Source organism: Pseudochaenichthys georgianus, chromosome 14, assembly GCF_902827115.2.
Source record: "Pseudochaenichthys georgianus chromosome 14, fPseGeo1.2, whole genome shotgun sequence".
Lineage (NCBI taxonomy): Eukaryota > Metazoa > Chordata > Actinopteri > Perciformes > Channichthyidae > Pseudochaenichthys > Pseudochaenichthys georgianus.
The window spans coordinates 17,756,978-17,893,113 of NC_047516.1; the positions used below are offsets into that span (position 1 = coordinate 17,756,978).

General features: G+C 42.0%; 1 protein-coding gene across 1 annotated transcript; it reads right to left on the minus strand.

Annotated features, from left to right (window-relative positions):
* Positions 1-27,510: 27,510 nt before the first annotated feature.
* Positions 27,511-118,882, minus strand: dchs1b (dachsous cadherin-related 1b). Its single transcript, XM_034098815.2, has 28 exons — positions 118,379-118,882; positions 103,641-104,480; positions 103,326-103,523; positions 102,415-103,188; positions 49,952-50,140; positions 48,128-48,359; positions 47,768-48,004; positions 45,373-46,431; positions 44,923-45,110; positions 44,691-44,787; positions 44,426-44,583; positions 41,516-41,956; positions 40,881-41,176; positions 40,627-40,742; positions 38,678-38,917; positions 38,229-38,354; positions 37,877-38,086; positions 37,090-37,346; positions 36,544-36,750; positions 36,040-36,436; positions 35,799-35,912; positions 35,285-35,648; positions 34,797-34,927; positions 33,085-33,371; positions 32,401-32,542; positions 32,093-32,264; positions 31,599-32,008; positions 27,511-31,492 (listed from the first exon to the last, which is right to left on the minus strand). The coding sequence occupies exons 2-28, from the start codon at positions 104,460-104,462 to the stop codon at positions 29,445-29,447; spliced, it is 9,912 nt and encodes a 3,303-aa protein (XP_033954706.1). The 5' UTR covers positions 104,463-104,480; positions 118,379-118,882; the 3' UTR covers positions 27,511-29,444.
* Positions 118,883-136,136: the final 17,254 nt, after the last annotated feature.

Genomic DNA, 136,136 nt, shown 5'->3' on the forward strand with positions numbered 1-136,136 from the left:
CGTAATCTCACATAATTCAGAGTTGATTGGCTGTAAATACGTGTGTAAAAGTGTGGTGTGTGAAGAGGAGGAGAGAGAGCTGAGGCGTTCCTAAACCAGGAAGTAAGCTGCGCATGGCTTCCCTCCACAAAAAAGCACGAGATTTCTCCATAGGAATTTTAGAAATAGCTCAAATAGAGTCTGTGGGAAACGTAGCTGTTAGATAATGTACGTTTTGTTCAGCCGAATAATATCCACATGTCTACCCTACTTTATCATTTTCGAATCAAACAATATTGATTAGATTAGATTTATGGATAGACTTTTGAAACTACAAGAAGATAAGGAGGACTTTTACAAAAAAGTAATAGAGATTTTTGTCCAGAAGGATAGGCAAATGGACTTAATCTTCAAGTCAAGGTAAGACTGCAATTTTATTGAAAATGGGATCTTACTAAGAGAGAACAATTCAATTTAAATGATAAAATTACATTTTTTTGGGTATCCTTCTGTTGAACTGTTTGTTTAAAAGTAATTGAAGCATCAGACAAAAAAAGCTTTTGAAAATAATATTATATTTTGATTTAATATATTTGTAAACCTGAAGAGTCAGTGCCAGTGCCTCACCAGCCATGAACCTCTCTGCAGAAACTTATATATAGACATCTGAGTTTTTTGTGCCCCACCACTTTTGTACATAATAACGCCACTGGATATGAATGATAAGTGCGACACGTCGGCGTCTTCTCTGCATACAGCAGTTTAAACTGTATTTCCTTTATCCTGTAATTAGAGATGTCCCGATCCGATCACGTGATCGGGGATCGGAGCCGATCACGTGATTTTCAAAAAATCGGGGATCGGGAGAAAAAAATCGGGGATCGGGATTTTTCTTTTTTTTTTATAAAATATTTTTTTTTTATTTAATGTTACAAAACAAAAATGACCATGTTCACGTCTTAAAGTCATCCTGAGGACTTAGTTTTGGTTTAAAATTACACAACATCATGTATGTGTTGCTTTCTTTGGGCTTGTTTTCATAGACCTGGTTGCTTATTTCTCTCAAATCTGGCAACAGAGTCGGCGCAGTATCTAATAGTAGCAGTAAGCTAACGAGAGGCTACGTTCAGCTGGTGACTCGGGAGTCGGGACAGAGAAAATGTCAGGAGTTTGGAAGTATTATAAAATTGAAAGCGAAGGCAGTGTAACAGCCAGATGCAATGTTTGGAAGGCAGAGGTTCCGCGTGGTGGAAAGAACAGAGCTACGTTCAACACGACCAATCTAATACGCTACCTGAGAAACAAACACCAACAACAACACGGCGAGTACACAGCGGCCACTCAGGTAACGGCACTGAAACAACCGACACTTTCAGAGACTTTTAAAAGGAAAGAGAAACTGCCCCAGAACAGTAAAAAGGCCAACACAATAACAGCCAAGATAGCTGAATTCATCGCGTTGGATGACCAGCCATTATCTGTTACCTTTTTTTTCTCTTAATGCATTGCATAAAGATCGGATCGGGAAAAATCGGTATTGGCAGATTGTCAAAATCAAATGATCGGAATCGGATCGGGAGCAAAAAAAGGTGATCGGGACATCCCTACCTGTAATATGACTTGATAGATTTAAACTCCGCACACTGAGCTCTGATTTTTCAGCAGGCGGTGCTTTCACTGAGTTGATCTCTTTTCTATAGACGCCGGAGGTGGGCAGCGTCAGGTAAAAAAAAGTGATTTAGCCTTCCCAAACCTGAGCCTCACGCGCCGCCTATGCTTATGAGGACACAACATACTGTATGTGTGGAATACATTTAATTGTTATAACATACCTCTATACTGCTTCATTCTCACAGATAAAGTACAATATGGGTACAAGAATACTCATTGTCTGGGGAAAAACATAAAAACGCCCAATCCCACCACAAACACTCATTAACATAGTAGCTTGATACAACGTGACAGCCAGTGTAGTGGAGGTGTGATTAAAGAAAGGCCCCACACAGCATGTTTTACATATATTATAGGCCTGTATAGACAACTTACTGCTACAATACTGCCCTCTGTGGGTAAGCGTTAGTATGTGATCTCCTGAGGAGGAAAAAACAGCTGAATCTCTAATGTCTTGTGGCTTTTCCTTCACTGAACAGATCATTTTAATAGACATTCTGTGTCATTTTTAACTACATTTTGTTGCCCAACACACACATAATCTGACAAATTGCAAATATGTATTTTTTTATTTAACCTCCATGCCAATTCACAAAATACTTCTATAACTAAATATTTTTGATTTGAATGTCAGGAAGGCAACATAATGTACACATACTTCTGACAATGTCACAATATGGATCCATGCAACACAATGAATACATGAGCATACCACGTGCAGTTAGAGCAAACACTTCTTACTCCTCAAGTCTGTACACTATGAATGAAGCACTGTGAACAATGTTAACGGTCCTGGATGAGTTCCTACAAACACTAAAGGGCTGAGGGGATTCAAACTGCTTCTGCAGTCAATCAGAGTGCAAGGAAGGAGGTGGATAGTGAAAGCAAGTTTTATTAATGAATGGGTTGGACGCTGAAAGAAGTGTGGAGCCAAAATAAACTCTTATGGTAATTTTTTGGAAGTGGCGTGAAATGCCATATGGGAATGTTTTTACTAATGGAAGTGTGCCTGAATTTAGAGTGCATTTTTTCAAGCTGTCGGTGTGTTTTTTGATGCCAGTCTGGGTCACTACCTGATCCACGGAACAAACTGTATTGTTTTTAAGCAATTTCTTTTTCTTTTCTATCTTGAAAAACTTAAACACAACAAAAATGTTTGACAGCTTGTGAACAATATAATCACATGACACGTAATTATCCGCAGCTGCTGCTACTGCAGAGTGTGTGTGCAGTGCTGTCCACCCATATTACAGCCTACAGCTGTCACACTTCCACTCCAGTTTGGCCAGTTACCATTTATTCTAATTATGATAATGAATCGTTTTTATTGTGCAGTGAATCTTGCTTTATTGGATAGAGAGGATGTATTGACTCTCCTCCTTGACATACTACAATTTCATTAGTTCCATGTGTTTTACACACGCAAGGAAAAATGAAAATACTTTAGAGGCTAATGAATAGGACAAATGCATAATACTAATAATAATAATAATTCATTACTAAAAATAATATTAATACTATTTATTTTGCCCTTTGTTTTAAGGTAAATGGAATTAAAATAAATCAAAATAATTGTAGATTATCCAAAAAATGCACAATTGCATAAACCTGTTCAATTTATTTAGCTTGTAATTCGTCCAACAATTGGTAGACGGGAACAAAGAGACATGCTATAAATAAAGCAGACATTTTCATCTGGCTATTACATCATGTGCTAGTATTGAGTCGGTTCCACAAAGACTGAAGTATGAATGTATTATTTTTAACTCTGCCAACTGAACTTTAAATCAGGGACCACAATTCATGATTTGTTTGCCTCTTTGTGCCTATTCTTTAATTAACATGTGGCTTTTATTGCAAATTCATTAAAAATAAGCACATCAACTAAAACCTAAAAAGGGAAAACATAAGGGATAGCCAATTGGTAACACACACATCCAGTTGTGTAATTTCATCGCTGTAATGGAAAATGCAGAGTTCGCAGTCTGAAGCATGGAAGAATGTACTTGTTTTTCTGTTAAATGTCATGGTTATAGAAAGTGGTGGAGAACGTTTTTAAACTCTCTGAGTTCGTCAGCGACCACAAGAGGCATGGCGTTGGCCGTGGAAAGACTAGTTACTGGAATCAGGGGATGTAATTCCTTACTCACTCATTAATGTGCATACTCACCTGTCGAATCATAAAGACTCACGCAACCTTAGGAAAAGTCTCATGCAGACACTTTCTCCACAAACTCTGATACAACAAAACAAATTGAAAGACATCATATTTCACTATGAGAACTTTTTCTAAGCTGCAGCACACACTCATTCCACTGCTCGCTAAAACAATCACTAAATACTGGATACAAAGCACTTTGGATTCCTTCTATACCGGACGTGCCCCCATGATGGCACCAAATCCCAAACTTAAAGACAGCCAAATATAATCGTGTATATAAATACACAAAAAGCAGCTTTCATATAAGCCCCTGCAGACAACAATCGCCAACAAAGAGACAACTCAGTTGAAGAGCTTGAATATCCTCTCTGTGAGGGAAAACGGCGTGGCCACATGATGATGACTACAGCAGCTTTACGATAATTTTCACGATCTACTGGATGACTAACAGCCTTTCAGAGTCATCTGCTGACTTGGTATGTGGGCTCCTCAGCTTATTGTAAACAGGACACATGACATGCCAAACACTACCAGGCCCTGAGCAAAATGACATTGATATATAGTCTTCAAGAGACCACGGCGGCCTTTGATTGCTTTTGTTCATCAACTAATCAGAAACGCTGCTAATAGACTGATGTTCCATTTGAAGTGTTTACATTGTGGAGTAGACACCGCACCCTCTTTTCAAACAAGAGTTTGACCTCCCAGGGGTTGTTTAACACTGAAGCTGCGTGAACTCCACTTAACAATCTTAATCATGTAGACAACATCCTGTAAAGCAGCCGTTCCAACACACTTTTGTATCTTTTGTATTTTAAAAGGCATATCACTGTTTACATTTTTGACTGACCACAAGGCTACTGAACACACGGTGTTCCAATCTTCAATAGCAACTAAAAAATGTCTAAAAGTCTCATCGGTTCTGCATCAAGAGCAACACAAACACCCGGCCTGTGCCCTGAGGTGTGCCGGCCCTCTATAGCTGTGAGGGAGCCATGCACGAGTCACCCTGGGTAAATATGACAGGTCAGTGCCTTTCAAGGTTTTTCTTTTCCCTTGCAGGATGTCGTGCTGCTGCTTTTGTAAAGCGTGTGTGTTGTGGAGCTATAATATTAGCACAGGAGCTTTCAGAGCCCAAGTGTAAATCCTTTCCTTCCGCTTCCAGTGATAAGGGACTGTACAGTTATTTAGACAGTAACATATTTCCAGCGGAATAACATTCCATATTTTGCAGATTGTCATATTTCTGCCTCTTGGTAATACATTTTTAAATATTATAAACACATAATTATATGTTTGAACGGCCTATCTTTAGTCAAGGTCCACCTAGCTTTCTCTGGAGCTTTCAACCTCATCTCTGCATTTCTTAACAGTGTCTTCTATTGTGGTGGAGATGCATATGCTCCATTTTTATCATATGATCTAATAATGACAACTGAGCTATCTCTATGACAACACTAGAAAACTACACCAAACCAAGTAAACAATAATAAATGTAAAAAGTGGACCTGGAGTCTTCTGGTATAAACTAATGCGATAGATATTTATAAGGTTACAGTTTGGATAACACTTTAGAATAAATAGCATTCATTAGCCTTAACACACTTTAGTGATTAAACAGTAATACATACTTCAAATGCTGTATTAATGCTAAACTTCAACTTGTTGACAGGTAACTTCTTTGTCCAACTCTAATAATATAATAACACAGTTTACAACATCAGCATGAACTTCTGGGCCTTAACACAAAGTTGTGATTTACTTTTAGAACTCTACTGACAGTCTGATAATAAACTCTGACCAACATTAATAAATGAAACATATAAATGGATATTAATATAACTGCATGTTGAACATTATACTGCTGTTTTTATCTCCCACTGAAGAAATTGTAGTTCATATCGAGGCTTTTGCAATGTTGGAAACATTCAATGTCCCTACTTGAGCCAGAGATGTTATTAATGCTTCCGCAGTTTATTTTGTTTTTGAAATAAGCTACCTGTACTTGGCAGAACACATCATAGCTTGTTAAAAATCGCGTGAACCACACACACACACACACACACACACACACACACACACACACACACACACACACACACACACACACACACACACACACACACACACACACACACACACACACACACACACACACACACACACACACACACACACACACACACACACACACACACACACACACACACACACACACACACACACACACACACACACATACCATGTATACATCACTTCAGGGGACATTACATTGACTTATATGCATTTCCTGGAGACTTATCCTAACCTTAACCATAACCAACACATGCCTAACCCTAACCCTAAACCTAACCAAGTCTTCACCCTAAAATTAATGATTCCCCTTATGGGGACCTCCAATTTGTCCCCATAAGGGAAGCCAGTCCCCACACGTGACTATGTAATCAGATTGAGGTCCCCACAAGTATAGTAATGCTAGACCACACACACACACACACACACACACACACACACACACACACACACACACACACACACACACACACACACACACACACACACACACACACACACACACACACACACACACACACACCACACACACACACACACACACACACACACACACACACACACACACACACACACACACACACACACACACACACACACACACACACACACACACACACACACCCAGATGTGGCCAAATGAGCAAGCTGTGATCAGATGTGTTTGTCTGAGTTGCCAACATTGGTGTTTTACAGCTGTCTTTGTTCCTGAATCTGCTGGTTTATGGTCCATTGGAGGTCACGCACAACTTCTAAACACTGCCAGAGTAAAAAGGGGGTCTTGCACGTACCCCTTCACCTCAACCCTGCCACACACACAGGAATTAGAGGCCTGCCCACACATACTAAGCAGGGAAAAACCCACATCAAAGTAACTGCACTAATCCCACCAGGAAACAGGGGATCCATAGGCCTAATCATGAATGTGTATTAAATAAAAATAAATAAGACTGATCTCCTAAACATTTACTTTAGCTGTGGTTAATCAGTAGTCTATGCGAGCGAATATAATTCCTTGCATTTGTTTTTGTGACATCTTAAGAGACTCTTAAGGTGATTTGTCTTCAAAAAGATGTATTAGTGAGGTCAAACTTTAATAATCTCCATTGGAGTAAAAACAGAAGCAGAATAATATAAACTAAAAGTTTAAGATTTAAAGAAAGTATTGCTACATCTCATGATAAGCAGTGGCAATGGTCTAGCAAACACAAATGAATCATCTAATTTTTTTAATATTAAGTTGTGTAACATGAGCAGCGCACAAACACACAATGTAACTTTTGAAAGACAAGTAGATTTATTATGAAGAATGCAAAGCAGAAGAAAGTGGACCATGATCATTGAAAAAAGCTTGGATCTCCTTCCAAACCAATATTTCAATGGCGCTCGAAGGCATCTCTTTGATCTGATGGTGTTCTTTTAAAAAACAGTTCTGACAAATATACTTGTTTGCAGTGAGCCCAAAAGCCCCTAAACTAACCTCAGCACCTTCAGGAGGTACCAGCACTGTGGGATCTCAGTGGGGCATGGTTCTCAGAGGAGAGCTGCTCAGCCACCTGGTGGGGCTGTGGGAGAGGGGAAATAAACTGTTATCAATGGAGCCGCCGCAAGAAACCCAAGCGTCACTGGGTTTACGAGGCAGTCACATGCAGTCGACCACAAACAATGAAAAGGAAACACCTAAGCTTCTCAGACATTCCATGTTGGTCTTTGTCTTAGAAATGTGCTTTACTCGTGGTGCCCTGGGCGTTCATGAAATGTTAGCATCTCTTTAGAAAATGATAAATATTCCATTAGAAATCCCAGGGAATTAATACATTGAGAAAAATGTATGCCTGTGTATGTAAGGGTGGGATGAGTTAACCCTGTTACATGGCTCATACCTCAGCCTTTCTAGCCTACGTCTTTTATCACAATACCCAATGATGTTAGACACTGGCCCTTTTGGTATTGGCCGGGGTCTCTGTCTGAGCTCCATTGGTGCCATATACATTATTCAGCCTTATGAGACCCATTAAGCCCTCTGCAGTCCAGTCTGGTTTGGCGCGGAGCTTTCCATTATACTGGTCAGCTGCAACCGTAGGGAGAAGCTTGTGGGAAAAAGAAAAACTGAAAAAATGAAGATGACAGAAGTAGGACAGATGAAAAACTCGAAGACCTTAAAGTTCCGTGTGTTCAGTCTTGGAGGCATCCCAAAACTTAAAACATGCTAAATAAATGACCTCAACAACAGTAGGAGTAGCTCCGGAGCTTTATCACTAAGATTGAGAATTAACACTGTAGACAATTATTTGGCAAGAACATAGAGAGGCAACTAAATCTAAAAGTTCACATCCACTCCTGTGCATGCAGTGAAACGGACACACTCCTTGTTTGTGCTGGAGACACGTTGAATCTAAACTTGCAGTAAGTAATGTGCCCAATATGCCAAGAATGTGTCTGTTTACCAGGCAACGGCACATTATGAGCCTCACTGGAAAATGTGTCTTAAAGGATAATGTCCAATATTATGTCAAACAGACCACGGACAAACCCAGTGTGATTACAAGCACTGCAGCTATTAAGAAGCAGGGATACAACTGCATAGATATACATACACATAAATAACGTCAATGAACTCTACTTCACTTGCAGACAAAAAAATGAACCCTTTATTGTACATCTTCACATATGTCTTTAGAAATGCAAAAACAACAAGTAATCACTGAACAGCTGCATGCCTCTGTAATATGTACGACCTCATCTCTTGCCCCAGAATGCACCTCTATTACCCTCCCCTCACCTTTATCACCCCCCTGTGCCATACAGCCATAACAGCAGTGCAGCAGGCCAGGTGTGTAGGACATGGAGGTGCAGAAAGATCCTACCCAGCCCCACCTAGAGACCCCCGGCCCCGGGTCCATTTAGTCCTCATGTTTCAGGCTTGGCTGTCAGCTCCAGTGCCAGGCTCCACATGACGGAGGCCTGGCAGACATGCTGCTGTCACTGGTCACGCTCACTGGCGGTCAGCGTGAATGATTTACAGGGTGATTTGTGTGTGCAAGTGTATGGATGCAGCCCCTGACATCTATACTTTTATTATCTGTTTCTATATGCAGCATTTTCTTTGCCTGTTAACATTTATTCGGAGTATATCCTGCTCTAGAGACATAGTACTCCTACAGCAATGAAATAACTTCAAATGCATACAGTTTATATCATGCACATACACACGTCGTCACAAGAGATGGAAGTAAAGTAGCTGTATCCAACTATGCAAAAACAATACACCCACAGTCTGCTTACATGTTCAACAGAGCGATGAGAAGAAAATAATGCAACAAGTAAAAATATGTCCTTACACTAGTTTTGAAGGGTGATATAACGCAGCATCCCTTACTCCTGAACTTCCAATAAGTGCATTAAAATCTGAACTGGTTTATTGGGATTTTAGTAATATGGAGTATATCCATACTTTATGTCAGCATAATGGAAATTCCATTGTGATATTTACTCTAATAATGGGATTTTCCATGTGTACCGGGGCAAATCTGTTGGAGTTTGTGCAATCAGTCACAGGGAAGAATTGGTTCATACCTCTTGGGCTTTCCCCCCTGAAATGCGCGGAGAGAAAGATAGATGCTTCCAGTCCCTTTAAGCCATTAAGATGGTGAGCAAACATCCCCTCGAAACCCTTTAAAATGACAAGACCATCTTCCCCCTCTGCAAAAAAAGCAAATAATCTTTCCTGCTGTTCCTTATTTTCCTCATCTTTCTTCCTCTGCTGCTTCCCCTTCTCCTTAATTCATTTGCAATATATTCGAGATGAGAAGCCACTTATTTACCTTTGCATTTTAACTGCTTTTGAGGTGAAGAGAGAGCTCACATAGACAGAAACAGGATACTGTCTTGAAATCATTTGAAAATGAAAACACATCATAATCAATAAAACTATTAATAAACTAGAATTTGGCAGCACTGGTGCAAGAGAAAATACAATAGGTTAACTGTTAGGGCCATCAATACCTCAAATACATTTTAAAGGTCCCAAAACACAAAAGCTAATCTGAAGCAAATTCCTCAAGAGGATTAATTTGTTGAAAGCTTATAAGGATTTGGGTATGCCGGGGGCCACAGCCACCCAAACGGCCACTTCCTAAGCCTCTCTCCTGTGGATAAGACAGCTCATCAAAATGAACTTACCTGTCAAATCTATTAAATTAGGAGGCCAACAATGGGGTAAACTCATTCCAGAGATCCCCTACCTCCGAAATATTGGCCTCTGTATGTATGTCACTGTGTCTGCCTTTGTCTCTCCTGGAAGAATTTTAGGGTAAGCACATTTGTGAACCTCCCCGCTCTCAGCATGAAGCGGGAGTGAGTCAGATTTGGCACAGTGAGCTGCCGTTATCCTGCAGCGAGTTTTACAGGTCAGACGCGAGCACTCAGCCCACCTGCTCCCCCTCCTACTAGCAGATTTCACACTTTCACTCTTCTCATTCTTGTGTTCCCTCCAAAACCCATTCCATATTCTATCCCCGGACTCCTTTAAGAAACACGGTGCGAATGAGGATCCAGAAAAGCTTCCAGGGGATGAGAAATGGGTGCGATGTTTGAACTTTACAGCTTGATTCTGACAAGTTTGGATGGAGAGCACCACATGTGACATTGTAATATGGAGAAATGATATTACACTGAGAGTTTACTAGATTTTTTGTGGGCGCCCATTTGCTTTATTTGGGACAGTGACAAGATACTGCAAATAAGTAAAGGGAACATTGAAACAAGGTAGATATTTTACTGGGCATGGTAAGATGCAGTATTGTGCTTTGATAGAGCTATGCACGACAACCAGACAAACTGTCTCTCTGTGTCTCTGTCTCTCTTTCTTTGTCACTCCCCCACTGTCATACATCTGCAAAGTGCCAAAATGTGAAAAACCAGAATGTTCACTTCATGTTGACGTAAGAAAAACAGCAAATGCATCATAACACGCTCTTTCACAAACACTTGTAAAGACACTCACTGACAAAGTACATTCCCCAGCTGTGAGCCCAAACCTGGACCATTACAAAAACAATCACAATGTTTAACCCCTAACCTAACATGAACCTGGAACTGAAAACATGTCAAAAATGTCTTCCCTTTCCCAAAATATCCTCATTCTAAAGCTCAAATGAGTGGTGGTTACACGCGCACTTGCGCACACGCACATGCACACACACACACACACACACACACACACACACACACACACACACACACACACACACACACACACACACACACACACACACACACACACACACACACACACACACACACACACACACACACACACACACACACACACACACACACAAACACAGCTGCATTCAAGATTGCCGATCAGGAGACATAATGTCCTTATATGGTCTCTCAGTTCTGCCTCCTGGACTAAATCTCAGGGCGTTCAAGGAGTTTTTCAAACCTGTGAACTGGAAATGGCTGAGAGTAAAAGACAACAGAACAGCTTAGTGCAATTTGTATATCCAATGTGATGATGTATACATGTTAATCCCAGGATCCTTGATGCACAGTGAAAGTATACAATATCAAACTTTTGCTGAATTCTTAGTAAATTCATGGTTAGAGTTGTATTATAATTTGTATTAACACATAATTAGCATTAGCATTTTTAATCCATCCAATGTCTTAATCCATCCAACAATCCACTTCCACCTGCCACAATGTTTTCACTATACCCCGAATTGTGGTCCTACACAGTGGTGGTACACTTTTCTGTGGATGTCTTTTAATAAATGAGTTCATTGTTTTTTTCATCATCTTCCTTCCTGTTTTCTGCAAATTCCTCCCTCTTCTGAAACCCCTCAAAGACGTACCGTTCACTGGATCAGCTGTACAGATTAAACCAATCAAAACTAGCCATAAAACCAGAGTGATCCCCACATTCTCTCCCAAATCCTTATGCTACTGAAGGAAAGAGAAAGTTTAAGAAAACAGCCTCAACTTCATTCTGGCCGAGTGCAGCTTAGAACGCTGCGCATCTCGGCGTCTCCAAACCTTTCATCGTGGCTTACTGTAAAAGTAAGCCACTGATAATACTGAGACAACTGTCGCTCACAGTGATATATTCAGCTCAGTGTTGATTGTTCCCCAAGTCACATCCACTTCATCTAAAGTTATAGCTATCTAGGGTAGAGAACAAACGGGTCTTACCATACTGTATAGCCATCTGTGGAAGCTCAAGAGCCATTTTAATACCTCTGACTGCTTTAAGCTCAGCTAGGTTTATACGGCCAGTGTTGAGATACAGAAAAGAGGCTCTTTAAATCCTGAATTATAACCAGGAAGTGAAAAGTAAACTTTAATGTCCTCTTTTCAAACCCCCTCTATGAACTCCTTCTCTCTAATTTACTATCACTTATGTTTACAGAAATGGGTCAAATGGCAAATAGGACATATCTTTAACTGACTGTAAATAGGAACAATCTGCATGAGTTGTATCAGTTGACAAGCTTGTTGAATTTGCCATGTTTCTTGGTAGATCAAACGATGCATCATCCATTTATATTTGTGAGTTGGAAGCTTTGAAATCATACAGTTTCCTTTTTTTCGATATCCTGTTTTGGAGTTTGATACACACATCATGAGAGCCCAGGCGCAGAATGACGTATTTGTTAGTGATAGACAGCATTTGTGATGAACAAATAACAGCCAGTGCAAATGTTCCTTTCTCAGCTGCCTAAATGTCATAAATATGAAAAACAGACTGTGTTTTGAGTCACACTTGGCAAAACATGCACCCAAAATAGATGCACCAGATTCAAACTCCACATTTTACTATAACCCTGATTTATTACCTCCTGTCTGTGTGGTTGTATATTTCATTTCTGTCTCTCCCTACAAAGCCTCTTGCTTGCTCTAAAATTATTTTTCTGAAATTGTGTTTTGCTGCTTGTTGGTGTACACATAGTTTGTCACTTGTCAGTACAAACATAAAGGAAGGCGGTATAATGGGATCAAAGTAAAAATGCAGGATAAATAAATACAATACTTTTTTCCCCTCGATATTGTGGATCAGGCTTTGACAATGTAACAGCTAATACTATAATATGTCACAAGAAGGACAATTGCTGTTTTCTTGCATGTGGGTTCTATGTTTGACAAAATGGCTTTAAAGATTTCACAGACATGTAAAAGCCAACATTTGAATAACAAACTCTTCGTTGTTCAACCTTTTGCTAGTTGGATAACAAATAAACGGTATAATCCTGCTTTATTTGTGATGGGAAAAGTCAGGTGTGTGAGGCCATTTCTGGTTTGTGCCGTGAAAAACACTGAGGCAGTATTTCTTCTTTTCAATCATGCGGCATTCTGACCTTCTGCACATGTTATGCATACATTAGTTCCAATTAGCATCAGGTTACTATTAGTTTGTTTAGTTTTCCCTCATAGTCAAAATCATAATCATCCTTGAAGCCTTTCTCACCCCTCTTAACCCCTTTGTATTTTGACCTTTGACCTCTCTACACATCATGCAGATCTTGTTCCCAGAGGGTTGGTCACAATCTGTATTGAAAAACAACTTTGATGTGATTTGATATTCTTAGCTTGCTCTATTGATGCACATTCATCATTTTTCACTTTGATCGTACTGGGTTGGCCAAATCCAGCCTCACTGTAGCCCACCGACATAGAGCCCACAGTGAAAGGCTCTTCCTCACATGGGATTTACATGTAAACAAGTAAATCAATAGATGAATAAATTGTACTCTTCACCACAAGAGGACCCAAAGGACACATTGAGTAGATGGAAGAAGGGCCAGTTAGCATTTTGTACAAAAAAACTTCCGCCTCTAAAGATGTCAAAGGTTAGTTTTTCTTTATTATAAATAGATAATGGATATCTTTCTGAATTTAAATAAGCCAGAAGCAGAGAGAAAGAAAGGGATAGCAATGAGAAAGAGGAGCGTCACCTCAGATGAAAAGACGTCTGTACTTCATGATTAATTCATACTCCCAGTGTGGCTGGTGAGAGTCCCAAGGGAAGAATTAGATGGGTCTTGTCAATGTCTCCAACACCAGGAGGTCACATGTGACCCAGCCAGTATACGCAGAAGCACTCTGAGCCAAGACTGCCCTCCATGACCTGTAATACCAAGCCTGTTCGACTGCACATCAGCAAACAGAATTACCTCACCATAAATATACAGTAATATACAGTCTCTTTGGGATATGCGGTCAGCCACACATCTCTTTGTTCAGCAGATGTCTCTCCAGATCTGTGTGGATTTACATACCATTTCATTCATTTATGAATTATTTGTCTGGATGAAGAAGTCTTTGTTCAATGTCCAACATCTCCAGTCCCTCCTTTCGTTGTCTGTTATTTGAAACTCAAACATGCCCAACATAAAGAATGGACTGAGTTTTTTTCGACAAACAAAAACATGGCCTCTGTTGGCTAGGGGTTAGCCGGGAGTTAGCCGAGTGATTGCATTGGCTGCAGTGTGACAATCCAAAACATACCATGCAGGGGGAAGCTAGGCAGCATGCTGGAATGACATTAGCAGATTCCTGTAATTCACTGTGTAGGAGCTCCCTTGGTTGACGTTGAACACACAGACACTTAAACATGTATTTAGACAGACCTAGTCTACCTCCAGCAGCATCAAGGCTGTAGTACTTTAAAGCCCAGTGAGAGATTAATGGGACTTTAAATTGTGGTGTAGACTCAATCGCATTGTCTTGGTTTAGCGTGGTAACTATTCATTATGGTAGGGCCCTGTGAGGGCAGACTGCACTCAGCAATTCTGTTTGTTGAATTGATTGGAATATTTAATGCTGTGGTTGTTTGCACTGCTGGGAAGAGCATTGACTTAAAACATGTCGTTGATAAATGTCTTCTTGGCCTCAGACACAAGCATTTATGTAATGTAACCTCTGTAAAAGTGAAGAGAATCGTAGTTTACTATATCAAATGATGGTCTTCCAGCCACTTAAAAAAAGGGATGATAAATCATGCCTTTGTCCCACAAAACATGTTCTCTTTTTTCCATGGGTCTCAAACATCATACACAAAAAAACTTTAGTCACGTCACTTTATTGTCCCCGTTCTTTTCCCATATCACAGTGTTGAAAGAAAGAGCAAGTGGCCATGACCACTGATGTAAAACACACATGCACAAATGCTTACTGTGTAAACACATGAAAATATGCAATAAATAAAAATGTGAGACACTAATCTTTTAATAAGCAGCAAGCCTCTTCTTTTGGACACAAATGGCAGCAAGATGAAAGGGTAAACATATAAATGTGCTGAAAAGCGAATAACACAGGACATCTTTTATAGTTCTTTCTTTGACCTGCCAAGATCCAGTTTCCTCTCAAGTTGTTTTATTTGAACTATTTGTACCTCGTAATTTTTTTCCTCGAAAGTGGAACATTCGATTCCAATTGGAGTTGCAACAATCGAGTTATACATTTTTAGGAACAGACACCGGTTATCAGATATGTACCATTACCAACAAGAAGACCTTTTTACATGCGAAGAAGGTCAACGTTATTTCTGTACACATCGGAACAAAATAAACACAATTGTTGAAGAGAAGGATGAGGTCCGGGCTTTATTTGGGACATTTTGACTTATACTGTAACTCCATGGGACAGTTTTTATTTGCTACCAGAGGGAGAGATAGGGGAATACATACTGTATAGTCTGCTCACATTCAACACTCCGAATTGGACGAGAGAGAAAGATGGACAGAAAGAAAGAAAAAGGCAATAAAAGTGTTCAGGAGGGATCTTTATTTAGTTTAGGACTCAGACTCTAAAGTAAAAGCAGATGGGTCTATAGTCTGGAATAGTTTCCACTTGAAGTCTTGGACCCGTTTTTTCTGCTCCCTGATCTTGAGCCCATTCCAGTTTTCTTCAACCTGTGTTTCTGGGCCTTCAACAAGAGACTTTGAGTCACAGCTAGGAACACAAACCCTGCCTGCACAAGAATAAAGAATTGCACACTCATTTGAGCAATCCCTGCCATGTGTACAAAGATGTGCAGGGAGTATAATTCTTCATAACAAAGCCAGAGTTCGTTGTGTGAGGTCAGCCGGTTTTTGGAAAGACCCTCCACAGGGTGAGCATGAGAGAAACCCCAAAAGCCAAAACAACAAGATGCCTGGCTCAATGCTGCGGCTAAACAATGCCGAGCTGGGTTCAAGGGAGGTCAGTTGACAGTGTTGCTGAACTGGCACACAATCACTTACAGTAACAGCTTACCATACTGAGACAGTTTATTTTATTCCCCCTGCAGATGACAAGAATGATGTACATGCAACATGCATGTCTGTAATGTGAGCCTGAGAAGCAAAGTCAGGCAAATAACCAACCATTGTATTTATTTGTGCGGAAATGCACAAGACACTTCAAGTACATCAAGCGCTACAAAGCATGTGTGATCTCAGCTCAGAGTATCTAGGATGTGTATCCTCCATTTGACCGACAAGCCGCGCTCCCATCCATTAACCAGCCTGAGAGTGAACAGTCTGCGTGTCTCTTTCCTTCACTTTTGAATTAAATGTAAAAATAACTGTATATTGGATTTATAGCCATCTATAAATACGTACAATCTGCGCCATCTTGGGTTTTCCTAACACACACAGGTCTGGCCATGAGTGATTGTTTTGCTTAGCAATTTAAAACACATTTACTGTGTGCACATTGTATAGCAGCATGTACACACTGGCAGACACACACATACATTGTAGGGAATGATTAAGCTGGTTTCTACATCTCTGGCTGTACTCTCAAGAGAGACACAATTTCGGTCACCTTCTGCATCACTGTGAGTGTAAGTTTTATTTTTAGCTAATGATTAATGGCACAAGCTATTCTTTTGTGACCAGTCTACCATATGACCATTTTTCATTGGAAAACAACAGCACGGGAATCAAGTAATTCTGCTGCTGTGGGTCTGAATTCAACTCTGTTCACACACTATACCATTCACGAGGTAGACGACTTGGATCTAGTTCAATCATCAATCTCATTATATGCATTTTTCACAAATCGCAGGGTCTGCTGCCCCGAGGATTACATTGTTTTTCCCTCAATCTTGAAAGCTCACAAAGAATTTGTGTAATGCCAACCTAAGTCCTACCCAAAAGTAATTAAGAAGAACATAGGGATTGTTAGCAAAGGAAATACATACAAAATACTTATATATTATAACTTGTAACCAGGTAGTTCAATAGTCCTACATTATAAGTATAAGTCTAGCCCTTATGTATTGAATAAACAAATATTATGGTGCATTTATTCCAAAAAAACTACTACTACTACTACTACTACTACTACTACTACTACTACGACTTTATACTTTTATCTTAATTTTCCTGAATACAGTACATCTCAGTGGCAGTAGTTTTAAACTCTGGAATTGCCTGGTATTGTAACATAGCCACTCATTTTGACATTCAACATCCTGCAGATGTGGAAAAGAATTCAAAGTAAGCAAAAAATACTTGATGTCCAAACAGTAGAAACACTTTTTTGTCCGTCTCCTATAATGAAATGGAATTCTCACCTCATCCATCTTATACCAAGACACAATCTCATGGGCTTTTCCCCCTCTCTCTCTTTCTCCCTCCTTCATTCATAGCTTGTTGGCCTTGACATCTTTCTGTTCCTCGGAGTGATGCCACGCTGCCAGGAATTCAGTTCATCTGAACTATGTACAACCACAACCTGTATCCTTTACAACCTGAACGGCTCACACAGCAGGAGCAAAGAGAAAAAGGCAGACTGAGGTTCGGAGAGTGGAAGAGCCGTGGCAAAACTCACCTCCAGTCAGAAACCCCCCCTGTAGTTCTTGTGAAATGTGAGGGACAGTGTTTTGTGTATACTAGTATGTCTACAAATAGCAACCGCAGTGCTGAGTGCTGGTTTTCTGACTGCTGCTCAACAGAGAGCTGGATGAAATGCCACAAGGCTGGATGTTCCTCTGTGGTATGAAGAGGCAGGTCAACATTGAGGGTCTGTGAATTACATGCTGTAATTCACATTCAAATCAATGAACAAATCAGAACATGAACCAGGTTTCACCTACGGTAGTTAACAACCCATTTCTGACATTTTTCAAAGGTTATTGTTGTATTTACAACTCTTTTTAATGTCCATCTGTATTTTAACATACCAAGTCCTACTTAAATCTGTCAACACAAGACTGCAGGACTGTAACTATAAATCAATACCGTAAATAAGCCTTTAAACAACTGGAAGGTCTCTTAAAGAATGCAGACAGAAGTCATGTTCCCTATATTTTGGAATATTTATGAGAGTGAAAAATAATTTGTGTATCTTTCCCGTGACACCCACTCCAAATGTTATCCGCCTATTGGATGTGTTATTATCAGTGGTTATCAGCCACATACATATGGGTTTGGGTTAGAAGGAGCCTGTTCCTTCTTCTAAAATACTTGTTTTAAGATGCATTACACACTTACTTAATAACACAATATATTATCTGTTTTCCAATGTTGTCCCATCTGAGCTTTGGAATTGTATTGATAAAAACTAATACAATTATTTGTATTGGATTTGAAACAGATGCCTGGGATTAGGATCCACTTTTAAATGTATTTGGTCTTTTCTTGGCCCATCATGCTACACCATTCGACATCTTATAAAAATTGGGCCAACACTTTTTGTGTAATGCATCAAATTCAAACGCCAAAATAACCCTATTCGAGCTAGGATGGAAGTATGGAGATCAGTACAAAGTAGGAAAATAATTGTTGACAGGAGTGATGTTTCTTGTATGAGAATTCTGTTTGTCAACCTGACCTAGAGTTCCGTTTAATCACTGTTCCCTGTGTTTCCACTCCCCTGGGACTGAAGCCATTTTTATACTTTACTATTAAAGATTAAGCCAACCAAACATCGTCCAAATATTTCCTGTATTTGCAGGGGTAAGAGTTGCAGAGCAGCCATCCTTCACACTGCTGGAATACAAACTTTGATGGACTGACCATGTTTTACTGTGTTTAGACTTAACAATATGTCTGAAAAGAAACAAGCCAGAATCAAAAGACTGCGGTGAATCAGAAGCACATAAAAGCAGATCCAAATGTCAGCAGCAATGTAACACCAACAGTGACTGGCATAAACATCTACATTTTTCTTTGCAATATTGTTTCCCTGTCCTTTCCTTACACAGCCTGATGCTGTTCCTCCTCAGTCAGCAAAGGTTTAAGGTTACATTTTTCCACATTAGATATAATTCAAAATGACAGTGCATTGTGTAAGTATGAAATAAAAGGTGCAATAACCTGATGCATCCATCTATATTTCTAAAAGAGTTTAGGGAAAGGGGAGGTAAAGGGAGTGCGCAGCGGAGGACCCGGTAGGCGGAGGTGGCGCTGATGAGAATGAACTCGCATGCTGAGGTTATGGAGGGAGTCTTTTTCCTGGACATGACAGGAAACGTGGGAGCCATGGGGGACTTATCGAAGATATCCACTGCGCCCCTATAAATCTTCATCATTCACAGCTCACCATGCCTGATATCTCTATTTGTGGTCTGTGGCTGTCATCAGTTAGGAAGCCATACCAATTATTCCATATGAGAGCAAACAATGTTGTTTAAATGCGACTCATTTAATCTGCAGCTACACCACCCACTTCGACTGGGACAATTCCGTTTCCGATCTTTGACCTTTCAAGCACATAAGTGGCTGCGGAATAAGTATCACGCGAAGCTTAACTCTGTATTTAATCAGTGAAAGTAATCCAGGTTTCTATCAGCCAGAAAGCAACATTTTTGGAAGCAGAAAACCCAAAGCCGTCAATTTTTATGATTTTAAGTCCCTGCAGTGCCGCCATCTCTGTCTCTCTTGCTACTTTCCGTGCAAGAGGAAAGAAATGTGGTTTCATTACTCATGCTTACTTATTACTCATACTCAAAACACGTTGTTCTTTTTCACTTATTTTCTTCACAAAAAACAGCCTTTGAGAGACACCCTGGGAGACTTGAGAAGCCTTGAGACTCTGGGCAATAATCAAACACAGCAGCCTTTTCTGAATCAGCTACTACTACTACTGGCAGCTGCAGTGACTCAGACCTTTCAAAGGAACACTTAGCTTCCATTTACAGTAATGATTTATTATGTAATGAGCAACTTGGACCACTGACTTTTCCTGCTGATTTTTTTAAAGGTGGTGTCAGCTTTCTGTGGGTCATCAGTCTTACCTGCATCAATAAAACAGTCACTTAAAAACACCACGTTCACAGATCTTTCTGCTTTAATAAAAGTCAGCAGATCAAGCCTGGGTTCAATACACATCGTGAGCACACACTGCATGTGGATCAGACATTCAGATATCAACAATCATGTTGCCAATGCAGTATATAAGAAGGCCACAAATGGAAGCACCCTTAACATTATGTGATTTTACTAACTTATGAGTGTTTAGCCAGATTGAACATGTTTAAGGATGCTTAAGGATGTGTTTCAATGTTAAGGAGGACTTTGCTAAGTGTCACTCACTGTCATTATGACCTATGGACTTTTCAATAGTGCAATATCGCTCACTAAAGTATAATTTTGCTCATAAATAGATGTTTATTTATTGTAGTGCTATAGTCTTAATTTCCTTAGATGTCATCTCAGTCATTCTGCAACAAGCATGATGCTGCTGCTTGTATAGTCAGTGTTTCCCACCTCGGAGTAAATGTATTTAAGTGCAAATATTATGGACATAAGCCATTCTGCTTAGCAACACTTTTCACCAAAACTTAATCTAAACAAGTGTTGAGCAAATTTCTCAGTGCCTAGAGTACTTCGACAGTCCAAGGCTTTAAGCTGAAGCGACAAGAAGTTGGCTTGTCTCAGTGATAAGCCTGATCCACGTCTCTTCTCGGCCAAAAAGCTCCATACAACGGATCTCCCTCTTACTGTAATACTCCCCAATTCCCCGTTTCACATCTCCACTTTGGGCAGGCTCATCAGAAGCCAAGACTTGGAGAACAGCGTGAGAAGGTGAGAAAGTTAGGAAACACATTCTGTAAAGTGTGTCAAAGCAGCAAATATTCATTCTGTTAAATACAATATGTGCTAAGTTTCTACACATTGCACACAGGTTTCAGTTGTTGTTATGATGTTAAATGGGACACTTGGGAGCAGTATATAACCTGTTATTGAAGGACAGTATATGTCTTTGTATTGTAAACCAATTTCAAATGACCCAGGTTTTATTTTGTATAACCACAAAGAAATCAGAATGTGTGAATTTGACCTGAACCTTGGTTAAAGTATATTTGGCTTATTGTAAGGCTAATTAAACCTCCCTGATTTCTTTACTGTGGTACTTTACTCCTCCAAATCATAAAATGTCATCCGAGCTTACTAACCTTCTCACTCTTGCTTTACATATATCACACTATATTCTGCACTAACAATAAACGCTGCCATTAAATGTAAATTAGTGCTGGAGAAAGGTTTTTATTGGACACAGTTTGGAGGAAGACAGAAATCCTGAATAAAGTGCCAGAAACATCAGCTGGAGCAAAGACCTGACCAAATTAGCTGTACTTTTAGAGAAAATCATCAACATGCAAACACCCACTGCCCGAGCTTCAATCACCGTCTTCTTCCTGTTTGGGTTGGATAACGGCTAACACACTTTCTTTGTGCCAAAAATACGAGTTATCAGTTTCACAGGAGATCATACCCGATGGCAAACAGATAACAAGCTGGATGGTGCCATTATTCTAGACTAGAGCCATCACATTTATGCAATCAACATTTACTTCACAATGGTAGTAATAAACAAAAATCAGGTCTGTTTCCACTTTAATTAACTGTGCCTTTGGAAAGCAGCTACTTCCTGCTGGTGTTTTTTTATTGTGTATTGCCAAGTGAATGCTCTGAGATCAGACGTTACCACTGATTTGTTCTGCTCTTATTGAATCCATTAGAAAGGTTTATATGCATGGGTTGCTTGGGAATGAGCAGCAGAAGAATAGTCAAGAAGGAATCCTGCGTGTAACCCCACAGGTACAGCTTGCCATCATTGTTTTTATCTGAAAAACCTGCAGAGGATATAATGCCTGAAGTTTCCTTGACAGTGAGGGGCCAGTGACCTTTTGGAGCTTTGGGATATGCTCCACACATGGTGGAAAAACATCAGGTGTGCAGAGCCATTGGGAAACGGTGGTGTTTTTAAATGCTTAAAAAGCATTTGCGGCATTATTGATAACATGTTTCCATCTGAGAAAAACCTTCACTTGCAGTTTAGCCATCTTTCATCCATGAATCACCATAATGGCTTCTAATGTGAAACATGTCTCGCCTCCTCCACAATCACTGTGTCCTTCGAAAGGCACGATGTAGCACCATTTTCTGTTTGCAGTACAAAAAAGAGGGTGTTTTGTTGTCCTGTTGCTTTTCCTCACAGCCTTTGGGGTTGGTTTAGCCTCCTTTAGGGTCAAAAGTGTTTTCTTAAATGTATTATCTCAATCAGACTTGAATACAAACAAAGACGGCAACGAAGAACTCAGACTGGGAGTGGAAGGTGGTGTGGCAGTGAATAGAGGGGAACTAGATGTACAAATAATACGGTTCCATAACACACAGAGACATAGAAGGACACATTAAATAAATAAAAATGGCAAGTCAGGACTCAGACTAAGCTGCTGCTGCCATTTTGACAATTCTCACATTGTCACAGTCTGACGGGCAGTCGGGCCACGAACAGCTCTCCTGCCGCAGTGGCCTACTTTAGAAACACCGAGCGAGGGAGAGAGAAAAGCAGAAGAGAGTTAACAGAGAGAGGAATGGAGGACTTCTGCAGAGCACAGGGAAGATTAAATAATACTGACAAACGTTCCCTTAGCTTCCCACCCTTTCCTGTGTACTTTCCAACTGGGTGCCATCCACATGACCTCTGAACACCGTCTTAGTTACCGTGGTCCATAATTTATAAAAATAAAGAAATACTAACAAGAAAGGGACCCCACCCTTAAATGTGTTGGCCAGCAGCTCGCAATGTGCAGGGTTGAATGCCCCATTCAGGCTCTGAGAATTAGATCATGGATACATGGGTGACTGCTCTTCATTCTTCACAATCAGTAAAAGTGATGGACGGCTTCAACACAGGATTGTGTCGTCAGAAGGCTGATCTATTTGGAGTTCAGCTGTCTGAATTTTTGTTTTCCAGTGGCTAGTCAATATTTATCACACACAAAGTGAAAAACCTTTGCCAGTAAAAGTAACCAACAACCTTGTCAGATTGTCAGCCAAACATGGATGCTGGAAGCGACTGTGACAGATAGAAATATATGTACGTAATATATTTCAAGATCACCATGATACAGTAAATCTTGTCATCTTGTGTGGTAGGGCCATTGGAATCATAATGTATTTTATCAAAGTGTGTTACCTACAAGAGTTTATTGAGCATTAGATGGCTCGGTTGTGTACAATTTCCAAACATGGGGATACAAATGTCCAAAATGTTAGGAGATTTGTCATTGTTGATACGTTTATTAGATACTCTCGATATTAAAACGCCAACATTATTATGCTGTTCTGAAAGCTAACGTCAATGCTATAGAGTTTTAGCATTTGTACAATTTTCAAGAGTTCCTGGAAAAATGTATGTGCAGTTTATATTTCATGCCTAGCTGGAGGTACTTCCAGCCTTCTTAACGCCAACAGATTGATTGACTGACCATACACTGAAACGTTTTGGCTCCCACAAAAGTATTTGACACCTGCACACATTTGGGAGCTCTGGGGAAATGAGATTTTCTTTTTTAAAGCACATTATATTTCCATGCATTTATATATTGCTTTTCTGACTGATTGCGCTGCACTTTTAGCATTGAAATATTTGATTAATTATGCGATTGTTTAAATAACATACAAACAATGTGGAGTCAAAATTGCAATTAGACAGGGTTAAACCGCCCAAAACTCTCATTGGAATGTTTTGCTCCAATTCTTGTAATTACTCACTAATAAACATCGAGCAGAGGTCAAACACTAGCATGTTGTTTGGGCTCGGTAACACACTTTGATTACATCCCAACAAGTACTGTGGTAATTAGAGTTTTGTTTTTCCTTTTCACATCTCCTCTCCCCTCCAGCTCACCCTGCTCCTCCTGCAGAGTGAAGTGTGAGTGACACTAGTGAGGGATTCCTGTAAAGCAAGGTCAGCACAAATGAGAACCAGGCTCACACTGAGTCAGCTGGCTCCTTTCTCCTGTCACTTTTTTCTAAGCTTGACGCCACAGAAAAAAAAGTGAAAACTCACTAAAAATAGCAAACCAGAGGCCAGGAGCCAAAGAGCCTCGGCAACTGTGTTTCCCCTATGAATCATGTTGGTCACGCAAGTGGAAGAGAACAAAAGGTAGGCAGAAATTAAGCTCGCTTTTTGTGAATTCACAGTTTACCTTCGCACTGTGGTTTTAGAGAGTTCTGCAACTTTAACACATTGTAAGTTTTGAAGTCATAATTCAAGGCTTATTTGTGGAGGTTTACTACATGCCAGTATGAACATAAAAACACCGAACACATGAAACCATCCTAACACGCATGCGTACTGGACAAGCATGCACACACTCCCCAGGGACTCAGCAAGGGGAAAGAGCAAGAAGATTTTCCTTTGCCAGCAGAGATAACAACTGACAAACAGCGAGAAACTGGATCTTGGCACCAGAGGGACGGCTGAGAGCCTTTGAGTGTCAGTGTGTAGGGATGTATGTGTTCATGGTAATTTCCTTGGGGGGGATACCAGATTCCAGATTCACTGCAGGGGCCAGCTTGACCTTGGAGCATAAGTTACCTCAGCCAACTTCCACAGGTCCTGTTTGTAGCCCTGGGAATTTGTTCAAAGGGATTTCTGGGTAGAGAGCACATAATGAATACCTTATCTTACCTCACATGGAATTTTGACATTTGATTCAAATGAAGATAAATGCAACATTGCATTAACAATCACCTGACTAACAATTGAAACTTGTGATTTCATGAACGTATTAGTACATTTTATGTGGGAAAGACTGACTATTTCATACTGCACTTCAATAAATGTGTAAAAATGAATACAGATATAATGTGTCCGTTTTTTTCCTATTATGGGAGTCCCGTACCTTCAGTTTTAATATGGTCTCAGTGCACGGAAAATACATTAAACAACTATTTTCACAGACACACTACTCCTTGTGACAAGTAAACTGAAACATTGGTAGCATGCCCTGCTAAATATTTAGTCAACAAATAAGTTGTGTGAACGCAATGAGGAGATAAGAAAAGATTATGTTAGTGCAACCATGTCTTCAAGCATGCCAGATTTAGTCCGTTTCTACTGAGGTATGTGAAAAACAAAGTTTGAAGGTAAGATAAAGAAAGCACTTGGCTGTGCATGAAAAGATGGGATCAGTTTGACTTACTAACATAAATCATTTATATACATTTTCCATTCACTTAGACTTTATGAATTGACATGGCTAAGGTCACGAAAGGCTACAACAGAATATTGAACAAACACTCATCTTGGGGCTTATCAACTTATCTTAAGCTTTTCTTAAAATAAACGCCTACTGTATAAACCAACTACAACAAATGTCTTCTTTCATCAGTATTTAATAAGAATTACTTAAATTGAACTACAACAACTAATGCAGTGCATCAACATTTGTCTCTAACATAAACCAATGTTACTTTGTACTTAACAGCTGCATGCTTGGTGTTTAAGAAGCTGCATATTAATGTGAGTGTAGTCATTATTATTAAAGTAGAACTGATCAAAGTCAGAATGAAAGAGCAGCTGGATACTAACTACAGCGAAGGCCACGTCTAACATGATGTGTACAGGCTTGGTTCCCAGAGAGCGCAGCTGCAGGTTACACGGAAAGAAAACAAGGTCTTTAGCAGATGGAAAGTTAAAAAAGGGACATTTGTTGAAAAAATGTATTAATTAAATTACATAATTTAGTTTCTTAATAGCCTTCCTTCCCCTTCTCTAAAACACGACTTTTGTGGCTTTTGCCATTTTAGCATATTCTAAAACAGTCAAACCGATGCCTCTAACTAATTGAAGGTTACATTGTTTTTGTAATACAATCCAATCTGTTGTACAGTATGTCTTCAGGAGAAAATAGTAAATAGCTAAATGAGATTTATGACACTCAATTGGGTATTGCAGTTGATTACCATTGTCTCACAGATTAACATGAAACTACTTCATGATAACACACAAATACTATAGCGTACCTACAATTTTCATATTTGTCTTCAACATCTCCAGGGGATAGACGTCTGCTCCAGGGAGATTTCTCACAGATTTACCTAAATAACCTATGGTGCCTGTAGCAGCTGGAAATGGGCCAATATCAGCTGAGGAAATTGTTATGGGCCATGTGTGTCACTAGTCGCCTCTAGTTGTGTGTGCGTGCGTGTGTGTGTGTGTGTGTGTGTGTGTCATCATTAAAAAATGTGAGGAGTTAGTGAAGGAGTACGGTGCAAAAGTAGTCTTGAGACAGCAGGCTGTAAACACAGCTGTGTGTTGAGGCGGATGCGCACGTGAGGGAAGCAAGCCCGTTCTTCTTCTCTCTTTTTTCGAGCAGAATCAACATTCAAATGTGTAATTCTTCACCACCTTTCATTTCACATGACGTCCTGTGCCTTTCTCACTGGTTCCGCAGCAGCTTCTGGATCTGGCTCCTTCTCCACCATCTTGTCAAAATCCATGTCCAGCTCCTTCTGTACATAACAATAACACAGAAACACTGCACGGTTGTCTGTGATGACCAAATGAGGCAGAAATCCCCAGCAGCTATGCAAACATGTCTGTGCTCCATATGAAATAAACAATTTGCAATTATTCAGCTACGTCAACATCATATGCCTTTATATGAGCTGGAGAACTGAATCCACTGCTGACTGGATCTTGGCTGGACCTCAGTTTTCTCCAATACCTCTAAAGGCTAACTTTGAATGTATCTTATGATAGAAAATTAATAGATGCCTTTTTGTAAGGAACAAATGTAAGAAATTGTTTGTGGTTTGCAATTTTCAGGATGTACACATTTTGTCAATTTAGGGTTTAAATGTGCAGATCATCTCAGTCAATTTGATGTAATTTAATGTGCATCATGATTGATCAAAAACATACTTTTAAGATACACTTAAATGTTATGTTGTAACAAGTAACATGTAATGTTTTTTGTCAGTATTGGTTGTTAATATCTTGGAACAATGTAGGAAATCAGTCCTTTAAATGTAATTCCTTGGATTGAATTTAAACAAATAAAACCAAATTCAATATCATAATGATAATAAACTGGATTAGTTTACTGAACATGTAGTAATGTTCCAGAAGCCAGATGGGGACCATGGATGTATGTCTCTGTCTGTTGCTGCGGTCATCATTTGGGCTGTGATTCTGCCCAAAGCCAAGTCTTCCCTTCATTTTAGTAAAAGCTCTCTACAGTTAAATACAACGCTTCAAAGTTACCATTCCCAGCTAAGATAACTGTAAGACTTTTAAACTTTTAAAAATTAATTTTCAGTTCTTCCCTGAAAGCCTTGATATGAGTTCTGAAAAAGATGAGGCTGACTCTAGTTTGTCAAAAGAGATCAGTAGGAATTTATTATTTGCTTTAAATACATGTACAGCTTTCTTTTTTCTGCCATTGCTTCACTGATCAGTCCCCGACAGTCTTCTCAAACTGAAGTCCAAATGGAGGTCCTCCAATACAGAACATGTCCTTACAGCATGATTATGAGTTGGATAGATGATGTGCTAGAGTTAGGCTTTTTGGATGTGAAGTTTTTGATTAATACCAATGCCAAATTTGAATGCAGCGTTTTGTTGAACACAGAACAGAGGTAGAAGCCGTCTTTTGAAAACAAAAGTCTTCCAATCTCTGCAAATACCTGCAAATATTAAATAGGATAAATACGCATGAGATAATGAAAAGACACATTTGAAGCCTGTTGCCTCGTGCTCGGCAATCAGATCTGTACAACTCGATCTGAACAATGAGAGCAGAAGAAAGGGTGCAGATGATGAGTTAAACACATGGAACCAGAAAACACCTCATCATGTTGGTAACAATACAGAAGAGTGAATCATAGCAATACAAATGCACAGAACTGAGAGTTAACATGGAAAATAAATACTGCACTGGTTGCTTAATCTTTGTACATTCATCAGGGCTAATGAGTTCAGGGATTTGCTTCCCACTTGTCTGTATCACGTGCTACTCCGTAATCACGTATTTCTCCAAGTTATTCCACTTTCCTATGAAAAGCCCAGCCCATGCATTGCATGTTATTTATGTTGTGCTGAGATGAACAACTTCACAGTAAAATGCATTTAGGTTAATGACTGGTGTACATTTCAGGAAGCACTTTTCTGTCAAAGACACAGAGGTGAACAGCAAGTTGAGTTTTCCTTGAATAACAAAGGGAATGTGCTGCCGTACAAAAGAGTGCTGAGCTACTGGAGAAGCATGCATCAAGATCAATCACGGGTTTCCATACAGTTTCTGTTTAGGATATTCGATGATCTACAATTTTGACAAAAAAAGAAAAATTATTAAGGTAACAACACAGCATAGTGTGAGCTGTGCTTGGTTTCCTACTGTCAAAATGTGGCAGCAAGTCCTGTTTTTATATAAATAATGCTAAAAACACAACATCCCCCTCTCACTCACATCAGAACCATCACAAGAGTCTCTAAAACCTAGGAGACACATACAGTACATAGCGTAGCCTGCATACATACAAATATACACATATGCAAATACACAATAACAATAACCTCTCATGTGGAATAATGGCATTTCTGGATCTGAAATAATAATTTTATATAAAAATATATAAAAATAAAAGTAAAATCAAAACAACAGTCATCTGAATTGGTGTGAAAGACCACAATCACCAGTGCTGCTCCACTGTGTAATGCATTGTCAGTTCAATGAATCAGTGCTTTTGTGAACACACATTGTTTGAATGTCCATGGGATCCACACACACATGTCCAGAGGCCATTTTAAACGCAGCCACTAGATGAGATTAATACTGGAGTGTAAAAATGTCCACAGACACAAAGAGAGGAGCAATGTCCTTTGCTCCCTGGCCAGCCAGCGAGGGACATGAAAACTACACATGTATCTATCTACACACTAAGGGATCTCTGACTGCAGGGCATACTGTAGTAAGAGCACATTCCCATGAAGAGGTCAGTTTAGCCCTTAACCCCGATCAGTTCATGGAGACCTGCGTCACTGTTGTGAGGGTGGGCCGTCCTGTCAACCCAGGCACATGTTCCCATTTTGTATATTCCTGTGACACTGCGGATCAATGGAAATACTTCAAAGTATGCACATATTCTACCATGAGAAGTTTAAGTATGTTTTTGTGGATGTGTTTATTGTCCAAAATTCATTTTGGTCAGACACTTGAAACACACCTCAAAATCTGCCCCCTCCATTGGCTTTTTTTCATTCCATCAAAAGAACAGCCAAAAGGATTCAGTTTGTCTGACTTAAATATTTGTTTAGTTTCTAGATCATATTCTCATCTCACGATCTGGACTCTGGTCCAGCGAGGGCTCCCTGGTGCTGATCATGGATGCTGACGGCCCCTGGTTGACTCCAAAGGGAGAAACAGCAGGAGATCGAGCTGCCAGAGGGGACAGCGAAGGGGAGAAGCTTGGGGACATCGCTGCTGAGGAAATGGATCCCTCATGACTGATAGGGGACCTGCGGAGTGAGGCCAAGTGGGGGAATGTCCGTCCAATCACAGGGACCTTGGGGGGAACGGACATGGCCCCTGGATGAGCCACTGATGTGATGAGTGGCGGAGGATCAATTCTAGGTTTGGGATCCATTTTGTGCTTTGGCTGGAAAGGTTGACGAGGATTCTGGGTCTGCTGTGCAGTTTCATCTTTCAGCCTGGCGATCTCTGTGAAGACATTAGCCAGAGGCTGGAACTGAGGGCACCAGTTGAGTAGGTAATCCCAGTTATAGCTACCGCGTAGCTCCTCATCACTGGCAACAATAGCCGTGAGGGAACCATCCACTCTAGGTTTACCATCCTCTGGGAAGGCGTAATCCTTGGGGAGTGTAATATTGAGGCCTCGTCCTGCTCCTAGGTACCCACCTCCCTCATCCCTATAGACTGGTAGTTGACCAGAGAGCAGGGTCCCACTGATACTGCCTCCCAGTTTCTTTCCTTTGAACCAAGTGCTGCCCTCCAAAGCTGCCGGCTCACAGGAGATATCGGAGAGTTGATCGGCGTCCTGCTGAATTCCAGAGTCTGGTCCTCTGGCAGAGATGTGCTCCTGCATGGACGAGGTGATGGAGGCCACACGGGGATACTCGTTTATCATCCTGATCTCATCGTCCTCCGCTGCCTCTGCTGATCCTCTTCCACTGGAGTGAGAGGGATCCAGGGAGCCCCCTCTAGTGTAGGGTCCACCTCCAGCCCCACCCTGATCTCCAGCATAGCCCGGCAAGGCTTGGTGGTAAATCCTCTCCCCTCCTGACCTTGAGTTGCAATCATCTAGTTTCTGCAGAGCTGTTCCTGATGCAACAGTCCTGTTTCCTGCATCTTGGGCTTTTTTCTTTCTGCGTGACTTGACAAGAAAGATCACCACAGCCATGATCACAAGCAATACGATAAAACCGAGGGACACAGCAATGATGCAAATCAGCAGGATGTTGACATCTTGGGCCAGGCCGAAGTTGGTGTTTGAGACGTCGATGGAGACGTGGGCTGTAGTGGTGCGAGATGCATCTAGAGGACTGTGAGCTTTCACATCTACGGTCATCAGCCTGGTTTCCCGTTTGCCCCGACCTGAGCCGCTGCTACCACTGCTGCCTGAACCGTCCAACTTTAAGAAAAGGACCCCAGTGGTTTTGTTTACATCAAAGTACTGAGAGCTGGTGGGAAGAGAATATAGAACAATACCATCCACCCCTTCATCCTCATCATTTGCCTGGATCTGTCCAATGCTTTGGCCTTTCTGAGCTCCTTCTGGGACTTCAAAGGAGAATTCAGAGGATGTGAAGAGTGGGTCATACTCATCTTCACCTGTGACAAACACTTGTACAGTAACAGTGGCCGAGTGGTTTCCTGAATCTACTGCCACTGCTACAAAGTTAAAGGAGTTGACCTTCTCAAAGTCAAAGGGAATTTTGCTTTTGATTTCTCCGGTGTTCTGGTCCACAGTGAAGCTGTCTCTTCCCGCCGCAGACCGCTCCACAATGTGGTACTTCAGTTGACCAAAAACACCTGTGTCGTGGTCAATGGCATGAAGAACAGTCACAGCTGAGTTTGCTGGCCGGTTTTCTTTGATACTGGCTGTGAGGACTTCCACAGGGAAGAACGGATGATTGTCATTCACATCTTTGACCTCAACAATGACTGGAGCGAGCGCAAAGTGACCCTGTCCATCTGTGGCCTGGATGATGACAACATGTGTGGGTTGGTGCTCACGATCGAGTGTTCGCTGAAGTCGCAAGGCTCCAGTCCACTGGTCAATGGTAAATAAGTTCACTTCATCTCCAGAACTGATAGTATACTGGACCTCAGCATTGGGAGTTGAGTCCGGGTCTGGCAAAAACACAACAGAGTATGATTAATTAACTGGAGGACAAAGTAAGCGGGGATTATTGAAAATACGAGATTATTGGGTATATAATAGTAGACGTTTGCCCACCTGTAGCAGTCAGTCGTATGATCTCAGTCCCAGCGGCAGCTCCCTCACTCAGAGACACAGTATATTCTGCTCGGCTAAACACGGGAGGGTTATCATTCACATCACCAATGGTTATCACCGCAGCAACATTAGAGCTCCTCTGGGGCACACCACGGTCCGACACCACCACAGTGAGGTTGTAAAGGGGCTTGGTTTCAAAGTCGAGCCCCTCGGCCAACAGCAGAGTCCCGACGGTCTGAAAGCCCCGCCCCTCCAGGAACCGCACGCTGCTTTCAATCTGGAATGCATTTCCCTCATTGCCATTGGCTATAGCAAAATCAAAGCCGCAGTTTTCTCGGGAAAGGTCACTGTCAAAGGCTTCGAAAGTCAGAACTGTTGACCCTGGGATGGTATCCTCGGAAACCGTAGCCCTGCAGGCAGAGAAAACATGTATCTGTAAACGCTGTTGAGGTTACATCATAACACATCCAGAATGTAAAAGAGAGTACACTGACCTGTACTCTGATTGGTGAAACACAGGAGCATTGTCATTGACGTCAGATATTTGGACCTGGACAGTGGTGAGGGAGGACAGCGAAGGAGAGCCTCCATCGCTAGCTTCAATAACAATACTGACCGACGGACGTTCAGGGTCGAACTCCGCTCTGTGATTGATGAACAGTGTTCCTGGATACAGAGGATGAGAGAAAGTCAGACTTTGTGCTGGGGAACTTATCTTTAAAATGTAATGAATAACATATGACCTTTTTAAAAACCCATTTATGGTGCTAATATATATCATTGAGGAAGCAAGGTTGTATACCGTTATTAGGGTCAATGTAGAATCCCTCCTGGGTTGATGACGTCACTCTGTATGTGATCTTTCCGTTTTCTCCCGAGTCCCTGTCAGTTGCTGTTACTGTGATAACGACACTACCTGGTGGTGTGTGCTCAGGAAGAGTTACCTGTGGTGCAAAGATATTAATAACAACATATTAACATCAGAGAAAATGACCTACATAAATAAACAAATAACTTAAAAGTGGACCGCATAGGCACTTTAATAAAATTCCCAAAGGGCAATAAACTCACAGAGGGAAACATTGAATTTTATATTGTAATTCCTTTTTTCTGATTGTGTGGTAATGTTGAGGTCATTTCCTTAGACAAAGAAGGAACAAGCTGATCTCTGCAACGTTTCCCCAGGCAACATTCTGCAGTTAACTTTTATCACTGTGCGCACCTTGGGAATGTGCATGAGGGATTTTTACCGTGTGTGTAAAATTGAAGTTTTCTTCTTTAAGATAACAAAAAAGATTTCTTAGGGAGTTTAATTGCCTATCAAACTTTATAAGGTGTGAACAAAGATAAACGCAATTATTCTGGGCATTTCCTCAGTTTCCTCAGGCAGCAAGTAGTAAACAATGGAAACTAATCTAATTTAGTACCATGAATAAATGTCCCGGGGCAAAAACAGAACATCGTCTTGATTTAAAAGCCTTCCTACCTGATAAAGATCGTCGGTGAACGCAGGTGCATTGTCATTAATATCCTCCACCAGTATTGTTATGTTGGCCTCAGTTTGGTGCTGGCTATCCGTGGCTCTGACAGTCAGGGTGTACCATGTCTTCTCCTCGAAGTCCAGAGGGGCAGTGAGTGACACGCCTCCACTGTAGCGGTGAATCCCAAACTTGCCTAATGCTGTCGGGTCCAGCTGTAAGGAGTAGGAGAGGGCAGGACTGGAGTCGACGTCGTTACCCGTCACAAGAGTGATCTCTGTGCCAATCAACATATCTGGTAGAGAAAGGGATTGAACAAAAACATGTAAGTTGTATTTTACCAACTGTGGCTTAAAGTATGCTCTTCCTTGTTTTTGAACCAATGCACAGTTGTGATGCACAAGTACAGATTATCGCACAGGGCTTGTCTGTTTTTAAAATTGTAAGATTTTGCTGCAAACTGACCTACATAAGATGGACTACAAATGAAAGGTCCCATGACATGGCCATTTCTACTGATCATAATTCCACCGCGGCTGAGAAAAGATAAGGCTGAGTGAGTGTGTGTGTGTTCGAAGCTCCGCAGCGTTACGTCACTATGACTAGGAAGAAAAAAATGGAAAAAGAAAAATGTCCACAACGAGGCGTTCTGGGGCAGTATAGACAGGTCTTTTCTGTGTTAGAGTTGTACTCGCTACAGGGTGTACTTTGAGGGTTTGTGACTTTGCAGACCGTTTACATGCATAATAATAATAATAATAATAATACATGGGACTTTTATAGCGCTTTTCATGAAACTCAAAAAGACAAGAGAAAACAAAAGAAATAAAAAATTAGATAACAAAGAAATACAAAAAGAGATAAACAAAACAGAAAATAGGGGGGGAGGGGTGGTCAGTGGTTGAATGCAGTGTTGAACAGGTGGGTTTTGAGTGATGTTTTGAATGCTGTGAGGGAGGAAGAATCTCTGATGGATTGGGGTAGTGAGTTCCAGAGGGTGGGTGCAGCAACGGAGAAGGCTCTGTCGCCCCACGACTTGAGGTTGGTCCGGGTGGGGAGGGACAGGAGGTTGGCAGTAGCAGAGCAGAGGGAGCGAGTGGGAGTGTGTCTGTGGAGGAGGTCAGTCAGGTAGGATTTTTGCAGGTGAACCGTAGATGAGGCTGTTGCAATAGTCCAGACGGGAGGTGATGAAGGCGTGGATGAGGGTTTCGGCAGCAGTGGGAGAGAGGGATGGACGTAGACGGGCGATGTTTTTGAGGTGGAAGAAGGCTGTCTTTGTGATCTGTTTGATGTATTTGTTGTAGGAGAGGGTTTGGTCAAATATGATGCCTCGGTTCCGGATGTGAGGGGAGGTTTGAACTGGGAAGCCGTCTATGTTGAGGGTGAAGTTATGGATAGGTGTGGTGAGCTTGTTTTGTCCAATGATTATTATTTCAGATTTATCGCAGTTGAGTTTCAGGAAGTTAAGTTGGAGCCAGGATTTTATTTCAGTGATGCAGTTTGTCAGGATAGAGTGGGTAGCAGTGGATATGGACTTGGTGGAGATGAGAAGCTGGGTGTCGTCGGCAAAGCAGTGGAATTGAAGTCCATGACGGCGGATTATGTGACCAAGGGGAAGCAGGTAAAGGATGAAGAGGAGGGGGCCGAGACAAGCTATATAACACACAAGGGGATGGGTGATAACTGGAAAAGCATGTCATGGGACCTTTAAAGCACTTACTCTCTGGGATGCGGATTTCCTTGGGCAGAGGGATAGTGGGACTGTTGTCATTCTGGTCAACAATTATCACTGTCAATGTGGCCGAACCAGCCAACCCTGGACTTCCTCTATCAGTTGCTGTAACTACAAGCCTGTGGAGGGGGGTGAAAAAAAGGTTGTCCAAAATTATGTTATGTCTCTTACAAGTTTAATTCAAATGATGGTGATTTACAGTTAGAAATTGCACCAGAGCGATTATGATGTGATATGAAATGTCTTCTTTTTTTTTTTCTTTCTTCAGTACATATTTACCTCTGTGTATAGATACGTTTATTGTAATAATAATAATAATAATAATAATAATTCATTTATTTTATATAGGCGCCTTTCAAGGCTCTCAAGGTCGCCGTACAAACACAGGTCGCCGTACACTCAAGCAGCAGCTCAAACATTGGTTACAGATATATATCCATCAACAAAATGTGCAAAGAGAGTGGATCTGTACTCACTTGGTCTGGGTAAAGATCTCACGATCCATGATGGCTGCTGTGGTGATGCTTCCTGTCATCGGGTCGATTTTGAACAGGCCGCTCACGCCTGATGACTGGATGGAGTAGGTCACCTGACCATTTTGGCCCTGATCCACATCCTCAGCCATCACCTGTATGATGGCCATTTCATATCCCTGTGCTTCTCTCATGTAGGCCACATAATTCTGCAGCTGAAAGCGAGGAAGGTTGTCATTGACATCCTGTAGGATCAGGTTTATAGCCATGAAAGAAGTGGAGGATAAGGTTTCGGCCTTCACAACTAGACGGAGCCTGGGGGTATCTTCATAGTCCAGCCCATTGGGACTTTTCACCATGATTTCACCTGAAGATTCGAGTGCAAAATGAGAATCAGACAACCATCAAAAGATATAACAAACTAATATGTTTTGTCTTTTAAATCTACACTTGATTAAAATGTAAAAGGACATAACACTTTAAATAATGATTGTGTTTTACTGTATGTGAGTTGTACCTGTTGCAGAGGTGATGCTGAAGGCCTGCCTTCTGTTTCCACTGAAAAGGGTGTAGCTGATATCATTACGTGTGCCATCTGGGTGTTGAGCCTGAGCTTGAGCCACAGTTGTGCCTGAATTTATGAAGTACAGCAGAGAAAAAGTTAGTGAAATGTGATCGCAGAGAGTTTTTCTCAGTATAAAGGAGGACAAATTAACCTAGATGATGAATTTATCTCTAATGATACATTAATTTCAGACCTTTCACAGCGTTTTCCTGTAGGCTGACGTCTCTGGCATTCCTAGAGAAGCGAATTCCGTTGTATTCCACCTCCTTCACGTAAATCACCACCACTCCCTGTGCAGACTGAGCTGGACTGCCCTGGTCCATGGCCTCCACTATCAGGGTCCTCTGAGCCTGGGTCAGATCCCCCAGTGGCTCAGTGGCCTGGATCTCCCCAGTCAGGGAGTTGATGCTGAAGCCTTTGACTGGCATGGCGAAACGGTAAAACACAGAACCGTTGGCACCAAAGTCTTTATCCTCGGCCTTCATGGTGGCAAGCACTCGCTGGGAACGCCTGCTGGACACCTCGATGACCAGCGGATCCTGGATGAAGAAGGGAGTGTTGTCGTTGACATCTAGGATGGTGACTGTTACCTACAAGGAAGAAATCACATCTGGGTTAAGTTTATTGAAAATGTAATTAACATAAATAAGTACTCACAAATCACAAATTCGTAATGTTTTTCCACCCCATTATTTACCTGAGCAGAGGTGTTTCTGGGTTCAGCGGGTGAAAGGTCAACTGCAAACACCTGGAAGCTGTATAACGCCCTCTTTTCACGGTCCAGAGGTGCTGCCGTGGTGATAACACCGGTGCTTTCATCCACACTGAATGCTCCGTGCGCCTCTGGGCTAAGGAAGTACAAAACCTTCCCATTGAGGTTATCGTCTGCATCTGTGGCTGACACCTGGAGATAGAAGAATACATTTTTAGGATTAAATGAGTACTATTAAGATATGCACATATTTAGTTTTGGCATGCCCACGATATAAAAGTATAGACCATGACTGTGATATTTTGTTAAATAAATATTGTGTTAGTAAAATACTAAGTTTAATGAGCCGGTTTTCTCCAAATGTTTTTTTAAAAACACAATAATATGGTTATTATGGATTATTTTGGCCATGTTAACCTTGTAGTGGAATATGATACCGTAACGGCCCTACTTTTGTAAGCAAAGTGAGATATCCAGTTTGTTTGGGCAATGTTTGGACATAGTATTATCTAAATTCCCCTTTCTACTTACCTCCAGAACTTTGAACCCCTCTGCAGCGTCCTCTGAAACTTCAACAGAGTAGCTACTTCTGCTGAAGACAGGGTTGTTGTCATTGACATCCATCACTTTCACTTCCACTGTGACAGTAGCGCTGAGAGCAGGGCTGCCTCGGTCCGTGGCCATCACCTCCAGAAAATATTCAGTCTTGGTTTCCCTGTCTAGGCCGCGTGACGTGGACAGGGCTCCAGTGCTTGTTTCGAGGTGGAAATCTCCATCAGGGTCCCCAGCTGGATGGAGAATTTGTTGGGAAAAGAAAGAAAAACTTTTAGAATCCAAGAATTTCTGTGGTCATAATGTTAAAAACATCTGTGTCAACACTGCACTTAAGTTTGAATGTGCTCCAAACCGTATATGAAACTAATATGAAATAAGACAAAAGAAAGTCATGAGCAAGATCGGATTTTGGATATGGGAGGGACAGAGAACTGTCAAAATCAAAACATTAGTTTGAATGCTCCATGAATAGCCTCTCAATCGAATCCTGCACACTCTCAGTATAACTATATCACCAATAACACACAGTGCCAACTGTAATAATCTGTCAACAATCTCTTAATTTAAACTCCACAGTTTTAAGACTGTAAACACCAAAAATGACAAAAATGGACTATCCCAGGATATTGTTATTTCCCCATCCGACACACCCTCAAACAGCAATTACAGCAATTATGGTGAACTAAATTGCCCTTTAAATCAATTAATAATAATATATATAATAATAAAATACTCTGGTTACACACACAACGCTGTTCCTCACCAGTGATCCTGTACTCCAGCTCTCCTCCAGGACCTGAGTCAGGGTCTGTGGCCTTGAGGAAGCAAAGCTCAACGGGCGCCTGGTTCTCTGGCACCTCCAGTCCGTACCATGACTTTGCAAAGACTGGAGTGTTGTCGTTTACATCCTGCACCGCCACACGGACTACAGCCTTGGCAAAGTTAGAAGGCAGACCTCCATCCCTGGCATAAACTGAAAAGAGATGCACGTTGTTTAGCTGATGAGAAGTTGGAACTAATACAACATTTTAATATAAGGTACTTTAATGAGCTTGAACTCTGTTAGTATATAATTGGTTGAATGTATTTGTTTGAGACGATAAATATAATAATACCAGTGAGTGTGTAGTGATCCTGGAGCTCTGCATCTAGTTCCCTCGTAGTGGTGATGACTCCTGTCATAGGGTTGATGATGAAGCCTTCCTCTGTCACACCTCCATACGTCACTTGGCCATTAGAACCTGCATTGAAACACAAATCAGACACAAATTAGAAAAAAAAGGCAGGGCAAGCTTGAAGCAAATTCCAATGCAGAAATATGAGGCTGTGAACGTGTGTGACCACACATTTTCATTAGCATGAGCATGTGGTTTGGTTTAAAGTCATTATGTTCACAGAACCATGTATGTGCCTCTATTGTTTCATTATGTGGCCTTCTGGGAAAACTGGAGGCATATGTAGATCATATGAATCCGCTGTAATGTTTTAATCATTCAATGCTACAGTGAATTTTAGTAATAAGTGAACAGAGCCCGGTTCTTTCTTTTTTCCTTTGCAAACCAACCTTGGTCCCGGTCAGTGGCAGTAACTTTCAGCACGGTTGTTCCTGGTCCTTGGTTTTCCATCACCTGGGCCTCAAACTCTGCCCGCTGGAATATTGGAGCTTCATCGTTCACATCGATCACCTGCACACTCAGCACCTGAGCTGTGGAAAGCTGAGGCATCCCATGATCCTCTGCTATGATGGTCAGATTAAACACCTCCTGCTCTTCTCGGTCTAGTGCTTTAAGGATGGAGAGAGAACCTACAAAAGAGAAAAGAGGATTTCTTTTAAACCCCATTTCCTGGATTACTTCACTTTAAATACATATTCTCAAGTGGAATGCCTTGGTCTTGAATTGTGTGTGTAGGTGTGTTCGGGGCTGAATGTGTGTCCGATTATTTTTGTGAAAGTGAAATTGTGTGTACTTGAGAGAGGCAGTTTTTGTCTGCCTGGAAGGACTAGTAAAAACACAACCTTTACAGCTTTACTTGATGAGAGTTTCCACAGTACATTAAAGTATCTGTTAGCCTTTAAAACTGTTAGGCATTACTAATGTAACTCGTTCACATAGATTATTGAGAAAGACCACCACTACTCAGACTCTGGCTTCAGTTACTCCCCTACCTTTAATGCCAACAGCTCACAACTGTCACCCCCCTGAATACAATGAGGGTCAGTCAAAGTGAAAGGAAATATAAAAGTGTGTGGACAATACACAACATTGTATAATGTAGCTGAAAAGATGTGTGCATTTTATTAATGCTGCAGCATGCCAAACCTATTCATTGTGTGTTTACTGGTGTGTTAAGCTGAGGCTCTGATGTTCCTGCGAGGCTTTGCTTGCTCCATTGGTTTTTAGCCAAATGCAAACAGATGTAAAAAACGTACGGTTTCATTCTCTTCTGTAGCCAATTCTGTGTTACTGATACAGCATTCACCACACGATAAAGGTGTTATTACTCTCTGGAGAAAATATGCTCAAACTCACACAAAACCCTTATTTAGTCCTGCAGTAGTTCTCAAGGTTTTCTAGAGACACTACCGGTAATTAAATCAGACTGAATTTCACAGAAATACAGACATATTGTTTCAATCTAATGCAGTCCTGCACACATGTCGTTCATGTCCATGCAGGTCTGACGTGGCTTCAATGATGGAACAAACACACCATTTATAGGCAGTATTCATACTATTATTGATACTCTCATGTAAGAAGAAGTTTGGTAAATGTCTGTGCAAGACAATTCTAATCCGCTATTGTTAACCATAATCTTAAGAACACACAGCCTGAGAAACAAACCAGAGGTGAAATCAACCCGCTAATGCAGCAGACACTTGACAGTAATGAACTAAAGACTTTCTTCCATCTGGAAGTTGCATTAAGTGTCTGTCTCATGGTTCTTAATCCCATCTCAGCCGGTGCTTAGTACGCCTCCATCAGCTCTGATGGTGAAGAGATTGCACATACACATATATAGCATATCAAAGGGTGTCCACATCCACAGCCCAAATTAAGATCAGTTCCCATGAAGAAACCCGTCAAGTAAAAAACCCTGAAGTATTACTCAAGTGAAATATTGCTCTCAGGCCTTGACAGATCATTTAGTAAAGAGTGTTAAAGGGGTTATGAGTGTTGTAATAGTTGAAAACCTGTAGAAACAGCACTTCATTGGGTAATTACGATCTTGTGGAAAGTTCTGTTCATCCAGGGGGCTTCCACGGATAGGATGCTGATTATCTATCAATCATAAAACCCTTACAGCAGAGGGCCACATACTACTCCCATTGTGTTAAATCATTCAAAGGATTGTTAATGCACAAAATGATGTGGTGAATGTTACCCTAATCATCGCTTGATGGAGTGTAAATTGGGTATTCATGAAAAATCCACAGTTTCCACAGACCTTTATATATTATTGGAACATTAGGATATCTTTGAATGTCAACTCTCATGCTAAAAATAAGCTTACCAGTGTTGGGGTTCAGACTAAAGCGGCCAGCGCTGTTCCCTGTCTGGATTCTGTATGATACTCGGCCATTTTCTCCTTCATCTTCGTCTCGAGCCATCACGTACAATATCACAAACCTGGCAGTAAAAATACAAACGTTAGATTAACACGACCACTTTTAGCTCGGGCCATAAAAGTGGAGACTTTTCAGCACAATTATTGGGTTTTCTTGTCCTTGAATGACAGATGAAGAATCAGTTAGACATGTCTCTCACCCTACAGGCTGATCCTCCATGACGCTGACCGCAGACGGAGAGCTGAAGATCGGACCGTTGTCGTTTTCGTCCGTCACAAACACTCGAGCAGTGACTGAACCCCAGCGCCTCTGAGAAGGATCCACTGCCTGATCTGTGGCACGCACCACCAGGAAGAGGGAGGGTGTTGACTCACGATCTACCTTCTGCCCCAGGGTCAGGACCCCGCTTGAGGGGTCGAGGGTCAAGAGGTCTGGAGTGTCAGGCCAGTGGTGCTCAATTGCGTAATGCAACTCACTATTGGGTCCACTACCATCCTGTAGAAAAGAAAACTAATTAATCAGACAGTGAGAGGAAATGTTGATAAATGTGTTTTTGGTCTTGAAGAAAATATTTTCCTTTTCTATTTTGTCCCTAAAATACTCCATCCTTATCTCAGAATTTGATCAAATCAAACTTTATTTGTATTGCCCAATATCACAAAACACGTTTGTCTCAGTGGGCTTTACAGATTAAAATTATGAATCAGTGGAATCAGTGGAAGAACATGATGACATCTAAGAAAATTCCATCCGAATAACTTGTAAGTAAAGTTTAAACTATAAATCCATGGTTATCACACTTGTTCTTTAACATGTAACATATTTGGTTCCCACCTGATCCAAAGCCTGGAATGTATATATGGAAGCCCCTGTGTCTAAGTTCTCTGGGATCACAATGGTAACGGGGTCCTCTGTGAACTGTGGGGAATGGTCATTGCTGTCCTGCACGATGATGTCCAGCTGCACCAGGTGGCTGCTGGGAAACGCCTTGGAGAAATCAGACACCTCGATGTGCAGCGTGTACCTCGAACCCTTCTCGTAGTCCAGCTCCCGCACCAGATACACATCACCCTTTAATCGGTCCACCATGAAAGTCCCATCTTGGTCTGTCCCCCCCACAACCAGGTAGGTCACCTGACCTTCCAACACATTAGACTCATGGTGGTCATGAGGGCGGACCGAGCCAATGATGGAGCCCGGAGCAGCTCCTTCCACTGTGTTCAGCGTCATGGATAGCATGTTGTGCTTTGTGTTGGACCGAGAGGAGCTAAGAACCTGAACAAAAGAAAACAACAACAATCAACACATTTGATTTAAAGGTCTCCTATTATGCTATTTTAGGCATATATTATAGGTCTCAGATATATACAAATATATAAAAAACATGTCTATGATCTGTTTTGCTCAAAATACCAAACAGATCATGCATTTTAGACATCCCTCATATCCCTCTATTCCAGCCCTGTTAGAGAAACGCTGATTTTGGGTCCTTAGGGTTAAAAGAAAAGAGGAGCGGGAGCTTGTGCCTGCTCAGAATACTAATATACAGCTAAGTGCTGCCGTGATTAAATGCCATATCATGTTCCAAACCACATCACGGATTATTTCTGAAACAGTATGGAGCTCAAATGCTTTTTCTTTCGGTTTACCACAAGGTGAGTTCCTTTTTTAATTTCCTTCTTTTTTACACATACTCTCTCCAGTACAGGTTAGCTCTGAGTGTTAGCGATGCTTGCTAATATAAACACAGTCCATATTACTTCCAGAAAATGTCCGGTATTGTTTCTGATAGCAACGTTTCTGATAAAACTCATGAACAAGTGCATTTTACATGATAGGTCCCCCTTTAATATCCACAAATGTAAGTAAAAACGTATAGAAAGGGTAGAGAGAGCTGTACTGGACCTGGTTTCCTTTGGTATTCTGCAGACAATGTAGCATATACAGTATGGCTCTCACCCAAGCCCATCCCTAAACATAGCCTTGGGCTGTAATCTGTTTCTGTTTTGTTGCTTATTACTATAATAATCCTCACCGGCATTCTCATTGTGCATGAAGAGACATTATCTTCAATCTTTCCAGTAAATATCCTGACACTGCGGCATTCTGGCTGCAAGATGAGAGTCAGGGTTTGTGACCTGTGACAACATAATGAAGGGTGCTCCAGTTCAGATGGTACAGAGCAAATACGTGCAGCCTCCATACGGCACCGTCCGGTCAGATGGGAAACAAGTACGTGCCAGAGGGCTTTCGGCACTCTGAGCAACAGCCTCAGGGATTGAAATAGTTCTGGGACAGATCAAAGAACCCTGGAGACAGCAAAAATAAGCTGATTTTAACAGGCTCTCGTTTCATCATCTTTCACCACCAGGATCTGTTGCAATTAAAGGCATCTTTCTGGAGTCAAGGTTCAAGGTTCAAGGTTTTTTATTTGTCATGCGAACATAGCTACAGTGTAGTTATGATGATGAAAATCTTAGGTCACAGGCTCCTCCAACAGTGCAACACAATAAAACAGATACACAGAACAATATAGTGCAAGTAAATAGTAAATACAAAAAGAAAAATAGTTTAAAAAAGTGAAATAGTGCAATAAGAGTCTATAAAGTTATTGGTCTTCATCAAACGTAAAATGCAAGGAAGTGACGGGGATGACGGGGATATTAAAAAAAGACTGACTATATTTGAGACATCATCTAAAACGCCCTATAAACCGCTTGCCAAAGGGCTAACAGAATTTCAAATTAGATGATTTACTAGACAGTGTCAGAAACGGCATTGTACTATTTGCACATCCTTTGAAGTACGCTAGCTACAGTAGCCTAGTGTGTGTTCTGTAGTACCTGTGGTGTACAGCAACATCCCAGTGGCTGCTTTTACCCACAGCTATGTGAAATATTATCTTAAAATCATTACCTGAAAGTGGGAATGTCACCTCATGAGAGTGTTTGAATGTATCGTTACAGCTACAGTGGGCCTGAGTGCATGTACGTATCGCTGCCTGCTACTGTACAATGGAGTATTCCCTTTCTCTCTCTGTACGTGATTTGATGCAGCTGGCTCTCATCAAATCTCATCTGGGAGCATTTGATTCCAAGGTGCCTGTTTCCCCTCTTTCTAATCTCAGTGTCGCACAAGCACGGAGCAGGACACATCTAAGGCAAGCTCTCCCGCTGTAATTAGCATCCTTTTCCTTTCTGAAATCACATGAAAACACTGAGCTCAAAGCAAACCACCACCCTTTTCTGGCTAAATGCCTCACTGGCAGGCCATTTTATTTGCCGCTGCTGTAGAATTCCTGATATTGAAGGCTGATATGCAGGATTGACCCTCATACAGAAAGTTCAGAACAATAACTCAGACCAGAACAGCTCCCTCCTGCAGCTCAGGGTTTCTCACCTTGGGGTTTGGTTACCCCGCTAACCTTTGGAGCAGGAAGCACACACTAGATTGAATATGATTCTGTTTGTACAGGCACAGATTCAGCATCTCTCCTTCTCCTATTTATCTCCTTTAAAATTCCTTTGACAGTTATACTGTTCACATTGTGCACAGTTTGAGGAAATTACTCGCAGCAAGGAATGCAAAATGACTGAGGTAATGTAAGGAAGAGAATTTGTTTTGTTTTGGCCATCAGATTGACCATTGTTTCTGATTGCCTTAGAAATGAATTAAAGACACATACAATGTTTTGTTCTTGCAGCTGGTGGATGAAGATATTTTACATTTACAGATGATATGTACCTGTATTCTCAGCTGGCAGGTGGAGCTGAGGCCGGGGGTGCCGTGGTCAGCAGCGGTCACAGTAAACTCGTACTCGGCTCGCTCGGCCCATCTCAGAGGGGAAGCGCTTTTAAGCTCGCCACTATTCGGGTTGAGGGAGAACCGCTCTGCTCTGGAGCCTGCAGAGGATGCAACAGGTATGGATTTCAGCTCACGGTTAAAGTCATAATGATGAAACACTGTGAACGTACAGAGGGAAGTGATTGAAGAGGATTAAGACACTCACCTGATAAAGAGTAATATATGGTCCCATTCTCTCCCTCGTCTGGGTCTTTAGCCATCACTGTCCCAATGAAAGTCCCAGATGGAAGCCCCTCCTTCACCTACAATGAGAAAGGATTGTTATTCACAGGAATGTCTCTCTCCAACGCCTTTTCTAATCTAGTTACTTTATGGTGATAGGAAAGGTAGACACATAGAATAGGTTAATTTCTCTTATCAAATCCCTTTCTTCTCACCTGATGGAGCAGCTCCCTGTCTGGCCTTGCGTGATTGAAACTGGGGGCGTGGTCGTTTTCGTCCAGCACAGAGATGTGAGCGGTGCCGGTGGCACTGCGAGGCGGAGTTCCTCCGTCCTGTACGACTACAACGAGCTGGTAGCTGGACTGCTGTTCTCTGTCCAGGGCGAGGCGGGTGCTTATCTCACCTAAAGAAGAGAGGGAAGGAGACAGAGCCCTTAGCTTGCATTATTTGCAATTAGTTAGGCCTGATTACTATTTTCATGAAAAGACAAACAGCAAAGTAATTAGTTCCTTAAGGGAAATCACGCAATGTTGTAACTACATTGCAGCCGGTTTTACATTGCATTTACATTGGTTACATTGCAGACACAATTACTACAAACTGAGTTAAGTGAACTATTAGCATTCTTCCATTACAATGAATAGCTTATTAGGATTTATCTTCACCTGTTTGTGAATTGATCTGAAAGTGCCTGTCGGTGTGCAGCAGCCTGTAGGTGAGTCGAGCGTTTAGTCCTGCATCTCTGTCCGTTGCAGACACCCTGCCAAAGCCGGTCCCTGCGAGCAGGTTCTCTCTGACAGCCAGGAACACCCTCTCCTGGCTCAGTCTTGGTGAATTGTCGTTCTCGTCGGTTACAGACACCCTGACTGTTGCACTGCCGGTTCTCCCCACTCCTCCGGGGCCTGAAGTGGCCAGGACAGTCAACAGGTACATGTCTTTGACCTCTCTGTCCAGAGAGCTGCGAACAAACAGCCACCCACTGTCTGGCATGATGCCAAAACCGGCAGCATCACCGTCAGGCCTCAGGCGGTAGGAAATAGAGGAGGAAGAAGATGAAGAGGAGCTTTTACCATTCCCAGATGCCTCTCTGTTGAGCGCTCGAACCTGGAGGAAGCGTGTGTTGAGAGCTGTGTTTTCCTTTAACTCCACACGGTATGTCAGCGTGTCGAAATGTGGGCCTTGTGCATCCTGCGCTTGTATGTGGACCACGAGGGTGAAGGTGGAGCTAAGCTGAGGAGCTCCGCCATCCTTGGCAACCACTTGAAGGTCATAGCGTGGCACACTTTCGTATGACAGACTACCAATCAGACGCACCTCTCCGCTGCCTCGGTCAACACCGAACGTCCTCTGTCCGCTGCTGCCTGCAGACCCAGCAGAGACCAGGTCGAAGCTCAGCTGACCGTTATGACCCGAGTCCTTGTCGGTGGCCTGAATGCTGTAGATAACAGTTCCCATTTTGGTGATCTCAGGTAAACTCAGGGACTCTGATGAGGAGGGGAGGAAGGTCGGGGCGTTGTCATTGACGTCTGAAATGGTTATTCGTACCCGACTGGTTCCATACGCCGGAGGAGAGCCGGAGCGGGCCTGGATCTCCAGGTCGAGGCTGGAGCAGATCTCATGGTCCAGAGGAAGAGCAGAGCGGATGGTACCAGAGGCACGGTCCACTGTGAAGTAACCGTCAGGGTCCCCAGAGGAGATGGAGTAGAAGATATCCTTTGAAACACCTGCATGGAGGACAAAGGGAGACGGCAAGAGAAACACAAAACTGTGAGAAAATGACAAAGAGACAAGAGCTGTAATCATAGATAAGTGAACAAGCATGTCGTAATGTTAAAAAACTCTAGCAGAAAAATATTCTTTTTGACAAACTGAACGCAGCAAATACTACTATTTCATTACTAGAAGGGAGGACAGGATTTCAAAAATAATGTATAGGGCTGTTGATATGCACTGTCTTTAGCTTAATGAAAACATACACGGCACATTTAAAATGCATATGACAGATCCATATCCGCTTTAAGAAGACATGGAAGTGGTGTGTTTATTATCTTTCCAAGTCTTCACAAAGGGCTGGATTCACTCCGAGTGGGTGAGAGGATAGAATCATGGAAAGCGTTGTACATTTACACAGACAGAGACAAGTGTTTCTCTGTCTGCTGCAGCACGGAGAACACTTCATTATGACTCCCACTCACAATTACACCCCCATCCAAATTCATTTCTCCATCAATAATACTGAGAGAAAATAAAAGTCTGGTCGGAGTAGAAATAATCCTCAGTAAAGCCCACACTCTGTGATGGATGTGATTTGTTAATGGAGTGTATGCTCTTGTTGCTTGCGTATTTGCACAACTGCTGGCCTGAGAGGTTAGACATCATGCACTCTGCAGCCCATTAGAGCATTTGTGTCCTGGAAGATGAAACCAGGAACAGAAAAGCACATACAATAGCTTCCCTATGGCATTCGGGGTAAATTAATAAAAACAAGCCTGGTATACAGACTTAGGTAACACTTTATATTAAGGTACACATATTCACTATCAACTAGTTATGCATATTAGCAGTATATTGGCTCATTATTAGTCAGTATTAAACACTTATTAATGCTTTATTCTATATGACCATATTCTACAAGTGCTAGGGCATTAGTTAAGAGTTTTTCCTCAATAACCGTCTAATTAGTGCTTATTTATTGTAAGGAAGTTGTTGTACATGAGTTTTGGTCTTAATATGCTCAATATGGGTCAATAAGGCAGCAGTACCACAAGAATAGTAATTCTCCCATAATAACACCAAACCAATATGGTCTATTCTTATGTAACAAGACATGAAACTAAAAGGGTTCATTGTGTCAAAAATAACAAAAAATGTGGTATAACTCAGAATTCCCTATTTTAAAATGAAGACTTGTTCATAACAAATAAGCTAGTAGTTTGACTCTAATATGTTAATTAACGACTAGTTGATGGTGAATAAGTGTACCTTAATATAAAGTGTTACACAGATATATATTGACATAGAGCGAAGGAGAGAATGATCGTCCAACACAAGCGTCCTCACCTGTCTTTGTTGCAGCTCGGACCACTCCCACCGCTGTCCCCCTGAGAACGTCCTCTGACACGGTGAAGAAATACTGGGCCTGGTCAAACACGGGAGACGCCACGGAGCCTCCCACCACACTCACGTTCACCCTGGCATTTACCGGTGCCGTCAAACCACCGCCGTCCTCAGCTGATATCACCAGGGAGATCACCGTGTTGGCTTTACCGTGGAGCGAGCGGGAAAGAGAAATCACACCTGGAGAAGAAAAGAGAATCAAAGATTGATGGTTATGGTTTTTAAAAACTCCAAAGAAAGTTTCACAATAGGTCATTCCTGTTTGCTATCATGTGTTGTTGATAGTATCACACACACACATACCTGTATCCTTGTTGAGAGTGAAGAAATTAGAGCCTCCTCCAGGTACCGTGCGATAGGTCACCCGGCCATTTTCCCTAGCATCTGGGTCATTTGCTGTCACCTTGACGACAGATGTTCCAGGGGCGCTATGGGTGCTGAGACTGACTGTGTAGAGGACTGGATAGAAAGTGGGCCGGTTGTCATTGATGTCCAACACCGTGACCCGCACACGTGCAACCGAACTCAACCCACCCTGAAAAATAAATGCTTCAGATTAGATTTAAGATGTTTGCATTCAAATAAGATCCAAGCAGAGCACACAAGGTCAGACTAGAAATGTTGTAATGATATTATGGTCCTTAAATGACTGGTCTATTGAGACAAAGGGAGGCTAAACAATAAGAATAGCTATTTGGTTAAACAACATTCCTCCCTCCCTCCCTTCCTGGAATATATATCCCTGGAGACAACATTCAGTTTGTTTTTATCCCTTGGTGGAAAGCGACAATCCAGGACATTCATGTTTTGAAACTTCCACAATAGATTTATGTTGAAGTGTAAAGATGAAGCAGCTGTATAGGGAAACAGACATATTAGTCCTCTGTTGAAAATCCCTGAAATATGGAACCAATTAACTATCGTGTGCATTTGTCAGCGAGGAGAAGAGTTTGCAGTCATTACACTATATCTGCTGGCCTGGTTTTTATGAGAGCATTCAAAAGCAGGGATAGTGGAGTCAGAGCGAACAGACAGAGGAACAGGGAATGTGCCGGGCGGGGGGGGGGAAAGATGCATTCTGGGGGTGCCGAGCCAAATAAAGGGAATTCAAAGAAAGAACACTGCCTCCTCTATGACTAATGAAGATACATTTAAAACAATGGTAGTGCATTATATTTCTTCATGTAACCTTAATACACACACAATAAGAATGCTTTATTATTCTTAACGAAAGTTTTAATGGCTGTGTAAGGGCGCCCAGGGTGATTCATTGATGCTTCAAATGTGTATGTGTCCTTTAGAAAGAGGCTATTGAAAAGACTGTAATTGTGGTCAAATGAGGCATCATATTTATCTTAAATTGTATATCGTACATAAGGTTATTTGAGTTGTGTGTGTAAATGGATCCGTTGTACTTCTTTACCTTTTCCATCCCCACACTCCCTCTCTCTTTGCTCTGATTGCTTTGCCATGCTGTTGTGGTTCCCCTTGTTTTTTTGTGAAGACTCACAGTTAGAGTCAGGATGCTGTCTTCTTCAAACATGTCCCCAATGTCTCTTTGATCAGATTTATTCGAGAGCTGCGCTACACATCTTTAATTTGCCTTCTGCTTGCAGCTTTGATCAGAAGGAGCATTACACACTGTGTTTGGTCATGGAGCAACACAAAGAAAAGTGCTTTGTCTTCTTTTTGATGGTCTTTTCCATAGTTTCTGTAATCAAAGTAAATTAGGCTTTGATTGTACAGAAGACTTCAAAAGTAGTTGTTGGTGGGGTATGCTTATTTGAATTGGGTGATAAAACTGATCTATGAAGCTGCCACGTAGTTCAGTTTAGCACAACGACTTGAAACAGGGTCCCCCTCAGCTGGATCTGTACAAAAAATTCACTTACCAGAAACTCTAAAGATCACCAATAACCAATCTATAATTATTCCGGGTGTTTTGTTCCTTTACTTGACTTTTTTTTCTTTCCTCCAGTCGTTGTGCTAAACTAAGCTTGTCTGCCCTGTTGGCGAGTCATAGCAATATTATTTCCCAAATGAACAACTATTCCTTAAAAAGGTTTTTAGAGATTACGTCTACTTGTTACTATTCCTTATAGTTTCAAAAGGTAAGAATGGTCTTACTCCATCCGTTGCAGTGACGGTCAGGTCAAACTTTTCCAGTCCCTCATCACGATCCAGAGCTGTGCTGGTGCAAATCTGGCCAGTCTCCTTGTTGATGGTAAAGTGGGTTGGTGTTGCACTTCCAGAGCCAGAACCCAGGACGTAAGATATCGCGCCAAAGGAACCACGGTCCTCATCTGTGGCCGACACCTGAGGGAAAAGACACGCAAGGTTAAGACATGGACGGTCTACCGGTGCCAAACTGCCCGTGAGACATAAAGATTTCACACGCATCGCATCAACACACACAGCAGGTTCTGAAATCTGCGTGAAAGAACCCTACATGCGTCATACTTATTATATACGAGCTATGGGCCTTTCTGTTATCACAATAATGTCCAATAATGCAGCTACTTCACAGGCTCCCATACATCTGCAGTTGTCAAAATATCACACACCATAGCACTACTTGTTATGATTTACAGAGTACTGTAAAAACCAAGCATCTGTGAGAGTGATTCACCTTTATAAATCACTGATATGATGTATGTGAAAAACGGACAGTTACCATGGATACAGATAAAGGGAACTGACAGCGACGAAGAGAGTTTTACAGAGGTTGTGAGTTTAGTTCAGGGGTCAAAAGAGGCCCTAAAAAAGGCATTTAAATAAGATACAGACTGCCACTTAAATGCACACCTCAAACATAAATTCTTTCTCCATTCTATCTCCTAAAAAAGGGCTTTAACATGTTAACACCAGACATGTAACAGACACAGGTATTGACATAACCTTTGACTTTTTTGTCTCATTTATTTAAAATCCTTCTTTCTACTGCACACACTTGTAAGCTCCAACCAGATCTAATAAAACATCGAAAAATCCCATAATACAACAAAGATTTCCTTGCAAAACACAAAAAGGAAATGCCCTCTGTGCTTCATGGGGTCCTGCCTCTGACTGAAGTTTTACACAGGTCCATAACATTGTTTGGTGGCGTTTATGGCGCTTGTTAAAGAAGCATTCTCCCTCTGATCTACAAGTCTTGAACGCGAGCCAAGATCCAGGAGGCCTCATGACATCACTTCCTCTCTGTTATTGACATCTCATACAGCAAAAGTAAGATATGTTTAGTGATGTCCCAGAAAACTTTAGTTTCCATTTTTTTAAGGGGCAAAGACAGGTTAGTTATCTGAAGGAAAAGGATAATCTACTTGGTCTAAAAAAGGATGAAAATGATATAAGAATAGAAAAATAGAATATTGAAAGATTATTACAATTAGAAAGAAAGACAAAAATAAAGACAAAAAAGTATCTTGTATCTTATGAATAAACATTATATTTCATGAATTAGTGAGTATAAGAAAACTAGTCTTAATATGAGGAGAATAAATTGAGAAAGATATTTGTTTTCTTATATCGATATTCTCAACCACCATTTTGTTTTACATTACATTACTTGTCGCTTGTTAGACGCTTTAATCCAAAAGCGACTTACTGTGGACAATCCCCACAGGAGCAATTTGGGGTGAAGTGTTTTTCCCAGGGACACAACGACATGCTGACTGCAGTGGGGTTTGAACCTGTGATCCCCTGATCCGAACACCAACACACAACCCACTGCACCACCCAATACTGGCCCAAATATAGTGTTGTTATATATTTAAACAGTTTAAAGTTCATATAAGTCTATTTGTCGTTCAATAGTGTTTTCCAACCGAATCTAATTTACAAAAAGGGCTAAATCGGAAAAAGACAGACGTAAAGAAGTCAGATCTCTTTTGCCTGTGCTTTTTGTTATATGATTTTATCAAATGTCTATATCCTATGTGTGAACTTGCCCTGGGCCTGAACCCCACCGAACACAGGACCACCGCAGCAGACATCCGGCAATGACCTTTCTTCCACCCCCCCCCCAACACATGTCTTCACCATTACACCTACCTGCTACTGGCTATAGACAGATGGCAGAAACACAACCACCTTGACTCATGCTGTTGATCCTATAGGATATTAAAAGATGGGAATATTAGAAAAGCTCCTCCTGAGTTTTAGGTCATAGTGTTACCGCGGCTAGACGTGTTTTGTTTCCGAGGGGTCATACTGTACCTCTGCCTTTGGTCAGTGTTTACAGCTGGGGATTTTAGATCATTGCTGGGACTTCCTTCAGAGTACAGTGTTGAGACTAATACAATCTTTTGGGATCTATGCACATGTCTGGGTGTTCGTCATATCTTTCTGACGGTCTGTGATGGATTAGCCACCTGTAGTGATGAGAACTGGACAATCGTGTACATGCTCACACACATACACATGCTTGCATACTGTGTGATGACCCCATATTTTCACTTAATCTAATTAAAGAGGCTTTAAGCCCCGTGACCGCCCACCTGGTCGTAGAGTGACTTCATCGACACCTCTATCTTTACCCCACAACGTCGGTTGTATCACAAACAAAGACGAAGTTTTTGGTGTTTTAACTTGTTGCAAAGGAGACATGACTGTAATTTATAGGTTGAAAAGAAATGGGTTGGGTACATGAATTTTCTTGGATGTAGTTTTTATATAGATGCTTGGACTGGTAAACGCATATAGGCTGCGAACAAGAAGGAGAGCAGGACATTGATTCTCCACACACTCTAAAATGTTGAAACCCACAACAGTATGGTATGGATTCTTCATGCTGGAAAAAATATGCAAGACAAATATAGGTTGCACATTTTCATGGAAACCTTGGGAGCTATAAAATAAAAATATATAAGGATTTGGGGTTTTCTGCTCCAACATACAACTAGAGGTTTCATACTTTGTGACTGTTGAAGTAAAACAAAAAAAGAACAACGATCGCAGAGGGACAGAAAAAGACACAGAGAAATCCCCCAAAGCTGGAATACATGACTGTTTTTGTCACAGCATAACATTTTGAAAATGTATAGCAGGAGAAAGTCCTGTCAGCCCTCTTTGAAAAAAGAGGAGCTTGTAAGAAGTCTGTCATCGGTACATTTCCCTCCTGTCAATCCCTCTGACATGACATGCCGATCCATTACTAAAAAACTCCTTTCCCAAGGTTTAGTATCCTGCATTTACGCACTTATCTCAAATAAAAAAAGTAGCAGAGTGTTTAGCCAATAAGATTATCTAGTAAACACACACTGCAACATGTCTTCTTAAATCAAGCGATCTGGTGAGCCAGACGACGGTGTTTGCCAAGGAGGAACTACTCCCACGTCAGAGCCTGCTCTCAGAGAAATGAGCAGCCAGCCAGTCTCCACTCTGTACACCTATTCCTCATCGTACTCTCCGGAGTTTTTCTGCCGTGATAAACACACAACTTCATCGCAATACATACAGACAGCAGCTCATGCCTTTCAACATCTAAATCTCCCCTGCCCTTAAGTATACATGCTTACTTGTCTACTTGATATTTGTGGGATTTTCTGCATTTACACAGATTTTTGGATGCAAACGTCAATGGCAGGGTGGTCTAATCGTTAAAAAGGCGCGGTTTAAACTACAAGGTCAAAAGTTTGGTCCCAGTGTTTTTGTAATGCCCTGGAGCATGCCACTGAACCTCTAAAGTTATTTCTGGCTGTGTTTTATTTTGGATGATGCAGGATTTACTTATATGTAGTCAAGAAAAAAAATAACATTCACATCCTATGGTGGTCATTATTATATTAAAGGGTCATGATGGTGGTTTTGCAAGTTGACTTTCATACATTATTGGCCTTAACTGAAACTGATGGTTGCCTGGAGGGTGGTGAATGCCTGGAGTGTGGTTTCACTTTGGAAAATGGTCTACAGTAATGCTAAGTATAAGTATACATAATGTGAAGTTAATGGGCTTAGACGTGCAATACTGCGAATGTGGTTCTTTTCTGTGGAGGCTCTGATATCACACCTGATGTTGAAAATGTTTATACATATCCTATGACAGGAACATGGCTTGAACATGTCTCTTAACAATAGCTGACCTACGACAAAATTATAATTTAAAGTTTAAAATCACTTCTAACATGCATTACAGTATATGACGCACCAGATGTGGAGTTCACTTTGAGGTATTGGCCTTTCAAAACATTTATCAATGGAAAAATCATGGAAACTCAAACCATTTCAAGAAAAATACTTCTGTTAAGCATCTGCCAACCATCTGAAATTGTAATACATGAAACATAAATTCAACCAGCGTGCTTTCAGCTTAAGATTTTTCAGCTGTACTTTGATTTACCTATCGTGTAGTTCATTGAGCGACCACTCTGTTAAAAGCCACACTCTAGCTCCGCACAAGTCATCCGCTATGTGAAAAACAGTCAGGAAGAGCGTGCCGAGTATCGGATTCTGCCAGGACTCCTGACTGAAGGTTTTTGTCCTAAGAGAGCCATTCATCTCCAGCTGGGACCTGAGATAGAGGAGCAATCACTCACTGGAGCATTAGCAAAGATCCCTTCCTCATCATTCATTTGCCCCAGTCGTCTTTACAAGCATTCTTTCTTTCCCTTTCTTTGTCTCTCTACCGTTCCACTTAGCCTTCGTATAGTCTCTGCTCCGCAGTCACAATCATTCTCTTTCTGCAGAAACACGGACAGGCTTCTATACGAGAGAACACTCAAATCTGAGATACACATCTAAACCTCTTAACGCTCATACACATCCCCCAAAGTCAGTGTCAGTCACTCGAAGTATGTTATCCTGAAGAGAAGTGGTTTTCTGTCTGAGATGTGGTGCAGATTTGCAGGTAGCGTCTAATGGCATATTTCCTTATACAACAGTTGGCATGATATATTACGAAAAAAGATATTATTTCCCAACTAATGTCCAGGAATCTTAAGGAACAATGATACTTGTTTAGGTCTGGGAAAAACTACAATTCATATCAAATAACTGCATACGTTGCATTACTTACATACAGTTATGTTACAAATAAGTCTATTTATCTATTTTGTATTTATTTATAGAAGAACCATGCATACAAAAACATTAATCTCAGCAAAGAGAAGAGATGCAATATACCAGATTATAGCTAATAGCTAATTTCCATCTGTGGTCCTCAGGCAGGTTCATAACAATCAATAAACAAATAATAACATTGCATGATCTCTATCAGTCAAACAATTTTAAAACCTGATTTAAGTACAGCTCAATAAATTAATACATAGTACACTTGAAATACACTTACATGATCTCGGTCACTCAAATAATTACAACGCCTGATTTAAATTCAGGTTACAAACATAATACTTAGTACACTTCAAATACACTTAAATAAAATATCTAAGATATAGTATGACATAGTCAACATCGATTTCTAGTTTTAGAAGAGACAAGAAAAGCAGCCTCTATGGGTAAAAGTCAGATGTTTTCGGACAAATATATACCCCATGGTTTCCTCTAAAATCAGCCTGAAACCAGTCGGCATCCGACCCAAACCTTCTAAACTGTAACGTCCACACCTTATCAAACCTCAGTGAATGACAGACTGAATTGTTCCAGGTTTTATTTGGCTTTTACGTCTATACTGGATTATGTTTTTCCTCCTTCACATCCTGGCCTTCATTAAACTCATGACTTTATCCATTTTGCCGTGTTGCACCTCCTCTCTCCCTTCCTCTCCTCTATTATCAGCTTCTCCAGATGTGGGCACTGGTCCAGGTGGATCCTGCTGTTCTCCGCAGTTTGTCTCTGTAAAACATCAGTTAATGTCGGAGGGAGTCTGCGCGCGGCTCCTTGGACGCAGCTGTTGCTCTGGACGTTTATAGCTTCTCATGATAGAGGGGGGAGAGTGAGAGGGCTCCTATAGGCTTTAATAATAAAACCTGTAAAACACAGACAGTCGTCCCAATCTAAACTACTCTTCCACTGACTGGTGCCAGGCCCGCATGTTTATGAAGCAATCATCATCTAAGAGGTCCAATAGGCCAAGACGAAGCCTTTTATTAATACAAATGTTTTTCCATGAAGCAGAATCAAAGGATAATTCAATTTGATTGCAACTTGTGTCTAACTTATTAGTATTGGCATCATTTCTATCGTCTATGCAACTATGGGCCCTCCTACTATAATATATTCTGGCTTCAGATATTTTCCATTTAAATAATAATGTTAATTGTTGAAGTTGTTTGCCATTTGTCTTGATTTTATGTTTCAAGTTTGGTTTCTAGCTGTTCGTTTACCATGACTGCTCACCTTTCCTACCTACAGTAGTACTGTAGCTGAATTAATATTAGGGGATGTCACTGCATTACCAGATCTTGGAAGTTAACTTGATGATCACAATATATTTTATTACTGATGAGAAATGGCAGAAACCATGAAAATTTGTCCCGGATAGTTTTTTCCAATAAACTTGAATAATCCTTTAAAGCAGCAGCAATGACCATACAAGAGCATGATAGACTGGAATGCATCATTGTTAGATAATTGCACACAAGCTGAAGTTATTAACAACAAACGATAGTTACGGCTGTAACTACGGTTCTATGAGTCCCGGATGACCGCCAGAGGCGGTGCTTTAAGCACTGGATATGTCCATCGCGCGCATGCGCAGCTCGAGTACCAATAACAACAAAATCACCTGTGACCCACGTGACACCGGCTATATCAGCCGGTGTCGTCAGAGGATCTGTTCCCAGAATCTTCTCGCGAGCACACAAGAATTCTGAGTGACAGGGAACTCTGGCGGTCATCCGGGACTCATAGAACCGTAGGTACAGCCGTAACTATCGTTCTATTTCGTCCCTACTGACCGCCAGAGGCGGTGCTTTAAGCACTAGATCAGTGGTTCCCAAACGGTGTGCCGCGGCACACTGGTGTGCCGTGAGGCAAGTCCGGGTGTGCCGTGGGATTTTGTGACAACCATACGTTATTATTGCAATTATACAACTACACAAAAATAATAATTTTTTAATTTACTATATCAGTACTTTGTAGGTTTATATGTACGTAATCTGCGCGACTTGCGCGTCCACATCTCCACGTGCAGTGCTGCATACACATGGCTGAGTCAGCGATAACTCTCGAGGGGTGGAGGTATGCCCATTATTTTGAGTTCATCCGAAAAATAGACAGGAATGTGACGGTGAGGTGCAAACTGTGTCCAGGCCAGAAGCTGTTATCCACTGCTGTAAACACCACGTCAAACCTCAACAAGCACCTGGAAAGAACACATGCTAAGGTGGAGCTACCGCACACGCTATTTGTTGTTTGTTTATATCACAGTCTGTTCTTCTTCTCTGTCTTCCGGTTGTTGCCTGTTTTGAATGACGAATACACACTACCGCCGCCTGCTGGTAAGGAGAGTTATTGCCACTCACGCATGCGCAGTTCGTACGTGCTCGGCTGAAGTCTTTGCGGTGTCTGGTTCTAGTGCAACACATGGCCAACACGCAGGAGAACACGCCGACGCAACAGCGTGAGCAGAGATAGACTGCGCAAAATATACAGATAGTAGGAGACAGAGAACAGCCATGGTCAGATAGGAAAACGAGTAAAGTAACGAGTTACTTTATGTAGAGAGTAACGAAGTAGTGTAATATATTACTTTTTTTTAAAGTAATATGTAATATATTACTTTTTTTTTAGTAACGACCCCATCTCTGCTGAAATGTTACATTTATAATTTGTAGTTCAGGACCATGGACAATGCAGCTTCCTTGCATTGACAGTTCTCTGTGCTGAATTTCCTTTGTCTCATTTTTAATGTTGTGACCTGTCTGGTTTAAATGAGTGTGTTGCTGCTTTGATGAAGCCTAATTTTGATAACGTTTCAAATTTAATTTCTGAAATATTTCGTTAATAAATATTTCATGAGTAATATAGTTGTCTTTGTCACATTTTATTTGGCATTAGTAAATAATTATGCACATTTACAGATATTTTACATGATATGAGAGATAACACGTGTTATAACTTATAACACGTGTTAAAATAGCCCTTATAACTTATAAGGGCTATTTTGCACAATAGGTGTGCCTTGAGATTTTTACTTGTCCTTTGGTGTGCCTTGGGCACAAAAAGTTTGGGAACCACTGCACTAGATGACTTATACCAACAATGTCATGAAGAATCCAAGCCCTTGCTCACCACTGGAAGCAGCGGAGCTCGGCAAAAGGACCACACCCAAAGAATGGGGAGTGGCGACATTGACCTGATGACAACTGGAGAATGTGCCAGAAGACGCCCATGACGCCGCGGCGCAGATGGTCTCCAGGGGCACCCCTCTCAGGGCAGCCCAATATGTTGAGATGCTCTTTGTAGAGTGGCATCTCAGCCTGGTGGCAGGGGGCGGCCACTGGCCCCGTAAGCCTGTGAGATGGTATCGACAACCCAGTGGGGCAGCCACTGGTTAGAGGGCATAACCTCCTTTAGTGCCGCCAGGGCAAAATCAAGAGTTGCTCCTCCTGCCGTATACAGGCAGTAGCCTTGATATATGCCCTTTGGGCACCCCCAGCGCACAGCAACTTCGACGTGCCGTACTCCTGAATGTCAAAGCGTGCCAGCTGGGCAGGCTGATTGAAGTGGGTTTGTAGAAGGACCCCGGGCGGGAATGCCACATTTGCCCAAAGGGCAACGCCTGAGAGTCTCACCTCGGGCATGTATTGTTTATGGAGAGGACATGCAACTCCCCGACTCGCTTCCCTGAGGCTATGGCAAGCAGAAATGCTGCCTTCGTGGGCAGCCACCTAAGCCCCACCTGGGCCAGGGGCTCGAAGGGAGGAGATGATAGGGCATCCGGCAGCAGGGGCAGGTCCCAAGCCGGAGCCCTCGGGGTGCAAGGGGGACGCTGCCGTAAAGCCCCTCTCATAAAGAGGGACACCGACCTGTGGCACCCCGCCGTGGCGCCGTCGACCCGAAAATGTCGGGCAGAAATCGCAGCCACATAAATTCAGAGTGGAGTGAGAACGTTCACTATCTAGAAGGGACTGTTGCCTAAGCAACAACGTGCATGCTGTCCCCAAGGAACACGCACATTCTTGCCCCCCAGTTGGGGTAGAAAGTGCGTGAGTGCAAGCTGCACGGCCCGAAGCTCTAGCACGTTGACCTGGCGCGCACTCTCCTGGGCAGACCGCTGACCCTGAACGGTCCTGCCCTGCCGCACTGCACCCCACCCTGAGAGACATGCACCTATGGTGATGGTCTCCTGGCGGGATGGGATGACGCCCATGGGCACGCCTACCAGGAGATAGGCCCTGCCCCTCCAGCGTGACAGAGAGTGGAGCAATGTTGCGACACCCTGACTTCCCTGTGCCTGTGCCACTTGGCGTCCAAGTGAAGGTTGTTCAGCCACATCTGCATGGGGCGCAACGACAGCGGGCCTAAGGGACCAGCGGCCGAGGCAGCTGCCAGTCTGCCCAAGGGCCGGAGGAACTGAATATAAGGCACCCTCTTGCCCGGCCCACGTGGAAGTAGGCATCCCTCGGTTGAGAACCACTCCACCTGTGCGTATGCAGTAGTCAGCATATAGAATGGCAGCACCTTCAGGAATCTGTTGATTCCTCTGAGGTCCTTGATCGGGCGAAATCCGCCGACTTTCTTACTCACGAGGAAGTACGCCAAGTAAAACCCCCTGGCTAAGCAGAGGGTCTTACTGGCTTGATTGCGTCCTTGGACAGAAGGACGGACAACTCTTGGCCCAGAGCTAGGGCCCCTGCCGGATCGCTGACGACTGTCAATTATACCCAGCCGAAGGCTAGGGGCCGGAGCTGTGGTCCATACCCCTGGGTTAAGGTGAAAACCACCCAAGGGACGGAAGTACAGACTGCCCAGAAACTGAGCTGCTGCTGGGAAAGCAGCCGCCGACCACCCCCGGGATTTCAGGGCCCAGCCCCCCGGACCCTGGAGCCTCTTGGGGGGCTCCGGTAAGGCTCTGGGGCACGAGGCCGCCTGGAAGGCGGGCGACCTGGGGCACGAAAGTCATTGGGAGGCGGTTGAGTGGGCCGCTAAGACCTCTGCAGACCACCCCTGTAATCCGGCGGCTGAGTGCGGCGGCTGAGTGCGGCTGCTAGAGCGGCCCCTGGGCCTGCTGGGAGCGGGCACAGGTCTGCGAGGACCCGAGTGCTGCTGCCTGGTCTGCCTAGCTTGGGCGGCACGCTCCAGTGCCTCCAGGGCAGCTGACCTAAACAGCTCCCCTGGCTCGACTGGTACGCTACGGAGGACTCTACGTCAACCGAAGGAGGTGCATCAGCCGAAGGAGGTGCGCCAACCGAAGGAGGGGCCCAGGCTGAAGGGCCAAGAGGCGACTTCATCATGCCCCTATCGGCAGCTAGCCGATCCACTTTAGAGGATAGCCTGTTTCTAGTCCTTCTATTGGGGGGAGCACACATAGCCATCGCTCCCTCAAGTCGCCGGGAACGGCCGAATTGATCTGGAGGAGGATGAGACAAGGAGAGGTGTCTGTTGGCTGCTGCCAGACGTTCCACCTCAGTGATTCTAGCCACTCTGAGCACCCGAGGCATGCAGCTACAGCTCATGCAGGCGTTTACCGTGAGAACCTCCCTCAGATGCTCGAATTTCGTCCCCACTGACCGCCAGGCGGCCGAGGCAGGAGGGGCAGCGGTCGTGGCCGTCCTCGGGCTCAAGAGAAGCCATACAGGCGCTACATGAATGAACCATTCTGTAGGTAGCCAGATGCAGCGTAGCCGGGAGCGGGTGCGGGAACACAGCCTTCACCAGCTACCTGCTTAATGGAAAGAGTAGAGCGTTGCTGCTACTCGCCGAACAGAAAGAGGGATGTAATTACAGCCACGTTACCGGCAGAGGGAGCGGGAGCGAGAGCACTGCCTTCACCTGGCTGGATTAATAAACACGGCAGTTCAGCGTCTACCAGTAGCGGGGGCGAGAACACTGCCGGCTGAGTTAGAGACGAATGCCAGATGCAGCATAACCGGGAGCGGGTGCGGGAACACAGCGTTCACCAGCTACCTGCTTAACGGAAAAACAGGGCAGTTCCGCGTCTACCAGGAGCGGGGGCGAGAACACTGCCTTCACTGGTTGAGTTAGAAACGAATGCCAGATGCAGCGTAACCGGGAGCGGGTGCGGGAACACAGCCTTCACCAGCTACCTGCTGAACAGAAAAACAAGGCAGTTCAGCGTCTACCAGGAGCGGGGGCGAAAACACTGCCTTCACTGGTTGAGTTAGAGACGAATGCCAGATGCAGCGTAACCGGGAGCAGGTGCGGGAACACAGCCTTCACCAGCTACCTGCTTAACGGAGAAACAAGGCAGTTCCGCGTCTACCAGGAGCGGGGGCGAGAACACTGCCTTCACTGGTTGAGTTAGAGACGAATGCCAGATGCAGCGTAACCGGGATCGGATGCGGGAACACAGCCTTCACCAGCTACCTGCTTAACAGAAAAACAAGGCAGTTTGGCGTCTACCAGGAGCGGGGGCGAAAACACTGCCTTCACTGGTTGAGTTAGAGACGAATGCCAGATGCAGCGTAACCGGGAGCGGGTGCGGGAACACAGCCTTCATCAGCTACCTGCTTAATGGAAAAACGAGGCAGTTTGGCGTCTACCAGGAGCGGGGGCGAGAACTGCCTTCACTGGTTGAGTTAGAGACAAATGCCAGATGCAGTGTAACTGGGAGCGGGTGCGGGAACACAGCCTTCACCGGCTACCTGCTTAACGGAAAAACGAGGCCGTTTGGCGTCTACCAGGAGTGGGGGCGAGAACTGCCTTCACTGGTTGAGTTAGAGACGAACGCCAGATGCAGCGCAACCGGGAGCGGGTGCGGGAACACAGCCTTCACCAGCTACCTGCTGAACGGGAAGAGTAGAGCGGTGCTACTACTCGCCGAACAGAAAAAGGGATGTAGCTACATCCGCATTACCGGTAGAGGGAGCGGGAGCGGGAGCGAGAGCACTGCCTTCACCTAGCTTGGTAAAATAAAGAAGCTTAACAGTATACGCAAGACGTTAGCCGAGCGGCTGCTGCTAACGATCAAGCGAGATCAAGTCAAATAACACACATGTTTAAGACCAGATAACTAGCTTCTAAAGAAGAGAACAGCACAGAGCCGTAGTTACAGCAGTAACCATGGCCAGGGCTCACACGGCTTAGGACCGTAGTTACAGTCGTAACTATGGCCAGAACTTACACAGCATAGAGCCGTAGTTACAGTAGTAACTCTGGCCAGTACTTGCACGGCTTGGAACCGTAGTTACAGTAGTAACTATGGCCAGTACTTACATGGCTTAGAACCGTAGTTACAGTAGTAACTATGGCCAGTACTTACACAGCATAGAGCCGTAGTTACGGTATTGACTATGGCCAGTACTTGCGCGGCTTGGAACCGTAGTTACAGTAGTAACTATGGCCAGTACTTACGGCTTAACCCCGTAGTTACAGTATTAACTATGGCCAGTACTTACACAGCCTAGAGCCGTAGTTACGGTATTGACTATGGCCAGTACTTACACGGCTTGGAACCGTAGTTACAGTAGTAATTATGGCCAGTACTTACGGCTTAGAACCTTAGTTACAGTAGTAACTGTGGCCGGTGCCTAAAAGTGTCAGCCAAACGGCTGCCCACTAGACAATATAATATTGGGAGGATGAAATCCTCCTTAATGGCCATACATGCAGAGCACACAGCACACACAGTGAAGATTGTTCTCTGCATATCGTCCTAGTGCTAGGAGTCTAGTACTAGGAGCAGTACATACAACGATATAGCGCTACTGCAACCATACCATGCGTTTACCGGGAGCGGGAGCGAGAGCACTGCCCTCCCTGGCTGAGTTAAATAATGAAGCTTAATGCAAGGTGTTAGCCAAGCGGCTGCTGCTAACCATCAAGCAACCAAGTCAGAACACAATGTTAAGACCAGATAATTCGCTTCTAAGAAAGACCACAGCCCGCATAGAACCGTAGGCCAAGGTTACAGTAGTAACCGCACATGCAGAGCACACAGCACCCGCAGTGAAGATGTTCTCTGCATATCATCCTAGTGCTAGGAGTCTAGTACTAGGAGAAGTAATACAACGATCAAGCGCTACTGCAATCAAACCCTATGCTACCGGGAGCGGGAGCACTGCCCTGAGTTAATAGTTAAGCTCAACAGCAAGGTGTTAGCCAAGTGGCTGCTGCTAACAATCAAGCGACCAAGACAGAACACAAATGTTAAGACCAGATAATAGCTTCCAAGAAATAGAAAGTACTTACCTTACTCTCTGCATCTAAATGAAAAAACGGGTTTAAAGTATGACACTCTGGGCTTTCCATAGTAAATTGAATGAGGGACGCAGCCAAAGCTGGGACTCAAATGCTAATGATAGCTCGGGCACAACGCCACAAGCAGAACTTTCAAAAGAGCAACTTTATGGGAGAGGAAGCGGGAACACTGTCGTCACCAGAAAGTCTAAGCCACAAGACGGCAATCAGGACAACTTGGCTGGGAGAGGGTGCGGGAACACAGCCATCACCAGCAACAAGCTGACACAAACCTGTCTGTCGAGGCTCTGCACAGCCGGCCACAGCTCCTGGAGGACGCGTTAACGACCCGTAGCTCCGACTGTCAGTCGCGAAGCTGCACGCGGCCAGCTGCTTGCAGAGAAATCCCTCAGATCAAACGTTCAAACCTGAACGCTGTAGGCTACAAAGATGTAGCCACGGTACCCTCGCGCAGCGAGAAGATGAAAGGAACAGATCCTCTGACGACACCGGCTGATATAGCCGGTGTCACGTGGGTCACAGGTGACTTTGTTGTTATTGGTACTCAAGCTGCACATGCGCGCGATGGACATACCCAGTGCTAAAGCACCGCCTTTGGTGGTCAGTAGGGACGAAATAGAACTGTAATAGGAGTCTGAGTTTGATGGCAATAATGTGTGTGAGAGACATAAAGCATTCGTTTAAACTTCTTACTCTTTTTGCTGACACATTCCTTTGCTCTCCAGTGAGCTGCATTCCTTATATTAAACATTCTTAAGTCTTCAAATCAATTTCTGCCTTTCTGTGGCCAGTGAGTTGAGACTCTACGGGTACAATTAAGATATATGGCAGGGAAGAAAAGAAGGGAGGGGAAGGTCGGAGAGAGGGGGAAATAGTTTGGCAAAGGAACAAAAGGCAAGGCTAATGATAACATAAGACCTTGAAATGGGAACGAGGAGGACCGGGGCTTCATCTCCCTTCTCATTCAATCTCCATTCATCCCTTGACCTCCCCTTTCCCTTCTAGCTTCTCCCCTCTTTTCTGTCCTCTCCCTCGCTCGTTCTTTCACCACCCTATTACGGCAAGTGCTTGTTGTCTTTCATGTGGAGTTCACGGCTGGAAATGATTAGGAACATCAAACCACCGAAGGGTAGAGAAGGGGAGGGAGGCGAAAAAGACAGGGCAAGAGAGAATTACTTCTATATTTGGAAGAAGGAATGCTAATGATATTAATGAACATAATAAAGGATGATGACCACTAAAAAGTCTCTCTCTAAAACACTTTCTCTTTCTGTCTCAATACATTTCTCGCGCACACACAGAGAGCAGGACACATTTGATGTTCAACACTCAAAGTAGTAAACAGTAAACTATACCATAGACTTACAGCTTCAGCCAATGGAGTCAAACACGCAGACATGTGGTGTGTGTTAGGACGTCGTTTTCATGTTAAAGGACACAGGAGCTGTTGTTCAGAAATATACACAAGTCGAGTCATCTCACATTCATGTTTGAAGATTGTTTCTCATCCCTGTATCTAGAATGGTTCTAGTATTATTTGCAACTTATAAGATTTACCAGACAGGCAAAACCTATTGGATAATCATGTGTAACTGGAAAAGGAAATTATCAGAGGTGCAACCCATTCTAATCTAGAAAATCCCAAGCCCTGCAACCCATTGATTTGACCAAGGTTGTCTTTATAACATCTATAGATCAACAACAAGCAGTCATTCCTTTTTTGAAAACAGGTAGATGAATAAAGGAAAGGGAGTCGATGGTGAATGGAGGTTTAAAGTGACGTCTAAGGGAGATAAAAAGCTAGTTACAGGGCTGGACAGAGAGCTAGAGGGAACACAATGAGGGATGACATCACCTTACTGGACTCTGGAGGAGTGATAAGAGATGGAGGGGGATTTAGATGGTAGCGATCATATCTTGCGCAAAGCCCTGCAATGTGGCAACCCTTAACCTGAGTGTAACACTGTGTGTGCTGTCCACTATGTGTGTGTGTGTGTGTGTGTGTGTGTGTGTGTGTGTGTGTGTGTGTGTGTGTGTGTGTGTGTGTGTGTGTGTGTGTGTGTGTGTGTGTGTGTGTGTGTGTGTGTGTGTGTGTGTGTGTGTGTGTGTGTGTGTGTGTGTGTGTGTGTGTGTGTACGGGCACCCACCCTTTATAGATTGTTTTCAAAGTAAATCCCCTGGGCCCTGAGTGACAGCTGGCCTTATCAGCGCAGAAATCAACCCTATTTTGTACTCACTGTTAATATTTATAGCTGTTTAAACCCTGTCGCTGTCTGTGTCCATGGCATCAGCAAAACTCACTCTGGTTGGTGCAGCAGCTGCCAGCATCAGACGTGGCTATATGTGAAATACCATACATTTTATTGTCGCTATCCGCTAACAGAGAAGCTAATGAGGAGCTTGAGGTCAGATGTCGAAGTCGATGGGTAAATGTGCCTGCTGCCCACCCATGGAGAGAAATACAAAAATTGTAACTGCATATTCATGGTTGTGGTCATTAAATGGTCTGCACGCGATAGAGGCAATAGGTGCTCGCAATTATTAAGACTCTTGTTTTCATAAAGCATAATTAGGTAAGTCAACATTGCACCGTTGTAACTGAACCTGCATCAGCAATCAAATTCAGACATCTGTGTGCTTAATGAGGCTCAACCATGTTCAATGTTTGACGATCAGCACAACTGTTCTGTTTTATGTATTTAGAAATATCAGAATGCCGCAAAAGTTAAGCAAAAGCTGCTCAAACAGAGACAGAAACACAAACGTTTTCTCTCCGCCATCAACTTTGATTTTCACAGTGAGGTCTGTGATATAAAGTGAGCGATGATTATCACTTATTGTATTCCAGTTGCAATTTATCTCCAGAGGTGAAGAGAAAACAGTAATTAAGGAGTGAGAGAAAGCACACAGGCTGACTCGCTTTGGAACTCAGACAGCTGTGTGACACTGTCTGAGCTATTGGGCGTTTCGGATGAATGAGCGCAGTGATGATTGACAGCCCACCGTTGCCTCTGGGACACCGCTCGGGGGATAATTTTGAATCCTCTAACTAGCTAAAATAGCAGTATGTGTTTAGGAAGATGCATCTGTGTTTCTGCTGCAGCATTTCTTCCAGAATGGGAGCAGCTATGTGTTATATATAAATGTCAGGCATTTCAGTGGTTTAACTTTAGCCAATAAAAACATGACAAAGAGACTGAGAGTGTGGAATCTGTTCCTATACTGGGACACCACAGGATTTTATTTACGCTTTGACACGTGTGTGGGACTCTCAGACCACTTAAGAATATATCATTGGGAGCAGGCACTTGGAATTTGGGGCTCAGCGTCCCGTTGATGATCGTTGTTACCAATTTGTGTTTCTTCAAAAGATGTCAAGGGAATAGGATAAAAAACTAAAAGATGGTTTGTTCTAAAGCACATGATCCATCTGTCGGCCATTATTCAGTTTGTGGGCTTTGTAAATGTTGTGTTATGACACCCAATGTAAGTGTGTGTGTGTGTGTGTGTGTGTGTGTGTGTGTGTGTGTGTGTGTGTGTGTGTGTGTGTGTGTGTGTGTGTGTGTGTGTGTGTTTGCGCGAGTGTGTGTTTCGTGGGCAGTCACAGTGAGCAGTTATGGGTATTGATTAGTCCATCTGTTAGAGCAGAAAACTCACAAAAAAGGAAATCAATAGGTGTGATTTTAACAATCATGACACAGCTGCTGAAGTCAATGTCATAAATCATGTCACAAGTACGTTTCTGTCATCGGCAAATATTATAAAAATAAAAACAAATCTTACAAAATCTTTGAACTAGTAGGGATTTCTTCCCGTTTACATTTAGTTGGTGAGCATTTTCTGATAAAGCTGATATTTTACAGTCTCAAATAAACACGATTTGCAATAATAGCTGGAGATGATAAACAAAGTGTTTTAATCTGTGGCCAACAGCAAAACTCCTTCCAGGTGAAAGTTGATTAGCAAATAGAGATACCCATAAGACCTTCTAAACAAGCTGCACAAAGGTTCATACTTATCCCTGTTGATTGCACGGCTGCGCTCCACTAAAACAAAATCATGTCTCTAAGCCTTTGCAACCCTCCGCCCATTTAGGCATGCTTCCTGGATGGGATCCCTGAGGGCATGGGACAGTTTCATCATAGTCCCGTCAGTCACCATGTCAACAGTGATCTGTAACACTAGGACAATGGGTGTAATTTAATTAACACCAGAATCCAGCCAAATAATGCAGTTACGAGTATAGCTACATTTTTCACAAAGCCAACCATTATGCATTTCCATCTGTATACTAATTTGGGCAGGGGAACAACACAAAGTGAGGTTTGGCTTACATATTTGAAAATTGTTTTCCTATGTTAAAACGTTTGTTTTCTTGAATGTGCTATTTTGAAAGTGTAATTTGCTAGTATAACCTCAAGAAACTTGGGGATTTTTGGATCTATCAATTGACTGTAGCTACTAGGCATTTTTCTTCTGAGGTTCAGACTTGTTTAAGCAGAGAACCTAAACACAACTCACTAAAAAGCCACAAATGTCTCTCTACCTCTCCCCACTCTCCACCAAAAACTCAAAACATGGCAGAAAAAAATGGCTAAGCTCATACAAACAGAGGTAAACTCCCAAAATAATTTGTCACCACCGCAACGACTCCTTGTACTCTACGCCAACGGCACTCCATGGTTAGGGCATTGTCATGCGTTGCCAGATGGAAGCCTTTAACTCAAAGACTTATTACATTATTTATCTATTACTTTCACTGCCTCGGGGCTCAGAATATAATACATCTATCCAAACTTGAGTTAAAGGATTCTCCACTGACATGTTTCCAATTCAAGCTAAATCATATCTTTATTAAGTGAATCTGATTGAAACCAAGTCCCACTCTGTGGAGCAGCGGGCTTCTTTTCAAGATGCATACAGTACAAGCTTCCACGCTAGTTGAAGGCTGACTTTCTCCATATAAACATTTACGTTTCAGTGTCATTTTATTGCTCTATCTGTAAACCAACACGCAGCTGTGTGGGAGGTTCACACTAATAAGGTAGAGTGTGTTTATCATTATGAGTTAGCTAGGCTTTATTGGGGACAGACTAAACCACCTTTCTGTCTTCCAGATATGATACAAAGACACAAAACTCATCTGTCAAGATTAGGTACAAGGAAACCAACTGCAAGTCTGTGCCCATGAGTGTGACATCTGTATGATCAAATCAATGTGGGTCTAAAGGGTCAAAGGTGAACCGAACTTACAGCTGTGCCTTTCTTTTCTTGACCCCTAGAGTGTGTGTGTTTTTGTGTGTGTGTGTGTAGCATGTCACAATGAATGGTGCACGAATGTGTGACTGAAACAAATTGGAGAAAGCAACACCCCGTTACTTTGTACAAAAAGGAAAAGTGTGGCAGCCTGGAGTACAATGAGTCAAACCCTGCATGATGTGGCACACTTCAGCTGGGTTACGTTTTGTAGAAAGGCACACCAGCACACAGAACACACTTATGTAGCTCTGTCTTCTCTCATCTTGGTGTATTTCTGATTTTCACACCTAAATAACTTGACTATTTATGTTGTTTTTCCATGTCTCTCCCTCTTTCCCTTGTTGTGCCTGAGGTCAGGTAGTTAGTGACCCCCGCCTCAGTGAAGTGACAATAGTAAAGGATAGCTGGAGCACCCCCTCTAAGCTTTGAGCTGACATCTGGAGTTGGGTTTCTCTGGTAGTTGTTGACTGCAGAGAGGCACAGCAGCTCCAAATCAAAGGTCTATGTGATTTATACTGAATTGGCACAATTCAAACATTAAAATAAAACAAAGAGTGTATCAGTGATCCACTTCAGTAAGAATATATAGAGAACATAGCATTATTAAAGTAACTTAAACAAGGGTGAAAGATAAACTCTTAGCCTGTATGTGATAATACAATTTCCATGTGACATTATTAGTCAAACTCTTCTTTGCACAATACAAGCATTGTAATTTTTTTGTATGCGTTGTATGCCTCCGTATATTTGCTTATCTGCAGATATTTGTATTCTGAATGAATGCAGACATCTGTTAAGATCTTCCCCAGCCACAGTAATGTTGTGTAACCAAAACTCATGTGCATGCATGCGTATCTGATCCTTTCTGTTCAGGCTGGATGTAACTGTACGTGCCTCTGAACTTGTGCATTTTCCGCGGTCATGTGCACGACAAGGGTCAAACAGCAAGCAGCAAAGCTCAACGGCAGCTAACACTGGACCTTAGACTGACAATGGAGTTAAGTTGATTGTGCATTTAGGAGTAACAGGCAGCTATGAATGATAACTGGATTAGCCTCTCATTGACCCAGGCCTGAACCACAGCCAGAGTCAAAGATGGGTCACCTGCTCGATGGCCGTTGAGAGAAACAAATAGAGGATCCTCTGTCTGCGTTAATGCTCCTTACCGTGAGGGTCGAAGGCAAGATGAAACTAAACACAGTTAGCAAATGTAATGTTGAGGAGATTAAATAACTTGGTCCCATGAAAGGTCACAAACTCTAGCTGCTACACGCTTTAGAGATTCAAAAGGCCACTAGGTACTTTTAAAGCAGATAAATGTCATTATCCCACACACGCAGACACACTCGTGCAAAGTATGCACTCATACTGAGCCACAAACTGCTGCTACTTGCAGTCAAAGCAATTACATCTTAATGAATTCTATTGATTAACTTTATTCTGCTGAAGGTCCACTATCCAAACCCTTGTGTCTCACACACACACACACACACACACACACACACACACACACACACACACACACACACACACACACACACACACACACACACACACACACACACACACACACACACACACACACACACACACACACACACACACACACACACACACACACACACACACACACGCACGCACGCACACACAACTAAATTGACACACAGAGACTTAAAAAGCCTCACTGTGTATTTGTGGGGGGAGATATTAGACCCTGCTATTTCCTTTTCATACACAGCCTACGGGGGTGAAAAACTAGCTTATCCTTGCTAAATAAATTTCCTGACTCTGCATATGTAAGGAGAATATGAGGAAGTGGCGGGAAACACAGTCCTGATTCTTAAAGCACCTGTTAAATCAAAGTTTCTGTGGGTCTGATTTTGACAGTGCTTATTTAGCCAGCCAAGTTATTCTCTGGATAAACGGTTCTGTCTGAAGCTACTTTAGTTGCTTTTTTGTTTTTCCTTTATTAGGTCCTCACACTTGTATCTCGTCTCAACAATTTTGCTGCGGGAGAATTGAAGTTAATTGTTCCTTTGGGTTGGCGATTTTCATTCGCTTTTGTTTCTCCGTCCCTCTGATTTCAGCACAAAGAAAAGACAGGCATTTTGGACAGCGATGGCTCGGCAAAACAGCAGGGAATCTATCAGATTAAATAGCAAGCACCGTGATAGCTTAAAACCCTAAAACACACTTGGTAAACCAGGTTGTCAGTGATAGAGAACACCCATTAAAAAGGGACATCGATGAGTGATAGAAGTACAGCACATGTGCACAGTCTGCCTCCACATTATCATCCCATCCTCCACAGCTAGCTCAGCCAACTGGAATTTCCAAGAAAAACAGGCTGGCTAGGCATGATGCAGCCCTGGGGTCAGAAACACAGCCAACTCCTGCCGTGAGCGAATCAGGCGGGATGAAGAAAAGGGGAAAGAGACAGAATGTGAAAGAAAAAAAAAGAAGGGGGTCAGTGTTGCACACCTACAGACGTGTGGAAAGAAGCCCTAAATCAGCTGCACGTCCGCACTTCATCAGTCAGCTCCCTGGGAAATGACTTCTCAGCACAAAGACCCTCTAAGCACTGTACAGCACAGTAGTACCCCCGAATACAAGGCCTGAGCCACAGATTGCGCCATTGTCTCCAATAAAAAACTTTAAAAGCACACCACAGGTATTCAAAGGAATGTTGAATGCTTAGACAGTTGCTTTGTCTGAGTGTTGGGAAACTGGAAATCTTAATTGCTTTAACAGAGGTGAAGAAGCAGAAGATAAGCTGAAATGAAGATTCATTTAACGCTGAATGGTCTCCACATAGAGAGACTTAAATAATGAGACTCCAGTGACTTTTCTATGTTCATCACTCCATCTTTCATGTTATCTGTGTCTCTGATGCGTTCATTTGCTGTGCTGAATTATTACCACAGCGTCTATGACATCATTTCAGCAAAGAAAACAATTAAAGCTCTCAACTGATTACCTCATGCAGAACCTTTCTGCCAATTTGTCTTCTTAGAACACAGGAAAAACATGTTTCTAGACATTTTTAGAAAAGATTAGGTCAGATTTACTTTATTGAACCCAAATTGAGAAATGGAATGTCAATGGTACTTGTTAAATGTGCAAATGTGTTTTGAAGAGTACAAATCTAAGAAAAAGGGGAGACACAGATGCTATTTCCACTTTCCAATGCATGCAGTCCACATCTCAGTGGACAGGTTCAGCTGCACTCTGCTGTGTAAATCACGATGCACCTGTCATTGCCTTTCCAGAGAGCCAAAAAGAAGGAGGTGTAAACAGAAGTCATGACTGTAAGGGATGATAGAAAGATTCCACTAATGGGTTTGATAATGAAAGATGAGGTGAAAAAGTCGGGTACAATATGCGTCGGGGAGGGAGTGGAAATTGTTAGGATAAGAAGTGTGCGTGAGGAAAGGTGGATAGCAAGGGAGGGAGAAAGTGAGCTGAACTAATGTGCTGTTTAGGAGATGTGTATAGGAAGTTACAGCATAGGGGATAGACAGACAGTCAAAGAGAATACAGATGAATTAGCAATAAACCAAAACAAAGTTGATGACGGAATGTGATTTATCGTGTGCACTGTAGAAAATAGGAATTGTATTTGTTTGACTAAGATGTTAGTGGTTAATTTAGCATAGTTTTCATTCGTAAAAGATCTAAGGACAGGCGATGAAGGTTGAGGGGTTTAGCTGTGAGTTAGAGGCGAGATTATCTAGAAGTCACGGGGTAAACAGACCTCCAACACAGTAAGCCAAGGGGGTCAAGGTAGGAGGCTCTGACTAAGATGCACTAAGCCACACGGTAATGGGAAATGATGGGGTCCCAGATATCACATGGCTGGTCACACCAAGGCTGCCTGGGAGACGGGTGAAAGGGGGCGGTGGACTGGGGTTGGCGCAGATTATTACCCAGATCAAAGCAACGTTTGAGTGGATTTGGATTTCAGAAGTGGGAGGAGAGCAGGGGCAGAGAGTAAGATGAAGGGAGGGCGGAGATCTAAAGATTCAGTAAACAGTGTTTCAAAGAAGTCATTGCGCACCTCCAACACATATTATTAAGTAAAAATAAGCTTGGATGGACTACTTTGCCTCTGTAATTAAACCCCTATTATAGCTTTCACCATTTCTTTCAACATGCACCTGCTATGACAGATTTGCATCCCGTAGCCCCCCCCCCCTTTTTTACCCCAACCCCCACTTTAATGCACTGCTGCCAAAAACAGCTTCTGTCCATGCTTCCTCTCCATTTGCTTACCCTTTAATGTATTTACTTGACCTCCAAGAGGCATCCACATGATGGTGTTTTTCTCACCCCCAAACCCCCCCCCCCCTCAGCTTAAATAGCAGCTTCGTACCTTAGCCAGCAGGCAGAGCTCCCCATCACCAGGGTCACATTTAGCTCAGCTCAGCACTTACACAGGAGAATGAGAGAGGGACAACTGATACAACTGCAACAACAAAAGAGGGATAAGATAAGACACAATGGCAGAAAGAGAAAGATAGGGATGGAGGGATGATAATGAGGGAGGGTAAGAAGGAAAACCAAGCTTGGTGGAAGGAGAGGAAGAGGAGGTCCCTCTTGTCTTTAAAATCGTATTGGTTTTCTCTTTCATTACAGATACTGTGTTGACTCTGCACACTGCTTTCCCCCTGTGGATTAACTACACTGCCTTGCCACGTGCATACACCCCCAATGAAGTGCTCATTTACTGAATACATACAGGAACACGCACTGTATAGGCCTCTGTTGTGGCATCTCATTCAGCAGCGATTTAGCTTTCTTTAATTCATAATTAAGAAAAACGTCCATGGACCGACTTGATGTCACACTTGGTAGCAAACCCCCAGCAAGCAAACATGTGCACTCTGGGATGGAAAGATAAATATCCCTCCTGCGTCTCTCCTGGGTGAAGCATGAAAAGCGATTGCACTGAAGGAAAAGACAGCAACTTCTTGGATGATATAGAAACAAAATGCCCCTGTATTTCTATCTCAAACACATTGTTCCCCCAGGGGCAAGTAAAAACAAGCCTGTCAAACCCAGTTAGCAAGCCACTATAGACGTACAATGGTGCCTTGTATGTGGGGGCCAACTAAAACTTTACCAAGGTTCCTCCGTGTTGGCCCATCTCTGCACTGAAAGGGTATTTTCCTTTAAAAGTGTTTCCTTTTTTTAGCCACTCATTTCCCTTAACACTTCCTCATCTCTTCCTTGAGTCTCTTTATTGATCCTTGTCCATTCAATCTCATCTCCTTGGCCTCTCTGTCTGTTCCCATCCAGTCTCCTGACTCAGTTTTTATTGACATCTGTTCCCACTGGTTTAAACTCCTAATGCCACATGTGCAATTCTCCTTGCAAAGAGTTAACGTTTAGTTTAACTGCAATGATTTGTTTTCCCTTTCCCCTTTTCTCTTTTATTAAACTCGTTGCAATCCATTTCTATCCTGGTTTTATAATACCTTCATTTAACTCTTTAACTTTATACTTGCATTATAAGTATGTACATTTTAAATTAGCATTTGTTTCCTTGTTCAGTTTTGGTTACAGTTTGCTGTCCATTCCTTCAAAGATGGGGTGTGTCACATTCATTTCTGAAGGTTTTTTGGTACGGTCAACTCTCATTTTGGTTTTGACCAAGGAATAGAACCCAACAAATATTTTCATTTTATTTTAGTTACTTAAGATGCCTTGCGTTTCCTCTGCTACATCCATTTAGCAGTGGTGGAACCACCCAGCTGGGAAATAACCAAACCACAGCTTCATTGGCCTCCCAGGAACACGAGCAAAAACACTGTTGTCTTTTTGTTAATTTGTGTGTGTGTATCTTAATCTCAATCTTAATCCAAGCATTTAAGAGTGTTAGGTTTTTGAACTGCACCCAGCTCTGAGAGTGGAAACGGGATGGTGATGTGGTTTGCAAATGAACCACAAACCAAAATTGTCTTCAGCTCCTGTTGTTGCAAAAAGAGAAAACACATATGCAGCACGCATACTGTAAACAATGGATTGCAGTGATGAACAGCTGGAAATGATCAGCTTTGTTCAAGATTTTCCACAAAATCCGGCTTTGTTTTGATATATTCTTCACATGATTCTGGTTCGACACACATTCAGCAGTAGCGAGCCCCAGTATCACAGTTGCTACAACTGTTGTTCCTCAGAGCTAAAGATTGAAAGTGTTGAAACATTTGAGCCTTTTATTTCATTTGAATGGTGACATTGACCTTTTACTTCAATCTATATGATATTAACAAGGTTGTGAAATGTCTTGAATCTACCTTTATAAAGCACACTACCCAACACTGGGGCAGCGCATGCCATTACTAATATGAACGTTTACGAGTGACATCATCTGGCTCTAGCGGACAAAAGAACAGCCAACAATCCCTTTCAAAGCAGGAAAAACCCTGTAATAAGCCTTCATTTCGTTCTCACTCCTATCCCTGCCAGCTCTTTTTTATCCCAAGTGTTTTTGATCTTTTGTCTTTTGCTTCCCACTCTCCTCCCTCGTTTCTCCATACTCCAGTCAGTGCCAGCCTCCGCTCCCTTTGTTCCCCACTAGGTGTGGCCGATGACAGAAGGCTAGGGGGCAGTACACTCAGCCATTGCTCTAACACTGCTTCACTGATTTGCGCTTTGATGCTCTTGCTAATCTTCAGCACTCACTGTGGCACATACTGGCACAGAGCTACACAAGCTGTGACTATGCACATGCACACAGGACTGCACACACACAACTTAGGAACAAAGGAGAAGAATACAAACAAATCCAGGCTTCAGTGTGTACAGTATAAGATTATAACAATGACAAAGAAATACATATAGTTCTAAAATGACACAGGAAAACTTACACAAGTCAGAACAATTTAGGGACAAAACAATAAGGCAAAAGCTGATCCTTCCATCAGCATAATGCATATGGGCAACTCATATTAAGGCTTACACCAGCAGATCGCCAGCTGCAATGCGCCTCCCATTAAAGAACTGGCTCCATCAGTGGGTACTGTGTTTCCCCTCGCTCAGTCTTTCGCCAGAAAAGCCAACTGAGCAGTGTCAGGTTCAGAAAACGAAGAATGAAGAAAGGCTGAGTGGAGCTAGACACACACACCCAGGCGAAGTTGATTACTTTGCTTAAAGTTCGTCATCGCCATTGTCTCTGATTGCACACAATTATACAAGACTGGAAGAGTTGATTTTGTCTCCTTTTACACCTCCTGCACTGACAGTAAACAAATGCCAAAGAATGAAACTTACTTTATTTTGCAAGAATATTATCCACCACTCTCACAAATGTATGACTACAATTATTTGAAGTAATGGAATAATTGCAATGGTGCTATGACTGCACAGGTTGTAATGGGTTATGAGGAATTGCATTTTTCTGAAGCTTGAACTATGAACACACTATGAGTCACTAATTCGGTGCCAATGGGCGCAAACAGTTTTACCTAATGACATCCTCAATAAAAGTCTCTACGCTCTAATTTAGCCTTTCATAGACAGGCTGTTGTAGGTTCTCTGCCCAAAATCATTGCAATAGCAGAATGTAATTCCTATCAGGTGGATTTTGATTTTAAATGAAAGTTGAATCATTGTAAAAGTCAAGACAGTTTTAAAGCCCAGCTAACAAAAAATTTCCTATTCTATAGAATTACACAAACAGCTCTATTCCATCTCCTTTTTGGCATACTGTATAATCCATGTTGGTATCAAGCCCTTCACTTGATGCTGATGAGCCCATACATGGCCAAACCAAATGTTCTAAGATTTTCTACATTTACTTATGCCAAACCTGATATGATTACATATGATGGAAGCTGAAATCAGCCAGGAAGATTACAAACAATCAGTGAATCATTGCTACATGGCACTATAAGAAGGTTTTCATTAGATGGGGTCCCCAGGCAAGATGTGATGTAATGTATGAGAGAGTTTAAAGGCAACAATAACCCCCAGTTTCCACCGGGTCCGTCTGCGCCAGAGATGGAGTACTCGAGTCCTGGACTCGGACTCGAGTCGGACTTGAGTGCCGATTTTCGGGACTCGTGACTTGACTCGGACTCGCGCACTGATTGACGCGACTCGGACTTGGACTCGTGAATTCTCGCACAGGATGACTTGGACTCGGACTCGGACTCGTGAATTCCCCCCCCCCCCACGATGACTCGGACTCGACTCGTACATTGACGCTCCGACTTGGACTCGGACTCGAGCACATTTTCTCTGGAGTCTGATGTCCTCTATCCTGTATGGCGAGTTCACGTACTGGGCCCCCGCTGTTCCAGTCTAGAGATGTCTACAGACACACCCCGCATCGTGCTGTATGCTTTCACACATTCTGCTTCCACATTGGAAAAGAGCAGCGCAAAATGCTCGTTATGTGGAAACAATATAGAAGAGAAGGCTCCGTAACACATTACTCTAAGGATCGAGTTCAGACATATAGGCTGTCTTGAACACTATCATCAGAGTAACGTGATCTAATCAATAAATAAAGATTCAGCCGATAACACGAAAGCACATGGCTACTTAACATGCATAATGACATCATTTTGCATGCTAAGTAGCCATGTGCTTTCTGGGGCTAAATCTTTATCAGTAAACTGATTTAACCCGTAAAAGTTCCTTCAAAATAAGAGTCCCAATCTTATTACTATCAAAATAAAAGTGCAAAACGAAAACTTTACCATAGGAAAATATTGGCATACAAATATAATCACTTCTCTAAAAAGGTAACTCATTTTAAATATAGTTTATTTATATATAATAATAATATGAATATTAGAAATAAGCTTTATATTTGTATAGCACCTATTACAAGAATTGTAGCCAAACTCGCTTCACAGCAGTTCAATAGACAGGATAACAGCAATGTAGAGGAGCAGCTACATTTCAAAACATATATCCACGAAGATTAATACATGAAGACTTGTGACTCGGACTTGACTTGGACTCTTCTTAAGTGACTCGGACTTGACTTGGACTCGAACACAGGTAATGATGACTCGGACTCGACTTGGACACTCCTTGGGTGACTCGGACTTGGACTCGGACTCGACTACGACTCTCCCTTGGTGACTCGGACTTGGACTCGGACTCGAAGAGTGGTGACTCGAGGGTGACTTGGACTCGTGAATTGGTGACTTGACTACAACACTGGTCTGCGCCATGTTACGGCTGCGCCATGTTACGGCTGCGCCGCGGCGGTCATAAGGATCGCGGCCACTCAAGTCAATGGGTGCTATTCCACCACACGCGCCGCGTTACGGCTCAGACGCGTCCCAGAAGCGGCTTGGCGCAGCGCTTCTCTAAAATTAGGATGAATCCTATTTTTGCCGCGGCGCAGCCGTAAGGTAAGGTCGGGCAGGCAGCCCCCCCTCGCAGGAAGTGGAAAGGTGAACATCTGGGCCAGGCCCATCCCCCACATATACTAATTTAGCAGACCCCCCTCCTTCATCACAACACCTCCACTACGATACGCACAATGGACGACGAGGTTTTCATCATGGAAGTGGAAACACACTATTTTATATGATGTAACCAATGCTTACTACAAGGACAACATCAGAAAGGACAAGGCCTGGTTTTTAGTCGCTGCAATTTGTGGAGTGGAAGGTAACAATGACATATTAATGTTTTAAAGTGAATTAATACTTGTAGGTACAGTACAGAGCCATTCAATAAACACAATTTAAACAGACACAAAAATAAAACATTTAACGACTTAGCCTACTTACTTTCTTGTAGAAGTACAAATGTCCAGGATGCCCAAATCAATAACAAAACTGCGAGCCTGCACGCACGACGCTACGCTTCTGAAACGCTTCTGGGACGCGTCCGGTGGGTTATGGCGCTAGAGGAGGTCGGACCAAAACCGCGGCGCAGCCGTGACGCGGCTCAGCGCGGCGCAGACGGACCCGGTGGAAACTGGGGGTTAGCCACTTCTAAGTCTTTGTCATCACCCTTGGGTTCAGTTTTCTCCACATCACTGGCATGGGCGCGAGTGTTGGATGAAGAGCAGAGACTAGATTAACTTGTCAGCAGTGTGTTAGCTCGGCCTGTCCCATTCTGACTTGCCTGCATCATGTCCCGAAGCACGCAGCTAGTCCTCGCAGACTTCATGACACTCGGCAGCTGCTGTAAACAAGGCTCTGGGCCAGGTGTATCAGCAACTTCCCAGTCCAAACCCTATAGGGATTCAGCCCTGCTGGCATGACTCTATTCAACAATGAAGAAACACAACAAGTAGAGCGCCATAGTTTTGTCATTGTTGAGTTTTCTTGAATGCACGCCGAACATGGGATTTGAAATAAAACCATAGATGAGAGAGAGAGGAGCAAGCTGTTCAAAGTTGGACTAGAAGATGAATTTGTTCTTCTGGACGCGCTAGACCACCCGAGCAGCTACCCAAGCCTTTGATCCGCGAAAACATGAAGATGGCAGATAATCCCTGTGAAAGCCCTTCTTGAGATCCTTCCTTTGTGCACAATAACACAAACACACACAACAACACCCACAGACACATGTAAGCAAGCACATCAATATTGATTGTACAGCTTGCATATGCTAGTGTAAATTAAAATGTTATTATTTTATTCCAATCTAATCATCCTAAAATCCTGTCAAGTCACATATTAAATATATGATAGCCCACTCACTTGGCAACTCTAAATGTGTCTCTCTATGAAAGAAAATATCATTACATCCTTCCGATCAAACCATTTCCCATAAATAGCTGACCTACAGTGTAGACCACTGAATGGAAACACAATTTGACATTGCTGCATGGCATTTAAATGTGAGAAAAATGGGAAATTGCCCTTGTATAAATGTAGCATTTGAGTTTATTATGAACACTATGACGATGACGAGATATGATCCTCGGGCTAAATGTAATGTAAAGGACAAGAGTTCACGTGTTTTTCAGTTATAGGGTAAAAAACACTGAAATCACAGCGTTAATTTCATGAAATCAGATTAGCTTTGCCGGATCCTTCAACTTTTGCCCTGTCCTTGATTTCTTTGTGGGTCGTGGGTGGATTTCCCAGTCTCTCTTCCAGCGGACACAGTGGTGTGAGACGGTATTACAACTGAGACAGGAAATGATGCGATAAACCAGGAAGTTGCCTCTATTGTTAGGAATGGAAACGGAAGTTCTGCTTAGAACGATATGCTCAGGAAATGGACTTCTATGCAGAAATCACACAAGAAAGCAAATGGGGACACAAACACTAACTTTCACACACTATCTCAACATAACCCTAAGCTTTAGGTAGTATATACTCCAAACAATGCCTACTCCAAGAACTTCAACATGTTATTTTGAGTGTGAATATTCATCTTCAAATTCTATAGTTGCTTTTTTGCAGAAGTTGAGTGATGGAGAAATTAATATGAACTGACCTACACCCACTTTGCACAAGGTGGAAACACTGAGGTCATAACTTAACAAACAAGACCACCATGAGTTCATCACCACAATGACAACGTTTAAAGAACAATGAATGTATAAATCACATAAAAAGTACAAAAGGCATAAACAAATACTTACATTACTGGCTAAGGAATTACACGTGTCTTTTAAATGTTATGGTAATAAACATTATTTTAACAGTGATAGTAAAGCAAACTGTTGCTGCGGATGGTAGACTTTTGTTTTGTTAATAATGAAGGGCTCCTTGTCGTGAGCAGGTATATTGACAAACTGGATTTCTCATTTTCACACACCATATGTTAATTCTTAAAAGCACACATGCCGACAAACAATAATGTCCTTGTTCACATGTTTTAAACCTCCACATTCAGGATGACAACCCGGCAGTTATTCTGGTCTGATTCAACAACTGCTACAGCTTGCAGACATGCATTTGACACCTCTTCTCCGCAGATTCAATTAGACCTTTTTACAGTATCGCCCCAGGAGACACACACACACACACACACACACACACACACACACACACACACACACACACACACACACACACACACACACACACACACACACACACACACACGTCTGTGTTGCACATCATTGATTTACACATCTGAGCCATGCTTAAAATCTAGTAGAAAACATAAGGCGTTCACAGCATGGAACCTGTAAATGGCTTCGAGCTAGCCAATGTTTAGCTGCGTAGAGCATGTTCCCTTTGTGTGTCGTTCGCTTTGGTTTTCTTTTGCCCCAACAGATCTGCCATTTCTATTCACCAGGCAAACCTCATTATGAACAAGGACAAAAAGGATGCGAACATGATTAAATGGCATGTGCGTGTGTGTGTGTGTGTGTGTGTGTGCGTGTGTGTGTGCGTGTGTGTGTGTGTGCGTGCGTGTGTGTGTGTGTGTGCACGTGTTTAAATGTATGAGTATGTGTGAGCGCCAGGCAGTGACAGCCAGACTGTACAAGGCGTCAGGGATTAGGATGGAAAACTGATCTCAAACCAGCCATGACCAAAGCTGGGTGAAATAATAAAGAAGAAAAGCTTTGCAGACAGAGGCTGAGTCGAAATAGGTTTCATTTGTTCATTATGGGAGCCGAGTCACTTGAGAACACATCTGGATTCCTCATTCAGCGTTAATCAGACAGCTGGCCACTCCGAGAGGTTCAGAGGACAATTCAAGGTTAATGTGTGTCCGCTTTTATCTGCATCTTGTTTATAGTGACTTTCATAATGTAATGAGGCTAACTGTGTGAAAAAGGTTGCTTCAATGATGGTGAAAGTCGATCCGCTGTCTCCTTGTTTGTTACTAAGGCAACATGATGTCACACAGAGAGAGGTCTGACTCACAAAAGCCACAGGAGAGAACTGGATCAGAAATTATTGGTAAATATATGTCCTTTGGTTGTTTGTCTTACGCCCCTTAGGTGCCTCATGGTTTAAAACACTAATTGGAAATGTGGGCGTATGATTCATTCAGAAAAAATAAAAGGTGAAAATGAAATTTGACACAATTTAAAAAGTGTTCTACCCCCATTTTACCCCTTTGTGTTGTTATTCATGTACACAGTTGAGGAAGAGGGTAATATAAATCAAACCGTGTATAATTACCTATCTATGCTCCACCTCCCCTTGGGGAAATGCTTTGATTGCTCTGTTGATAATGCATAGCACAATATATACAACATCTTGTCACTGCTTGGAGTATTCTCGAACTCGTCAGCCGTTTATTCGGAGGAACTACAATGTTCCCACAGTTTTAAACTTTAAAATCAAAGGGCCTCTCTCAGCATGGGTCCAACAAGAGAAGGAATAAGATACAAAGCAGAAACACAACTTTCATCGCATCAGCGGATTTTTACTTTGGAATAAACAACACTTCCCGGAGTTAAATATTTAGTTCTGTTTTCCTGCTGTTGAATTCTCAGGGCAAAACAAGGATGCTTAACTTTCCTGACAGAAAACGCTCTCCAGAAACACAAAAAGTCTACGTTCTTCTATCAGCCCAGGCCAAGGGGAGCTGAACGGGTGGATTTGTCATCAGAGTTTAGGAGTGAGAAATGTCTTTGAAGCAAAAGCAATTCCAGGTAATGATTTCCAGAGTGGTTAAGTTCAGAGAGATGGGGAATAATCCCGGTGCTTGACTCGCCAAGGTTATGGCAGCACACGCGTTGCAGATGCACTGTATTACACAGACAGATGCTACAGCAAGTGGAGACATAAACATTCAGGGTTGGTGCTTTCATGACTTGTGTCTGGTTTTGGTAAGGTGGTCTCCTAAATTGCCTCCTTCATTCCTGCATGATCAATAGGCCTGTAAATGTTTTAGCACTGGCGCTACAAGGGGCATAAAATATTGAAGCGGCAGGCTGAAACACAATCTTGCGCAATGAGGGAGGGATTGTATGTGTGTGTGTGTGTGTGTGTGTGTGTGTGTGTGTGTGTGTGTGTGTGTGTGTGTGTGTGTGTGTGTGTGTGTGTGTGTGTGTGTGTCTAGAGAGCCAGTCAGCATTATACACTACCCTATCAGTCACTCTACACCAGTGTTTGTAAGAAGAGAGAAAGAGAAACAAGGAAGAGAGATTGTAAATGTCAAAGCAATTTAGCCTAAAACTATTTTTACGATTAGTTTACATGGATCTTTTTAAGATGGCAAGTGATTAGAATGTTGATAAGCTGACAAACTGTACTTCATTTTCACCATCTCATTAATAATACTTTCCTTTGTCATAGGCAATACAATAAAAACATGCTATCCGTCCGCACAGGCTATACAGAAATACACACAAACAGAAGAGATTTTGTATTATTTGTTGACATATAATATAAACCATTACATTGCTCAAACTCTGGCTTCCCTTTCAACAACTGCTGACATGAGAGATTACCTTTAACCACTGTTTCACCTCATTCACTTACTGTTTGCCCTGCACACACACACACACACACACACACACACACACACACACACACACACACACACACACACACACACACACACACACACACACACACACACACACACACACACACACACACACACACACACACACACACACACACACACACACACACACACACACACACACACACACACACACACACACACACCACACATGTTTACATCAGGTAACTTCAAATGCAACCATTTGTGCGGAAGTAGAGCTGACCTGAGGTCACTATGGGTGTTAAATGACAACTGGGCACTGGACGTTGGGTCTGGATGTGAGTCAAACTTCATGGAGTAACATGATAGGATGTGTTTATGACTACGTAACCTGATCTATGTTCAATAGGAAGTTTAGCATAGGGTGACTTGAAGAGTTCAAATGTTTATGATAGCATTTCACTAAAGCAGTAGCTCAGAAATGCCAACAGCTGACATCACTAGAAAAAATAGAAACAAAGTTTGTAGTACAACTATGAAAATAATACCAAGTTGTAATCAACCAGATTTAGAGGAAGTAGGAGAAACCCCTCTCACTGCTCATGTCCAAGTCCACAATTCCCAATCTCTGCCCCAACCCTCTTAAACTACATGACCCTGTGTCGCCCTCCAGCAGGGACACAGAAACACAAGCACATGTTCATCTTCTCAAAGCATGCGAGTACTTCATCTTAGGTGTCAAAATCCCAGTCCTAATTGTGAATTTCCTCCTTCTCCATCTTTTTAATTGTTGTTATTCCTCTGTTAACACCAGCAGCCCTAAATGTGATTCATGTTCACCTCAAGTCTGCTGACCAATGAAAGCCAACATCTTTACTACTTGAGAGTGTTAGATTTCATCAGTGCCAATGCATGACATCCTCGACAAAATGGGTTTACACAGGCCTTATAGCCACGAAACCTAATCAGCACACACATTACTGTCAAAAGTTGCAATCCAAGAAAAAGACCAATCGGAAGTTTAACCTTTTCCAGTGAATGGCTGCGTGATTGTCTCGAAGTTCAGAGTCAACCTCAGTCGTATGTGTACATTATGTGTGATCGACGGGGCTGACAGATGGCTTAGGGTCCCAAATCACCACCTCGCGTGAGTAGTGGGCCTCAGACTCAACTCTCACCCCAGTCTTCGACCTGGACACAGGCCTTAACCCAATCAGAGTGATGGATAAACCAGACACATATGTGGATATTTACATACATCTGGTAAATCTATCCCTAAGGGTTGAGAGGATTTAGAGGTTTGAAACGGACGGAGAACAAGATTGACATGAGTAGTGGGACAAAGCTTGACCTAAGAAACTGGGAAAATCTTAATTCATAAGCACAAGTTTTCTACCATCTCTAAACCAGATCAAAGTCCCCTCAACCGCTCTTCGTATCCCCTCCTCAAATCTCCATGTCCCTGCAGCAGTTACTTGCAGCGAACTCAGACCAGTAATTAGACTAATTTCCTCACAGATGACTCACCCTAGAGGTGGTCAGTATTAAACCATATGCCAGATGGAGAATACACTGCAAAAGCACTGAGATCATTGTTGATAATTCACTTTTTCCCACCATTCAATACACAAACACACTGAGTGATGGAACATGTGGGAGTGTTTGCGTGGCTATGTGATTGCTTCCAAGTGTGCGATTGACAAAGCAAAAAAGAGAAAATGGGACAAAGATGACCAAAATATTCAGCTACTTATCGCAAATTAGTTTCTTCACTTGAAAGGGAATTGTTCCCATTAACAAATACCAATAGTGAGTAATTTAAAACTTAAAGATATGTGCCAAAATGGATGTCATGTATTGAAATGATTAGCAGAACAGTGATGTACCAACAATACAAATAACAGTGCCAATCCAGATATGCAGCCCTCTCAGTTGATATGCAGCCAACATTCATGCTTCACTTCCCCAAGACCAACATGATCTGAGGGGATAGAGTGAGAAGAGAAAGTGGTGGGGGTGAGGAAGGAGGGGGGGTTCCTCAAGTGATTATCGAGGCTGTAATTGATCAGGACATCGAAGTGAGGTCGAGGGGGGCACTGAAGTTCAAAACAGGGAGGGGTGGGTTACATGAGATCCTGACCTTAACCTCAGAGACCCTGCTTGGAAATACAACACAGACTCAAGTGTGTACACAGAGTCTCTGAGGTTTACTGCATGTATAAACACACCACATACTGTACTGTAAATTGTGGTTTCATTATCAAACTGAATGCATGTGTGTTTCAGGGCTCATAGGGACGGTACGATAAGACAGACTAAGTAAGGGTGGTGAGCAAAAAGAGGAAAAGGAACAGAGACTATTTGAGAAATGACCACAGTAAATCACAGTTATAGCTCCCTTTGAAATGTCCAATAAGAGGACCAGAAGAGACGCCACTGGCCAGCTTAATAGCACAGATTAAATCTCTATAGCTGGACTATAAACGGACGTCTCTCTCTTTCCATAGGTCTGCTATAGTCTGCATCTCACATTACCTCTGTCCTGGCTCTGCGGTCTGTTGGCTAACCAAACCTGACTTCTACCTCTTATGTCTCAAAGGTGGAGTTCAACCTAAAGCAGTCGTTCCCAAACTGGGGTGCGGACACCAAATAGAGGGGCCACCACCATTAGAGGAGAAAAATGGTGTCACTTGTATTGAAGTCCATAGAGGTTAGAACAATTACATAATGTGCTGGGGTTGTTAAGGTTTAAGTAGTTGCTGTTATCTCCTCATCTAATCCCATAGAGAATTTACTCTTTGTACTTTTCAAATTTGAGCTATCAGGTTCAAGAACAATGAAAGTTCTAATTATATAAAAGTCATTCATGTGCAAATATTAAATCCGCTTACCTTTAAAAGACTTATGTGCTTTGATCCAAAATGGGCAAAAGCCTGAAAAACATTTTATGCAGCAAAAAGCCACTTTCATTGGTATGACTATGGCGCCAAATTGGGCACTGTATCACAATCTCTTAGTACTCTATAAAGAACCAAGCCAAGGATCAAAACAAAGAATGGGAAAACATTACAACATAATTAGTCAAGTTCCACGAAGAGTCCAGTTTAGTTTCACTAATTATCCATAGTGAAATCAGTTCCATGTGTGATTACAAGGATTTAAAAGCTACTATATAACAATGAATCTATCCAAATGTCTTGGTCTGCTTACTGCATTTACCTCGCCAATTTGCGCATAGTCTTCCATTTTCCATAGCACCATTAATGCAAATTGCAATGTCTGAGAGATGTCAAGAAGACTATCTGATATCAGCCTGGCATCGTATTCCCTACATCCTATGTCATAACCAATGCAAGAATTAAGTTGACACTAAACCTGGCAACTCCTGCATGTCAGTCAAACCTTTGCCCTGCTGCATTCTTTCAATTATTCTGTAGTGTGTCCCTGTTTGGCGAACATGAATATGAATTTGTGGGGAATGTTGCGGGTAAGCCTCGAGGATGGAGCTGTCGGCTGTAATTCTGTCACAGGTGTTTGGATGTAAATGTACCTTTGTCTCTCACACCTGAGAAAACGTCAGTACATTTGACACAGTCATCCTGTTTTGCCCAGCTAGGCCCAATCCCTCGCTTAGTGCGGGACACAGGGAGGAACCCCAACCCTCGTCTTATAGGTTTCCAAAAGTGGGAGAGACTGATGGCTAAAACAGGCTATATGTTTACGCCCCTGATCCAGGTCTCACATATATCGCTCCACCCAACAATGGAATCCAAAGGAGCCTGTCTCGGTCTCGGTTCAACCCTCCGACAAACGAAAGCAGTGTCCACTGTGGCATGTTTGGAACCACAGTCAAGTGAATTCATAATCCAGCTGTCAGCTATGAAATATTTGTTTTTTTTGTGTGTGTAGAATGAACAAAATCCTGCCAAGATGACCTCCGGATGAATGTTATTATAACATTCTCTATTTGTGAGCCTGCCTGCATACTGTATGAGTTTCTATATGTGTATGAACATGTGTATGTGTAAAGGTCAGCAGTGTCTCTAGAAACGAATAGGCACTCATCCAAAAATGAGTGAATGACTGATTTATTAGGTGTATAATTGCCACAGTTCTCTTCTATCTTGGCCAAAGATCTCTGCTGTTCGTTGTGTGTGTGTGCTCGTGAGTGTGGTGCAGTAGGCAACGTGAAACAGAGAAGGATTAATGGAACACTCAGCATGCTAACTCAATGCAGACCACCAGCATTGCGATTACCTCGTATACTGGGACACTGAGACAGAAAGACCATGAAATCGTGCACATAGCTGAATATGAGCCTGTTAGCAGGTCCACCTGCACGCCTGTCCATCTCATTTTCGTCTCTCAATTCTCTTCTTTCTCTTTTTGTGTGTGCATGCTTTTTTTTTAGATCTTGGTTGTATTTTTTAAACACTCAAAGTAAGAATTACAAAAAACTCAGGCATCATTTTATCTGTTTCCCTGGCGACTCAATGTATCTCATTTAGGATTTCAGCCAAATGCTCTCTGGTGTATATCATGCCGTGGTGATGTAAGTCGAAAGTGAGAGTAGCAAGGCATACACACACACACACACACACACACACACACACACACATACCATGTATACATCACTTCAGGGGACATTACATTGACTTACATGCATTTCCTGGAGACTTATCCTAACCTCAACCATAACCAACACATGCCTAACCCTAACCCTAAACCTAACCCTAATCCTAAACCTAACCAAGTCTTCACCCTAAAATTAATGATCCCCCTCATGAGGACCTCCAATTTGTCCCCATAAGGGAGGCGAGTCCCCACACGTGACTATGTAAACAGATTTAGGTCCCCACAAGTATAGTAATGCTAGGACACACACACACACACACACACACACACACACACACACACACACACACACACACACACACACACACACACACACACACACACACACACACAAATCATCTCTCAGACGCCCAGAGACTTGTGCTAGAAGAAGTCTTATTCATCAAAACTAAACTTGTGAAAATGTGGACCTGACTACAGTCCTTTAAATCACCGGGATGACTTGGCAGGGGAAAGAAGAAGCCAAATCGCTTTATTACAGAGTGCACAGGATGAGTGGTATTGGAGCCAACCAAAAAAGATGATTTGACAAAAGGTGGTTTGGAAAGTAAAAAACAGTTTTTTTCCCTGGGGATAAATGTAAATCTAACTGAAGGATATGGATTAAAATGTTACAAATTACCTTTGCAGCAATTCTATGATTTATAAGTCTTTTTTAATAAGATTTTCTTTAACTCCCTGAAAAATCGTTCCCATGGAGATTGGAGAACCTGTTTCAGAAATACTAAATGAGCCACTGGTTCACACACAAAGCCAAGGTTCAAGTCCCCGCTCTATTGAATCCTAAACCAATAAAGACGGCTCTGAATTCGAAGCCTTAATTATGTGTCTTCAGGGCCGTGCAGCAGGAGGACATTAATTAAGCTAAATGATCCTTCCTATACAAAACATCTCACAGCATTCATCAAAGAAAAACCAGGAGTATTGGTCTCTCGCAGTGTGAAATATAGGTGAACATTTTACGGAGCTTGGACAGCACTACAGGGTCCACTTTATTTCACTATGAGCGAGAGGCAACTGGAGGAAAGGCCAGAGTAATGTGCAAAATGGAGGATGTCTGATTGGACTGTGAACAGAATATCCACTGAGCAAAGTAATATAAAAGCATAATCACCCACATAAGAAGGAAACATATAAGAAACTAAGAAAGTGCCTGCTCTATTACATGTTGTGAGTTTTCCGTTTTGAAAACTGATCCCTCGTTTTTCCTTCTTCATATTTAACAGACAGGAGTAGGATAGATGGGGCTTTCGAGAGGCACTGTGGGATTATAAACCCACACATAAACATACACTTGAATGCATGCTCATGGGCACTACACAAGCTGAAATACACACACACACACAAGCAACAGACTGAGGCGGCCTGTGAGGTGATTGTTACCAGATGAGGGGGTCGTCCATCCCGCCTCACTCTGTGACAGAGAAAAAAGATTGCACCGCATGCTCCCCATACTCTCCTCATTGTGTGTGTATGAATGCATATAGGTGTATGTGAAAGAAAGATATTTCAAGTAGTAGGGGCCTTAATTGAATAAGGGTAAAACCCCCCATTTCTCCATTTGGTGAGCTGGCAGCTGGCGTATGTGTGTCCTATTCAAATAGTGACATGTTTAATTTGACAATTAGGAAAACAAAGGATTCCATTTAGAGCCACGGTTGGAGGCTGAGTAAACTGTGTGCGTAAGTGTGTGCGCTTGTCAAAATTCTCTGCTGAATTGAAAGAGACAGAAGGGGAAGTATTGTGGATGGAGGAGACAAAAAATCTGGAGCAAACCTGAACCGTCGATTAGATAAGCAAGAAAGAAAAGAAGCAGCGAGAAAAAGCAGAGAATGAACTTAATCAAGAATGTACTTTTCTGCTAATTCAAACCACTATGTCTAACCTACTGCTGTGCCAGTGGAGCTGGCTCATGCATGGAGTATTTACAGTTGAGGACAAAGCATTACCTCAGTTTACCTCAAAGCAGCGGCGGACCACAGGGATTTAAAGGTGTTGCAAATAAAACCCGCACATGGTGGCTCTTTTCAGCTGGCTGAGAATTGTTAACCTCACATTAAGTCACACGTTAGGCTTTGGAATAGCAGGCTGAGCGCTTACGCACATATACACACACATACACACACATACACACACACACCCACACACACACACTTATCTGTCCGCGCAGTATTGGGGTCTGTTTCCTTAGAGGTATATAAAGAAGTTTATATGTTTTTTGGCCTCAAGAATTCCCTTCTTACCCAAAGGGGACTATGGGAGCTGTTATAAAAGGTAAAGTTGCATATAATTCTGTAGCACACATATTTTTACAACTTGAACGTGGAGTTTATTGCCATATTTTTATGTATCTTACATATAACCTGGGCAGCATCAATTTCGGGCTGTATATTTTGTTTTCATTGTGTATTTCTGACACATTTTATGTAATTCGGTATACATTTGAAATGTGACTATCTTTTGTGATGTGGCTAGATAAACTGCATTCCATTTTTGCTCGATGAGGTGCAGATTTACATCATCGCTTTTCATAAGATTCAGACAGACGCTGACACTACTCCCCATTATTCACTCTGTCTCCCCGTCTTCCCCCCCTTTCTTCACTCTCTTCCCTCCATGTGGTCCTGAGAGTCCTGTTACCATGGCTACGGCTGAACGATGGCTCCAACCCTTTGAAAAACCATCAAGCTTCCCCCACCACACACATGCACGCATACACATGCTATCTGTATGAAGTAATGGCGATCACCCTTCACAAAGGTGAGTGTTCATATGAAGACTGTCTGCCTGCTCCTCTCTGTGCCCAGTTACAATAACATGACCCCGCTCTCCCCCTGACAGCAATGCAAAATACCTCAAGATGGAAGATTCCTCCCCTACACACACACACACACACACACACACACACACACACACACACACACACACACACACACACACACACACACACACACACACACACACACACACACACACACACACACACACACACACACACACACACACACACACACACACACACACACACACATACAGTCCAATCTGCACTCATCTGGCCGTTTTAATTTGCAAAGACAAAAAGGGACCCTACATTGCAGCCATTATCATCTAATCAGCAGCACTTTGGCATTTTGTGATACCACTCTCACCGTGTATGTCCTTAAAGATAATGCAGTGAATGACCGGCTGTTTTAAAAGGACAGACGACTGAAAGGAATCATTTGTCTTCTTTTACTCTCCCTGGAAAATACTGTAGTAGACTTCCTGCCTGGCTGGTCTGCCCTCTACCTCTCTGCTTCCCATTCAATTCTCCACTGCACTGCTCTACTTTTTTCATTACTGAATGTGTAAACGTGTGTGCAAGCAAGGTATGAGAGCGAGAAATAGCCTGCTTCAAGGGCGTACCCAGACGGATAGAGGTGAAGCCACACAACACACACACAAGAGTAAACGGTGATGAATTGGCTCAGCCCCTCCTCCTCTGACCCCCCTTCTACTTATCTCATTGTCATGGTAACCATTAGCACCTCCGCTGCATCCTACATTCATGCTTTCACACCACATGCAGCCATGCTTTTCATCACTCTCTTCTATTTCATGTGTGGACCCTCACTTGCTGACTGAAATGTGCCGAGTCCTTTTTGTATAGCTCTTCATGTCTGAATCATCCATATATTCAGCTCATCATAATGAAATATGGATGTTCATGCTTAAAACATTAGACATTATTTTGTATATAATTATACATATTTTGCACTATGTGACTGGCTTGTGTGTGTCAGAGCGTGAGCAAAGAAACTACCGAGCAACCTCTGTAAGCAGGCTGCATGTATGTTTTCCCATAAACTCTAGATGCATTTATTTATAATTTCTATGCATCTTACTTTCTTATCAGTTGAGTAGATAAAAGAAAAAGGAAGAATTGTTTGTGAAACAGGAAAATATCCTTTTGACATTTCAATAAATGATTTTGATCATCCAAGATCAGACTTTGGCACTTCATTATAGCCAAGCCTCATTACAACATGGGTGTATTGTTGTATTGTGCACATGGCATTACACATCATTCACAAACTAAGCAGTATCATCTGTTCTGCACATACTGTGATCTCAGTTTATCCGTCTGCATGACTTGAAAGAACAAGTCTTTAGATAAGATACAATCCCTTCAGAGGAGAAAATACCCTTCTATGGATTCACATTAGCCCTTGTATCCGGTATTAGAGCGGCAGATCCGGCACTCCAAGATTCTTGCAATCAAGCAGCTCTTGTTTAATCGTCCCCTGGAGCGACGCACACAACTCTCAACAGCCCGCCAGTGTTGTGAGTGTTTAACAACGTGCACATGTCTGAGTGTCTGTGTGTGTATTTGGGTATATGTCCTGGATGTGTGAACAAGAGAGGCTGTATTGCCTCAATACAAATGTCTGCCTCTACTAGAGCTACACTGAGTCTGTCCATCACCAATAGAACAGGGTTTCTCCATTTACAATCCAGGCTGACAGGATGGTTTGTACAATCATCCGCAGACACTGTTTACACTCTCTTCCACACAGCTTACAAAAGATACAGCCCTTAAAGGTGGGGTAGGTAAGTTTGAGAAACCGGCTCGAGATACACTTTTTGTTATATTCCATGGAATGCTCTTAACTTCCCGATAGCAATGAATGACTTAAGTGCTTTGACGAAAAATGTCATCTGTAGAAGCCGTAGTACTGTGAAAAGCACGACCAATCATCTGAGCCGGCCCGGCTAAAATAACTGGATGGCCGACCTGCCTGTCAGCCTTCCATCTGTGCACAAATTTATCTCGTGCCCTCATTGGTCATGTGCGCCTTCCTGTGTGTTGGAGGAGGGGCTCTGTAAGGAAGTGGCAGATTTTTTCCGGCTGTGTATTTTCAAATTCTAGCGCACTCGAGCTGGTTTCTCCAAAATTACCTACCTGACCTTTAATGTTCCTGTGGACATGAAGCTACCACAACTACCATTTAAAAACAATGACTAACTTAGTAAGATGATTCACATACAGTCCAAAAAGTATTTTGTGTATGTTTGCATGCATACTGTTTAAAGCAAGAGCTATTTTATTGATCTTCTTTGACATGTATTTCTTGTGATTTGTGGCTGAATGTATTTCTTTTTATGAAGTTGAGTTGGCATTGAGAAGAATACTTCATATCCCCATCTTCAAAACATTCTTTGTCCAGACATGGAAAAGACCCAAAAGATGTATTTCTTCCCTTTGTGTGAAAATGAATGAATACTACATCAGATTCAATGAAAAATGTCTCTTTTCATCTTCTAACCAACCATCTGCTGTGACTTTCTGCAACAGTCCCGCTCTGCTGAGCCATGATGTGAAAACATTAAGCTGTGGTGAGTGACAGCAGCTAGGGTACCAGACGTTGACATTTAAAGATGGCTGGTGTACTCCCTGCTGTATTCAGTTGCTCCGATGCCTGCAGTAGGAGTACAGCAACATCTTCAAGCAAATGGCGCCGAGTGTGTCCAGAAATCCTGAATTTGCGACAGCAGTTTACAGTAAAGTAGATGTCGTCTGCCTTTTTGACGTCTTTGCACTTTGATTTGAGAACATCTTCTAGTAGCACTTGGACTGCGACATTATGCGGGATGGATATGTTATTAAAAACTAAGAGATTTATTCCGAGGAATATAAAGAACTTCCTAAATGGCACACTGCGCTCTCAGGTGTGTAGGCCGCAGTATATCTGGTCCAAAACCACGGAGCTGAATTTGGGCCACATGCACAAGAAATGTTGCTCCTCCTAAATTGACAATAAATCTGACACATCCTTAGTCTAAAAGTTAAATCACTTGCAACAGCAACACAGGACATGGGCCAAATCAGATGATTTACCCAACCTCAGGCAACACCTATTGCTCAGGCCAAATGCCTACAAATGTACTCAGTGTGAGGTTGATAAAATACAAAGCGACTACTGTTTCATGTCAGATAGATTCATCTTAGAGTCCTGAAACAACTCCAGCATAAACATTGTGTGCATGATCTGACAGCAAGACATGATCCTATGAAAGTTTTTTTTAAAACGTCCTTATAAGAGCGGTGTCCTAATTGTAGGGTGGCAATACTGAAAAGCACGGTAAGGGAAAGATGGAGAGTCCCTTTTCTTACAAAAGAGTTACAGTATGGTTGGACAGAAGAAGATAGACCACCCTGAAAGCAACATGTTCAATGACCAGAGTATGAAAGCCACACGCCTTGTCAAGAATGTTTAAACTCAAGATCTTAGAGAAATAAACAAAGAATGTATTGATGAATACTCAGAGGCATGTATTTATAGTTATATTAATGGTGTTAATGTCATTGGACCTTACACATATTACAGCGTGTGGATATTAGGACATATGACAGATTTTTGTGCTGAATTGATTGACCTTGGCCCAATACATCGAAAGTATGTAGAAGACTCGATAAACAGAGGATACTTTTCTAAGAACTCCAAGCCACACTTATTACTCATCTTAAAGCTTCTTATTAAAATTAATCTTCTGCTCATCCTGCATGGGTTCATCGAGTCCAGAAGGCTCCAGAGGGATTAAGAGAAGGATAATAATCAAGCTCTAATCAATGTTTCTTGTCTGTATTGATTTTCTCTTCCAACATTTTCCTTCTCTTTCTGATCACCTCTCCATTTATTGTCATCACTCTTTCATACATCGTCATGCGGTCGCCCTTACGGCTCAGGATTTTTGCAGTTCAACAAAACAAATCACAGCAGTTGCCCATGCAGTGCACACAGTAAAGTTATTTCCACTTCTTTAGGTCTTCCAACCCTGTCGGACACACCGCAGCCAGCCACCGCAAACACAAACACACAATCACATGCACGCTCACATGTATGGAGGCCCACAGTGGAAATGTCTCTTCTGTGGTTGTTATCCATAAAGCTTATGGGCCTCAGTTTCATCCTGTGCTGCACTGTATATGCTTTTATTTAGATTTATACTACTAAATCCTATGTTTCATCATCAGAAACGTGCATAATGTATATTTACAGTGAAATGCCCCACTTCAGCTCATGCATAGTACAGCTCGGTAAAACCAGGCAGCAATCCAAAAAAAGAGGGAAAATGGGGGTTAGGGGAGGGTATAGTAGGCAGGTGGGAAGTAGTAAAATATTCCACTCTAGGGTAGTGGAAACTTTTTTTTCACTCTCTGGTTTTGCTCTAACCTTTAATAGACAACTCATGGTGAGAACTATCCTTATAAAAGATCAAATCCAAGGAAAGACAATATGGGGTGCACGCATGAAGGAAATGCCTCTGGGAGATGTAAAGAAAGCGAGGGACGTGATATGGACCATATTGAATATAAAATCATTTTTGTCAGTCGGTGCCATTTCTGTGATCTCATATACTGTAGACCAGCGGTATTGTTTAATACTGTGTATCTTGGCACCACGAACGCAACACTAGATCTGCAATTCAAACGTTTCCCTCTCCGCTTCTCTCAGCATTTCTTCGCGTTTGAGTTCCTGAGGTGAAAAGGATGTCAAAAGTACAAGTGAGATGATTAAATGAATGATTCATTTGAGAAAACAAATATCTGTAGCTGCACAGTCTTTGACCCCTGAGAGGAACATATAAATTGTGTGAAGAGTGCTGGGACAGACACAACACCAGAGGAACAGAGACAGCCAGACAATAGCTTCAGGGCAGCTGCTTCAACTTTGAAGCACACCCACACACGCAGACGCAAAAACAAAGTCGTGCCCTAGAGGAGCGCAAAAAATAACAACAAAGGCAAGCGAATTAAATGACTTGAATCATTTTAGCAGACTATGACACGAAACTCTTGGTTACACCCAATTGCGACTTCAAATCTATCATCCATCTCTCTCTGTAAAGCTGTAATGACAGAATCTGATACACTGGGAAACAAGCACGTGTACCGCCCTGCACCCCTAACTTATCGACCACCTGCTGTCCCAAACTGTAGGAACCCTCCCAAAGCAAATACAATTTAGAGAAACACAGGAAGCATACTAATTTACACCAACTTAACTCGACGTGTCATGAAATTAGATTAGTGTGCCCAAATGACCTGTGAAGGGCCTCAAGATCACCTGCCGCTCGCGTGTGGCTGGCGCGCGCGCGTGCGTGCGTGTGTGTGTGTGTGTGTGTGAGTTTATTCCTTTCACTCGGTGAAGGAGTGAGAGGCAATAAGAGATGAGACACGGACAGAATGGAGGCCCAGACAGAGATAGAGAGGGACGTCTGGACGGCAGATACGTTTGAAAAGAAACACAATGCAAAAGCTGGAACAGAGAGATAGGATGGGGAGAAGAGACAGATAGAAAATGTGTGTGTGAAACGCTACAGATTTGTCTAGCCATGGAGGATCCTGTGCCTGCAGCTGTTTAATATCGGTGTGTCACTAAGATTAGGGGAGTTTCAGTATTTTGACTGTGTTTCACCTTGTAAGAACTTGCCGCACATATTGATTGATACAATTCTTTTCCATACACCTTTTTCCATTAGAAGAGAGTATAATTGCTGATTCTCAGGAATTGTTGCATCATCTTGAACCCAAACCGCTAATCACTTTTTTTCGATTATTCATTTGATTATAAATGTAACATATTTGAGTTCTAAATATTTGGTCAGATAAAATAAACAATGTGTATATACAACTAGATGCTATGGGAAATTGTGTATGAATAATCAGGATGATTCCTAGACTTAACACCCCAAAAATAATAAAAAGTAAAGTAGGTTATAGAACGTTGAGAAGCAAAACTGATGATTATTTGTGTAGGTCCACTGATGCAGAGAAAGACAAAGAAATCAATTATTTCCATGATAGTGTTAGTCACTGATGGGCGATTGATTGCTTTAAAATAGCAAAGGACAGGATAAAGTTGAGACCAGTACAGAAGCCATAAGATTAAATGCCCATGAGACGCGAGGTATAAAGTTAAGGGGAAAAAAGAAAGAATGGAAATTGAGATACTCACTAACAGATGAGATGAAGAACTGGAATAGAAACCAGTCAGACTGGAGAAAGAAGGAAAGAGTGAGAGAAGAAAACCCTTCACTGCCATATGGTAGAGAGTATTGGGCTTAATGAGGCGTGAGGCCATCCTCTCCACCGAGCATCAGCCAGTCAGATCACACATGAATGAACACTCTGATAGGGTTAAAACACAGCATATGCCAACAGCTAGTGATATGGAACCAAACTACTGCTGCTAGGAGGAAAAAGAAAGAATAAAGGATGATTGAACCAACTCGGGCCACAATCCAACAGCCCCCCAAAGAGCTGAAAAATACTAAAAAGGAATCTGTCAGTTATAAGAGTTCAACATTTTGAAGCTCATTACTACTGAAAATATTCTAGCAAAAAGAGGGATCATGATCAGCAGGCATCCAGAGTCTGAACTGGTGGTTATGCCAAAAAAACGAAATGTCAGAAAAAGTATAAATCAAATCAAATCAAGTTTTATTTATATAGCACATTTATAAACGATTTTTGGTCGAGCCAAAGTACTGTACATAAAATTAAAATAGCCTACAGTAGAGACACTTTACAACAAATACAACAGCACAGATTGTTCAGAATATCAGTATGAGAAAAACGAATAAAGACCATTCAGTTTCAGTGTCGTTCATTGGTTACTTCAGGTTGAACCAGGTGCATTTTGCGCATACAGATCTCTCAGTTTCTTTCAAATAGACTTTTTTATCAAACCCCTTGGCGAAGCAAACATGTTTTGAGGAGCTACTCAGTAAGAAATGCAGAAGAAGAGCTGCTTGTGTATCAATTTGAAGCCAACCAAACGAAAGGCATACGACACTAAATCTAAAAAAACTAAATGAAGACACAGTTCCAGACAAGGCATAATACAACTTGGACGTGACGATGCTAGGTGCAAACATTAAGAGATTGCCAATATTACTACATTCATTCGGAGGGGGGCATATTCTCAAAACAACGAATGTCAACCTTATGGTGGCACCAGATTAAATGTTAGTATATTGCTAAAGTCAGTTTATTCATGGTAATCTATCCAGTAGTGGTAGTGAGATACTACAATCTATCAAAATGGTGGACCGACAAACTACGTAGCTGACTGATGGACCAGACCAGCGTTGCCATCTTTACAGCTTTTAATGTATTTCTTTGAAGAAAAACATTATCACGATGATATAAATAAATTAAGCCCACTTCTTTATGTAGGTGTTTTAAGGCATCTGTGTAAAACCAAGATGCATTTTATTAGCGATATCTGAGCTTCCAGCAGAAAACAGGTGATGAGCTCACAGTAAGTGATGATGGATGTTATGGGAATAGTTTGCATTGCAGAGACACCATCATCACACACATCCTGTCAACATGGCTGACAGCTGAGAGAAGTGTGAGTCGGTGGGAGAAAGAGATAGAAACACAGAACCGGAGAGAAAGTAGGCGTAACAGAACAGGGTCCAGCTGTTAAAAGCATGAAACGATTCACTACATTTTTTATCTCGCTGATGTCCGTTAGTGTGAAAACCCAAACATTAGTCAAGGCTGGTCACCTGTTAGATGCAACCGAGGCATGTGGTGACAAGGGATCGCTTCGACCTGCAGTCTTTCTTCACTCATCTATTGATCCTCCCATTTCAAAGACACTGACAGATTAATTAAAACACACAAGATAAAGTTTCAACAGAGCGGGGCCTTATTAAAGCACAGCTGCCACTGTTCGAAAACAAGCATTGAGGGAAGACATCAAGCAGACAATAAATTACATATTTTCCCCACATTTTCAAGCTTAATAAAAACTGGAGTGTGTGTTTAGGCTGCAGGAGAGTGTGCAAGCTCCAAGCAGAAGCTGTGGATTCGTTCTGGCTCTGGTTTCAGTGCGACACCAGCAGGACACTGGAACGGTGTTACAGGAAGCTCAAGCAGAACAGCTTCCTGTTTTCAATTAATCGCAATGTCTCTAGCTCTACTAGTTTATCAAATGTGATTAGTCTCAGTTTTTTATAGAACTATATAGACTTCAGGCACATGTTTTAAAACTTTGGACTTCACACCAAAAGGGGCTGATTGCTTTAACAGGCAGACCCGCTGTGTTTATTTGGGTTTTGAGGGAAGTACAGGCAGACTAACTCCACCTGTCAAAAGAAACCAGTCTCCTTTCCGATGTGTTTGCTCTATTTGAGTCACCTTAACACCACCCTCACATGTTCTTGTGTGTAGACTGTCGGTCAAAATATGTAGTCCATAGGGAGATACAGTATCACCACATTTGATTGGTGAGATTAAATCCCTACCATCAGCTTTACATTTCCCTTGACCAGATGTTTGGTGCTAAATGAGCTGTGGAGATTCATTGTATATATATGGGCGTATCTCATTGTAATGGGATGATTGTAATTGTATTCAGTGAGCACATTGATGCTCCCTTAAGGATTCGTAATTCCATTTTCCCTACTCCTCAAACCACTTTTGCAAGTCTCAAGTCAGAATGTCAGATTTGCTTGCAAGCTTTTTTTATAATGTATTCTGGGGCGCATTCATGTTCCTTTGGGGACAGTCTCTCTGAGTGTGTGGCTCCTTTCTGCTATTGCCACCTTCACAATTGTATCCCGAGTGCAAGCAAAGATGTACACATAGAATAATTATGAGTGTGTCTCTCATACTGTCCACCATCTTGGACTGTGTGGGGCATGAAAATAATAACAACAAAACATGTATAACACTCAGTTATTTGTTATTCTGATTTTTTATTTTTAAAGTGTGGTGTCAAAATGTATTCTACTAAGAGACAGTGCACTACCATGACTCTTAGACGGTAATGCCAGAAAGCTATTCTCTACATTTTTGGACAACTCCCATTTGAGAACATCTGTACATCTGTTCAGATGATTGAGTGTTGTATAACAGGCTTGACCAAGAAACCACATGCTGACATCACAGGGGAGATGCATCACCTGCTGAAAGATAGTTCTTGGCTTCAATAGTGTACACAAGTACACATACGTATATGACACACAGGCATGCACATGTTCGTATATAACACACACACAGTCATCTTTTGCTTCGGTTTTGCTGTCTTGGTCTCAGCTATCTTTAAAATGTTATTCTCTATTTTGTTTGCATTGTTTTATTTAATTTGTGCTATTATTCCACTTGTATTTTTATTTCATTATATAATGTGTCTTCTAGCAGGCAGCTCATCAATGTGTCTGTTGGTTCTACATGTGTGGCTGGGCAAGAGCACGCATGTCATTTCTTGTGAGATCAACAGTGGCTTCCCAGCGGTCAGGTCATGCTGGAAGGGAGCATGTCCTTGGATTTGACAAAAACTGCAAGGTACAACCCACACAGGAAGGAAAAACGCTTAGTCTCTGAAAAACTCAGATTTTATCCAAGAAAAACACCTGATTCAATCAGTCCACACACAGATCAGATTATTTCAGCTATGTTTGCATGCAAATAAGAGTTTTTAAACAATCAAAATGCTTCATTCTAAAATATGCTTGTCACTTATCATCATCAGCCGCAATTCGCGCTGTTCTCATGACCCTTACCTTCTCAGAACCCAAATAAGATGAATGTGCATGCCGGCACACACACACACACACACACACACACACACACACACACACACACACACACACACACACACACACACACACACACACACACACACACACACACACACACACACACACACACACACACACACACACACACACACACACACACACACACACACACACACACACACACTGAGTGAAGCAGCCCAACATCTCCTGCCTGGGAAATACTTTAAGGAAGTGGGGGAAGAGGAAAGCAGGGAAACCAAGAAATAAATAACTCCTTTGTGTCGCGACTGTACTGTATAAACAGTGCAGCACATTACAGATTACTATAGTAGCCCAACTGATAAGAAACTTCCTGAAACTGTTGATGCATGTATAAACGTGTGTATCCATGAGTGGAGTGAAATAAAATTACACATCATGAAAAAGATATAAAGAAAGATAAAGAGAAACAGAGAAAATAAAGAAGAACAACAGAGACAGGGCGTAAGGATTGAAAAACTACTATGTGTGTCCCAGTTATTCAAAAACATCATCTGATAACATATTTCCTTGTTTGGATATTAAACATTTGCTGAGTTTCCACAATTTTTACACAAAGCGTCCAAAAGTCTTACTGAGCCAGCCAAAAGAGTATAATGTGATTGTTATCTATTGTAAATATTAGCACAATTCTGAAAACACTGTGCCTTCAACTTGACTCTCAGGAACCTGACGAAACTTCCCAACCTGAATGCAGCTGCCAAATAGCGTCACAGAAAAATGTAAACTAGGCTTACGAGACCAGCGGACCCAATTCTTCACTTTGTCACTATCTTGACAGAATAAAATTCCAAATGCTCCACAATCTCGACAGTTGGTTGGCAGGCAAAAGGAGAACATACAGAACAAAACTGAAATGAAAAGGTCTAGCATAAGTGTGTGTGTCCTATCTGAATGGCAATATATTCCATTAGCCCAGGAAAAATGTTTACTCCAAATACCATTATCCTGTAAATGGCGGGGCCTGTGGGAGACTCTTGTCCAGGGAATCTTGGCTCTGTTTAAACGAGCCTTGAGGAACGTGCCGGAATGAGCAATTCAAGCCGTATTCACTCACTCTGGCATCAGAACCACCCGTAGTGTGTTGCATGGGATTACGCATGTACCTACTGCCAGAATCACTGCTGGCTAGGTTTAGAAAATGTTGATTATAACAACGGTGGCAACAGCTGGAATTGACATTATGGGGTTCTTGATTGAGGGACATAATAATTCAACAGAGCCTCATTATGACCAATTCAAAGGGTTCAATAATTCAGCAATGGTGAACCAGTGGTGCTAAAGACACCTCAGAAAAAGACCATGTTGAGGCCGTTTTTATCCACATCCCTTTTTTTCTTTTCGCTTTCCTTTCAAAAGGTCAATCCACCTCTCATAATCTTATTTAAAATCATCTTCATTCCTCTTGATTACATTGTTTACTTCCCTCATCTCCAATCCTCCCTAAGGAGTAAGCCCATATGCCAATTTCCACTGAATACCAACCATCCTTTCCAAATACATGCTTAGTGACCTTGCAAGAATGTGAAATTCAACCACCATTATTTATCTAATTCCAGTTGGTATGATTGGGGGTTTAAAGACATTTATTAGAGCCATTACACTTTTATGTTCAGGCAGCAGTCTTTCTTGAAAATGCTACGAAACAGACATTTTTATTTTTGGGGTTTAGCCAACCTGTAAAAACAGTTGGTCTAAACGGTGCGTGATACCAAGTTAAGACCTAGCTGGAAGACAAACAGCCAGTCATCCTTTTTCATTTCTCAAGAGAGGTCCTCCTTATACTGTATATTAGAGCTGCTGGAATCAAGATAAAAGCAATACAGCCGAGCTGCCGCGAGATACCAAGGGCTCACTCTACGCTGATGGCTTGGTTACCACGGCAACTGTACGAGGTGAGAGAGAGGACATACGTGCACAGAGTAAATCTCCTCAAAGTAGATTCAGGAATGCAGGTATAGACTGCCTCCTTTTCTCTGTTTCTTCTTTCTCGTACCTTTACAATTATTTTTACCCCTAAATGAACATGTTGAATGGCTTGGCTTCTCATCTCATACCCTAGGTTTTATGAATCACATGCTTCCAAGTGCACCAATCTTTCCTGAAAGAGGACTCTGAGACAGATTTTCAGTTCAGACAAAACGTTGACTTCAATACTCTTTTATATTGATGTATAAATCAGGCTTTTGCCAGGGGAGTAATCAGAGAGAGCTTAAGGGGAGTGTGTGAGAGAAAAGAGAGTGAATAAAGAGATGAGAGTACAGGGGAGACAGAGAATACTTGGTTTTGGCTGCATAAGTAGGACAATAGTGTTGTGGCCAACACGGTCCGCCCCTAGAGAATTATAAATGCCAGGTTTCCTTCAAAAAATAAAAAATAAAGACATTTTTTTTTAGAAGAAGAAGAATGAGAGAGAAAGAAAGAATGATAAAAAACATATTTATGGTTTCTCTTACCTCCAAGAAACAGGTCCCAGCTGGCGTGTTCTCCTTTATGGAGGCATTGTAGAAGTTGCTGGAGAACACAGGTGTGTTATCGTTAACATCCTGGAGCACAATGTCCACCTTGGCTGTGGAAGACAATGGCGGGCGGCCTCCATCCATTGCTACCACAGTTACGCTAGGTGCTGGCTCTGATTCGAAATCTAGGGCTGTCGCTGTGGTAATGATCCCTGTGACCGGGTCAATGGAAAACCAATCAGAGTGAGAGTTTTTGCCCTTGAGGAGGCTATATCGTACGTCCCCATTGGGGCCCTGGTCCTTGTCCCTGGCAGTAACTTGGAGAACAAAGGAGCCAGGATAGACAACCTCAGGAATAGTCTGTCTGTAGGCCTGCTGGTCAAACAGAGGGGGGTTGTCATTCACATCAATCACCTGAATGGTGAACGATGACTCTGCTCTGAGGGGAGGCGTGCCGGAGTCTGTGGCCATAACCCTCAGGTCATACGAATCCCGTTCCTCTCTGTCCAAGACCTGGTCAACATATATCAGGTAGATGATGCTGTCCTTGGTTGTGAGGGCAAACTTCCCATCACCCCCCTCAAGAGATACATTCACATTAGCGTACTCTCCATAGTCGGGGTCTGTGACAGAAATCCGAGCTACGTACTGGCCTGGTTGGGCCCCTTCAGAGATCCTTGGTGAGCCGTCCTCACTCAGAAAGATGATGGTCATGGTTGGCTGGTTGTCATTGAAGTCACGGACATGAATGGTCACAAACGCATTGGTAACCTGAGAAAATGCACGATTCATGTTAGTGAGTACTGAAATTAATCTACTTTGCATTATTGTAGAGGACAAATACGGTTAATTATTTTCTGTTTTCTTTTTTCTTTTAGGAATCTTAGGAATAACCATAATGCAATTACCTCAGGTTGGCTGGCGTTATCCCTGGCCTGGACCACCAGTTCATGAACCCTCTTCAGTTCATAATCCAGGGGCCTATTCAAAGTGATGACCCCTGACTTGATATCCATGACAAAGGAGCGATCAGGGTCACTCTGACGCCGGTTGATTTCATAAAGGACAAGACCATTATCACCTTCGTCCTCATCTGTTGCAAACACCTGGAAAGATAAGACACTGAAATTAGAAAATACCCTGAAACATTTGGATTTACGGGCGCAGGAACTGTTATTGAAGTAACAAATCACTGTCTAAACCCTGATAAGACTTGAGCTAACCTGTAGGATGCTGCTGCCTTGTGGGAGACTTTCAGAGATAATAGCATGGTATCTGCTCTGATTGAAGAGCGGTGCGTGATCGTTGATGTCCGTCACAGTGACGTCTAGGGTCATGGATCCCATCCTTTTTGGTGAGCCCCCATCGAAGGCCTCAACGACCAAGGTGTATAATGAGCGCTTCTCCCTGTCCAGAAGACCATTGACTACGAGATCCAAATACAACACCTTGTTAGCAGCTCTCTTGGTCTCCAGTCTAAAGGCTTGGCCTACATTACCCTCTCGAATAGCATAGCCTTGAGTGGTCAGCTGGTCCTTATCCGCATCTGTTGCAGGCTCCAGGGAAAACCTTGTGCCAACTGCTGTGTGCTCGGGAATTTTAAGAACGGCTTTCTTTTTGGGGAACACAGGTGCATGGTCGTTGATGTCGTTAACGGTGATCGACACCTCAATAGTGACTCCTGTCATTGTGACAGCGATAAAGCTATAGTGGTCTCTCTGCTCACGATCTAGACGTTGTGCAGTGGTAATGATGCCTGTGTTTTCATCGATGTTGAGATCATTGCTGACGCCTGTGCTCTCATGGTCCGAGATGAAGTAAAGACCTCCGATTTCACCAGGTGGTAACCCAGCGCTGATATCACCAACGATGGTCCCTGCCGGCTGCTCTTCATCCAGCTGGAGCTCCAGTGCTCCGAAGACAGTTGTAGACTGAACAAGAACAAGGACCATGCATAAATAAAAGACTTGCGTTCCTCGCCAGGAACACAAACAGCGTCCGCTGACCCAAACCCTCCGTCTTGACCCTTTACTGGTTATCGTCATGGCTGGGCTCTGCTACACCTGTAAGACGGAAACAAGAGAGAAAGAAAAAAACACATTAGAGAAAATATTAGTACCGATATATTTTATGATGTGTAAATTGAGAAAGCTACTTTCCTTATCCTCTATTTAAATACATTTTGAAAATGATCTTGCTCCCTTAGCACAAAATGAAAGCAAATTGTTATTTTTGTGTAGTATGTATTTGTAATCCTTGAATAACAATGTGCTAACACTTAAATAATCCACAACATATATAAAAGACACTGTGTGATGTATTTGAGCTTTTTTACAAATGAAAATGATATATATTATATACATGTATATAAATAAGAGTTTGGAAAGAATTCTTCAGCAGGATTGGGAATATTTGAAAGAGCACATACATGGAAGGCTACATCTGTCCAGGATCCACATTTGCTTGGACCACATTGAGGACAGAGTCATAAACTATATTTATCTGAAGGATAACACATTTTATTCACTGGATGAAAACATTTTAAAGTGTCCAGAGTGGTCATAAACAAAGGGAAAACACATTAAAGACACTGAAATGGGCATCAAGATCCTTAGTAATATTTAGATTTGATGTTTGCATATCCTTAAACACACACACACACACACACACACACACACACACACACACACACACAAAACAGACATACTTAAAAAATACATGGAATGCATGGGAACTTAAGTATATGGCTGCTTCAGAAGAACCTTTATGGGTAAAAGCAGTCATTTAAGACTTTAAGCTTAGCCTCTATGTTCCCCAAACTCTAAATCTTGCACAAATCCATAAAGATAATCTCCTCCTCATGCTAATGCTATATCAATCTTATCAGTCATCGGCTGGTCCTAATCATGAACAGATTCACATGCTGCAAGTATCCACAAAGGGATGCATCAATCTAGGGTCAAACTCTTTTGCAAGACGTTCTTTATGTTCCTGGTGTGTCAGAAGTGTGGATTTGCCACATCAGTTGGCACATTGACTGCAAGAAAGGCATTCGCAAGAGTTTAAAGGGCTATCTAAAACTCACTTGACACTGTGAACATTATCCTGCAGCTAACCCACCATCTGGTACTTCCAGCAAGTTAAAACAAACACCAATAATTATTTTAAAATGGTATTTGACCCAGGTTTGACACACATACTTTAGCTCACTGTAATATAATTCTGGAAATACAAATGTAACCTGTATGGCCGCTCCAAACCCTCACGAAGTAGAGGCTCAATTTACCCCTTGATGAGGTCTACAAATATTTACATTATTCTCAAAATGAGACCAATTGTTTATGCATGTTCCTCTCCCATTTACAAGGAAAGATTTATTGAACGTGTAACTCTTGAAAACATCCTGCAATGTGGAGGACCATCAAGCCCTAACAAAACTCATTCATCACACTTGGAGTCCAGAGGGATGCTGCTTTAACAATCTTCAACACTGAACACCTAAACCCTCTGGAATGTGAAAGATTAGCTCATGTGTGGTGCACATGATCAACACTATGGATGTGTGATGCAGGCAAAGGGCCAGTAGCAGACAGGAGGTTAGTTATCAATGGAGGTTGTTGGCCTTTGCTGGCCAGCCACATTCAGCCAATCACTCCCCTAGTGCATGTACGGTCTGGACAGTTAACTTTAGGAATGTCTTTCACCTCTAGAGGGAAAGCCAGCCTGGTGTCGGCTGCAGTGTCTGACTGCACATACGTTGAGTTATAGCGTAGCACACTCATACACACAAAGGACCATAGACTTCCCTTCCTGCAGGTTGATGGAAAAACTGAGTGCTACTCCAAAGAGATCAAGAGGATGTTTTCTAGTAAAGCATCAGAGTAAGGTTGCACTCTGCAGTCAAAGAACATTCATTGAATTAGTTACTATATATTGTGACACGCATACAAAAGCTGAAATATTTTCTCATCTTCCAGATAAATGTAATTATTTCATTCAAGTATTCTCAAGTCTGTAGTGCAAAAACAATGTATGTTTGCACGAGTACCTCAAACATCATTATTCACATGCATTGGCAATATTGAGTGAAAACTATTTTGTTGTTAAGGTTCTAAATGTACAAGACTCCTGAAAGAATATTTAAATTCTTTATATATGAGCAGAATATAAAAGCAAATGAAAAACATTATTTTATATATTATTAATCTTCCTCCAATCATCCTTTCCACAAGTCCTTCTCCTGACCCTGACCTTCTGTGGTAGTTTATGAGCCCTCCAAGGAGAAGGGATTAATAAAGTCTATAGCTCCACTGGGACAGAGACAGGGACACTGAGGCTGGCCCCTCTGGTCGCTGACCTCTACATCTGGTCCAGACGGCTGCAGCGGACAGTTGCTGAACTCTTACGCAAAGAGGGAAGCTGAGCTGAGCCTGAGCACGTAACACCTCTCTTTTGTTGTTTTTTGCTGTGTGAGTAGTTGTGTGTGTTTGAGTCTATGTGACTGTCTTTCTGAAATAAGCACAGGATAAAAAGTAAATGAAAAAAGTTGAAAAAGGAAAAGTCTCAGAGATAATTAGGGGTGTAATGATGTTAAGAAAGACTTATTGCTGCCTTTAGAGACCCTGCTGTGACAAAATGAATACCCTTCCTACCTACAGTATCATATTGCAACCATTGAGAACAACAGGGTGGACAAAGATTGTAGGAAAAAGTGGATTTGGACAAGTTACATTTTGACGAGTGATTATGGCTTTGTCTCGACTGCCTTAATGTCATTAGGGACCAACGAGCTGATTAATAGAAAGTAAGAAAGGGTGTATTCAAAGGAGAGACATGTGTGTCTCTTTACATCTTCTTTCCCTCATTACTTCAGTTGAGCGTCAGTGAGAGGTTATATTGATGAACACATCGCACAGCTGCAATCTGTCATTAACAGCAGTCGGTGCATGACATCATCTCCCTTTTGACGTGTGCTGTAATACTCTTGTGCTTACATTGGAAAACACGAACTGATGATGAATGGATAGAGCAATGCCTCAAATATAGCTTGTGCTGAAAGGAAACTGGCAGAAGAGAAGGGAAGTTGAAAAGACAGCCACCTGATTCACTCCCTCTAGTGGCACTCTTCATAACATTCTGCTTATAATGATAGATTATGTTAAAGTGTACATGAATGTGTGTATCTCTAACTTCATTTCAATAAAAAGTTATAAACTACAAATAAGTTTGAACCTGTATTGTCTGCTTGAATGGGGTTTTGTACATCCATGTTTTTGTACGGCTGCACAACACATGTGCAAGCGAGCAGTGACATCATCTCTGTGCGACCACATTGACAGGCAGGTCAGACCCGGAGGGCTCCATGCAGTCTCAGCCACATTATATCTGGCATTGCACCCCCATAATCTCCTTCTGCTGTGCGCAAGCCTCAAAGCCTCAAATGCACGGGCCTCCACTCCTAAGTGCTGTAACCATATAATAGAAAACCATAGTGTTTTTTCTATAGGATGTGACTATTTGAAAGAGTACGTGTACGAGGACGTGTGTGAATGTGTTCATTTTGTCGTATCTCAGTTGTGGGGAATAGCTTTTCCTGACGCGGTGCCAATTCTGAGCAGGCCCCTCTATCTCCGTATCCCTCCCATGTCTGTCCCTCCTCCTTCCCTCCATCAGTCCCCTCTAATGGACTTAGCAGATATAGTAGGGCACGCTATAGCTACCCGTGGGCCAAGCTAAACAGGACCAAAAGTCACGTAGTTCCAAGGAAGAAACGGCCACACTACCGCCTCTATCTCAACCATGTTTGTGTGCTTTGATGGAACAGCATTGCATTCAGCTAGTTCCTCAGCAGTTGAGAGGTCTGGCATTGGCTGTAGATAGCTGGCAGCCACTCATTTAGCCCTGCAACTGCTTCTGTGTAATCCAGAACAAACATTGGCAAAGTCTTATGATTGACAGTCAAGTCAGACAGGGGAAAGAAGTCAAGGAAAAGGCTGAGAAATTCAAAAAAATACAGCCAGACAGTGGATTCAACTTTATCTTCACACATTGAAAACCCCAACAGCAAAAAGGATAAGGTTTAAAGAACAAATGTTCTCATATTGCAACAGCTTTCTTGCAAACCATTGCAAGCCTGTGCCCTATATGGTGTTAGGATTGGAGATGGTTGTAGTTTTAGTGCCATTTGATAGCGTAACAAAAAAAAAAGTTGTATGACAGTTCTCAGCAAGTGTACAATTACAGGGTGGCTCGAGCGACACCAACTCATTAAATGACTTAGAATAAAAGGTTAGGCCAGGCTGTGGTGAAGCAGGCTTTGTGAGAAGAGGGAGGGAGGGCTGAGAGGCTGGTGGGGGGTAAAGGATGGAGGAATGCTTAGCATCTCAGTTTTCATGTCGTTTGGGTTGCGTGTGTGTTTAGGGGGACGACAACTATGACCCCTGTCCCCCCCCACTTGAGTCGCCTTATCCCGGATCTCTGGATATAGACGTCCCGTTTGAAAACCAGCTGTCATTAGAACTATGACCATATGCATGTGTGTCTTGTGTATGTGCGTTGGCATTTAAATCCCATTCAATTCACCTATAACTACGTTTCCTCAGTTCAACTTTTGCCTTTTCCTTCCTCCCAGAATTCATCCAGACTACACTCAAGTTGGATATCAGTTTCAATTTATTTCCATAGCTGACTCAAGCAAAATGAAATCTTAAAGTATCGTAACACCAGCCCCTCACTCAGCCAGACGTCCACTGTCTGGACACACTGAAATATACGTGCTGCACTAAAGCACAATCAATAATTCAATAATAATACTACTATGTGCCAAGAGAGTTCATGACTGTGTCATACAATTGGGTTACCTCACCCAGGGGATCCCTGCGGCCGTAAAGGCTCTCACAACTTGAGAAACCCAACCTATGTATCTGGTTTGTGGAGAAGGGTAGAATACAAGTAAGCACTTTTGAATTAATTATGATGAAGTGAGTTCCTTGGTTACGCTGGAGGTCAATTGGTTGATCTGATTCAAAGTGAAAACTAACCCAGCCACAAATGCATACTGTAAAGGGGAACGTGAAAGAAATATTGGTAAAACTCAACTGACATGAGGTACAAATTGTTTCTGGTTCGCCCTTGTATAACCAAGAGTCCTATGATACTCGATCTTGTATCATAATATCTAACTCTGACGTTTACCAGTAACTAAAATCTCTTGTACCAGGGAACCAAACTGGAACATTCCCAGTTTACCATAACTCTGTGAAAGTATTTGTTTAATTCTGTCCCTGAAGTTGTGCTCTAGAGTTTTATTTTATTACTTATTTCCTACATAAATGTCCATGTCAGTGACATCAGTGGACACAGAGCGTAGGTGGGGGGGGGGGGCACGTCATCTCAGAGACTCGTCAGTTCACATTGAGAGCGTGCCTCTGTGCCAGGAGCCTACTGAGACTGAACACTTTAGTTTCATATTGCAGTTTTTGTTCTATTCCGTGCAGACTTTTTAAAAAATGTTGTTTCATCCTCAGCCATTAAGAAACATCCCTTGAGTGTCCACATGTTGGAAATCTGTGATTCATCAGTTGCATCTCGCATTTAACCTGCAAGAAAATCATCAAAATGCTCTTCACAGCCGTTGTACATTTTAAATCATGACTCCTTTAAGTTATCAAATCTGTCACAATTCGCTATGCTGCTCCTATTTAAGCTCAACTTGTTTCTCTGAAAAACTTGCATCTCTTCACTAAAGTTCTTACGGAACTCCATGTGGATATGAGTTTGGGAAAAACAACCGCATAAGAATCCGAGACTCTGTAGCAGAGACAAGACAATTCAAGGCTGTTGCGATGACTCAGATTTGTTTATTTACTCTCACTGTGGATGTCAGGCTGGAATACAGTCACATAATGCTTACAAACTGCATCAGGTCTCCTGTGACAAAACGTCCTAGATTTTGCCCAACAGGCGGGAGGAAGAAAGAAAGTGACAGTCAGAGATGGAAGGAACAGAAGAAGAAGTGGAACTAGAGATTCAGAAGAGAAGTTTGATTCTGAATGAGGTTTCCTAAAAGAAACACTGCCACGGTGTCAGAGACGGGAATATAAATAAGTTAACCATAAGCTGAGTGAGTGCTGAATCTCACACACACACATGCAGACTCACACGCACCCACATCAATAATGTACCCTCTGGACCGTCAGTGAAGCCATGCAGCAAGTGAAAACACAGCCGGAGGTGATTCACAAACCCCTCAACCTTCAAGGCCACACTGCCAAGTGAATGTGCCGCGGGTTTGGTTTCTACAATGAGTGAGTCTTTGTGTGTTTGAATGTATATTATTTGAAGAGAAACATTTAGAAACTGGCTGAAAATTAATGAAAAATATGAAAAGATAATAATATAAAAGAAAAGAGTACAAGGTCAGCAGGGTAGAAAAAAAGATTGGTGAGGCAAGATATCCCTGAAGGTGAAGCAACAGCTGCCATCTACCATCACTCCTCACCCCTCCCCATCAGAGCATGTTTAATATCCCACAAGGGCAAATGTCGAGCTGAACCAAGTCCCTGACTCCAACTCCATTACCTCACTGGTGAAATTAGATAAATACGCTTATTTGGCTCAAACAAATGCCTTTATGAAATGGATCCCATTTGGATTTAATCTGATGTGAATAACCCCTACTCTAGAGTTGTTGTTCTTTTCATTTTGATTGTAATGAATACTAAATTACTTATTTTCCTGTTGGTGATTGTGTAGTAGTTTTGAGAGTCAGCTAATTGGTTAACTTTAATTACCTGTGGGGTTATCCTTATCGTAAATGTATAGCTCAACACTTTAACATAAACTTAACCCAGTCTTGATTTGAACCCTCAAACTCATATTGAATGCTTAACTTTGCGGGGACTGCTATGGGGATATATGGGAAGTAAGTCCCCAATTTGGAAATAAGAACTTAAGTCCCCACTATTGATGAATACAATAACACACACACACACACACACACACACACACACACACACACACACACACACACACACACACACACACACACACACACACACACACACACACACACAGTATTATATCAGAAGAATAACAGCATGTGTTACTGAACAAACAGAGGATAAGTGAACAGACAAAACACTCAGCTAATAGCCAAAACAGGATCAAGAGAGGGGAAACCGTAGATCCATCGTGTAACTCATACACACACTAACACGGGCAAGCACACACTTTAATCTTTTTCCACATTCCAGCAAACTTCATAATTAGTGGCACAGCCTAATAGCAAACCGGGCAGAACGTTTTCTCAGGTCATGGTTTTATAGCAGAAAAAACATAAACATTAATCAGAGCGATACAACATTTTTTTGAACAGCCTGCCAGTTAACAGAGCAAAGTTTTCTTAGGGTGAAAAGAGGTCAGTATCCTCCGAACAGAAATTCCATGTGGTTTTTTTGGAAAGACAGTCTGGCATCTCTATCTCAGATTATGGGATGGCGACTTAGCTTATTAGTAATAAAATTATCCGTCAACCCTCGAGTTAGTGGCGCGCCGGCAGCTGTTCTCTAAGAGAAAGCCTTTGTATCATGTTACTCCATTATATTTCTTGTGCTAAGCCTGGGAATTAAGTCTGTCCGTCTTTGTTTTAATTTGTTTTTCAAAGTCAAACAGACATCAATAAACATCAGATGCAAATCATAAGAAAATACAGAGATATGATAGATGGTGTGAGGCTTCAAATCAACAATTAACTTCAGTACTGATCAATGGCGCTTTGATTCTCTGACAGTAATATCAATGGCAAACTAATTACATGTTTGATGCTATTAAAGGCCACTGTTCCCAATCTCTAAGATGCCATGAAACAAAAAACATTTCTCAATAGCCAACTTTTTATTTGTACTGCTTTTGTCTCACACCAACCACCCACCCACATCCAGGATCTGAATCCTTTAACTTGCATAACACGCTGTAGTACCTGAGCCACGGTGCCCTACATGCAGCTCGCAGGTCTGTGCAAGTGTTTGAAGCCACCAGAAGCTCATCTCACTTACTTCATTAAAAACACATGAGACTCTACACACACACACACAGGCTCTCTCTTCCTCTCGCTGCTTTCCTCAGAACTTAGAAGTTTATCATCCGTCATGCACCCAGAAGGGCAGCGGTTACCACATGTCATTCATCTTCACTCAGAACCAGTCCCACATTCATATATTCATGAGACTAATGAAAATAATACAACAGCTCATTCAAAAACATGTTTCCATATACTACACACAGATAACAAAATCGATTATGAGAACCGATTAGATTTAACATTATTTCTAATTATTTAATTTGTTGATAATGAGAAACAACATTTAAGAGACTAATCAAGCAAACATTTTAAACATCTGCTGTTTTTGGAAATGTTATAGCCTAAACAATTATATTAGTCAACAAAGTCATTCATATACACTGAACAAAAATATAAACGCAACACTTTTGTTTTTGATGAACTCAAAGATCTAAAACATTTTCTATATACACAAAATAACCATTTCTCCCAAATAATAAAATCTGAAAACAATCTGTGATAGTGAGCACTTCTCCTTTGCCGAGATAATCCATCCCACCTCACAGGTGTGGCATATCAAGATGCTGATGAGACAGCATGATTATTGCACAGGTGTGCCTTAGAATGGCCACAATAAAAGGCCACTCTGAATCGTGCATTTTTGCTTTATTTGGGGGGTCTGGGGGGGTCCGAAAACCAGTCAGTATCTGGTGTGAGGGGTAGGGTTAGGGTTAGGGTAATGTTGTGAATCGAGTGGCCCATGGTGGTGGTGGGGTTATGGTATGGGCAGGCGTATCGTATGTTATGGACGACAAACACAGGCCACTCAATTCACAACATTACCCTAACCCTAACCCTAACCCTACCCCTCACACCAGATACTGACTGGTTTTCGGACCCCCCCAGCCCCCCCCCCAATAAAGCAAAGATGCATGTTTCAGAGTGGCCTTTTATTGTGGCCAGCCTAAGGTACACTGTGCAATAATCATGCTGTCTAATCAGCATCTTGATATGCCACACCTGTGAGGTGGGATGGATTATCTCGGCAAAGGAGAAGTGCTCACTATCACATATTTTTTCAGATTTGTGAACAATATTTGAGAGAAATGGTTATTTTGTGTATATAGAAAATGTTTTAGATCTTTGAGTTCATCTCATGAAAAATGGGAGCAAAAACAAAAGTGTTGCGTTTATATTTTTGTTCAGTGTATTTACTGTTAATGATATGAACCATTGGTTGCACCACAAATGAGATTTACACAAGTATATTCAGAGGCCACACACTTCCTTGCATGCAAAATACATGCACAGAAGTCCACTCACTGCTTTCAACCATAGCAACAATGAGAAACCCAGAGTTCCTCAGATTAAGCCACAATTTGGCAACCGGGAGCCAATGTCACAGGTCCAACCCACGGTTGAGAAGCACAGGATGGGAAACTCGAGACAACACCACACTTTAGAGAACTTCCATCTGCAGCTTCCTCCAGGAATATTACAACCCATTTCCAATGGTCATTATCCCAGAGCCGAATCTGAAGGTGTGATCGGGGCCAGTTCATTTGATCCAAATTTGAAGATTGCACTGTAGTAAGTCAAAACATTGGAGACTTGGTTTATCTGAAGGAAAGTGGAACTATTCCAAAAGTATAGTCTCACTATAGACAGACAGCATCTACTGCCTTCCACTGGAAAGATATATGTTTTTGAATATGTAGCCAGTGTCTGTAGTCTTTCCCATTCAGCTGACCTAATCATTACACTAACAGGATCCATTCCCTACTGCCTGGAAAAAGACCATGCATAAGGATGAACTGGGCATCAGAACAAACACAAGTTGAATTTCACCATCTAAAAACTCCAGCTAGTCAATCACTTTGCATCTGACAGGGGAGTGCAGTCATTTCCTTTGATTGGTTGAGGCAGTCATACAGTAATATCTTCTCCAGAACAGCAGATAGATGGGTCTTCATATTATAAGTATAAAGGTAACATCTGTATTTCCTCTTGGGAAAGCTACAGTACACCGTCAGGAAAAGAAAAAGCTGCAGTGCGAAAATATGAGGTATGACTCAGGATGATTAGGTATCGGGGTTTGATTCATTCTGCCAGAGTTGATTTATTATTAACACGTTTCTTTGATAACACATTGCAAAGAATGAACTCAAGCCTCATAATTCAAACTTTTTCTCCCTTCTGTTGCAGAACCGAGAATGAAAAGTGAAACAAGCCGGAAAGGTTACTGCTAAATAAACAAATTAACAAAGATAAAAGCATGGTTTCATAATTTGTATTCTCTCTCTGAGAGAGAATACAAATTATGAAACCATGCTTTTATCTTTGTTAATTTGTGTAATACATATTTAAGAAATTCTGCTTATGCACAAATATGCCTAAAGGTCTGCTACATAGGTAATTAAAACCAACCCGATCAGCCACATTATAATTACAATATGATTTGGGGAACTACTCAAACTACATCATTTCATGATGATAATCACAGCAAGATGGTAGACTTAGTGATTGTAGCTGCCATGGCAACCAACAGGCCCTGAAGGGGTGAAGTTAATGAAATGTGGAGCAATCAGCACTGGGGATTTCTTATCAATGAGAATCTTATTTTCCGACTCTACTACTAAAGCTATTAATAACTGCCTGGCCCTCATGTGGATGGATGATGCAAACGAAAAGTGGCTTTCCAGGAAATCAAAGCTACTCCATCACGCCATATTGAGGCTTAACACTGGTTATAGTTTACATGCTGCCTAATAAACAGACATTTCATGAAATCCCCTCAATATTGAGTCTTGGGTTTATGTAATGGCTTAGACGGTGGTCCGAAAGGTAAATAAAGACACTAACACAAACCCCAGGCATCAGCAAAGTGCAGTTAGTCAAAGATGGAGGGTAAACAATTCCACTAGCTACTTGTGGAGCCGGGCAAGAAGAAAACAATCTTTAGTTGCTCGGTTTGCTGTCATCTGCTACCCATGTAACGCTGTCAGGAGTGTGTGTTCCATTTATTTAACTCTGAAAACAAAAAGGTTATTTGACTCTTCTTGTTTTTAATTGTGCCAATCATGTAAAGCCCTCTGTATAGGTTAGGGATTGGGTAAGGGCAAAGAAAGAAATGTAATTGGGTGAAATAAGTTCAGTTCTATGTGTGTGTGTGTGTGTGTGTGTGTGTGTGTGTGTGTGTGTGTGTGTGTGTGTGTGTGTGTGTGTGTGTGCGTGCGTGCGTGCGTGCGTGCGTGCGTGCGTGCGTGCGTGCGTGCGTGCGTGCGTGCGTGCGTGCGTGCGTGCGTGCGTGTGTGTGTGTGTGTGTGTGTGTGTGTGTGTGTGTGTGTGTGTGTGTGTGTGTGTGTGTGTGTGTGTGTGTGTGAGGAAGTGTCTGAGTCACTTTCCGATTGGAGTACTGATTTCCCTTGCACAAAAAAAACAAAACCCAGGAAAAAGCAATTCTAGGATACAATAAGACAGATTTTTGATTGAGCTGCAACATTTGGGTGGGAAGATGCTTTGTGTTTTTCTCTGCTGGCAGTGCTCCATGATTCGATGAGCTGAAGCAGATATTACAACAAATCCTTCGCTCTCTACAATTTTCTCTGCAATATTGTTTGTGTGGTGTCTTTGTATTTTTAATTAAAAAGTCAGACATTCGACTGTGAGAAAGGAGTTATGGAGAAATCCATGTACATAATTAAACTTGATTTAAAAATACTAAATTCCCTTGTTATGGGTTGGGTTTTTTGGAAGACAAAACGAGGACAACAGTGTGTACATTACAGGCATGACTTCAGTGTCAATGTGGGTGGTGAAGGCGCAGTTTGATTACACTGTATATCACCAGAGTTTAAAGTAAACTCTCACAATTGCTTGAGATTTGGAGAAGAATAAAGCCTCAACTTGGACATCCCCTGGAGATATACCATTAAAGTAAACAAAAAAAGACCCTTTAAGGCTGTGGACAGCAGTATTATATTTCTTCTTAACCAAAAGCCAAAATGTATTCAAGCTTGAAACAGAGATTTAACAATGTTTGTCAGCATGTTTCATAGTAGCATCTGTTTTTTTTAGAAAAAGATGAAGAAACCAAGCCAAGTCTGATGCCACGTTGCTGCCAACATGAACCCCAAATAATCCGATAAACAATGAAGAGATGGGGGTTGTAGGGTAGTGGGGACTCTGCAGTCACCTCCCCCAAAAGTAATTGTAATATTTTGTCTTACAGTGGATGCTGTTGTCTAAGAAGAGCATGTATTTGGAACAAAGCCCTGATGAGAATACACTGACAGTGGTAGTCAGTATAATGCTCATCCATGCAGCTGCACTGAACCAAATGGAGAGCAAGGTAAACAGCTGACTGTTTACTTTGTTGATAAGCGCCTCCAAAAGACTTGACACTAACTGAATGAATTGACCTCTCTGCCACACTTGGTATAGATAGTGTTAGAAACCCAGTTTGTAATGTGAATGACATGACCTATCAGTTCTATGCTGTGTTATTGTATGAAGATAAGTCTATCAGAAGGAGGTCAGGGGTCAAGGTGGACACCTCACCTACCATACCACCATTTAATGTACAATATATTTAAGAATCAATCCCAGACAGAAAATAAACTATCCAGAGTTTGTTACAATCCTGCTTTTGTAAAGGAGACCCACTAAGCAGCTGATGTGAGTAATTATGAGTTGTTTGTACAAACATGAGCTCTACTCAGTTACAGCCGCACCAATATCCGTATGGTTTCTATTAGAACATGTCTTGCTGCTGCACGCCTCATAACTCTGCAAGAAACCAAACTCTGACTGGTTGTATGCAGACCAGAGGCTGAGGCTGAGAATACTACAGAGCCCGAGCACATGGGAAACATGTAAGTGGATAGTGTAATAATGCAAAGATACGTATCCTTCTTTAAAGCAAGAAACTACGAGCTGTGGATGCCAGCGGACACAAGATATGACTGGAATAACTATTGTGGTTAGGCACTTAAATATGCCCCTGGGTTCCCTTGTTTAGCTTTTGGCCATGTAAACAGACAGTACTGGCAGCCATAAATACACTTGGTGATTAAAATAAGTACAACTGTGTCAGAATGTTTTTGCTGGATATTAAACTATTTAAAATCCTCCTGGACTTCTTATTTGTATGTTTCAGGTATGATCTTTAATGTCCACTGAGATAGTCCCTCTACGATTTTTGGTTCCGTTTTCATAATCGTACAGAAAAATGGTAACCTACACCAACAGCAGAGCGCAACCTGCTGTAGTTAATGGTCTCAGTGCCTTGCTCAAAGGTGAATAGCAGTATTTAAAATTCGCTCCACTAGTGATGCCTCACAGTCTTCTTAAGTGGTCTCACCAGGACATATTAAGTAGATTGGTCCACTATAGTTGTTTCCCTTAAAGTGGTCCGGACCTCAATCCATACTTAAGTCTATTCACACAAAGAGAATCCCTGAGGAGGAAACCACTTACTTACAGTCAACATATAGTTCCATAAGACATAATAAGATGCCTACAATATACAGGCCTATAGGCTGCTGACTAACCTCCCTTCCATGTTCAGCATATATTTTGAAAAGGGATTTATTTTTTATTTTTTTATCTGGCTGTTTAGCCAGGTTGTCTGTGAAAATGGATCAATAATCAATACCAGGCGATGCTGCATCATCAGGATCCATTGATCTAATACTATTGTTGCCCCTGTAGTATGGTTTCCCCACATCTCAGTACCCGGTCAAGCTACCAGCTCAAGCATGCAAGGTGCAGATGCAGGGTGCACCCATCTATAGGGAGAGCCAGAAGCTCCCACCCAAAAAGAGCAAATATCTCTACCTTTCCCCCTTATTGATCAGAAGCATCAGAGCACATGATGAAAATAAAGCAGCTGTCACTTACATTCATCTGACCCACTCCACAGCTCTGGATGTTTGCTCTGGATCTCCTCTCCAAAACTGATTAGTATGCAAACGGGTTTCCAATTCCCCCTTTCGACACACAATCCACCAGGACAACAATCTTGAATGGAGCCTCTCTGCTCTCTCTGTTCTCGCTTTTTACATAATATCCACACAAAAAATGACAGTTCCAAAGATGTTCTAATCCAATAGACGGGTAGGTTGTGTTATTCCTCCAGTGAAGGGTCTTTTCTTGGTCCCCGTGTCAGGTGAGCGCGTTCAGATCAGCTGTGAATCTCTCCGGTTCCTTCGCTGTCTGCAGAAGAAAGGATCCGTCTGTGGCTCCGCAGTGCTCTGCCGGCTCTTTCGCTGATCTTAAACGTTTCTCTCCTCTTTTTCCCCCCTCAGCATCCAGTCACTCAGACTCGGCGTGTGTTAGTATGCGCTGAGACAGAGCCGCTTCAGGGCACCGTGCACCTCACCGACTGAAAGCCGACTCCTCCGCCACAAGGCCCAGTCCCCCTACTCTCCTCCCCCTCCTCCTCCCTTCAGCGACTTGGGTTGCTAATTTATTCGGGTAGCTACACAAAAGGGGGGACAGATGAGAGGGAGGCTGTGGAATACAGTGGGGAGAGAGAGGAGAGAGGAGATTGGAGAGCACTTTGGTGCCCCCCAGCTCCGTGCAGTGGAAGTAGTCTTTGAAACAAAGGGGTGCACCATGCAGCATCAAAAGAGGAGTTGAGCTCAGCATGGCACATTGTGTATGGAAATTAGTCATTAAAAGCATTATTTGTATTTACCCTCTTTGTGGGGACGTACTCTTATTATACAGAAGGATAACCATACACGATTCAATGTAAGTCCCTGTATGAACATTTAAGGACATTTTGTAATTTATCTTGTGATTTTTTATTTTCTGAAGAATCAAAAGAATGGTTATGGTATATTTTAAAGTAATGCATATACTATTTGTCTTATCTTTCTTATACAGTAAGTATGGATATGTACAAGCATTTGTATGTGGTAGCTTTAAGGGGGAACACATTGTCGGCTCATGAAATCGATATATCTCATATCTCTATCTAAATGAGTACATAATCATGTGAGTAAAAATAACACTGTTTTTTGTTGTGTGTCTTATTTTTAACCTTCGTCAACTGCACATTTTACAACATAGGCCAATTTCATCTTTGTACAGATAGGATTTAATACTACAATAATTATTTTTAATTAAATACAGAAATATATGAATAATTACATTACATTACATGTCACTTGTTAGACGCTTTTATCCAAAGCGACTTACATACTCAATACTGTGGGCAATTCCCACAGGAGCAATTTGGGGTGAAGTGTCTTGTCTAATTTATATCTGCTTACTATTAAAGTTGATTTCAAGGTTCAAGATATGTGGATCTAAAAGCTAATGGCTACAATCTGATAAACGAAGCAGCAAAGCAGGCTGGGCTGAGATTGAGACACACACACACACACACACACACACACACACACCCCTTTGGACTGCTAACATCAGCAAGACGGGAGTCATTTATCACCCCAGATGTTAGGTCAAGCCTCCACCTGCATCACTGAAGCAGAGTGAGGGAGGCAGGCGGTGTGGAGGTGGGAGGTGGGAGGTGTGAACATGGGGAGGGGTGTTGGAGGCTGTGGCCAAGGACAGCAATCAATCCTTCCCCTCCTGCTTTGGGAGAGCTCATGCTCGATGAATGTGTGTATGTTGCAGTCAGTGGAGGGAAATGGCACATTTACACACGTTCACGAGTAAGTGTCTTTACCCACATTGACCATGACATAATGACCAGACTGCATGGATACAGGTTAATTTGCCTCTGCAGGAGACCCATTTTACATCAAAGACTGTTTGGTTAGCAGGGAATGCAGAAAGCAATGGTCTATGAAAGATAAACAAACACAATATCCCTGTTTCCTCATATTGTGACAGTGGTCACTTGGGGATCAAACCTTCTGTCTTGGCAGTATTAGTGTCTTGTGGTACCTCCTAAAAACACAAAATCTAAAATCTAATCCCAGAGGAGCAACAAGCAAGAGGAAGCAGTTACGTACGGTTTCCCCTAAATTAAATGGGTCAACACACAGTAAAGCTCTTCCTGTAATTGAGTACCTTTTTGTGCCTGGATAATTCTTCCCTCAGCATAATTTATTTTCACACTCTGTACCAATTACACTAGGCGTTGTTGGCTATGAATCAATCAGTGATAGCTGGAGATGAGAAAAGCCATTTGAGAAAGTGTGTTGGTCTTCTTTATTTTGACATCTCCACGTTTTACACTTTAAACAAAAGATATTCAAAGCTTTAAACATGCTATTATTGATGGGTTAAGGGAGGCCAACTACACGATCCTCAACAATATTAAACATGTAATTAATGATTCCTGCCTTTTGTTGTTATCATAGCAGGTTGAGCTTTATTTTGTTTAGGGTGATGGCTTGTGTTAGATAACAATACCAAAGGATAAAATGTGTAATCCAACTCCTATTCTCACCCTTTGGTTCTCACCTCCCGTCTGAACCCCCCGGCCTCACGATACGCTTGCATTTCTAAGAAAACATACCAAAGGGTTAACATGAAAGATGTAATTTATAGTTGAGATAGAAAATGATCCACCAGTTGATTGTGCCTTTGCCCCTGTTAGCTGTGAGTTATGAGGGCTGTCCTATACATGTCCTGGGAAATATTATCTTCTTGTGAAAAAGTCAGGTTTGTTGGAAACACCTGAAATCTCACAACTCTTGATTAAGGGCTTTTTTTATAAACACATTATACACTTCTTTCTCATATCACCAGAATTAATAAATAAAATAAATGTTCCTGTTGAAACAAGCCTTCAGATTACTTCTAGAGATAATAATAATAATAATTCCTTACATTTATTATAGCGCTTTTCCAGTGCTCAAAGCGCTTTACAAATACACATTACACATATTTTTTATACATGCAATGGACAATACCCACAGGAGCAAGCTCAGGTAAAGTGTTTTGCCCAAGGACACAACGGCTTTACAGACGCAGCAGCGGCGGGTTTCACCCCTTGATCTGATGATCATTGCACAGCGCACTGCGCCACACCGTCCATCTTCACGCCTCAAAGTCATCGAGGCGCTTTTACAAGTACACATTGATATTATACATGTACTGTGGACAATACCCACAGGAGCAAATCCGGGTGAAGTGTCTTGCCCAAGGACACAACGGCCTGACGCAGTGGCAGCAGGAGCGGGTTTCAAACTGGAGTTCCCCGGCACTCCCCCTTCATCTGATGATCAGATGCACAGACCACTGTGCCACCCGTCCCACTATAAATACTATTCTTTCTAACATCTAATGTCTGTCCTATTAGAATCTGCATTTGTCCTTGAGTTTGCATGTGTCTAACTTGTCTGTCTGTGTATGTGTGCGAGTGAATTTATTCTGCATCGATGTGATTGTGTGAAAACTTGCCACAGAGTTGCAATTACACAGCTTTAACCAATAGCAGATGGCTGAGGACTGACCCTTTTGGAGGGGCTCCCCACGAAGGAGGAGACCAACGGAAGATTTATATTGTTGCCGCACACATTCGTAGATATCAAATCTCTCTCTGCCTCTCTGTCAAATACACACGCAAAAACACACACAAATATGTACAAATACGAACATATATCATGAACATGGAGTACTGTCAAAGGATTTATTTGGCTCTTGTGTCTATCCTGTTTGTCAGTTCCTCCCTCTAACCCCAAAATCCACAGCACAACCATGATAACCTCGGTCCACATTTCAAACCTTTAGCACGCCTCCCAGATTTATCGTCTGTCAAGTAGATGACCCTTGTATTTCTTTCAACCCCATGCATTCAAAACGGAAATGATTTCCATGGCTCTAAATTACCAGAGAACCTTCAGAAATATCTTAATCTTTCAAGCATCATCTGATGTTCAATATATATTTTAATTACTTTGGACCTACTGTATGGTCACTGTGAACACGCCATAGAAATGAGTGTGACATGGTGGTTAATTGGAAATGCATCGTTAGTGGCCAATGGAGGGTCCTGTCTATATTGGCTGTATGATCGGACTTGTTGGCTGGGTATCTCTCTAGCTCCTTTGCAAACACACACAGTTGACCGCATGATTGTGATTTGAATCAACGAAGCAAGTTAACCAAATTGGCATGTTGACATGAGCGGTGGACTAAAACACATTTTCAGATGCCATTGCTCAGAAAAGAAAAAGCTAGTGAAAAATGAAACATAACAAGAATTCTTCCACTCTGCAAAATCGTCTGGAAAATATGTCTGAATACATTCTTTAACTGGAAAGCAACACAAAATCCGAGCTCTGTATATCCTGGCAGCTCGTTCCCAAATGTGGCTTAATGTGTCTCCTTCGACCATGTCTTATTACATTCAATTGTTATCACTTCATCTCTCTGGATTCCATCGTTTTCCTTACACAAAAAAGTTCTACAGTACTGCAAATACATCAACTTTCTTATTTGTGTCACTTGACTCTGTCTCTTTCTCCCTCGACGACTCTGTGTCCGTGCAGGTGTCGGCTCTGCTATCTGATCCACCTTTCCTGTGCGGAAGGATGGGATGAGGTCACAGCTCCACTCAGCTCCAGGAAAGAGCGACGGCTCAATCAGACCTTCCTTTGCCATAACCATAATATCACTGACTCGCCTTCCTGAGGATTTCAGTCGAAACAAATATTCTGTAACTCTTGTGAGCAAAGACAACTTGTCATTCAGAGTTCACTGTTTTAAAGTATATGTCTGGCAATATTGCCAACATTCTATATATTTCCAGACAATTTAGGACAATTCCCTAAATGAAATGACTGTTGTCTGTGCAGCCAAAACCTGATACTGTGTGTTCCTAGGTGCTGTAGACGCCCCTTTATTGTCCAAAATCTATTAAAAACACATTCATTAGCAACACCTTTGCACTGAGTTACATGTTAATTCAGTGCAATGCAAGTGGACACTATAATCCATTTTGGAACAATTGAACATATGCAGTCCTGCTGCTGAATGCTAATACAAGCACAAATATAAAAACAGGCCAAAAGTGGTCTCCTTTTAAAGCATTATTTACTGTTTGAGGAAATGATTAGCATTTTTTTAAAGTGGAACCATGTCCTTTTGGGGCTGCATAGAAAAGTCAGAGAGTGGTGAGAGGACGAGAGACTCTGTTTTTAATATTTTCATTCTTTGAAATAAAGAAAAATATAAAATAATGACACACTTGAATTCAATAGCAAGTTGAATCTTCATGCTAGGGGAGCCTGTTACATTATTCATGTCTTGGATTGAAAATGTGTTATAGCCTCACCTCTACTCAGCACACTGTAAAACTATGGGCATGTTTTCTTTTTTTCTGAAGTGCCTTCTTTTGCCACAGGCAACAAATAGAGTTGTATTTGTATTCATCTGTGCCTGAAGGGTATTCTTGGGGAGATTATTATAGCTTACTTTGCTCTTAGGCCAGCCTTCCTACCATGCAACCACACCGGCCCCATGACTTTGGCTCTTCTTCAAAGCTACTACATTGTGCATTTCTGCAGATGTCCCCAAAATTGGAACCAAGGGTTAGAAATGAAATGTATAAAGTATAAATCTGAGGAGAATTGATTTTGTTCTTTCTGTTTCCATTTTGTCCGGGTGTTGGCACCACATTTCCTGCTGGTTGTGTGGTTTCCTCCAGACTTTTTTAGTCATTTCAGTGTTTTTTGCACGTGCATTGTTTATGCGACTTGTCTGTATGTACGTGTGCAGCTTTTGGACTATTTTAGGGCGGGACTGTGGATAAATAGACCCAGGGTTGACAGAGCAGGAAAAGGGCATTGTTATTAGGAGCCCAGGGCTAGTACTTCCCCGGAGCAGAAGGAGATCCCACAAAGTGTTCCACATCCAAGTGGAAATTATGTTGGACATAAAAAATGTAAAGTTATGATATCATCATAGCAGCCAGCCACCCACACATAAAATAAGTACTTTCCAAAATCCATCATTAAACACCCTTTTCCCTCAGTGAAGATTTCTGCTAATTCTGAGCTTCATATTTCAGCCTTATCTTGAGTTACGTCATCTCCGGAATATTCTCAGGGTAAAAGAAAAATGTTAAAACCCATCTTTCTCTGACTTAGCTTTTATAACTTCAGAGGCTGGCCTGCTTCCAATTGACAAGCTCCACCTGAACAAGGCCTCCCAGCATTAGCTGAAAATCTTATCTTATACATTAAAGCATGAAAGTTGTAACTTCTCTAGCAGTGATCTTGAGGTAAAGATTGAAAACAGGAAAGCGGCAGTCCAGGTTTAACAGGTTGTATTTCCCCTGACTCTCTCTGTATCTATGCAGGCTGATATGGGAGAGGGAGATTAAACAGTTCCTCTGACGAGCTTCCAGGTTTTGTACGATGGAGGAAATATGCGTCAGATCTGAAGTTTTTTCCCTTCCTTGGTTCACTTCTCCTATATTTCTCTTATGAATATAACCTTGAAGGTATCAGCCTGGTTTGTACTAATTTGTTCTGTTTCATGTTGAAAACAAGACATTATCATCAATTCTGTGTGGATCAGTAACGCCACTTGGTAAACCACAAGATTCATATTTTTTTTCCTTCCGAGGAAATGATTTGGACGCAATGGAGGCTGGTTTTAATGTCAATGTCTCTCATCTATGTAGTCTATGTTTTGGGTCGTACAGTATCACTGTGAATCTCTTCCTTTGGGCCTTTTTTTATGATGACACCTTTTAAAATACTCCTCTTCCTTCCATTTCCATTTGCTTGGACACCACATTAACACAATACCTGCAGACCGCATCCTCCTCTCCTGCAATGTCTTCAGACTCATTTCCCTCCCCGCTTATTTATCTCGCAATGAGACATCCCTTCCTCCCTCTATCAGAATGTTTTATTGTAACAAAGCAAATAACCTCAGCAGGCAGATCCACTAAATCAGGGCGACCTCTGCATTAGATTATTTCTTTTTTTCAGGCTGTGTGGAAACTATTTAGCTGTTGGCTGACTGGCTTCTATAAAACCTTGGTGACCATGAAAAATGGGAAACAAAAATGACTCTTTTCCAGAATTATTTTGTAATTGCGAAAGGATTTTGTGCAGATGTTACTATGTTTCACTGGTGAGAATATACAGGCTATTAAACACCCGAGTATAATCCATAAGGAAAAAATGAGGGAAAGCTGAAGTGATAGTTACAAACGATTCTTAAATGTCTGTAGAAAGTGGACAATCACAAAGATAAGCTATAGAATACTCAAATACTCTCAAACTGGTTCATTACACTTAGTCAATAGCTGCTGAAAGGCTTTCCTAACCCACAATGTTCTTCTAATACGAGCGTCTAGCAAACAGGAAGTAGCCAAAGCTGAGAACTTCCTGTATAAGCCCATCTACTGGCCAGCTTCTGCACTATATGGGCACTGTGTGTGTGTGTGTGTGTGTGTGTGTGTGTGTGTGTGTGTGTGTGTGTGTGTGTGTGTGTGTGTGTGTGTGTGTGTGTGTGTGTGTGTGTGTGTGTGTGTGTGTGTGTGTGTGTGTGTGTGTGTGTGTGTGTGTGTGTGTGTGTGTGTGTGTGTGTGTGTGTGTGTGTGTGTGTGTGTGTGTGTGTGTGTGTGTGTGTGTGTGTGTGTGTGTGTGTGTGTGTGTGTGTGTGTGTGTGTGTGCAGGGGCGCCGTAAGGGGGTGAAAAGTTAGGACGATTCTAAGGGCCCGTGACTGACAGGGGCCCAAACAATTTTAGAACATTAAGAAAAAAATGTTTATGTAACCAATGTGATATCTTTTCATGGGGCCCAAAATCCCTGGCGGCGCCCCTGTGTGAGTGTGTGTGTGTGTGTGTGTGTGTGTGTGTGTGTGTGTGTGTGTGTGTGTGTGTGTGTGTGTGTGTGTGTGTGGTGTGTGTGTGTGTGTGTGTGTGTGTGTGTGTGTGTGTGTGTGTGTGTGTGTGTGTGTTTATGTGTGTGTTTGTGTGTGTGTGTGTGTGTGTGTGTGTGTGTGTGTGTGTGTGTGTGTGTGTGTGTGTGTGTGTGTGTGTGTGTGTGTGTGTGTGTGTGTGTGTGTGTGTGTGTGTGTGTGTGTGTGTGTGCGTGCCAGCATTCCATCCCCTTTGCTTCCTTCCCTGCCCCTGGCCCGCTGATGCACGGCATCGTGGGAAAGAGCGAGTCGCACCTCTGCACACCACCCCTCACTCACTCACCACACACATAAAGCCTGAGAGAAGGGGGGGGGGCAGATTTAGTGGGTGTTGCGAGCCACATGTTTGGCTGTGTGGAACTGTTCTGAAATTGTGCCATTAATGTGCCATCGTGATTCCCAATTTAGAGTTAATCAAGTGTGTGTCTGTGGGGGGACTGTAAAAGAGACATGGAAAAAGGAGTTATTTTACTCAAAGCTTTTTTGTCAAATTGTATGATTTGAACTAATTTGATCTTTCTTTGCATGCCGAACGTTAATATTATGATTCAGATTCATACCCCGAGAGCAAATAAATTATACACACACTGCCTTCCATTCATTTCCAGTTCGCCTGAGACGTTGCAGCTTCATGTGACAACAGTTGCTCTTTTGTTTATGTGTGTACGTGTGTGCTATGAGATGTCATGCCTCTGGCTGTAGAGTGTGTGTCAGAGACTTCAGAGGAAGAGGAAGATGAAAGGGTCAAGTGCGTCGAGAGAGATCAGTCCTTCCTCACGTTGCCTTTCTGGATCAGCCACTTCCTGTTTATTGTTGCTCTGAAGTGTTGTGCCATGAAGATAACAGGGCTGTGACCTCTGACTCCGACGGAACAGAAGCACATCCTGCGGCGGATGCCATATTGTTCGGTATCTCGTCACACCTCGTCACATGACCAGCTTGAACTGCAACCGACTCACATTTGTACAGTTTGTACGTCATTCTGGTTCATAGTGCAGTACTTTGATTGAACGGCTGTTTTAGTTTTATCTTGTAAGTACGTTTACTAAATCCATTAATTACAAAAATAAATATGAAGTTAATTACGACTCCCATTTCATTTCTCAAAAGCAGTCATTCGGAAATCCAGTTCATTTCACTGATTATTGAAGTAACTTTATATATTAAATCCCTTAAGATTGTGTTATAAATTACCACAATGATTTGAATTGTTGCTTGTATTTTCCACAGAGGCCTTCAAATACCTCTCAAGCACTGAATAAACCTTAACAGAAACTGGCTTCAAGATACAAAACGATTCCCAAAGCAATAAAGTTGGGGTATAAGTTTACACTCATGCAGAAGGGGTTTATAGATCATATTCAATGTTTTATGATACAGTATTCTCAATACTTTGCCTATCTCCCTGGAATCAGAGTGAAGAAACTTAAGGCCAATATTTGTCTGGAAAATGATCAAGAAAAACCCCAAAGATCTGTTCTGTAACTCTCACCGCTGTGGAGCCAGGGCAGGAGCTGGAGATATTTCCGAGTCCCTCCTGGAGTGTGATTTATTTCCAGACCACTCCTCCCACTGCTCCGGCTTTGTTTTGTTGTTTGTTTTCTGGGAAGAGTTTAGGATTTATTTTCCAATAAATCTCTTGCTGTATGACAATAATCAAGACAAGGTAATGCAGGTTTCCCAACTGCCACACACAGCACGTCCCAATATGTCTACAGTTTACATTATGGAAGGCAGTGTTAGCTTTTAGAGGGATTAAGGCCAGGAGATGGAAAGGCTCCAACAAAGCACATCTTATTATTGTTCATAAGGGACGTTTGAGCTAGTTTGGCAAATTGACAAGTATACACAGACTTGGAGAAAGATAGAGAACAACAGTGAAGTCAAGTTGAGGACACAGTTGGAAAACCAGGACAAACCTAAGTGGCTTAGGTTCTGTATATGAAAACTGATCACTGGAGGCCTGTTCAAAAGCATATTTTATATGTTATGGACTGCAGAAAGGACTCTCTTTTCTCAACTGCCACTAAAAAAGCATGGATGAGCGAAATATATGACAAATAAAAAACATAAAAGTGTGTTCCAGCAGTATAAATAACAAGCTGAGATTGATGTACTTTTGTTTCTGAAGCCCCCTCAGCACTGCTTAGTGTTCGTATTACAGTACTAAAATCTATACCACTAAACAGGGGTTATTCATCTCCTCTTCATCAAGTACATTTCAAGCGATTTAAAGTTGTGACCTGTGCGTATCCCTGGGCATGTGACCGGCTGAAACCGTTCTGCCTGCATCAGTCAAGGTCTCCGTTTACTAAATGGTTCGTGAAGGAAGAGACAAACATAATTTTGTAAGCACATTTAGTCCAGTCTTGTGTGCAGACTAGTAAACATGGTTAACAAGGTTAAGTCCAGACTCCACACTGATAAAAGCTGGAGACGGACAGGAGCCACTGATGATGCGGTGTGTGTTTTTTCAAATTTCTACTGCCAGTTGTGACTCTTCACTAGACCAACATTCTTGTTCATGCCTTGGATGTACAGTAAGAGTAAGACATACTCTAATAATGGGCCACATAGCTTCATATCAACTCTTATTTAATGAATGTATAGTCTTGCTTTTTAGGGAATTATGATATCATGACTAAATTGCACCAAGCTTGTGTCGTGCTTTGACCGGTGAGTTCGTCCTCAGAGGTTTTAATTCACTCGTCCACTCGCAGCTTGGCAGTCTGCAAGAGCCAAATATTTACGGTGCCTGTCTGCCATCTAAACACCCTTTCCACATGACATATTTATTCAATTATGCTTTATTTCACAGAGACCAAAAAAAGACTGCAAAAATCTTGAGCCGAGTTGTGAGTGTTTTCCACCAACAACTGTGTAGTCCCCTATGGCTTTGATTCAAAACAGACGGAGAGACATTTTGGATGCATGTCTGACATTTGTTGAATATACTCTGTAAACGATTTTGACTGGTGAGGAAATCATAAACACTACTTATGCACGATTCAAAGTTCAGGTAGGCCGCTTGGAGTCGACAGTGTGGTGAGATGGTTTTTGGAATAAGGCCGTAGGCTTCACAAAGAGCACTGTGTGAGCTACCAGTGATTACCTACCACAGGGGAGATATTCACTAATGTACAGCCGTATTTCTCATTTATAGAACATTGGTTTTTCAGCATGTTTATGAACAGTTAAGCGCAACACAAAGTATGGAGCTTGTAGATATTTGCAAAGGAAAAAAATCGTATTCCGCAGTGTGGTAAATACACATACAATACATTTCCAACAGCTACTATTTCTCTAGCATTTCTTTTGAAAAATAGCAAACGATTGTGATCAATATGAATGTCAAGAGAAGCCAGGACTGGCAGCTAATCTTTCATTTTTTCCACCAGCATGCCTTCTTCCATATGAGCGTGGAATATAATACGTGAGGTTACATGGTTCAGCAAATTGGAAAAAGTGATTGAAAAGATTACTCTGACATCTTGGCAGAGGAGTCGTTTGATCGCATTTTTGTTGTTGGACAAGAATAGTGGTTTTAGTTTCACCTCTGTGTGTCTAGTATCTTTTTACACCACAACACTGCATTATCATTCATAGTTAAACTGCAGTGGAGGGTTCAGCATAACTCACATAGGGACGACTGGGCACAATGCCTGCTCTGGTGTTTGCACACAATAAAACAGTATAGTTCCTCCTTTGTGTGCTTTTGATCCACTGCAAACATTTGACTTATTTTAAGTGCTTCAGGAGAATTCCCCCCATTTCGAAGTCCCTTTCATGAAAATGTACGTGGCATTCTTCAATTCCCTGTTCTCTGTAGTGCAGTAATGGTGCCTGTAAGGTAGACAGTGAGCGGCCAGTCACCCTTGAGCATAATGTTGACATCCTCATGACTTCATTTTGCCTATTCTCTGGTTTTCAAAGTCACAGTCAGCAAGCTCTTTAAACCTGAGTGTGCTGACATTTGTTGTACAACCCATGTGGCCCCAGCAAGAACCCTTGTGCTTTTTGTTTTCATATCGCCTTTCCCCTCTCTTACGCTCCCCTTATCAACCTAATTGTTGCTTTGCTTTCTGAGTGTGCCTCAGAGGCACGCCTTAATGCTTTCTTCTAAAATATCACAGTGCCTTGCAGAGGCAGTCTGTTTCATGTCTGTGAAGTGAGTCGGGTGCAGGGATTTGGGGATACTGAGGTTGTGGCAAGGAGGGGGGGGTTTCGCTCGTCTCTCTTTCAGGCAACCACTCTTTTATTCCCAAATGTTCCACGCATTAGGCAGTTAGTATTGAACTACTGAAGCTTTCGTTCACACACTCACTCAGACACACACCGTACGCATGCACACCATCGTGCACGTGCCATAGGGAGGTTGTGCTCAGGGCATACATGAGGACAGAGTGGTCACTGTGTTTCCCATCATTCTCTGTACACACAGATAGCCCTGAATGGAAAATCAAGGTGGTGTGTGTGTGTGTGTGTGTGTGTGTGGTGTGTGTGTGGTGTGTGTGTGTGTGTGTGTGGGTGTGTGGTGTGTGTGTGTGTGTGTGTGTGTGTGTGTGTGTGTGTGTGTGTGTGTGCGCGTGTGTGAGCGCGTGTGTGTGTGTGTGTGTGTGTGTGTGTGTGTGTGTGTGTGTGGTGTGTGTGTGTGTGTGTGTGTGTGGTGTGTGCGTGTGTGTGTGTGTGTGTGTGTGTTTGTGTGTGTGGTGCACGTGTGTGGTGTGCGCGTGTGTGTTTGTGTTGTGTGTGTGTGTGTGTGTGTGTGTGTGTGTGTTGTGTGTGTGTGTGTGTGTGTGTGTGTGTGTGTGTTGTGTGTGTGTGTGTGTGGTGTGTGTGTGTGTGTGTGTGTGTGTCACCGCAACCAGAAAATCTGCTACAAACCACCGCTTAGGATACCCACCGGCTGTCCACATCACAGTGACCACTGATTTCTGAGCTCTGTAATCACCGTACACAGGACTATTTAGTGGAATCTGACTATGGATTAGACAGCAAATTGGCCAGAGTGTTTCCATGGAGAGGGGTGGAAGTTGCTTGTAAGGAATAATAAACAGAGTTAGATTAAGATTAGACGTGATGATCTGAGAGTGGTGGCAGCTGGAGGACTGTATGAATGTGTGTGTGTACAGTATCGACGATGTCAATAAATGTTTTTAAGTACACGATCGAGAACGTTATATTATCGGACAGAACATTAAAAAGCTGTGCAAAAAAAGCAACTTTCTTTATTTTTTTAATCACCTCCATTTGTGTCCGACTGATGACTTCTTCCTCATCCACTATTAATCAGATGGGGTAATGACAAAGCTGACATAGCCATAAATGTTTATACTCCGTCAAGCTCGCACATAATGTGTTGGAGACCCACAAAATTGTCCCAAGTCTTCTCAAGCTGAACTCATACAGAGTTTGCGGTTAGAACTGTCGTAAAAGTCAGCTAAACCCAACAATTAGCTCCTTTAATGAACGAAAATATGAACACTCTGTCAGAATGCCTCCAGTCTTCAACGCTACATCGTGTTTTTATTATAATATAACTCTCATCATCTGGAAAACTGCTGAAGGACTGGCGTACACACACAGCATATGTCCACCAATAGCATAACAATGATGTCCTTTTGTGTTATGTTTTTATGTTTCATGTGGAAACTACTTGAGCAGGTCTCCCTTGAAAAAGAGATCAATGAGCTCAATGGGATTAATCTGTATAAATACAGGTTTGAAAATTAAATTGAAAAAAAACAAACAACAGAAATATATAGATTAGCAAATAAGGAGTTATTTCATTAAATCAGCAAATCCAACAAATAAACTCTCCAATGAATTTAATTGGTGATCTCTACATGACACTGTCCCATTGCTTTATTGACACAACACACCAAGCTCTTCTCTTCAACAATAACAATTGAAGAAGACACACATCTTTGTCTAGTTTTGTGAGGAATGTTTTCTTTGGTTGGGAAGAAATTGAACTACACGATGGGTATATTGAGTATGAGATTTTGCCCTGCATATTATACGAAGTTATGTTGAATCTCATTTATAAGACCAAGGAATCTATTATGCTGATAAAACTTGGTAAAGACTGATGCAGATGCTATGTAAATCATGCCAAAGAGAAATAAATCTGCTCTGGCTCTATCCATGAAAGTGTCGTAAATGATTGAAGAAATAACATGACCGTGCAATGAATCATCTCAGAGCAACCGGGTCAGTGTAGAAAGAGTCGATGCATTAAGTTGCCTTCATGAGGTCATCTGCAGAGTTTGTTTTTGTTACTGATCAGCTTCCAGGAAACATATATAATACTAAGATGTTATTACAAAAAAAACGTTTTCTTTCCTTTTTTACATATAAGACACTGTAACACGTAATTGAAAAGCCTGCAGTTTGGCTGAGGACATCCTGTCATCCACCTTTCCTCTGCCTTCATTCCTGTCTCTTCTCTAATGTCACTATCTAATAAAGGTTAACACGGAAGGAAATTGAAAAGAGAAAACTAAGTGCACAGGACAGAAGTCACACATTCAGTATTCAAACCTCACATGTCCTTTAATCAGGTTTTAAAGTCAACATGGTTGAAATGTCATTTTCTGAGATGCATTCAAGTGAGTGGTTTAGTCCTTCATCCTAAATGCCATAAATATTCTTAACTCAACAAAGTGACTGAGAGCTAAGCCACAGACTTAAAAAAACTAAAACGGTTTGAATGCGTTGTATGACCCCGCCCATGTGATTATTTTACTTGCTTGACTCTATGTGCTGAACATATTAATTTAGCCTTTTTTAAAATACATTGCTACTTTGGCAATATGATACATTTTCTGCAGAGTGAAAATGTACACAGAGGGGCAGCTTTGAATCTATGTTTTTCTTTATATGGGACTAAGTCCATCCTGGTTTCATCTTAACTGTTGATCAGTAAAAGTGTGCTCATTGTTTCTTTAGTTAAAGATTTTTAGGGTAAACGTTTTTATTAAATCAAACAAGTGTTCAGTTCTCTTTCAGTAACTTGTGGCACGCTGAGTGGCGTGCACCATTCACCCCAACAACATAAATGAACCCAAAATCTCCCTTTCCTCTTTTCACAACTTTCTACGATTGGTCGTCAAATTTAAATTGATGTGTTCATGATTTGAACACATGCCATTGCCTTAGGTGCTTTTTGAGTGGTGCTTGTAGGTTTATCGCTTTTCCAGCAACCGCCTCTGATGCTAACTACACACACCACTCACCTGCGCTCCAACTGCTTCATTTCCTGAACATCAGAGGCAGAGTTTTTGGGTGAGTTAGACAACAAAGACTGGAAAGAGTTTGACCGGCTTTGATATTATGAGCTTAATTATGCTACTCTAAGCACTCGTTCTGTGTGTGCATGAGTGTGTGTCAAGGGAAATATGGGCGCCATGTGGGGTGTGAGAGGAAGCCCAACAGGCGGTCTCATTTGTGATCCAATGCCACACGGCACACACCCGAAAACACTTTGATGATTGTTCGCGCACCTCGCAACAGGCTCCAGGTGTTCAGTGTGACCATAAAGTAACTCTTGCCACTGAACACAAGCGTTCTTGTTTATACAAAAAAGAAAATGGAATCATATTTTCCTTTGCATTATGTTCATGGGTTTTAATAATATAAAACACTTGCCTGAAAGCAACAGATTCCCTGTAAAGATTTGCCAGGAATCATGCTTATTTTATTCAGTTGATGTGATGATTGCGGCCCAATAAAGATGGCAGCCGGGCTATGATTTTAACGAGACCCTTCGTATGGCTTGTGGCTACTCTTGTTCTTTCTTTCATTTTGTCCATCTGTCACACTGCTGAACATGCCAGCGTTGCTCTGTTGTCGCTAATGCTAAAGGTCTGTCGCCCTCTGATGTGGTGGTTTCTCTGAGGGACATTGTAACTGGTGCAGTGGTAGATTGAAGGGATTTGATAATACTTGACAGTATAGTCAAGTGAAGAGTGAGTCCAAAAAACCTCAAGGGATATGGTCAGAAATGTACTTTCTGTGCTGTTGTGTTGTGTGTGTGTGTGAATGTTTAATATATGGCAGTTTATTTGGATGCAGTCTCTTATTTCTGTTTGTGTGAGAGAGTCTCATTTGGAGCTAATTCAGCAGAGCAAATATAACCTCCCCAAGGACACTGTGATCAGTCCCAGTCGACAGGGAAGATTTGGGTTTCTTTAGTCATTTTATAAAACAGGTGTTTTTCATTTCATTGACAGTATCATCTTCAGATATTTGTCCTCTCCAGCTGTTTGGCTTCTGCACCCTGACCACCCTCTTTTTCTATGTTACCGAACTCCTGCATCCCTACTTGGCCCCTCCAAACCTTTTTTCTCAACTTCTTAGCTTTTCTCTGTGTCTTCCTAAGTCCCTCCATTAAAGATGAAGGCACTGTTAAGCAGGCAGTCATGAATCATTTAAAATATGAAACATTTAAGAGCTTTGTCACCCAGTTGATGCCAAATGTAGCATATTACCATCAGGAAGTCATGATGCTGTTATTACAATATTTCAGCCGGTTAGGCTGAGAGAAAATTGCTTATGTTTGCTTAAATTAAATGGGAATAACTTTTCATTTCACCACCTTTAATATAGAAAGTCCAACTGGTGAGACATTTGCAGTCAAAACTCTCCAGAAGTCTTTGAAATGTTGTGCCTTCAGCTCTATATTCACTGAAAACGTTCTGAATCAGTTCAAGATTCAAACCAAGAAAACGCTCTCACAGCGTAAATAGAGCAATAGTTTCTTACCCTGGCAGAAGGCAGAATTTTAAAAGACCCTCAACAAATTCTCCGTGTTTATCCAGCATGTGTATCTTATTCACTAAAGCAAATATGAAAGCTCTTAACCAGAAGAAATAAAGATGCTCTTTGCAAAAGGAATCAGTTCATGGAAAATGTGGTCCTTATTTTAAGAAACACTTACAGTAAACGGCCACTTGTGTTGGTTAAAAGCTGCAAATCATCTTACTCGGGCCCCATTTTGTTGAGAATAATTACATACAAAAAAAACTATTATAATGACAATGACATATTGGTGTTTAAAAACGTTTGGCATGAGTCACCCGCAAGGCAGCTTTTTTCAGAGCGATTAAGTCTGTTATCTCTGACATCCCAGACCCAAAACTGTCAGAATAGAATACACACGACAAATCCTCCCGTCTTCTCATCCGCAGACATTGATCAAGTTTAGCTTGCTAAGCCTCTGCATAATTGTTGATGGCAAAGTGCAGGTCTGCTAAAAATGAACTCAAGAAAGTTGGATAACTTAAAGCATTGTTCTTAATGTGCCTATAATAAACAGCGTTTCGGTATACTGATATAAACAGTAGAGTTGGATATAACCTCTTTTGTCTTCCCACTTAATGTAGCATTTCCTTTTTTATGGAGAACCAAAAGGCCGGAAGGACTCATATTGTGAATTCCTTGTCCACATGCAATCCCCATATGAAGATAGCAGGATTTCACACAATATAAATGATTCCAAACACATCCTCTGACATATTATCATCACAAGTAAAAACATATGATCATAAAAGCACACATTGTGTTGTTGTCTGATATATCAGACTAAGCAAGAACATTATTTGAGTAATTGAGGTGCTTTTGAAGCCAGACAGTTAATGTTTCTTGTTCAAGGACTTCTCATCTCAAGTTTGATTATGATTTTTTTTTGGCAACGATACTGATTATAGACACATCTTATCTTGACTTGTCTTTTATTAATATAGCATTCAGGGTTTGCAATAAACTGTAATGTGTTTTGTGAGCGCTAACTTTAGG

Bases quoted from the DNA above. Each gene is read 5' to 3' on its own strand.
- dchs1b (XM_034098815.2), bottom strand. From the start codon at position 104,462: ATGACGATAACCAGTAAAGGGTCAAGACGGAGGGTTTGGGTCAGCGGA. The intron at 38,918-40,626 runs GTAAGCTTATTT...TCTCTTTTGTAG, and splicing joins TAGTCTGAACCCCAACACTG to GTTCTCTCTCCATCCTTAAA. The intron at 35,913-36,039 runs GTCTGAAATTAA...TCATAAATTCAG, and splicing joins ACAGGAAAACGCTGTGAAAG to GCACAACTGTGGCTCAAGCT.